This window comes from Ruditapes philippinarum, unplaced genomic scaffold (assembly GCF_026571515.1).
Source record: "Ruditapes philippinarum isolate M1 unplaced genomic scaffold, ASM2657151v2 ctg1994_1_1_1_1, whole genome shotgun sequence".
Classification (NCBI taxonomy): domain Eukaryota; kingdom Metazoa; phylum Mollusca; class Bivalvia; order Venerida; family Veneridae; genus Ruditapes; species Ruditapes philippinarum.
Window position 1 is genome coordinate 72,649 of NW_026853388.1, and position 144,179 is coordinate 216,827.

Consider the following 144,179-nt stretch of genomic DNA (forward strand, 5'->3'; position numbering starts at 1 on the left):
AGCTCGTTCTAAAATGTAACTGATATAAATTAGCGCTAAATCAGGAGATCACGAAAACGAAACAAACGTTTGAATGCTTATCACACACAACATTAAAATTTTAATCATATGTTTTAGTCGCTTTTGGATTTTTGTTGATGTTTTGATTTTTCATCATCGTGCTGTCAACAATTTGCCATCTTATTTTATATTTTGCCGGCTTTGCAAAATCTCCATTATCGTTTGGACTTTAGCAGTGTTATATTGTGCTGGTCCTTCGGGTTAATTGATTCCGATACATTTAGTGTTGAAGATTGAATACCATTTTAACCGGTGCTAGGGGGAGGAGAGTGAGGAATGTTGCACTTTGCCATTTTGAGCAGACTCAATCAAACCTGGTCTGCAATTTTTACGTTATTATGTTGTTTTTGATACTTCCGAGAGATCATCATCCCTTTTCCAGATATTTTTTCATACCATCATTGCTTTGTACATTTTATACTAAAATAGTTGTGTTGCTTGTGACATTGTCTTTGAGTTAATTTGTCAAAAAGGACATCGATACACCAAATTTTTGCACTATATAGAATAAGTACCGACAGGTTTTGACCGCCCTATATTTTGTGTTTTAAAGGTTTATAATGCCCCAGAAAGGTTTTTTGTTCTTTCTAAAACCTCATTATTTTTAATGTTCTTTTAAAGTCTCCAGAAAGTTACTCATGGGCTAATTACATAAACCATCGTTCTCTTCTGTTGCTTTTTTGGCAATTAATACAGTTATAGTGTTTTTTTATTTTGTTTGAAAGTTAAAGTAGTATAGTAACTTTGTTTACAATTACCTACTTATATGACAAATGTATTTCAATTTATCGCTCCTTTCTTCGGATACAAAGCATCTAACATGCTCAGAAAACTATTATTTGACCAATAAAAAAGTTACGTTTGCCCTTTTCTAAATGAGCGAAAAATGTATAAGTTTCTGAGACATAATGTGCTTCTAACACTGCAAAAATAGCTGCTACAAAAATAAATCTTTAAAATGATAAATCCGATCACTCTTACACTAAATATTTGTTACGTAAACAATTTCAAAATACCCAATGGCATATACAAGTAAATATGCTTGCTTAAGACCGAATGCCACAGACTGAAAATAATTGGCTTTGCAGAATGTTTAAAACCTTTCTTTTAATAGCAGTATAATATTTTGTTCCGGGACGTTATATGAAGTTGACGAACAATTTCCATTTGTGTTGGATAACGGAGTCATTGACAGTATAATATTTTGTTCCGGGACGTTATATGTAGTTGACGAACAATTTCCATTTGTGTTGGATAACGGAGTCATTGACAGTATAATATTTTGTTCCGGGACGTTATATGAAGTTGACGAACAATTTCCATTTGTGTTGGATAACGGAGTCATTCTATGAGAATCGAGTATAAGATCACAGAAATTACATTATTTTATTGTTTATAGATAATGTAGACACACCTTTATACACTTTGAACATATTATTTATTCTCAATGTAGATAATCATATCCAGAAAATACGATTACAATAGTAAAATGAGTTATCTTTTTTTAAATGGTTCTTTTAAAGGCAAATTATGCTCTAGACATGCTTTTAATGATATGTATGTTACTTTTTTAATTTTTGGCGTCTTGTTATAGTTTCTACAATGGTACTTATTTGCAAATTACATAAGCACTATTTTGTTTCTGTTACTCATAGGAAGTTAGTACAGTTATAGTGATTTAATATTTTGTAAGAAAGTCAATTTGTACAGTTAAAGTGATTAAGTATTTTGTAAGGAAGTCAAGGTACTACTTTGTTTACTTTTTGCTACTTTTATGATTACTAAGGTTAAAATTAACTTATATGCTTCAAAACCATTATCAAAACGTTAAAAAATATCATGTTTGCCTTTTCTAAAGAAAGAAAAGATTCATTATTTTCTGATGAATAATCTGCCTTTTATAATTTAGATCGCTCGCTATTATACACTACAATGAATTTTAAAAGGGTGGAACGTGCTGTATGACAAACTGGTGGTCTCCGTTGTTATTCAAAACAACTCATAAATATTCGATTAGCAATTGTACTGAATTGCTATCAATGAAGTAATTTTTTTAATCAGAATAATTGAAAAACCAGAAAAAGATATGTTTATAATAGCAATCAAAATTACCAAGTTGAGCGTGTCAGTTAGCCATGACATTTCTTAATGGAAAAACCCATTTATAATTAAACTACAGTAACATTGTTCTTTAAACTTTAAGGCAAAAACACTTTCAGTACTTTAACATTCGCTTTGGCCTAAACCTAAATGCTATGAATGATTTCTTTATCTCGAAAATATGAAGAAGCTTGAGAACCGTTTATCCGTCTCAGAATATTACTAATATTAAACCAAGAACAATTGTTTCTTCATCAACAGCAATCAGTCCATCATTTTTGTTTTCCATATGCAAAATAAAAGAAATTTTAAAGAAGTTTAGAACATTAAAGTTAACAACACTTACAACCAAACATGCAGCAAATGCAATTGTCTTTGCTTACTATATGTACTATCCAGATTTAATGTATATCGCAACGGAACAATTTCTGGATAAAAGGTTTTAAACGCTTCTCACTAAAAGTCTTATAACAAAAAAGAAATAAAATGTTGAAGTAATGATCCAGTAAATTTGTATTAGTCTGAGGGTTTTTCTTTACAGAAATATAAGGCAGAAAGCTGTAACCTAAGGGTAAAAGCACCGATATGCCATGATCGTTTTAATAAGAGAAATGAAATTTACGCTAAGAACTGATCAAGTTGATTGTTTTATATTGACGTTCTTCTTTATATCTGTATAGGCAATATAAGGCTCAAAATTACCAACAGGAAAATGACCGCGAGAATCCCGCGTAATGGGGTCGCTTTTCGGACCGGTTAATTTTTGTTTAAATATAAAAAAAGACCAAGTTTCGTAAAAATCACCATTTTCTCGAGCCGATCATTTAGACACTATTTGTCTGATTTCGTTGCGGATTCGTTTTTCAATAGTTTTGAGGGGTCATTTCTGGGTGGCAATGTTAAGCCAAATGCCTTTGGTGGGGGAGGGGAGAGACAAAATAATAAAAGTGGATAATCGCATAAACTCTGTCAGGCGACCCCCGATCAAAAAAAAGTAAAAAAATAGAACAAACCAGCAATAAAACAGCGTGTTGGTTTACAAAAAGTAGGTACTTTTATATCCTAGCAAAAACGTTCTTCTACAAAAGAAGCTTTTATGACATTATCCATTTAAATTAAGGCAAGGTCTTTTGATAATGCTTAAGTTAGCAAATGTTTATGGCGGCGCACATAGTTGGAAGGTTAATCTTGTTGCTTTTTTATTGTTTTGTCTATATTAAATTGTCACCATTATTTCTGTTTATTCAGTTGAATTAACCAATAACCAATGGTCAAGACAACATAACTATGATAAACAAGATCAACAAGGAAAGGCGGCGCTCAATGAACGCAACCCCCATATGACCCAGCAACAAGAACTAATGGCAAGGAGCCCAGGCGGACTCCAAACATAAAAAGGACAGGGCAACGACACGTTAATCATTAAATGATAAAAAATTTGTAACTGATTAGGAATTCAAAGAAAATAATAATAGGCCCACAAAGGGGAAGGGGACCGGGGGAAGGGGGGGGGAGGTAATCAAAGAATAAAAAACTAGAGGCAATGGGGAAGATACTTACCGTAGACGAGAAAACAACAAGGGACACAAGCAAAAGTGTGTTCTTATATTATATACATTAACTCAAGTCCATGTATGGCTAGTTCTTAGACCTTGAAAAAATGAATTGAAAAAGTGAATTGTTAAGAAATTAGAAAATTTAGTAATTGTTTAAAAAGAGTTAAAATAAGAAATGTTCTATTAAGATGAAAATGTATGGTACTTTTTCTTAGAGGCAAAGATTGGATTAAGAAAAGAAAATGGATAAGATAGAAAGAAAAGCACTGTCATGGAAGGAAAGATTTGCAGAGCCTACATATTTAACATCGTTTTCCCGATTGATTGTGCTAAAGTCAATATTCGTAGATAAAAAGTATCATCATTTTAAAAATCCTCTCACTGATTGTAAAATTTGTTTTTTTTTAATTAAAATATCTTATAGATGAAACAAGATCAGGAATAGCTAAAATAAAATTTTATTATTGTACTGCCTTAACTATAAACTAAATATGGGTCACTAAATAAATATAGTAGATCAGAAGTGCATTGGAGCAATGTTCCATTGTATCGTTCATTGACCAATCACCTTTGAAAGAATTAAAGCGCGCACAGATGGTTAATTATGATTATCAAGGAATAAGATATTGAGTTTGAGTGGTTCAATGCACGATTCTAACTTACTTGCGCAGTGACATTATCACGAATACAGGTAGACCAGTGATTAATAACAAAAATAAATCTGGATAAAGTGCGATTCTTCGGAAGCATCAATCACAACAAAATTACATGTAAATTGCAGACTCGGTTTGGTTGAGTCTGTACATGAGGGAAAATGAATAAGTGCAACATCCCTCACGCCCCCAATCAACGGCTCAACAAACCATTCAAACGATAACCATTGAATCAATGTACTCAAACCTTAGACAACATCATTCTTCTATTGATCTAAATTGAGCGGAGAAGTAATTTTGTAATTTTGATGACGTCATCGGGTTCTTTGTCGTCACATCGGATTTTCCTTTTTTTTTATTTTGTGCATTATTATGTAACAATTCATTCGTTAATCGTAATAGATTTAGTGCGATTAATAAATTACTTTTACAAAAAATTTCTTTTTAATTATCTACGAAAGGATCATGTATTACTAGTATAAATAAATCACCTAATTCAATAATGGTTCGGTGTTGTTATATTTTTTACCCTTCGGGATCATTCATGAATCCTACACTGTAAGTATAATAATCTGGAAAACAAAGTGATCCATCGGAAGCATAAATCACAGCATAATTGCATGGAAATTGCAGACTCGGTTTGCTTTACTTGAAGGATAATGAAAAATGCAACATACCCTCACTCCTGCTAGCACCGACTACGGGTCATGACCTGAGAGATGTAGCATTCTTTTACATTACCTCATATGAACAGATTCTATCAGTATTCAATGTTCATATAATTTTAATATTGTCGGTGCTTCCGAGGGATCTCCCCTTTCCAGACTTTTAACACATGTGCTTTGAAAGATGAGACATATATGTTATTCGTTTTTACATATTTTTCAGTTTCATTCCGAATTTAAATACGGGAAATGAAAAAGTATCGAAAACGAAACAGAACACTTGTTTTAAATCATATTCGACAGTTTAATAACGTATACAGTGTATCATGTTATAGAGCAAAACGTCCAGGCTCGGTGTCAAAATATGCGGAATATACATTAGGAAATTTTATCACATACTCCCAACTTGTTGACTGTTTTCATCAGATAAACATAGATAATGTTGGAAATGCTTCCAATAAATATTCTCTTGTTGCAAAGCAAAAAGTTTATCTTCAATGTACACATTTACAGTAGAATATATCGAAATTATATCACGTTTTTATTTAATGTGTTATCATAAGTCATGATGAGTAAAATGATGAAATTATGTTTAAATTATAACAAAAATGATAAAGCTAAAAACTGTCAGACATTTTTTAAACCTTTTTCATTATAAGGTTACAAAGAAATCGACACTTAACAATCAACAAGTTTAAAAATAGAAAGTATCTGCAAATTTATTTTTTTATCCCTCACCCCCTCACGCGGTACTCAATTCTCAACACTTAATAGTGCTGGCATCAATGATCCCAAAATATCAATATGCAAGTCTAAGAAATTTTGTAAATGGGTCAATTTTCCCGATTTGGATTGTCGATCTGACATTTGGTTATTAATGCTTCCGGAAGATCACTTTGTTTCCAGATTGTTTTTACTGTATATAAAGTGAATAAGATTGTATATTCTGTTTTGTGGAATGTCACGATACTCAATTCTCAACACTTCATAGCGCTGGCATCAATGATCCCGAAGGACCAGAAAAATGTTACAACACGGAAGTGAAGTACGGGGCAACTGCACAAAGGCAACGTTCACAGGACGTAGCCCCCGACACACCCAAGTAGGACACCCAACGATAACACCTAATAGTGCTGGCATCAATGATCCTGAAGGACCAGAATAATATAACAGCACTGAAGTGAAGTACGGGGCAACTTTTAACAGCTGCCACAGCGCTTGACACCAGCTGTAGTTAAGTATAAACATCTGGAAACAAAGTGATCCCTCGGAAGCATTGATCACAACAAAATTACAAGGGAATTGCAAACTCGGTTTGCGTTCATTGAACGCCGCCTTTCCTTGTTGATCTTGTTTATCATATTTTGACTGTGTCTGTACATGAGGGATAATAAATACGTGCAATATCCCTCACGGCCGCTAGCACCGGCTTCAGCAGTACTCAATTCTCAACACTTAATAGTGCTTGCATCAATGATCCCGAAGGACCAGAAAAATATAACAACACAAGTGAAGTACGGGGCAACGTTTTACAGCTGCCACACATCACTTGACACCTGCTGTTGTGAAGTTTAAAAATCTGCAATCAAAATGATTCCTTGGGATATATGTATCTCGCTAGAGCTTGTTTCAAAAGTGATTTAAAAACACTTTTTTTAAAAACGCATAAAGAGATTAACCAGCCTGATTTTTACGGGGACGTTATTAAGGCCATTGGTCAGGATCGAAAAAATAACTACTGGGAGACATTGACATTTTACAGCAATAAGAATCATTCTGATGTGACAATGAAATAGAGAAATATAGAATCCCAAAAGAAAGCCCAACACAGAAAAATTGAAAATGTTGCAGGCTCGGTTTGATTGAGCCTGTTCTTGGACGGTACTGGAAAACATCTAACTATAAAGCATTATTTCGAAATTAAATCGACTTATTTGTTCAGTGACATGGACACGTATAATTTAACAGTTACTCGCTACACATTATTTGAAAAGAATAATTAGTTAATCATTCATATATCACATTTTGTTTCACATTAATTCTATTTACCTTTCCCTTCCAATGCCCGAGTGAATTCACCCTATACTTTGATATTAAAGCTGGCATTTTTAACAACAACAAAAAACAGCAACTTTGCAAATGATGTCCCATGAGAATTCATCATTCAGTAGAATTCGAGTTAAGTTACATTATTGTGATTTTGAATCAGCAGCCTGTATTCTTTACAGCACTAGTACTTCATTGATTTTAAAATATTGAGCTTTTGATGATGGAATATGATTGTGATTTTTTTTTTCACGCCGCTCCTTTGTTAACCAGCAAAATTGTACACTTTATACTAAATAATAAGCATTTCATGTCTATGACAATAAAAGTTGTCGCACTGTTTGAACATAAAACTTTCCTACTTCAATCATATTTATCGCAACTCTTAACAAAAATTATTAAAGATCTAAAGGGACTTTAAATAGAATCGTAGCGAAACATGATTATATTTTTTAAAGAAATATAAAAAAGTATGCACCCCGCCCCCGGTAAAGAGTTGAATCCCACAAATAAATATGGAAGGGGTACTTCATGAACGGAATGTCGTAAACTCCAACAATTTCATTCAAGGCACAAATTACACAGATAAAACGGAGTTTCTAAGTGTTGACAGCATACAATTACATCCCGTGTATCTTCAGTGATCGGCAATTGATTGAATTAAACCTGTATTTTAATGTAGAACCAAGTAATTACGATATAATTTCTGTGACCGACAGCTTGCATGCCATATTTTCGGATAGGGCTGGATATTCATTACTTCTTGCCTTTGTAATGTTAACGTGAGTCCCACATCTCCCTCCTGCTGGAAATGTTAATTTTATCCTCAAAATCAAACATTTATAAGATATTTAAAACAAATAATAAATGTTGATTCTCAAATATATTGCGGCTTAGGTAACAAAATGATCGAGATCAGCACTCAATATCTCGACCTTGATTGATCTCTCCTCCACTACGTCTTCTGCTTCTCCCTGTCCCACAGTCTGTACTGTTCTCTCCTGACTGAACAAATCGTAGCATTTGTTGGTCTTAGCTCTCAACTGCTTTAAAAGGTAATACATGTACGGTCTATTTATAACTTTAGGGATTTTGTTTTTCTCTATTTCCTTCAAAGCCTTTACCTCTGATTTCTCAATACCCTCCTCATTCTGTGTTGACCTATCTTCAATCTCACTAAAAATATCCTCGTCTTCACTGTCGAGGATTTCGTCTAAAACCCTCTCCTCACTATGGGGACTTTTCACACCCAATGCTTAGCCAGTGAGCTCTGGGCTCTTCTCTGGAAAGCTTGCTGACATCATCACCCTACCGTAAAATTCTTAGGGCGGATGACTTCAGAACCGCCAAGGCTGTTGTAGTAAGGCCACCCTCACACTTCTCGATATGTCTAGGAGAGTTAACATGCCGATCCCTCTTGGCAGCATCTCCACACTTGACGTCGCAGTTCATGTATTTGAAAGGCACTATATTCGCTGACGTGTCGAAGTGTAAAAGTGTTACTCTGTCCTGTTGTTGTCATCTCTTTATAGGCACACCTTACACTCATATACCCTTCCCCTTTCAGCGACAGATTTCATCTTCAACATTGCAGTGGCCATCTGTTTAACAAATAAAAATAAAATATAATCAAACATGCTAAAGCAAAAGCAATTTTATCCAGACCTTGATCGTAACAAACTTATTGTGCGCCTTTCTTTAGGGATTAAAGATTAGGAAATAAGCCTTTTCAAGAAGTATTTCAGTCATTTTCTTTATCAATGTTTCTTCTCTATATTAATAACTTTCAAATTGATGTTCTGTTGTAATTTCAGAAAATCTGAGAAAAAAAGAGTCAGATTCAGTTTTTTAAAGACTGATTGATTAAACGTCGAGTATGTTTTATTCTACCTAACATTTTTAGCGATTTCATACAGTGGCCATTTTAATTCACGGGGTGGCTGTAATATGATACATACGGTATCGCATGCAAATACAAAAGAAAACTGCTGACTGAAATTTTTTTGAGATGTTCTATACAAACCTATCTGTCTAATTCGTCATTGTGCTATACTAGTAATTTATCTTAACTATTCCTTTGGAAGTCGTGATTGAAACTGCTTGTATCTATTGAACTTTTGTTTTGAGAGGAAAATGTACATCAACATATTTATTTTACATCTCCGAGGCAATTGTTAAGAACATGAAAACAGGTTAATCTGGTACTAATTATCCTTGTTAGCCCTTAAATTTCTGTGCGTTTGAAGATTTTGTTTTCTAGAACAAACGGTATTAAGTTCTTGTCAATTATTTCATCAATTGCTGGCCGTTAGCTGCAAAATGATGAATATCTTGATTTAATCCACTAAATCTTTAAATGTTTCTGAAATTAATAACTCAAGGCTAATGCTATACCCTTTTGAACTTGCCTACATTTATAACTTACCTTAACATTTTGTAGGTATTAAGGAAACTTTCCAAGACATCTTACTATAATTTTCTAATTGAAATGAAATAAGCATTACAGGTAATATCATTTCCTAATTCATATGTCAAGCACCGAAATAACTAATTACTATTGGACAAATAAGGTAACATAAAAGCACATTCTGCCAAAGAAATCCATATATTTTTAATGTTTTAGAAGCATCAAATATGTGTTTCAAAGTGTTTAAATGATGCATTAAGTGCATGTAAGATGTTTAACAAATGTAAAAATATAGGCTGAAAATGCAGTTATGTGTAGTAAAGGTTCCAAAATGTAAACAAAGTAGTATTTTGACTTCCGTACAAATACAATTCACTATGATATAACTACCAATTGCCAGGAGAACTAAAGAATGATGCAAAAGAAAGCTAATGCATATGTTTTGGAAACCATAACAAGATACCAAAAATAAAACAGGTTTTGAGAAATAATAATGGTAGCATTTCTCAGACATAATGGGCTTTTAAGGTATGTAATTATAGATTAGCCCTTGTTCGTCAGTCGTGCTGTCACGCTGACATTTTGACAGGCTGTCCGTCTGTAGAATGTTGAATGTTGTACTCACTGTAGTTATGTTTTTAAATCAAATATTTTTTTCAAATACAATTTAACCTAAACTACTTCTTTATAAAAGTAATTTCAGGTGTATTTTCAGATGTCATTTTCCATTTTTTACCTTAATAAATGTAAAAAGAAACAACAATATGTTTGTCAAACTCAAAGAATGAACAGTACTATTAACAGTGTATCTGAACATTTAATTCAAAAGGGTATTCTACATAGAAACGTCGGAATTAATTGAATTGAAATTGTCTTGTTTGGACCGGGTTTTGTGTTTATTTTTGCATATATCTAAAAGACTTTACATCAGCATTAAAAGATGTTAATCTACTTTCGTTGTCCCTTGGCAACTTAACCGTCTTTAAGGCTGATATTGGTTTCCAAAGGCGTTACATTCTTTGAATGTTTTTATTGGGAGAGGTTTTCAGACAGAAAATGAACCTGTAGTAAAAGGAATAACGAAACAAATTATTTTGGAATGAGTTTTTGGAGAAATAGGAACAGAGGAATTTGATAATTCTAAAAATGACGAAGTTGAAAAGCTCTCAGCTTTATCAAGAACTTAACCTAAAAGTTAGGAATTCCATTCACAATTTCATTCTTGGCTGCAGGTTAACTTCACTTGAGAAAAGATATGTAGTGTACATACAATAAGTTCTTTTAACTTTTCCCCCTATTTTACTCTACTTGAAACGAGCCGCAAACATAGATTTTTCATTAATGACAAGCTTATAAACCAGAAATTATAAACAATGAAACGTTGTCGGAAATTGTCGAAACAAATGTACAAATAAGGGTTATTTTTGTTTATTTATTGATGTAAAAGAGAAAACAAAATGAACATCATTTCATTTTATTATTTTTATTGTCCAAATCAGGTATGTTCTCGTGTGAACGTAACACTTGTATGTGACACATGAAATAAGTCCGTAAAGTAGTACGATGTGACGTCCTTCAAAGCACGTGGCTTGTTTTTCATAGATGTAATACATAACCGTTTTTTTAGGGGGAGGGGGGTGGCGCATGGCACGTTAAACAAAATCTTCTGTTTGATATGCAAAAAATAGGGTATTTGATAAAACGTTTATTATCTAGATCAATTACTTGATTGGTTTATTATTGATCAATTACTTGTATTGGGCTCTCTGAGATTTTACTAGAACGGGTCACAACCGGCACTACCACGCCTCTCCTAGATAACCCCATCCGAATGAGAAAAAAAACAGATTATAATACACCTTATAATAACCCTGTTTCTTCATATATCCGTGCTACTTCTCCAACTCCGTACAATCGGCACGGTACAATTACGAGCCGCTTTCCGTGAAATGCATTTATATTAATATGACTTAACGGTTTGAGCTAGGTTTCCTAAAAATTCTCACATATTTATTATTTTTTGATGATTTGTTTCATGCTGCTGATAAAAAAATCCGTTAACTTGATTATAGTAGCAACGTCAAATAAATATGTTTATTGTCTTCGTATTTAACGACAGCAGCAACCTATAATTAATTAATATCATATTTATCCGCCTAATATTTCCCTGGTAAATACCCATTCATGAAATGTTATTCTTATATAATTATGTTTACAACACATTTGAAGTAAATATTCTCAATTTAGAATTTCTCTCTCATATAAATATATAATATTGAGGACATAAAATCAAATCAGTTAATGAAGTCGTTATTGCGTTGCCTTATCTGGAATCTAAATAGAAAAATCAACGGTACTTTTGAAGTTAGGCTCAATTACAGCGCATAATTCCGGTGAGTTTGAAGTGCTCTCTTGCGTATAATCTTAATATCAATTATAAATACATTATCTTAGATATCCATCAGGATTAAATGTATGTTTAATTATCTTCGTAAGGGTAACATCTTGCGGTAAAAACAACAAAAACGGCCTGATGTTGTTTTAATGAATTAATACTATTTTCTTGCCAATACCAAATATACTTATACATTCACTTATTTATATAAATACGTAAGTTTTCAAACAATGTTAATTAAAACAAAATCGGCGTCACACCTATGTTAAAGTTACACACCATTTAAGTTACTTTGTGGAAGATAACAAATAATTGTAAAACTACAATTATGTTGGATATACAAATTAAAGCATGTTTGAAATCAAAACAGATAATACCGTTACATGACCAAAAGTGTAACTTGAGTGTAATAGTATGATTTTATTGACCTGTCAATAATGAATACAGTATAGCACTCATTTAAATATTCGATCCCACTTCGGTTTTGTCCGTTTATTTTACGAGAATTAATATGGCGTATATCACTCACGTTTGGAAAACTCCCACTAGTTTAATGAAGGTTCTCGTAACATCCGCAATAGCACAGTCGGTTAAGTGATTACCTAATGTATGTGAGGTCCGAGATTCGACATTCTTTTGACATTCGTTTAAGACTTATTCTGTCTTTATTTTTAGGTATATTTTAAAGAAAATGGTCAATCGCTTGCAAAATTGTCTACCCGGATATGAAACAACTAAGAAACACTGAATTGTCACATTTTGTATTGTATTTTACGGCACTGAAATTACATTTATTGATTATAATCCGAATGAATTTTCAGTATCAATTATATACAAAAAATAGTATTTACAAAAGAGTGCAAAACATATTAAAAACAGAACAGCCATAATTTCAAAAAAATTAACATACACTGTCTCGATCTTACAACATGTAGGACATCTTGATATCCGTGGTTTACCCTATTGCGTATAACGGCCAGTGTAACTAATTCATATTTAATCACATCTTACTGCGTTCCTCTCTGAATTTACCGAACATTTATCGAATATTAATATATTCTGTGCATTGACCGTATAATGAGTATGGAATTGACAGGTTAACAAAATCAAACAATACTATGTAGATTGTGTCACAGAATTTCATTAAATGCTTTTAATGAAATGTGTAATCAACACAGATAGAATTCCCTTAATTCATTTTGGAAATGATCATAATCAATTACAGTTATGGGAATCGATTAAAACTTCTGTGGCTGTTGAACCTAAATATGCAATTCATTTTTCATACAGTTGTAAGCAACAACGAAAATCACTATGCTATAGTCACATGAAAATGCGATTTGTTTTGACTTTTTGACTTGCTATTTTTATATAATGATATTTTTAGGGGGAGGGGGGGGGGGGAGCGAGTTAAGTCGCATTAGGTCAGTAGAGGTAATATGACGACTATCCAGCTTTACTGGCCTGCATTAGTACGCACAGACATGACTCTCCATTAACTTACTGGATAAGCTTTCTCACATAAAAAAAACCAAAGTCGCTTGCTAGATTCGAACCCGAAGCGGTGAGGAGCTAGTGTTTTTTTTAGTCAGCGGCCTTAACAACTTGGTCACGGACGTCCCGTTTTGACTAGCATATGAGAGAAAACAGTTTATGGTTGCATTGCATCATCCGCACATTTTCTAAGCAATACCTTTCCCCTATTATTTCATAGTCTTTGATCTTCATAAACAGACTTGTCATGCAACATGTCGATTATATATAACAGTGCTAAAAAGTTTCTCAACTACCGCTGATTGCTTTTAAAATTGTTCGATATCAGAAAATGAAAATGACATAAAATATCTAACTTTATTTCATGCTTTTCAGTGTTTTTTTTTTTAAATATATTATATGATTATATTCTGATAAACCACTAGTGAAATTTATAAAAAATATAATTTTCACTGTAGCCGGACTATATCTGAGTGCAGATGAAAAGAATATCATAACTAAATGGAGTAACAGGTAAAACTAAATGCCGTCAATTTTGATTCTTTAAGAAAATAAAGTGGATGTCATCATACATCATGTTAAAAAAATGTAACAAAATTAGAGAAAGTTTAATAAAGTTTAACTATATTTCAAAACTGATGATTTTTGACGTCATGATGTGATGACGTCACAATGGGAAATGCGCGACGTTATGTGGCATAATCAGTAAAATATACTTAAAACCACTTAAAAAGCATAAATTAAAAGATTTTTGTTTTTGTATTACATATAAGATTGAAATACATTTCATTCGTGAACACCAGCTGTTTTTTTTTTCAATATTGCAATATTTAAAATATTGCATCTGGTGTTCACTCATTGAAATATATTTTAATCTTACATGCAAAACTAAGAAACATATTCTATTATATTGTATGAAAATAAATATTATTAGTAGGAAAGAGATACAACAATAAAAATGAGAACAAATTATGAAGTCATAATTAATGGGTGTAGTATCATATTTCTTGGCCGAATAAGATTTTATCTAGAATCATACTCGTATACTATTAACTACACGTGTGCACTAAATAATTGTTGCACATCGTCCTCATGCCACATTTCTGATTCAAATATAACTAACTGCTTTACGATAAATGTTAAACGATCCGCATCACTTATGTTTGCGTAGCCATTGAACGTCTCGTGGCAGTCTTTTGTGTGTGTTATTTCTCGCATTTGAATGAAAACAGTCTAACAATTCTGTTTATGTTATCCGTATTAGGCTTTACGTTTGTGATTTCTTTAATCGTACGTTGATTATGTTACAAAGCATTATAAGCTAATGATCCATTAAATATTATGTGATATTCGACGGTAAAAAGTCATAATTAGCCTCGGCTATATGTCATTGACTGGAGAATATCACATCATATTCAATGGCTTACTTGCCAATAATTTTATAATAATGCAATGCCTAATATACGAACCAGCCTGTTATTGAATGGTTATAATACTGTTTAGCTATTTTGTAATGACAGCCATCTTCGTATATATGAAGTGCTATGCCTTGTTTCGTCTTTCTTAACAATTTTGCAGAGTTAGGTGTTTTTTGCCATTTTCTAAAGTCATTTGTTGTACAAATTTGCTGGACCAGAGATTTTATCCAGCGATGAAGTGCTTCTTAAGAGTATATATCCCCCTAAATCACTCACCAACGCCTTTCATCGTGTATAGAATAAACTTTTACCTTCCCACTTTAATTTGAGAAATTTTAGATCGGGTTATCTAGAACTAACCCCGGGCGCGCATTTATGTCCTAATAAAAGTGCTTTTCAAATGTAATGAAAATTTAATACACAAAAAAAGTAAATTAATTTCCTGTGTATCAACCCTAGCGATATTGCCGTTGACATTTTGTTAAGTGCCTGACATGCATGAAAAAGAAATTTTTTTCGTTGAGTAAAACTGCATACTCACTTGTTTGTGTAAAAAAGAACTATATATTATATGATAAACAACGAAGGGTCGATGATGAAAACGTGATGGTACTATGGTGAAAGACGATGTTACGATAGTGAAAATACGATGGCATGATGATGAAAACGCTATATTATGTTCTCTATCGTGTCATCGCATCATCGTGATTTTACCATCGTGCCATCATGTTTTAATTATTGTACCATCGTACCATCGCGCTGTCACCTTTGTACCATTGTGCATAGCTATTCAGGGAGACAAAAATGTTACTTATGTCCAAACGGAACACCGTAATCGGTTGATATTGAATGATACACTATTGTGACTCGTTTTGCATCTCGCCGAAATCTCGCGTCTCGCTTCGCATCTCGTTCGTTGACGTGAGACAAGAAATTGATACCAGGTCATATACTGCTAAGTAGTATTCCCTTTATAGTCTACATATAATGACTTAAAGGCCCATTATGCCTGAGAAATGCTTTTTTTGTATTCCTCAAAAGCTTTTTATTTTTGGTATACTTTTATAGCTCCAAAAAGTTATTCATTGGCTAATTACCTGAATCTTTTTTTATTCATTGCAGTTTGTACAGTTGAAGTGATTTAGAATTTTGTATTGAAGTCAAAATACTACTTTGTTTACATTTTGCTACTTTTATGTGGCATTATTTCACATTTATCTCGAATTTCTTTGGGTAACAAGCATCTAACTTCCTCAGAAATCATTATTTGAATATTAATAAATTCATACTTGCCCTATCTAAAAGAGTAAAAATTTATTCATTTATGAAATCTCGTGGTACGGGATACTTCGACATTGCGAGATCTCATGTTACAATATCTTGCCTCGCTTCCTGTCTCTTCGGAATGTCGCTTCTCGCCCGATTCTGAGTTGCCCAATATTCCATAATTATTGCATTACCCGGATTATTTTAGGAACTCATGCATGTTGTAAGTGCTTTTTCAATGGCAGATCTGAAAGCCGAAATTCTTGGAAAATGACGATTTTGTAAAGATATATTTCTGATGAAAACAAATTACGTGTGTAATTGTCTTCTTAATTTCTTCCATAGATCATTTAAGGGCCTCCGTGGCCGGGTGATTTTAAAAAAACCACTTGCCCCTAACCGCTGAAGGTTCGACACATACACGAGGAGTCGAACTATTTATGCGAGGATCCCGGTCAGCCGGTCAGGGTCCAAATGCGGAATACATATCCGCGTGCGCACGTAATTGCTATCGTGTGCGCACGTAATAGTATCGCGTGGCTACGTAAAAGCTATCGTATGCGCACGTAATAAAAAAGAAAATTTTATGTCCCCTTCATGCCACCGTAAAAACTACCTTGTTGTTGCTAAGAATATTTCTAGTGCCATAAATCATTTATAAAACTTTAAGCATAGAAAATAAACGTATCACAATTAATAACGATAAGAATAGACTTTCTGCATATGGGTTTAGGTTCTGGATGCTACACTTGTATAAATTTTCATTGTGACATGCAGAACAGGGATATTCTTTAATTTAATATATGCAGAGGCAGGAAGTTTTTGACTGACCGGAAGTGCCATAAAAACGGTATTATAAATACAGAAAACACAGAACAATGGCTGGTAGCCGGCATACAGATTGGCATAATGATTACATTTAAAAAAAAATATGGAAAAATGTGAGACAAATATGCTTCGAGTGTCCTTTCTATTGTGTGTAGAACACATCTGTCTCATTTCCAATTTGTCGCAAATATGAATAATTACGAACACATCGGTCACACTTCGTGAGACAAATGTGCTCCGAGAAAAATGTGCTTCGGTCCTACAATGCAGCTTAGTTACAACCCAAGTAAATTAGACATTATAAAACTGAACACAATATACTGCTTTTGTGTTCCTTTGAATGTTAATTTTAAAATGCTGCTATTGTTAAATGATTCTATAACAATTAATCATGTCTCATAAGTGCATTAATATTTCATATGATTTTCTGAGTGATACAAAACGTCAATACGCACGAGGGGACAGTAAACTAGACTCATTATTCAAATTCTATATTTAATATTCAATATTCAGAATTTCCATCAAATTGACTTTTTTCACTTTCTGGTAGTTACTGTTCTTTAGGATCGATCATATATAATCAAAGGTAGATTACATATTATCAAAAGCATTTAGCTTAGTTAATCAGCATCTGAATTACTGATTGTATGATCACTATTTATTCTATTGAAATATGTTAATTCGAACTCGCTCTCAACAACATGGTCATCTGTGTCACAATTTTATGTGTGACTGAGGGGTTTTCTTAAAGGGTTGAGACATCAGAATTTCTACCACAGCTTATTCCTGTCGACTAAATAGGTTTAAATAGCTGGAGTCTATGCAACTCTTAGCTCAAGAGGGTGAGTTGATTTTGACCCCTGGTGTTGCTTTTATATAAAACAAAAACAACAAAAAGAACAATGTATTTTAAACTTATCAACAACACACATTAACGTGTATAATATAATACTTTCATGGCTAAGTGTCACGTATCATACTAAATAGTAAAAACATAATCATAACTGGTATTACAGACTTTCCATTATATTGTGGGCCAATTTCCTTTTAAAGATCAACTGATCATGCATTGTTCAGCGGATTCTTCTGAAAGATTTTATCGTTAGTTTCACGGCCAAAGATAAAATTCTTCTTAAGAATACATTTACTTAAATCACTCAGCCAAGTCTTTCATCGTGTTTAGAATATAATAACCTTTTCCGCTTTAATTTGAAATGGTTTTAGTACGGGTAGCTAGAACCGGCCTCAGGCGCTATTGTGCTTTTCAGATAAATCGAAAATATGATAGATAAAAGAAGATTATTTTGTTGTTTATCAACTCTAGCGTTATTTGCCTTTGCATTTTTTTAGTACCTGACAAGCATAAAAATGTTCTGTTCAATACTCTGTGTATAGTTGCAGATTTAAGTGCGAATCACCTTTTTTAATAATTTTCGAAAAATATTAAACTTCCGCTATACTCAATCTGATTAAAATGTGCTATGCTAAAGGATCTGACGGTGACCAGTTTGAGGTCACCTTATTGTGACCTTTTAATCATGGCCGCTTTCACGTTCTTAAATTTTTTGTATCAGTTTCTATTTTAACCGTTTTGGGAAACCAGAAACGTGTACGTGCTATTCACGATTTCAAGATATTACATGTGAACAAAACTGGCGATGCCCTCGCTTTTCGACAAATAGCTGCTTTGATACAAAAACTGATAGAATCTTATGTTCCGAAGAAATCATGTTTCAAATATCTACTTAATATTATAGTAAGTTTTTTTTTCTTAGGAAAAAATAATTACTTTTTTGACTTCATGCATGCTTCTATGGATGGTTGGCTTAACACAACTGAAATTGGCTAAAGGTGAACATAAATTACTGGCGATCAGATTTACATGTAAACATTAGAAGATCTGAACTTTTGTCCGATTGCCTATAACTCAAGTATCAAATTATCGAGATCTTCAAGTGCAAAACTATTTTCATGAAGTAGTTGTACAAAGAGCGCGCATACACACATCTTAAACGAAATATTTTTTTTTTAAATGTTTTTTTTTTTTGCAAGGTTTTATAGATTATATAATAAACATGAATACAGAAGCTGGCTAAATGTGCTTTTGGTCGTGTCATAAATTTCATAAATGAATGTTTTTGTTTTTTTCTCATAAAACTATTACTTTCAGCAGATAAAACAAAGTGTCACTGCCAAAACCTTTGTTCTCTTTGGACCTTAGTGTGATTTAAAACTGTTATGGATTTCTTAAATCTAATCTAAGACTTGCTAGTTTGCAAACAACGGGAATTGTTAATTACAAAATACCTCGTTCATAAAACTTCAAAAGCGGAGACAAGATTAAAGTAATTAGAATCCTAACATAATCTTGAACATACACTGGCAGGTAATGCCGCACTTCCAGTAATTATCCTACTAAATTAATATCTGAATGAAATTTGAAAGGTTATAAAGAAATCAGGTCGTAAAGTATAATTTAATTACAACGTATTAACATTTTATTTATCTCCCTACCATATGTTGTTTCAACATATTAATTGTATTCTACTGATTAACATACATGGCTCTTTGTATTTCCTTGCATAATGCATTTCTTTTAAAGCATACATCATTGTATCAGTATATCAAAGGAGTTCACTTGAAAATTTAAAAAAAAAACGAAATTAAGGATGAAAATTTGAAATAAATTATATTAAATAAATGAATGTTATCAAAGCTAAGTTAAATGTTATTTTCAAATTTATATAAGCCATTGTTTGAACAGCAGGTGTTTGAAATTGGTATTTCATTAATATTTACATTGAGTATCAAAAGAGCAAATGTGCAAGCAAGGTAAAATATTACTTACAGGAACCTGATATGAAATGTATAAATTATTTAGGAGGTAGAAACACGCTTTTCAAAAACAATTACATCAATCATAATGAACAAATGGTTTTGGCATTTGTTGACCGAGAGTGCCTCCAGAAGATAAGTATATCAAAAGATAACCGTGTTTCAACTTCTTACAAGACCAGTGGTATAACAGATTATCGCCTGTCAAGTATTAAATGACAATAAGTAAGTAATGAGTAATAATTTGGACAGGAAAAATATTTTTCAAGTATTTAATCCAAAGAGAATTGTATCATATTACAAGAGCTGTAATGTATCTTTATTAAGAAATTATCGTTGCTGCGTATTAACACTAATGACCTCTATGAGCTTTTGTAAAAATAAATTGATTTCCTTTCTTTTCTTTGCTCTTTAGATTTATGATTGCATATTTACAACAGATGAAACTAATGTTATTTTCATCTTCACTTTGCTTTACTAAACACCTGTAGCTGTACTATATAAAATGATATGTCAACTATTTTAATGATATTTAAAAATGCCAGTTTTTAATCTGACAGGAAGCTAATTTTTTCACTGTCAAATGAAGTTAAATAAGTAATATATTTCAAGAGATGTATTATCATTTTTGTAATTAACCAATATTAATAATGTAAGATTTTCAGGATAAAACATTAAAACTAAGTAAATTATCAAAGTTCTTATCCCACTTTTTTCAAATATTGAATGTTACCGATACATTCCGATCGATACTTCGTAGGTAACGTTGATATTTGATTAGTTTTGCAAAGTTGTATAGGTCACGTTAACAAATGTTTCGTGCTTCTGCATATGTAAATGCATGACAAAAAGGTCACTTACCCTGTACTAAAATGCTGAAAAATATGCCAACTGTTATTGTTGCATAGCAAAGCAAGCGTTTGTCATTTAATAAATATTATTTCTTTGCTTCAAAGAAGCAGAGCGCCAAGCGAAAACACGAAAACACGACAAAGTGGTCATTTTAAAGAAAGGTGTAATAATTTAGCAATACAAAGTGGATATAAAAAGGTATATGTTTGATAGATCAAATTATTTTGATTAACAAGTGAATGTTAGCGTAACCTCATGGTAAACATCGGTACATGTAAAACAATTTAATATATCATTTACTTGAGAATAATTATGTACGTCGTAACATGAGCAATCAGGCTCCATCATCATTCCTAAAGAAAATGAATTTGTGTTCTTCTATCATATCAAAATCATGATTCTGCCTAGCTGCTTGTAAAACTAACTGGCTTCTTATGTCATTGAAATAAAGACCATTTGTAAAAGGGCATGAATCTCATCTTCAACTACATTAACACAGAACAGACTAAAAAGAATGAAACTAAAAGAAGGCCTTCATAACGATTCGCCTGAACTCGTAAGGGGGCCTTTTCAGCTTTAAACTAAGAAAACTCTTACAATAAGTTTTTGAACACTATATTTGTTTGGAAAGCTTATATTTTCTCAACTTATTACCACCTCTTACCGCCATGTTTGCTAACATCCCTTTTAGTAATTACCAACCAATTTACCTTAAAAGTATTCATCAGGTTAGTATGTACTTTATCATTTAAAGATTTCGTGTCAATAACTGTATCTACAAGTTTCACGTATTCAGCGCAATTCAACTTTTTTAGTCTTTATCCTTAAATTCTAATTTCTACAACAGAAACAACCGCAAAAAAAGAAAATTATAAATATAAAGGATAGCATGATAAATTAATTAAATCGTCTTACTATATATAAAGGCATAAAAATGTCGGTAGTGGATAATATAAACCAAAGCGTAAACTGTTCTTTATTGCGACTACCAATGTTACTAAGTATGAAAAAAGAGTAAAAAAAAGCTTTGAATCCTCAAAGGAAGTATGTTTGGAATATTAAATTTTCATTTAAGTGGTTTGTATCGTTTATAACACAAAGACATAGTAATCCTCCAAGCACAATTCAATATCATTTAATAAAGTTGACATTTAAACACTCAAAAACTTAATAACACGTAATAATTATCGAAACTGCAAAGTTTTATAATTATCAAACCCGACATAAATTGCGTTTTTTATCTATTGTACATCACAAACGTTTTGAGGCCATTCGTTAATTTGAAAATGGAACCAAAAATATCATAGGATTGAAATATGAACATAATTCAAAACAATAACATTCAATAAAACGTCACAAAGAATGAATGATTTTCTGTGAACTACGGTACGATTTATCTTTTACACAATGATCTTGGAACCGAAGTTGTTTGGTCGCTGCGATGTTCATTTTATTAGAAACCACAACCGCACTGTTTTGTATTTCTTAAACATTATCTTATGTTTGACCAATCACCTTGCTGTAATTAGTGGATTACTTTCATATATACTGGTATGAGGGTCTAATAGATGAAGTAGTACCATCTAAACATAAAATTGTTAAGAAAGAGAAGAAAGGTTTCTAATTATCAGTTTAAATGCTGAATAGACTACATGTTAGTCTATGTTAATTTTTTGGACAACATAATTATATAGAAACAAAATCTTCATTTGATTGGATAAACATAAAATTATAAGGAGATTGAAGAAAATGGTACTTAACATATCGGTTTAAATGAAGAAAAGAGTACATGTAAGTCAATGTTAATTTTTATGAACAACACATATAGAAACAAAATCCTTATTTGATTGGATAAACGTTTTTACAATGTTACTTTATAAATTAACAAAATGTTACGTCATTAAGTAGCATTAAGGATACCTTAAACATTTTAGACTTAATGACAGCAAATCTTTTAATGTTATTTAATGTTAGCTTATTTTTTTCTCTTTTTGTTGTATAACCTAAGAGCTGTGTAATTTCCGTTTCTCGATAATTCTTTTAATGATAATATCTTAAATACATTCATCATATTATGACAATTGGAATGCATTTAATTGTATTTTTCTTTTATAAAATGACCGCTAACTATATACGACTAACGTATTCGTATTTGTTTTTGTTGTAAAACATTAGGTCTAAGTTAATTCCGTCACTTGATTAACCATTTTAAGTATAATGATATCTTAGATGTTCAATTTATCCATGATTATAGAATATTTGAAATGTATCTAAAAGTCATTTTACATATTTTATATATTCTATATTTACAGGAAGAATCAAGTAGGACAAAGCTTATGTGCAGATATCCAAATAGATACAAAGGTTTACATTTTAAAGTTTAATTGTAGTGTAATTGCGCTTGATTTACTTTATACTTATCAACGCTGCCTGTGCTAAGGCTATCCAATGTTGTAAAGCAGTATACTACTAATTTTTTACCTCCACTTTGAATGGTATTTCAATGTCAGACTTTATGTAGTCTCAAGCCGGTGCTAGGGGCGTGGACGGTAACTGGCACCTTCCAGTACCGTCCACGAACAGGTTAAATCTAACCGAGCCTGCAACGTTTTCAATTTTGCCGTGTTGAGCTTTCTTTAGGGATTATTTTTTTTTACTTTATTTTTATGTTCATTGTAGTCTTGGACCCAAACACGAGTAATGTCATCTCTTTTCTTTTCCTCTTAATATTATTTTTGTCTCAGGTCCGTTTTAGAAAGAAAGAAAGTGTTAAATTTTAGTTATATAACTGTAATTATTATTGCTGTATATTGGCTAAATAATGCTTAATTTAGTACATTATATCCGTTCTTTTTTAAACTATTTAAGTCTCATAAAATCAATATGAGTTGGAAAAAGTAGTTTATATTTGACAAGATCAACAAACTTCCAAAAAAGGCCATTTTTGAATTCAGGATATTGTTAAAAAAAGTGTTTAAAATGGGTAAGATTTTGATACATACATGTTCAAGATATTTCAAACATCTTAAGTTGGAAAAAAACACTTTGCAATGATTAATAGGAAAACCTGTTTCACAAGAATGACAATACATATTATTAAAGGTTAATATAAGCCCATTTAACGTTCAAGTTTTTTTTATTTGTTTCATGCTCCTGATAAAAAAATCCGTAAACTTGATTATAGTAGCAAAAACAAATAAATATGTTAATTGTCTACGTATTTAACGACGGCAGCAACCAATTAATTAATTCATATCATATTTATCCGCATAATTCCTGGTAAATACCCTTTCATGAAATGTAATTATTTTGTAATTATGTTTACAACAGATTTGAAGTAAATATTCTGAATTTAGAATTTCTCTCTAATATAAGTATCTTATATTGAGGACATAGAGTAAAATCAGTCATTGAAGTAGTTAAATGCGGTGCCTTATCTGGAATCTAAATAGAAAAATCAACGGTACTTTTGAAGTAAGGCTCAATTATAGCATTCGTTTAGCAATCAAATTCCAGAGGATTTGAAGGGCTCTCTTGTGTGTAATCTTAATATCAATTATAAATACATTATCTTAGATATCTATCAAGATTAAATGTCTTTTTAATTATCTTCCTGCGGGTAACATCTTGCGGTAAAAAAGAAGCAATCTGATGTTGTTTTAGTGAATTTAAACTATTTTCTTGCCCAATACCAAATACACTTATATATTTACTTATTTATATCAATACGAAAAAAATCAAACAATGGTAATTAAAAATAAATCGGTGTCACACCTTTGGAAAAAGCTACACACCATTTAAGTTACTTTGTGGAAGAACTACAGTTATGTTGTATTTACAAATTAAAGCATGTCTGAAATCAAAACAGATAATACCGTCACATGACCAAAAGTATAACTTGAGTGTTACTATGTAGATTGTATCACATAATTTCTAATGAAATTTGTAATCAACACAGATAGCATTCCCTAAATTCATTTTGGAAATGATCACAATAATTTACAGTTATGGGAATCGATTAAAACTTCTGTGGTTGTTGAACCTAAATATGCAATTCATTTTTCATACAGTTGTAAGCAACAACGAAAATCACTATTGCTATAGTCACATGAAAATGCGATTTGTTTTGACTTGCTATTTTTATATAATGATATTTTTATTATTTTTTTTTGGGGGGGGGGGGAGCGAGTTAAGTCGCATTAGGTCAGTAGAGGTAATATGACGACTATCCAGCTTTACTGGCATGCATAAGTACGCACAGTCAGATGAGTAAAACGACCGACTCTCAATTAACTAGCTGGAAAAGCTTTCTCATATAAAAAAAACAAAGTCGCTTGCTAGATTCGAACCCGAAGCGGCGAGGAGCTAGTGGTTTTTAAGTCAGCGACCTTGACAACTCGATCACGGACGTCCCGTTTTGACTAGCATATGAGAGACAACAGTTTATGGTTGCCTTGCATCATCCGCACATTTTCTAAGCAATACCTTTCCCCTATCATTTCATAGTCTTTGATATTCATAAACAGACTTGTCATCTAACATGTCGATTATATATACCAGTGCTAAAAAGTTTCTAAATTACCGCTGATTGCTTTTAAAATTGTTTGATATCAGAAAAAAATATCTAACTTTATTTCATGCTTTCCAGTGTTTTTTCTGTAATATATCATATGATTATATTCTGATAAACCACTAGTGAAATTTATCAAATATAGTTTTCACTATATCTGAATGCAGATGAAAAGAATATCATAACTAAATGGAGTAACAGGTAAAACTAAATGCCGTCAATTTTGCTTCTGTAGGAAAATGAAGTGGATGTCATCATACATCATGTTAAAAAAATGTAACAAAATTAGAGAAAGTTTAATAGAACTATATTTCAAAATTGATGATGTGACGTCATGATGTGATGACGTCATAATGGGAAATGCACGACGTTACGCGGCATTATCAGTAAAATATACTTAAAATCACTTAAAAAGCATAAATTAAAAGAAGAAAGAAAAATATTATTAGTAGGAAAGAGATAAAACAATAAGAATGAGGCAACGCAATGTTTACTAATATCTGTTATCGATCTAAAAAAAATAGCTGCGATCTCATTGGTCCAAACAGTAGTCAACAGAACAAATTATGAAGTCATAATTAATGGGTGTAGTATCATATTTCTTGGTCGAATGAGATTTTATCTAGAATCATACTCGTAGACTATTAACTACACGTGTACACTAAATAATTGTTGCATGTCGTCCTTATGCCACATTTCTGATTCAAATCTAACTAACTGCTTTACAATAAATGTTAAAAGATCCGCATCGCATTTGTTTGCGTAGCCATTGAACGTCTCGTGGCAGTCTTTTGTGTGCGTATTTTTTCGCATTTGATTGAAAACAGTCCAACAATTCTGTTTAAGTCATCCTTATTAGGCTTTACGTTTGTGATTTCTTTAATCGTACGTTGATTATGTTACAAAGCATTATATGCTAATGATCCATTAAATATTATGATATTATGTGATAGTCGACGGTAAAAAGTCATCATAATTAGCCTCGGCTATATGTCATTGACTGGAGAATATCACATCATATTCAATGGCTCACTTGTCAATAATTTTATAATAATGCAATGCCTAATATACGAACCAGCCTGTTATTGAATGGTTATAATACTGTATAGCTATTTTGTAATGACAGCCATCTTCGTAAGTGCTATGCCTTGTTTCGTCTTTTTTAACAATTTTGCAGAGTTAGGTGTTTTTTGCCATTTTCTAAAGTCATTTTTTGTACAAATTTGCTGGACCAGAGATTGTATCGATAGTTTCACGAACAGAGATAAAGTGCTTCTGAAGAGTATATATCCCCCTAAATCACTCACCAACGCCTTTCATCGTGTATAGAATAAACTTTTAACCTTCCCACTTTAATTTGAGACATTTTAGATCGGGTTATCTAGAACTAACCTTGGGCGCGCATTTATGTCCTTCTAATAAAAGTGCTTTCAAATGTAATGAAAATTTAATACACAAAAAAAGTAAATTAATTTCCTGTGTTTCAACCCTAGCGATATTGCCTTTGACATTTTGTTAAGTGCCTGACATGCATGAAAAAGATATTTTGTTTCGTTGAGTAAAACTGCATACTCACTTGTTTGTGTAAAAAAGAACTATATATTATATGATAAACATGTAAACATGGGCTGATTAAATGTGCTTTTGATCTTGTCTTAAGGTTCATGACTGACGGGCATTTTCTTCATTAAAACCACTCCTTTCAAAAAGTAAAACAAAGTGTCCCTGACAGAAACCTTTGTTCTCTTTTAACCTCAATGTAATTAAAAAGTTATGGATTCTATAAATCTGATCAAAGAAATGTCAGCATGAATGAATTGTTGAGTTGTGATATGGAAAAGTCTTAATCATAAAACTTAAAAAAGCCAAGACAAAAAAAAAAAAAAAAAAAAAAAAAGAAAACGGCAGCATGTCAACCGCTTATACTTCACTTCGGTGGTGTTACATGTATATTTTTTTGGCCTTTTGGAATCATTAACTCCAGCACGTAAGTGTTAAAGATTAAATGCTGCTTAAGACGTTGCTAGGTGAGAGATTTAGCACTTTTTCATTATTTCTCATGAATAAACTCAAATCGTGTCAGCTCAACAAAAATCATTATATTGAAGTTTTCAGTTCTTCCAATTGACCGCCCTAACACAACACTGACTGTTGGTAATATATATGGAGGTAGTGGAACACCGCTTTCATGATACATTCATAATGAAAAAACTAAATAAAGTATCGTAAAAAATCAAATGCGACGTATAATCCATTTCTGTAATGTGTGTTGTTTCAACATGATTATATTTCATTGATAAATATACATTGCTTTGTATTTCCTTGCATAGTTTCTTTCCTTTTCAACCATAACTCTTTGTGTCTGCATAATAAAAGAAGAAGTTCATTTGTAAACAAAAACATAATTGTATTAAATGAATGTTATCAAAGATTAGTTTAATGTACATCGTTTACAAAGAAACATGCATTTACGGAAGAAATTCATGCAAGCAGGCGAATAAACGTATTATATCATGCGTGAATCATTGCGGAATATAAAAAATAGCTTCCCAAAAGTTCCGTTATCAAAATGTAACTATCAAATGATATCGAATTAACACGTAAAATGCAGACGAAATCCATTCTTTATACGAAATATAAATAACGATCAAGAAATTAACGAACCACCTTTTGATCTTTGTATACAGATTTATCATGCAAAATGTCAATTATATATAAAAGTGCTAAGTAAAGTTTCTCTTCTACCGCTGATTGCTTGTATATAATTCTTTAAAGAAAAACAAAAGGACTTAAAAATATCTTTCTTTAGAGGATGCAATTTGAAACACCAATCGTTTTTTTCTATTATTTTATCTGTAATGAGAACATTTACACTATGCTTTGGTTAAAAGAACGTCAATAAATAACATGAAATTATACATGTAACTTTTAAATATTGTTGCAAATATTCATTTTATTTGAATTTACATTTATGTATAGCTGTATTGCATTATTACACACACCATTCAAAACGATTTCTAAATTATCAAATACTTTATAGTATGTAAAGCTAAAGCTGTTAAGTATGTAAATTTTCATCCATTCTAATATCACAATTGTATGCATTTACTTCTCATTATACTTGTAAGATGTTTTTAATGTAATCTTGAATAACACGTTAAACTTCATTTCATTTAAAGGGAGACACAGGCAAAATTTTCATTTCTTAGTTTTGAAATCTTCATTCATTATTCTGTAAATGCACTCAAAATGAATATATTAGACAGTCAAAGGAACAAAACTTTTCTCCATATAAAGAATAAAATGGTGGTTTCCTGACTTGACCCGCGTGGGTCAGGTTAGAGCGCTAGGATTTCACAATAGTTGTCACAGTGAACTCTGTAAACGTTAAAGAACATGTCAAATGAATGACTTAGATTTGTTTCAATCATACAATTTCCACAACATCTGTTATTGTAACTTCAAGGGTTTGTTCAAGTCACCTGACTAAAAAAACTAATTTTGCTCAATTTTGTACAACATATATAGATATATTTACGCTTCAAACCCAAAATATATAGAATTTAAACAATAATTCATGCTGGAACTTTAAGAAATGTCATTTTAAATAGCGTGATTTTTGTACATAAGATCATTTTAATATTTTTGGCATCATTTTGCCTCAATATCCCTTTAAACATACGCTCTAATTTGATAAGCTTCACGAAAACACTTCATAAATAATTTATATAATAAATTAATAAATTTTAAAGCTCAATGTTTAAATTATTGCCAATATTGTCACAGTAAAAACATTTTCCATCATTTCAAATATTATCTGATTATCATTTCATCAACGTTTTTTTCTCAAACAGATGACACAATTTACTTGTTTAATTGGACAGACAAATATACTGTATTATAGGCATTCAAGAGGCTTTCTGAATATAAGGGTTTCATATTGCTAAAATTAAAACATCGCTAATGTTAAGAGATTATGCACCTGCAGCAGTAACTATTAAAACAACCATTTTCATGTTAGTTAAAAGATAAAAAAACTAGATCAGTAGCACCGTGTTAGTTGTCAGTAGGATATTCATTCAATTACAACCATAACAATGCAATCACTGAATCACTGTTTTAATATAGACTTAGTTAAACCACGAACTCCCGCAGTTCTGTGTTGCCAGCCTTTTTTAAAAAAAAGGTTTTGCCACTTTTGGAATTTTTTTTTCAGAAAAGTTGGTTATAATTATGTAACCCTTTTTCATTTGCCTTTTATAACTTTTTTTAGACTGCCACTTTCCTGACAATGTCAACAATGAAACTTTGATCATCTTGTACCGGATTAATTATTCTTGTCTTAATATCTCTTGATATATTAAGGCTGTCGTCTGTATGATATAGGTCAAATAACTCACAAATATGACTTACGTATGATACTTAAAAGCATCTTCAAACAAACAATTAAGAGAGAAAATACATACAGTTACATATATAGATTCAAATATTGAGAAAAGTTCAGGGAAACAGAAATCAAAGTATAGTTGGGTTAATAATCTATATCTTTTTTTCAGTAGTTACATTTATAATATAATGATATATTTTAGGAATTATATTATTGTAGAATGTTTATTTTTGCTATTTAAAGAAAAAAAAACACAACAAAATACATATTTATCCAGTAATATAAAACAGCTTTTGAAGGATGTTTTATATTTTATATATGAGATCTGATCGCAAAATATCACGTACGGCAACTCGGTTTCTATGTTAAACATAATTGAATAGTTTTTCATAAAAATGACCAAGAAGGATTGGCTGAGTTTATATATTAACTTCTATATTTTAGAATATTTTTTATAATTAATATGCACGCAATAACTGACTAAACCTTTTGAAAATGTGAATCAATACTTTAATAAAGAGCACTTTTGATCACTATGGAAATTTTATCAGTAGGCGATGGTGTCAGTGTGTCCAACAACTTTCCATGTTTTGTTTACTTTCCATGCAGACAAAAATTTAAAGTAACGATCGGTAATTTAAAGGTTAATTCATTTGATTTTGAATTAATGATGTCAGTATAGAATTAACTGCGTCTAACGCCTTCAAACGCCTTCAAACGCGTGATATCATGCATTCAATTTCCTTTTGTCGCAGCTAGTTAACATGCATTATAGCGCAAATGTTCTTTTAAATAAATCCTAAACAGTGAGTAAATTATATTCATGTGCAAAAAAAAATAAGAAAAAAATAATGAAACAACCATGATACTTGTTCTCCTTTACATATTTAAATGTAATTAAAAAGTTTCGTGTAAGCATGTATTAGTGAGTTGTTTTATGGAAAAGTCTTAATCATAAAACTTAAAAGGCCAAGACAAAATTAAATAAAGTGGCAGCATGTCAACCGCTTATAAGTGACTTCTGTGGTGTTATAGTTTTCTGGCCTTTTGGAATCATTAATTCAAGCACGTAAGTGTTAAGGATTAAATGCAGCTTACGACGTTGCTAGGTGAAGGATTTAGCACTTTTATATTATCTCTCATGAATACTTAATCAAATCGAGTCAGCAATTATCATGTTAACGGTGTTTATGCTTTCCGGCTTCCGATGTATCATCCCTTTACCAGATTTTTGAACAAACCCTGCCCGTTAATAATAGATATAAAGTAAGTGGAGCACCGCTTATGATAATCTTACATCCATAAAGAGAAGAAGTTGAAGGAAAGTAAACAAATAAAGTCGTAAAATATCAAATAGATAAACTGTATGTCACGTTTTATTCATTGATGTCATTATATTATATTGATAAACATACATGACTCTGTATTTCCTTGCATATTTTCTTTTCTTTTTAAACAATAAATCTTTCTATCTGCATAATAAAGTAGTCCCATTGTAAACAAAAAGCATGCAATTAAATTTAAGAAAAATATTATTTTAATGAATATTCTCAAAGATGAGATTAATGTTCACGTTTAAGGAAAAGAAAGCATGTATTTCATTTACAAAAGAAAAAAATCGCGAGCAGGCACCTTTTAAACCTTCCATAACATGCGTGATTTAAAGTGCAATGTAAAAAAAAACTTACTGCAAAGACAGCACCTCTAGTTTATTATCAAATGATATAACATTAGCACGTGAAAAACAGACGAAGCCGATTTCTTTATACGAAATATAACGAAACAAGGAATTAACGAACCACCTTTTGATCTTTGTACACAGACTTATCATGCAACATGTCAATCATATTTAAAAGTGCTAAGAAAAGTTTTTCTGCTACCGCTGTCTGCTTATATAATTCTTTAAAAGAAAACAAAATTACTTAAAAATATCCTACTTTAGCTCCATTTGGAAACTTCAATCGTTTTGTCGTTTACTATAATTACTTAATCTATAATGAGAACATGTACAAATAATATAATATTGTACATGAAACTAGTAAATAATGTTGAAAATAGTCATTTTATTTTGCATTAAGTTTTATGAATAGCTATATTATATTAAAACGCATATTATTCTTTTTTCTTTTTAGATTATCAAACACTCAATAATGTAAAGTTTAAATGTTTTACCCATTCTAACATCAATTGTATAAATTTACTTCTCATAATACTTGGCTTTTTGCAGAGAAGTTGTATGTAAAATAGAGAGAAATAAGAATCCCTAAAGAAAGCACAAACACGGCAAAATTGTTGCAGGCTCGGTCTGATTGAGCCTGTTCATGGACGGTACTGTAAAGTGAAAACTACCGTCCACGTCCCCTAGCACCGACTTAAGCAGAATTCAACATTTAACATAAACTGGTAAAATTTAGAATTTTGAAACATCCACAGATGTGTTCATATGGCGGTTATCATGGAACCTTCAATGTGACACGTTAGTGACATTCCATGAAAAGCGTCATAAGGTCCCCACGTAAATAATGCATATGCCCTAAACGAGAAAACAATGGGCGGAACTAAATAAAATGGGATTTTGAAAGGGGATCTGAGGTTATGAAACCTTCATATCACAGATATGACGTCAAAAGACAAATTTAAAAAGCAGGCCATATATCCTAAGGGTGATTCAACAGTATTCAAATGAGGAATACTGGAACCACCCAACAAGAAAGATGCCGAATAGAAAGAAATAAAATCCAACAGGCACAACAACAATGCTATATTTAAGGATCGGAAATATAACCTCCCTGATTGAATGTACGGGGCGACTTTTATCGGCCTTCGCACGGTACTAACAACGCTGATGTGGCGATAAAATAGAGAGAAATAAGAATCCCTAAAGAAAACTAATTCCTTAAGTTTTTGTGCAAGCCCAAGAAATCTCTCTGCGACTGAAATTGGTCGTGGGACCTAAATAAGATAACCTGCGACTGTCGAAGATTACCGATGGCCGTCGTAAGACGTTTTAAAGATTGTCTGCGACCAGAGGTCACTGGTGATCGTCAACTGGTCTTAAGTGGTGGTAAGCTCCTATGTGACTGGGGTTTAACCTCCTTAGTGTTCAGACTAGAGCTTTTCTCAACAACGAACGTTTGATCATCTTGTAAAGGATTAATTATTCTTGCCATAATATATATTAATATCGCAAGACTGTCGATATGATGTAGGTCTTATTACTCACAAATATGTCTTATGTTAAAAAAACTTAAGAAGCATCTTCAAACAAACCATCAGGAGAAAATAGATAAACATGAAATTACACATTTATATCCTTTGTATAGTCTCAGATGTTAAGTATGGTCCGGAAAACTGAAAAGAGTGCAGTAAGTTTGATATCTTATTTCTTTTATTTCACTAGAAACATAGCAATACATTTTAAGAATATTGTTGTAAGAAGTTTATGTTTGCTTTTGGGGAAAAAACAAAATAAAAGAAAAACAAACAACAAAAAGAAAAAAACAAATAACAAAACATAGAAAAAACATCAATATAAATGTTTATTCAGTATTATAAGACATCTTTTAAAGAATATTTCAGAATTTATTTCATTTTCAAAATACTGAAGTGAAGACAAATAAAAAGATGAAAGCCCTCGAGTTTGCAGTTTACTTTGTTTGTTAATCAGAATGACTTCGAATCAGCTATTAAACCAGAAAAAAAGACACAGGCAGAATGTTTTTAAAGGTATGTATAGTCTGTGAATTATTCGTTACTTGGTTTCTATTTAAGCATTATTTGATAGTTTTTCATAAAAATGCCTAACTAGGATGGGTTTAGTTTAAATATTTACTTCTATATTTTAGATTGTTTTTATAATTAATATGCACGTAATAACTTACTAAACCTTTGGAAAATGTGAATCAATACTTTCATACAGAGCACCTTTTTTCGCTATTGAAATTTATTCAGTAGTAATGCTGCAAACAAATGGGGATATCTTATCTCTTTCTTGGACATACCGGTCTATGTCTGTAAACAAGGGTTTCTATATACCAAATTAAACGTTAGGATATGTAGTATATGAAACTGCATGTTGCACTCACCTTACCTGTGTCACAACATTTTTATCCAAGATGGCGTCCAAGATGGCCACCATATTTTGTGATAATTGATTTATATAGTTCCATTCCAATTCACTGATTTAAATTATTTGTTATACCAAGGAAACATTTAATACCATACTTAAAAATATTAAGAAGACAAAATAAAAATGTTGTAATTGAAAATATACAATTTTTCAAGTTGATTTTTTCATTTTAAACGTTGTAATTTGTTTCTTTGATTTTGTCTTATGTATATCTTTTTATACAAAAATGCATTTCCACACAGATATTTGACTATTACAACCAAAAATTTGTTTAAATGTAAAGAAAATATATTATTTGCTTGAATATTGTGTATTTTTGTTTAAATAATTCATTTTTACTAATAAATGGGCTCTTTCTATTTTTGTAAATTGCAAGAGTTACATCCCTTTGTTAATTTGACACCATTTGTAATTCGTCTGTTTAGCAGAGGTCATTTAACAAAAATAATAGCTAAGCTTTGAACAATCCTACTAGCAGAAAGAAAGAAGTAGAAACAGGCTTTAAGGTAAGGTATACTCTGTTTTATGTTGTTATCAAACAAAAAATAGTTGTTTTTGAGTCTTTAAAACGATAAAAAATAGGTATTTTGATCAAAATAAAAAACAAACACTGTAAGATAAAGATCTATTGCACTATTATAAAAATAAACTTCTAGAACAACTTATATGTTATTTAATTTCTTTTTCAATGTCTAGAACTCTGAAATACTGTAATATTGATTTATATATATTTACAGAGACTGAGAGGCAACCCCTTTTAGTTGATTTTTAAAAAGTTGAGTAGTCTTCGGATATCCACTAGTGGCCGGATAATTTAAAAAAAATATTAATAAAACTGAAATTAAGTATTTATTAAAAGTATTATATGTGTGATAATAAAAAATATGTTTGTCTTTATATTTATGAATAAATGAACTGATTTCTATTGTTTTTATTCAAGTATAGCTGACAGTGATAAGGCACCCATGTAACTTTGGACTTTACAAGTGGTATGACGTCAAGCATAACAGAGAAAATGCACAGTAAAAGGTAAGTGTTATCTAAATTTTGCGCTTACATATTTTAATAAAGCATTCTTAAAGGATTGAAAAAAAATACCAAAGAGAAAAGATCAAGTTTATAATTTAACATTACATATGATATACTTAATGCAATGCATAAGTTTCAGGCTTCTAAACTATACTCTCTTTTTACATGTAGGTAGCTGTCTTTTGTGTCCTGTCCTGAAGAGAATGCACCCTGGAAAATAACCTTGCATTGTCAACACGAACATGGTATTTAATGTTAATCAAACATGTTATTTATACAGAATGCATGTTGATATGTATTTCATGATATTTCGAGGCTTAAAATTATAATTGCATATCAGTATAAAAAGGAAATATATCTTCTTTGAGAGGTATAAATAAAATGATGACTAAACAGATTCATATTTGTATTATTTCAACAATAAGACCCTTTATCAGGACATGGTTTTTCACTTAGGAAATGTGTTAAATTTTAAGAAACCTTTAGAGGATATTTGTTTGTTTTGTATGTAAGATTGAAATATACATGTATTTCACTGAGTGAACACCAGATGCAATATTTTCACGAGTGGCATAGCCACGAGTGAAAATGGAATAGCTGGTCTTCACAAATGAAATATATTTCAATCTTCTGTGCAAAACAAAAAAAAAATCTTTTTATTTCACGCTTTATAAGTGATTTTAAGTATTTTTACTGATTTTACAGCGTAATGTAGCGCATTCTCCTTTATGACGTCACCACATCATGACGTCACATCATCACTTTTAAAATATAGTTCTGTTAAATTTCTCTAATTTTGTTACATTTTTAACATGAGTTATGGTGACATCTACTTTCATTTTCTGAAGAGAAAAATTTACGCATGGCACCATATATTTTGCCTGTTATTCCTTTTATTTATGATATTCTTTTCATCCGCATTCAGATATAGTTCAGCTACAGTGAAAATGATATTTTATAAATTTCACTAGTGGTTAATCAGAATTTTATCATCCGATATATTACAGTAAAACACTGGAAAGCATGAAATAAATTATATTATTTTATTTTTATCATAAGTGATAATAGGATATAACTCTAAAAAACTCTTTGCATCATGTTTAAGGTGTGGATGGTTTATTGACTGCATGCAACAGTGTACAATGGACAGAGAAGCTAAAGGTGACCTGAACTTCAGAGGTCAGAAATGCATTTTCTGCTCAGCTTCCTTCACTACAACTTCACCATGTGTTCTTAATCCAAACCTGAACAGACTAGACATACTTTTTCAATCATGTATAAGAAGAAATGATTACATAGGAAATCAAATACTATATAATGAAAAGGAAATAAGAGAAGGCTCAGTGCCATTAAGGTACCACAGAAATTGCAGAGCATCGTACCAAAGTTCATGCCACCAAAAGTTCCTGTCCAAAAGCAATGCAGACTCTAAAATGGACACACAAACTGAAAGGTCAGCTAGATCTAGTACTAGATCTACTTCAATTGAGTTTGACTGGAAATCGCATTGTTTTATTTGTGGAGAGAAATGTTCATCTATCCGTGATTTAAACAGTGAAAGGCAAGATAGAAATTGGTCCATGGTGGAATCAGCTATAGGCACTGATGACAACAGTATTTACACTAAGGTTCTAAAAGAAGCTGAAGCAATTGGCGATTCTGTCTTAATAAAAAGATTGACGAGTGTACCAAATGGAGATCTTGTTGCTCTAGAAGCTCGCTATCACAGAAAAAAAGGATGTCTTACAAAATTTTATGGAAATAAGACGAATAAGACCGTTAATGAGGAGACGCCTGATAAATTTAAATACATGGCAGCAGCATTAAAATTAAAAGAGGAATTTGAATACTCGTTAATGACACAAATGAAGGTTCATAAACTTTCTGAACTCAGGAATCGATTCAACACAATTGCCAAAGAAGAATTTAAAGAGGATGTAAGTGCATACAAAACTAATTACTTCAAAAGACTGTTGAAAGAGGCATGGCCAGAATTGATCTGTGTTCATCAGAATGGAAAATCTGATCTAGTTTGCTCTAGTCAAATTTCTTTTGATACAGCCGTAAGAAGATATGATGAATTGGAGCAAAGTTTTCAAGAGGAAACTGACTTAGAAGAAATGGAATTGGAACTAGATTCAGATGAGAGTATTGTCCACAAAGCAGTGGGCATACTAAAAAGTCGAATTCTTGCCAACACTAAAAAAATGGATCAGGAGTATTATTCAACAGAAGAATTAACACCAGCTAAGCAGAAAGAATTTATTGATCCATTACTGTACAGAATGGTTTCTTGGCTTTCTAGCAATGACAATTATGCTAATGCAACTGCTGTTAATAATGAGAAGCATGAAACCAAAGTGATAGCTATTGCATCTGATATTACAAGTCTTGTTTCATCCGTCAATTCCCCAAAACACCTTGGTCTGTCAGTTCATTTGTACAATGAGTTCGGTAGCCGGCATTTAGTTGAAGACATGTCTAATCTTGGTTATGGGATTTCTTACTCCGAACTTCGTATGTTTCTTTCTTCAGCAGCTGAACATGTTATTCAAACTCAAAGGATTACTAAGTCTGGTGGACTTGTACCTGAAAACATTTCTCACATAAATGATGGTGGACAGTACATCGTTGGAGTGGCAGATAATTGGGACCATAATGAGAAAACTGTAGACGGCAAAAGAACTACACATGCAATGACTTCCATTCTTGTAGCCCCTAATGTCGATGTTGACATGCCGTTGCCTAGATTACCAAGGTCACCAAATAGAAGCTTTGACAAAGCAGCTTTTCCAGGTAAGATTATTTGAGAAATAAAAGGATTAACTCATGTGACTGAGAAGGTTGAACCTTTTAACTAGAGGCTAAGCTGTTCATTAAAAGCAATGATTTCCATAAAAATTATTTAAAAAAATCTGATTAATAACATTTCTAAAATCTGATTTTGAGAATCTTTTTTGAGAAATGAGTTTCATATGCTTAAGGATGCAATTTTTTCAAGAAAAATTGTGCCAACGATTTATGTGTTACCAAGTTTATATTCATGTAAAAGTATGTTTGACGATGAAAAACTTTTTTCAGGAGGCAGTTTGTACCACATCACAGCATACAAGAAACCTACTTCTCGCCCATGTCCACACTTTGATCCACCAGTGACCAAGAAGGAAGTTAAGCCTATTGAATGTATGTCAGTTAAAGCTGCAAAAATGAAGGAATTGCTCTTTAATTTTGGTCGATGTTCAGTGTTTTGTGAGGATCAAGCAGAAAACAGCTTAGGAAGATTCCAACCATGGGATACATTTCAAGCCAGTGTCATGCAAGACACTCCTAGTATCTCCAATGTTGCCTACAATCCAATTATTATGGCAACACCAACTGATTACAGTACCGTTTACACTGTTCTTTTACGGCTAAAGGAATGCATGAATGAACTTGGCCAAGGATATGCACCTGTAGTATTCGACATGAGTTTATTGTCAAAAGCTCTTGAAATAGTATGGTGTCAAAAAGAAGAACTGCAGGGTATCATTCCATGTGAGGGAGGAATGCATATGCTTATGTCTGTCTTTGCAGGCATTGGTCACATCTATGGAGATGCTGGTCTTTTTCAACTTCTTTCTGAGTCTGGGGTTTACTCCTCTGTCACTGCGTCCAATATTCTAGCTGGGAAAGACTTTGACCGTGGTCTCACAGCATTTAAACTAATTGATGAGGTGCTGCATACCCGACTACTGATAAACTTTGAGAGTTGGTGTATTGATAATGAGAGGGATTTTGACGAGGAAGTAATTACTAGTCTTCTTCAATTAAAAGATCAGACTGAGGTGACAGATACAGAAATTGAGACATGGTGTGAGGCTGCAAGTAATAACATGTTTTCATTACTTGAGGAGTTCAGAAAAGAGTCCAGAAATATCTCTCCTACTTTTAGATTATGGGATGATTATCTTAGAAGGATATCAGTACCTCTGAAGCTGTTCATCTCATCAACAAGAAGTCCAAACTGGAACATTCATAAATATGCCAAACTTTGCCTTCTTCCTTTTTTATTTGCATCAAACAGAACAACATATGCAAAGTACATAACTGTCCAAGTCTTACAGATGAATAGATTGCCAGAAGATGTTGAGGAAGGTTTTCAGAAGGGTATGTTTACTGCTAAATTGTCTTCGGGCAAATTCAACAGTGTATGGCTAGATTACACTCTAGAAGTAACTGAAAATAAAGCTTTGAAAGGGGCAGGTGGAATAATTGGATTAACACTGAAGGAAGGTGCCCTCACAAGATGGTTTTTGTCACGTCCAATTTCCTCTCGGTACTCTGCAGACTTTCACAAGAGTCTTTGTTCAGAGAAAGACCAGCAGCACAAGCATCATACGGACAGCAAAGCTAAACGCGAGCAATACAACAGAAGCGTAGCAAAAATGGCTTCGTCATTCGATGCTAATTTTATTGACCCCTTTAATACAAGAAAAACACCACCAAGACTAGTCAATTTTGCAACCTGTATCCAAGCTACAGAAGAAGTGGAAAAGAGCATGTTAGATTACTTGGATAAAGGTGAAGAACTCATGAACAAGTTTATTTCGGAAAGATTAATTGTAAAACCTGATGGAACTGACCCACCTTTGAAAAGTTTCCATAGCCCAATGACAAGAAATAAAATTCTCACAATGACAGAGCCTAAGAAAAGAACTCAAACTAAACAGCAATTAAAAACAATATCCAGTGAAGTTATGTTTCAGCGGCTACTAGCTGTCAACTCCTATAAAAAAGTATCACAAGAACGGGTGTTTGCATATGAAAACACAGCGGTTCCAACGAGTATGTTCTCTGAAGATGGGTCAATGCTCAAATGTAAAAAGTCAGATTTCATGCAGATGCTTGAAAACCTGCTTCAAGATCAGACAACTAGTATTAGAAATGTAGACACGCTATTGTTGGATGCAATGGCCTCTGTACAAGCAATGACTCCTCCCTCTGAAAATCTTACATTTGATGATGTAGCTAATAACTTCCTTAAATTTGTTCTTATGAAAGCACATAGTATTGAAGGTGTAAAATCTTTACACCTCATATTTGACAGATATGACCCTGAAAGTTTGAAGTCACAAACAAGATTGCAAAGAGGTGATGTCTCGTCATCAGCCACTCTTCATATCCATGGGCAGCTGCGTTTGCCAAAGAACTGGAAGGCATTTATTTCAATTGGTAAAAACAAGGAAAGTCTAATTCAATACTTTACAGAGTACATTATCAAACATGCAGCCTTGCACATAAATGATGCTGAAACAATTTATATCAGTGGAAATCATAAATGCTTCAAAGTTGTAAAGACTTCTTGCGAAGAAGTTCCAGAATTAAACAGCAATCAGGAAGAAGCTGACTCAAGAATTATTCTTCATGCTGCATTTGCCAAATCCAAAGGCGTTCGTTCTGTTGCAGTGAGTAGCCCTGATACAGATGTGCTTGTTCTCCTTCTCCATCACTGTCAAACAATTGGTATAGAAGAACTTTTCTTCGTGACCGGAAGAACAGGAGTACATACCGATACAAAGAGGTACATATCTGTTCACCACTTATACAATATGTTAACTGAAGAGCAGCATAACATCATCTTACCAGTATACTGTTTATCCGGATGTGATACAACAAGTTCATTTTATGGCAAAGGGAAGAAGAAAGCATTTAAACTATTGATTCAAAATGCATCCAAATATCAAGGATTAAAAGACATGGGAGAAGAGGCTTTATTCACACAATCACAAAAGCAGGCTTGTACTAGTTTTGTTGCTGATCTCTATGGTAGCAGTGAATGTACTTCATTAAATGCCCTTCGTTGCTCTAAGGCATTGCAATCTCTATCTCCTCGATACTTGCCTCCTTCTGAAAACAGTTTTGTTTTGCATTGTCTGAGATGTGTACTACAACTGTATATTTGGCGAAATGCAACCATAGCAGTACAACATTTGCCACCGCCTTCGCAGTTTGGATACAAAAAAACTGATGCTGGAGTGTTGGAACCTATTACCATGTCTCAGTCTGTTGCGGCTCCAGAACTTCTAAAGGATGTAGTTTGTTCATGTATTATCTGCAATGAACTGTGTTCGTGTTTTAAAAATCAGATACCATGCACCTCTGCCTGTGTCTGTATTGGCTGCACGAATGATTCAGAAGACAGACCAATGTGTACAAATATTTTCACAATGACATCTTTGTACAATGAAACTTCTGAAGATAACATTATGAAATGATTTAATGCTACATGGTGTTTTGGTATGTTAAAGTTTGTTTTAAGAGAAATGCACCAATTTCTTAATGAACTGTTGTCTGTTTAGAGCAAATGTACTGTATAAAAACAGTTTTACATTTCTACACTGATGATGTCATTTTTTTTGTTATATTATATCACTTATAAACAGATTGGTAATTAAATAATCACAGCTATTATTAAGACAAGTGTATGTGTATAAAATGTTTTAATGTATAATCAAGATTTTTAAAAATTGTGATTGGAAAGAAAATGACAATATGTTGCGTTTAATAAATACAGGTATTCATTTTTAGCGTATTTTTTTAGGTTTTTTTCCTGTATTTTTGATAACATTTTCTTAAACTCCCTCAGGACTTGTAATAACTCTTACAAAATGTTTAAAAAATGTTTAAAATGAAAATAATACATAAATTTAGAAAAAGAATCCAACTAAAACATGTAAAATATGTAATTAAATGTCCACAAAGCTGACCGCGGCCATCTTGGACGCCATCTTGGATAAAAATGTTGTGACACATGTTAGGTCAGTGCAACATGCAGTTTCATATACTACAGATCCTAACGGTTATTTTGATATATAGAAACCCTTGTTTACTAACATAGACCGGTTAGGTGCACAAAGCCAGGCCGAGTTTGCAGCATTAATACCAGACACTACACCAGTTAACTTTCAACTTCTGAAAATATATTTCTTCATTAATCCTACTGATCGGTGGGCTGCTTAACAGTGTGTTTGGGGAGAGAAGAAAGAAACTTTACTTCAAGTTTATACATGTACAAGTATATATATATTTTTATTTTACATGTAAAAATTTGCAGAAGTACAGTTTATCACTTAATGGATCAATCCTTAAAAATACATGCTATATAATGTATATATACTAAAATTCATAATTCAGTAGAAACATCACTAATTATTTAAAAAAGCGCTTTGTATAGATATGTTATAATGTATTAAATTCACTTTCTGAGAGTTTGCAGTTTTCTCGGCTTGATGGTGTGATATAACCAGGCCAGCCTGTAACACATAACTTTAGACTTGTTTCACTGGAACATAACTAGGCCAACCTTAAACACCTAATTATAGACTTGAATGTTCAATGATACTTAACTAAGCCAACCTGTTACACCTACGCATAACAATAGACTTGACTGTGTCTAAAGTGCACAATTTATAACCTAACTTGAAGGCGTCCATGGCCGAGTGGTTAAGGTCGTTGCCTTCAATCCACTTGCCCCTCAGCGCTGTGGGTTCAAAACCTGACAGGAACTTTTCTTTCATGAGAGGAAGCTATCCAGCCAGCTTACAGTACGTCAGTGGTTCTACTCAGGTGAAATAATGCGCAGGATGACATCTTAGGTCTTCTGCCACCAGTAAAGCTTGAATGTCGACATATGATCAATACTATGTTTGTGTGGCATAAAACCCAAACAAACAAACTATAGACTTCAATGTGTCATCAGTTAATAACCAGTTGAGTCTGTAAAACCTAACTATAGACTTGAATGTGTCACTGGTACATAGCCAGCCCAGTCAGTAACACTTAATTATAGACTTTACTGTGTCACCTTTTCATAACTACACAACTAGACCAGACTGTTACACCTACATGTAACTATAGATTTCACTGTGTCACAGTTACATAACCTGTCCAGCCCGTTACACCTACATATAACTACAGACTTGACTGTGTCACAAGTACAGAACAAGACCAACCTGTAACATTGTATCATGTTGGCTGTTAAAGTACTTTAAAGATTATAAACACTAATAAACCGGTATATATTGACTAACCTCCCGTCATATAATAATAAACCTGAAGCCGCTCTTGCTATCTTTCTAAGTTTCCCTTATACCTAAACGTGACATCATCATTTGAGAAGATATGATTATGGCCACTAGTGTACATAATTATTTGGGTTCGTAATTCAAAAACTGAAACATAATTACACTACAGCCACTTGCATACATGCCAAGGAGGGTTCGTAATTTTTAACTGAAAATCATGTAAATCAACTTATACAGGTAGAAAGCGATAAATATCCATAACAAATTTTGATGAGTAAATAATAAAACAGTCTGTCTCTTCTTTCATAAGACTTGAATAAAATTTGTAAAATGTTAGGACTCTACAACTTGTATATCTTGCTGACAATTCTTTAACTTCTCCTCCAATGCTAGTATCACAGACCTGTTGAAATAAAGTAAAGATATGTAAAACATATGAATTTAATATACAAACATATTAAAGTCAATATTATTATTGGTGTTGAATGAGCGAATATTTACAAGTATATGAAAAAGGTTTATAAATTGTACTCTACCTGTTTATTACTGGAATAATATTATTACAATAATTATAATATATTCATGTATATTTGAACATTTAATTTCATAATACACTTATGTCATCAGGCAACATTAGCATTATTATCAACATACAAAACTGCCACAGATACAATTACCTACAGTAGAGCGCCACCCAACAACCAACCCGTTTTCACTTCCAATCTGCTATTACGACCAATTTTTTTCAAAGAACAGATTTTTTTCTACTTATTTCAATAGTTCAAAATTGAGACAATCCCCTCTATTATGCAATATGACCACTTTTTTCCAACCAATTAACAATTTGGCATGTATGTAGACCCAGTTAATCAGACCATACTTGGTTAATTGTAAAATCATGCATGTCCATACTTATTGTCTATCAACTGCCATATGGAGTTGTATATAAATTATATGGCTGTCACAATTTTTCGTTTTATTTTTATCTAAATCAAAGAAAACAACTGTGCATTACCTAAGTTCACTTAAATGCCCTCAGCAGGTTACTTGGTATATGGCCATGTACACATAGCTGACAATATGATATATAACCCGTACCTTTTAACCCATATAACCAGTAACCTGTCAAAACTCTTCATAACTAATCTATTACCTGAGGTCATCTTTACCCTCCTCAGTTAAACCCTCTTTCAGTGTGTCCATCTGTTTGTTTATAATGGTCAATAGTTCTTTTGTTTCATTTTCAGATGATTTACCTGTAACAACAAGTATTTCATTGATCACAAGCTATATATCAATATTGAACATTTTTGTGACATTTTGCTCATTTTTTCATTGTCAAGTTCAGCTGAATTGGCACTTATCTCTTAAGATTGATTTTATTTATGGGGATTGACCAACAGTTGATGTTAGAAAATATTTTGAATTAAGTATAAACCTGCCTTAAATAAGACTGCCCCACTCTTTTTATAATTTGAATGATACAGATGAAATTCGGATGGATTTACAGAAATTTCCTAGGGCGATGTGAGTTATTTATCTTTTGAGTGAAGAAAATTATAAAATTGAAAGGAATTATGGCAAAATGAAAACTTACTTTGACACATTCACCTGTTTACTCACTATATACTTTTGCATTGGCATAATGTCACTTTAAATTTTTTGAGAGCTGACTAACGTATAGAAAGGTTTATGTGATCAGTATACAATCTGAGCAGCCTACATATTTAAACTTCTGTCTCACCTGACACCATACAGTTGATTACCTAATTTTTAGCTATTTAACATCTAAATCTCTTAGAGAGTGCCTGAAATGATGCTAAAACCAGCAAAAAGGTGTAAGATACCCAATATACTAGATAGCATCGATTTGACATTTAAATCTACAACAAGGGATCATCCCTAAAATTGAGGTAAAGAAATCTTACATGTTGCCGCACAACAAAGAAGTTGTATGGTTCCGTGCATCTTGTGAAGGTCACTGATAGCTCCTGACTCTGCACAATCTATCAACTCATCCAGGAAAAATCTGTAAAAGAAAACCAAGAACAAAAAATATGATATGAAAGCTGCACACCTCAAGATGAGCCAAAGTATTTCAAGGAAATCGAACCAGAGAAAAATGTACGATGATTTTCAGAAAAAAGTAAAATGAGTAAATATTCAAGTAATAACTTACATGTTATAAGCAATTAATGACTGATTATACAGTTCTAATCATCAAAAACAGTTACTTTTACATACAAAAATACACTACAAACATTACAAAATCCTAACTTTGCAATGGGTTTCTTCAAGTTATTGTCATAATACTGGTATATCATTACTTGTTTAAATGTTTCTTTTTCGTGAGTATATCCAGAAGCCATCCAGAAAGGGGAGGTAATGTGTCAAATGATGGACTCTCTGCTAAATCATCCTAGAAATAAAACAAAAAAAACAGTAAAGTATTAAGCACGTTTACCATTTATGTACTGGAAGTGTCTTGATTTTATTAAGAACAGCTCATTGTTTCATTTAACAATTTTCAACAAGAAAATGCAAATCAATCGCCTGACTGATTTGATATGACTATAAAGAGGAAGGAAAAGCATCGTGTTCATAATGTCTTGAAGTTAAGAGAGAATAAGGCATCACTTTCAGTGTCAAAGAATCCTTCAAAACAACCTATTGCAACTATTTGTGATACATTTTAAACCAAAGTTACATTTTTCACTCAGTTAATCTGTTTTAATTCTTCTCAAGCTGAAATTATAGCAAATATCCTCAAGATGTCACGGTGAAATAGTAAAGAAGATTTTAGCGAGAACTGATAAAGTGAACAAAATGACACTATCGCAAAATAATTCCATTACAAATGCTACTTTGTAATTACTTTTTTGGTTTAAACCCCCCCTCCCCCAAAAAACGCACAAAATCAACCAACAAACAAACAAAACTCCCTTAAAAACTACTTTTACTTTTTATGCATCCAATTCTTGTTACCGATTTCCTGACTTGTAATTTTTTTATTCTGATTTTCATTGAATAAATAATAAAGTAGAAAACCTATAAGTGGAACAGAAGAGTCAATGGAGTAACTAGAATTAACATTTTAGAATACTGAAGATTACCATACTTACATTTTGACTATAAGAGGAAAGTTCAGCAAGAACGGCTGCCAAAATTGTGCCCATCACATCATGTACCAGTGTGGAGTCCAAAGGCAGAGGTCCAAATATCACTTTTATCAGTTCTCCAACATGTGCTTTTATGTTTCCAAGTAACTAAAGCAGAAACCAAGTCTTATTTTTATTATCTCCCTTACATCAACAAAAATACCAAATGCTTATTACCTCCCTTTATCTGATTATTTTATAAAACTTGCAAGAAAATCAGAATGTAAATACTTCAAATTTTAAAAAAAAGCTTAAATTCACCTTTTCTTAATGAGATTAGAATTTGGAGGAAGAATAATATTAATATCTTACAATTTATTAAGTAATTTTACAGTTAAATATATTTCATTCATAAACAACCAAAATACCTGAAAATCTCAGTGGTTAAGGTTGAGTCTTGCTTACTCACCTATGGGAAATCTTTTAAGACCTCTTTCAAGCTGAAAGGGTCAACACACACAAAACAAAATGACAATCTTATTGGGGGGTATCTTTCTATTGGGGTATTTATTATTCTATAAAAAATTATTCTGCGACAGGATTTGTGCCAAACATGTTAAACAATAAAGGAGAACTAGCATGTGTTTTTATATTCAAGACCAGCTTTAATTAATACAAATAATGTTAAAAACAATACAGGCATTCCATAACATTGCTCTTTTGGCTCTACTCAATATAATCTTTACAAACCACTGCCCAGTCAGCTCTATTAGTAGGGCATTGAATTGTGAATCCAGCAACCCAGTTTGACAAGAGTGTTTGTTGCTTGCAGGTAATAATTTTTTTGTTTGAATTTTGAAAAAGAGAAATTCCAGAATGCCTGTATGAAAGAAATACATTGGTATTTTTCCTTTCAAATGAAAGAAGCTTTCACCAACCCATTGCTAAATGGCAAAAAAAACCTACTTAAAATAGCAGCATCATATTTTGTTCCAGAACATTTTATTCTGTTTTTCACACAGTTTTCATATGTGTTAAATAACAGAAACATTTTACAAAACAACTCTTAGGAGAATCGACCATATGAATTATGATTATGAAAACAATGTAATTTCACCGTTTATAAATATCATAAAAATATCTCATTAGATTTAGCTTTGAACACTTGAACAGCATGGCCAGAACAGTGTGGTGAGTGAGCTGTGGCTTGGTGAATACAATGTGACTAGCTGCAGTGATCTATAGGGTAAACTATAACTTTTTGTTTGGACTACAATCTGTTCTTTCACTTTAACCTAAATGTGTATTAATTAAGGACTAACTCATTACAGGATTTGAGATGTACCTCTAGACCAAATGATCACAAAATAGACAAATGAGCCGCGTCATGACAAAACAAACATAATTGGTTTGCGGCAAGCATGGATCCAGACCAGCCTGCGCATCCGTGCAGTCTGATCAGGATCCATGCTGTTCACTATCAGTTTCTCTACTTGTTATAGACTTTGTAAGCGAACAGCATGGATCCTGATCAGAACGCGGATGCGCAGGCTGGTCTGGATCCATGTCGCAAACCCATTATGTTGGTTTTGTCATGACGCGGCTCAAATAACGTTGGTTTTTTTCCCCACTGATTCTTACATTTTTCATTCATTATCATATAAATTGGTGTGTAAAGATGAAATAGACCTTTTAAAGTTCATTCTGTTGGGTGAAAAGGCTAGATTTTAGCATTTAATCATTCAAGCGCCTTGTTCGTTATATACTAGAATACTGTATTGAGTTTGGTGCTCAAATCCTTTTTCAAATCTCACTCATTAATTAATGCTACAAATTTACCTTTCGGCTGTTAACCTCATTGTTTTTCACATAGCCTGCTATGATGATAAGAATTCTACTGAAAGCATTTGATATTGTATTGTTTAATTCCTCGGTCTGCTCGGACTGATACTGTAGAAACTCTGTCACTTGGTAAATACACAACATTGCCAGGGGAAGTAACTCTAGATCTTGATCTATAAAGATTATGAAAATACTAATTAATCCATGTGGGAAATAATAATTCAAAAATTCAAAAATATTATCCGGCCATTAAATATATTTCTTGTGTGCAGGACTGCAGTAACTATGATACATCCCAGATGTGCATAAATTTCAATGAGGCGTGGCATTACACAAGCATAGCTTAATGTTCATGATACAGTATTTCTTTTTTAGTGTAAACAGTGCGTTCATGTATTTCTCAAATGGTATATTCAATACAAATGTATTATATTCATATTCGCTTAACTTCATTACTAAAATTAATTGAACTTGTTTTACAAAGTTATAAGCAGGTTGATCAAAGACAAACCAACATATCATATGATAACTGCATGATAATTTTTAGATATTTCTATTGAAAATGTGTCAGAGTTAAATGATATACTTATAAATGCACAGTGCATTAACTGCAGTGCAGGTATGAGTTACCTGCTGTACTCTAGTTACCACACTGTCTGTTGGGGATGAAAATAGAGCATGCTCATTGATTGATTAAATTATTTCTGTGGTTTACTTATTATGACAACAGGAAAAGGAATAATGACAGGAAAATCATATTCAGATGCTCATACATTGGTTCATTTATTTATTCTTGGGTTTCATAATGTGAATAAAGGGAAAGTGTTTTTTTTTTAATTTTTGCCTACTCATACATATCAAATAGCCTCATTCATTTATGATGCTCTTTCTTTTACTTACCTGCTACCAGACATGACGTACAAAAGTCGACAAGTTTGTTGCACAGTGAGCTGTCACCTACACCAAGTAACATCATTGTGTTGAATATATTCAACAAAACCTACAATATATCCAACTAATCCTACAATATATTCAACAAAGCCAACAATATATTCAACAAAACCTACAATGTATTCAACATAACCTGCATTATATTCAACAATCTACAATAATTTGAGCATAATTGTATTAAATAATGTCACAAGATAGAAAACTGTTTGAACGTGCTTGTTTTTTTTTTGTTTTTTCAGGCTATTTTAACACATTTTTTGGACACATCTTGGTACACCTATCTCACTTTCCTGGAAAACTAACCAGTAATTTAAATTACAGGAAAGATGATTCTATTTTTCAGTGACATAAAATTGTAGAATTTCAATCCATAGATTATGTTAATTCATTATATTCTTTTCAAAATGGTTCAGTTATATAAGAATTTGTAATATTTTCCAGTTTTATTGATGGAGAAAGACCTAGGCTGGCCCTTGGTGCAATATCTTAGATTTCAACTTCAACGGGGTTACTCGACAATATCCACGAGGTAGACATCAAAGCAAGCAACCAAGTATAACCACAAGGCATGAAATAGAAATAAAAGTCCCAGGCATGATTCTGAGTCGATTCTTAAACCAAGAAGTTCATATTCTACAGAATGATATGTCTTTTTTTCTCATCTAATACAGTCAATTTAGATGCACATTTATGAAAGCTCTTTTGCAAAAGTAATTCTTATTTTTTTATAACAAACTGTGAGCAGAAGACCTGCACATAGGAAAAATAACTTTTAATACAGGTATACATACACATATTATATCATAAACCAGCTTCCTGTTAGCCTGTTTCTCTGCATCACAATCTGCCTCTAACTTGACACCTAGAACCGGCAAGGCATGTTTGTCTGTCCATCCAAGCAGCTCCTCAAACTCTTGAACACAGCTGTAACCTATGCTATCCTGGTAATAAAAACATTTTTTTCATTAAAGGCCCATTATGCCTCAGAATTGCTATTATTCTTATTTCTCAAAAACTTTTATGTTTGTTATCTTGTTGCAGTTTAAAAAAAAAGTTACTCATTTGCCACATAGATCTAGATGTTATACATTCTTTGCTCTGTTGGCAATTACTATTTTGCTACCTTTATGACAAATATTGAAATAACTTGACGTTCAGCATTACTTTCTTACATGCTCTAAATTCATTAGTAAAACATTATTTGACACATGTTAAACATTTATAAATAATAAAAAAGTCTGCAGTTCTGAGGCATAATGCTCCTTTAAGACGTTGTTTCATCTGAATGTAAATAGGCACAGATATGTCTGACATACAAATTGTTTTAAAGTTTTCCTTCAAATAACATAGAATATAAGAATCTTACACTGGCTGCCGGTACAGACCTGAATATCTAGCTCGAGGGTAACTGTTTACGGCGGTAACGAGGCTCTGCCGAGTTACCGCTAAACAGTTACCCGAGAGCTAGATATTCCCGTCTGCACTGACAGCCAGTGTTTGATTCTTTTTCTTGCATATTACATATCAATTATTTTCAGAACAGAAATTACAAAACCTGATATTTTAATAATGCACTTTTTTCTTATAGTAGCGTATGAACTTACAACTTCATTCATAACAATTAAGTGACGTCAACCTAAGAACGAAATTCATTCATAATAGGCGCGCAGTAATGACGTCATTTAAAGCACGCGACTTGTCTTACATGGGGGGTGTAAGACAGGGTTTTCTAGCACCGGTGTAAACGGTAGATAATCCTGTCTGACATGCAAGAAATTACAAAGTGCTCCTACTACACAATCTAACAATATGAAACTACAGAATATATACATTATTACTGTACTGAAAAAAAGTATTAAATAAGGTCTTACTGTAATACTTTCCCGCCAAAAAAAATCTAACATCAGCCAATATCGTAGCAAATCGGTTATTTCTGGAATGGTATTTTTTTGAAATCATGGGCATTATATTATTTACAATCACTCATCTTATATCACTTTGTACTAAATTCTGGTTAAAAATTGTTAAAAACAATTGAATACCGAAGATTGTGAAAAATAACATTCTGGAAATGACTAACAAATTACGGGTTTTGGGCATTGTTGGCCAATTTCTTTCAATTTTTTGGTCAGAAAGCATTACAGTAAGACTTAACCTTAATAAAATTCATCACTGCTCCCAAAGCAATATAATTAGTGGGGTTTTTTTTATCTTAACATATGTATGTGACATGATGTTATTTTGACATATTGACTTCATAACAGCTATGTATAGTAACTCAGATAAATTTGATTTACTTAAATTTTTATGCGAAAATGTCTATAAAAATAGTTATAAATACTCACTTTTGAATGAAGAAGAAGAGTCAGTTTACAGTAGAGTGTAAATGATGCCGTCATTAGAGAGTGGTCAGTATTTACCTGACTAGATCCACCACCAAGTAAATTCTCTATCTTACCCTGAATATATTAAAATATAATGTATACAAAATGTATATTATCCATTAAGATAACTGTTCCCCAAAGTTGAAGTGAAATCTTCAACTATTATTGAATCATCAGTGCCATGGTTTCAAGTGTCACTTACAAAATATAATTTTATCTAGAAATACCAAATATTTTTAAGACTGCCTTGTCAGGGACATAAATTTCTATACTTGCCTTCTTCCTCTTGAAACCACATAACTTTTGTATGTTTTAGGTTTTGGGGGTGGGGGTTTCATCCCACCAACACAGTATGTGTCATATTGCGACTTCAAAGCTGTACTGGTTGAAGAAGACCTCAATTGCCCTCTGTGCATTATTTCAGGCATGAACGGTCACCTCAGTAGAGCCACAGATGTCCTTTTGCTAGCTTTAGAGCTTTCACACAAAAAAAAAATCAAAAGTCCCCGACGAGATTCAAACTTACAGTGATGAGGGGCAAGTGGTTTGAAGTTTGCTCTATTTCCAATATAAAACTGTCAAATCAAGCAACAATCTTAAAATATCAATTCGTATCATACTATTCTATATCATTTTAGAATCTTACCAGACATTGCTTAAGAATATTTTTAACATTGGCAATGTCTTGTGTATGGTCTCTCAGTAAAATGTCCTGTGTGACAGAATCCTTCTGTAGATAGGACAGCATGTTCAGTGCAAGTTGTGGCTGGGCTACTTTTGGTTCCACAAATCCAACTTTCTTCTTTTTTGTTTTCTTTACAGGTACATGTTCATCATTTTCCCCTGTGAAGCAAAGAGATGATCAGTTACTCAGAATTAAATCTTCCCATTCTAAATATCATTAATGATCTTGTCCGTCTTTCAATCTGATTGGCAATCATTGTTACAACATGGCTAATTTATTAAGCATCAGAATAGCAATCTTAGCATATATAATCGTGTGGGTTCAAATCCCGACAAGGGGCGAGCATTTAAATTAACAGGTTAAATATACCAGTAAATTTGTTATGAAATCTTTATACTGTTGTTACTGAATTAATGTATATTCTGGTTAAATCTGACAGCATATTCGCATCATATTGTAAAATTAAAAAATTAAAAATCCTGATAAAAAGCTCACTTATCCATTTAACTTCTCATTTACAGGTACATATATTTTTGCTTCATAAACATTCTTTGACAGGCTTCCACACTTACCCAGTTCTGTCGACAGCCACTCTGTTAACAATTCAATTACTTCAGCACCACGACCATTTCTGCACAGAGATTCCAAAAGCACCGCAAAATCTTCCTCTTTATTGTCTGCCGTCATGTTTCGTAACTTTGGTAACCAGGTTCGACTAAAATATAAATTCAACAGCTCTGACATTTAATCTTGTTTGTAACGTTCATTCTCATTGGACAGTTGTGACATTTATATCATTTATATACTGCTGTATACTTATGAATACAATAAATAAGATATTGGACAGTGATCAGTGATCTACAAAAAGGGTTCATAACTCAGACATTCAGTGTTTCTTTCAGAGTGCGTTTTTCGCGGTTTTGGCGCATTTTCTTTACGGCCCTCACGCAATGTGCTTCAATCAGTGCATTTCCTGTGATGCAGGAATTTATTCTTCATCAATTTACAGTACATCTCATACCAATTTCAAGTCTACCACAAACTGTTTTACAAATCATGTACAGCTTTGTTTCATACCTTTTAATTGTCCTTTGATTGGACAAAAATTCCCCTTCAAGTACCCGAGGGAGGAATATAATTCTATCCAACTAATTATCCAATTTTCAAAACAAACTGGTCTAGACAACATTCCTTCAATCATTACACATTTTGCATGCAAAAAAGTAAGTCACGTAGTCACTGGAGTGTATACTACCAAATATGGTAAGCATGATGCAACTGTGTTAACAATTAATTCGCTGGTTAAAAGTGAAGTTGTAATGTATATGCCCAGTAAAAAGCTATTACAATGACTTGAGAATGGAGCTAAATGGCGTAATTTTTTACAGAATTTTTATTTCTGCTTATAGAGAATTTTCAAATGATTTTTATGCATCATTTTCTTTTTCTTTTCTTTTTTCAATGGCTGAATGAATTATTGGGTAGAAGCTGATATATGGTATATAGACCCTTTCATTTAAGACCGTATTCAAGTTGTCGCCCTTGGATGACGTCATTGGGAGATACGGTGGACAATGCCGATATGATTAAGTACAATAATAGAGGGATATAAAGATCTTAATACTTTCTCAGATTGAAATTGCCAAAATTTTGTGTAATTGAATAAGATATTACATAAAAAGGATGGTGAAATAAATAAATATATTTACTATATAATATGGTTTATGATTTGTTTTAATAGTAGACCATATTCCTGGGTAACTGATCATGATTACCATTTTCGTTAGATTCTTAATAATGAAAATTTGACCAGGCAGTTAAATCGTACTAACTTGCTTATACCAGAGATATAGATAATGTATCTATGTCTCTGCTAATATACAATACCAAAAAGATATTTTGAGTTTCAAAAATGTAAGGATTCTGAAGTTTTGAAAAACGGCTGCGTAATAATTAATTGCAACATACTGGATTATTAAAAATCATTTTGATTTAAGCATTACTAAGACAAAGAAAAGAAATCAATATAAATCTATGTAATTTCAAAAAAAAATGTAAAGGAATAAAAAGTAAAAATTCTTTTGAATGTACATGACTGTATACTATTTTTGTCGGCAAAAAATGCACTCTCAAAAATCGTACATCACACCAATATATTTAAGCTGTTAATGTAATATTCTCAACTTGATACGTCTTAATTCATACTCTGCTTATCATATATTTAAACAAGAGCTGTCGGAAGGACAGCATGCTCGACTATTCTAAGTGTTTGATATTAAAAGAGCCTTGATAATGTAACATTTTCTAAATTAACAAAAGGGCCAAATTCTTTTTTAAATCCACGGCTATAGGTCTTCGGGAGAGTCCTATTATGCTCTCAAAGAAGTGCATAAAATTTCAACATGTTTAAAACCGAGATGTCAATGGAATAGGAAAATATCTGAGGTGGTATGCAACTTGATCGTAAATTCTTAGTCAGTAATTAGCATTATTATACTCACCCTTGTGACAATTTTTGAATAGTCAAGCCAATACTGACTATCCAAAAATTGTCACAAGGGTGTTTTATTGAGTATAATAATGCTAATTACCTATGATTACATAAAATTGACTGAAAAAGGTACAAAGGCTTGTTATTAAGATGTACTATCAAGTAAATCACTGCTTTATTATTATGAATGCATAAAAATGTCCCAAAAAGGCACAAATTCTTCAGTAGTTATGGACATAACAGCTTAAAAGCAAAACTTTACCATGAATTTATAAGTTGAAAAAGGGGAGAAAAATCAGCCTAAATGCAAGATAGAATTATGGATCTTGATCAGTGACCTACAATTATGATTCTAAATGCATATGTGATGTTTTAAATAAATATCTTTAATAGTTATTGAGATATGTAAAACTTGCATGTAAACATTAACCAAGAGACTAAGTAGAAAAGGGGAGATGAATCAGCCTTAATGCGAGTAGAGTTATGGAACTTGGTCAGTGACATACAACAATTATGACTCTCCAATTATGACCCTAAGTACATGTGTAAAGTTTCAAGTAAATATCTTTGAAGACCTTTAACCAAAATTTCTAAGTTTCAAAGGGGCAAATAATTCTGTAAATATTGCAGGCAGAGTTATGTGATTTTGCAAACTGAAATATACTATGTAAAATATTATATACGATAAATAAGTATTGTAAGGTTAAATTGAAAATATCAAGCAATAATTGAGATATTTGAATTTACAAAAAACATTAACCAAAATTTCTAAGTTAAAAAGGGGCATAATTCTGTCAATATTGTAGGTAGAGTTATCCAACTTGTCAATCTGATGTACGTTGTTACTATAAATAAGTATTGCAAGTTTCAATTGAATATCTCAAGTAATAATTGAGATATTTAAATTTACAAAAAACTTTAAGCAAAATTTGTAAGTTAAAAAGGGGCATAATTCTTAAAATATTGTAGGTACAGTTATCCAACTTGTCAATCTGATGTACATTGTTACTATAAATAAGTATTGCAAGTTTCAATTGAATATCTCGAGCAATAATTGAGATATTTGAATTTACAAAAAACTTTAACCAAAATTTCTAAGTTAAAAAGGGGCATAATTCTGTCAATATTGCAGGCAGAGTTATCCAACTTGTCAATCTGATGTACATTGTTACTATAAATAAGTATTGCAAGTTTCAATTGAATATCTCAAGCAATAATTGAGATATTTGACTTTACAAAAAACTTTAACCAAAATTTCTAAGTTAAAAAGGGGCATAATTCTGTCAATATTGTAGGCAGAGTTATGCAACTTGTCCATCTGATGTACATTGTTACTATAAATAAGTATTGTAAGTTTCAATTGAATATCTCAAGCAATAATTGAGATATTTGAATTTACAAAAAACTTTAACCAACGCAGACGCCGACGCGGACGCTGACGCCGACGCCGGGGCGACTACAATAGCTCTCATATTCTTCGAATAGTCGAGCTAAAAATCACAAAAACCAACAAAAAGAAGTTGTGAAACACGTTCACAGAAATTCGTTATTAACTGAATTATAATTTTATGTATTTTTGACTGTGCCAGTTGGTAGGACTCTGGATCGAGTATCAAATCTGTAAGGCATGATCAATAAAGTCCCTAGGATGATCCATAACAAAATTCTAACCATTAATATTTTGACAACTAACAAAAGTGACGTAATCTGATGTAATGTTATAACTCTAAAAATGCACCCTGGTGATTAATGATATCACAGCCAAGTGCCGCTTGTATATACAACATAATTATGTACCCTGTTAATTAATATGTTACGACCCAGTGGCCCTTATATATAGAAAATGTCTTTAAAGAATAGATTGTTAATATCAAAATTATCTTATCATCGTCTGTTGCGAATCTAAAATTATAAAAGTCAATGTCACATGGTATTCATTCTTTCCGGAATATTTATATAATTATATCCTTCACTGGTTCTTTGAAATATTAATTTTTTATACGGCATTATGAAAAAGAATCAGTAAGTATTGACAGAATGCATTCTGTTATTGTTCTATTAAAGCTTGAAAAACAACCATTAAAAGACATTGGCAATCTTATTTACAGGTTTGTCAAAATATGCCGGAATTTTCTAAATGACAGAAAATAACACAGAAAACTAGAAAATGGCCATTTAAATTTATAATAGGCAATTTCAGTGTGTATGTGTGTTTATAAAATATTAAAATTTGATTTAATTACTAGCTTTTTATCCTGGCATTTGAGAAAATCTAGATCTAATAAATATAATCGCTTTAAAATTTCGTTGTTTCACTCCGTAGCGACACGGATTTATAAATCCGAGGTAGCGAGAATTAATCTCAATTGTTGCTTTTGTTTTTTTTCTATTGTCTTGATTTTGAATTTATGTATGTATGCGTAAATTTTATACATGTTATAATCATGATTGAACGATCAGTATTTACGCATTTAACTTTTCTATAAGCTAACTTTCTATGCGGCATGCATAATTTTATCCCCCATTTAAGTCACATCCGGTAAGGGAAGTAACTCTTCACTGACTGTTATCGCTTAAATGAAAGGGTCTATAAAGCTACATGCAAGACAGAAACAAAGTGTAAGGCAGGGTGAGTAAGACGGCCCAACTATACTTTCAAGTCAAGCTGAAATACTTATATCCTATGAATAATTTGAAATTGAGAAGTAATACCTTAAAGTAGGTATATAGTTTGCTGGTAGAAATGCAGCAATCTGTACCAGTACACATATGATCTCTGGATCCTGAAAATAGCAATGGAGGGAGCATTTAAAACAATATCAATAGTAATGAAATGCATTTCTTGCTCAATACAGTTCTAACAAAATTATATGAGAAAAAAGATTGTATTCTGCAACTGGCCTAATCTTCAATCCCAGACAACCTTAACTCTAAGCAAGTTTTATCCATAGCAATTCACATTTCTCGTCTCTAAAGTGTGATCAAGGTTTTCCTGACATTGTTACAAAGTTTTTGATCCCAAATGAACCATATCCAAATCTGCTGAAGATTTTATCCAGACAAAAAAATCTGACAAAGTTAGATCAAGATCCTATCAGAACTACAGCCTATGAAGTGTTAACAACCCAAATGGTGTGCAATGGACATTTTTTTTTATTGATCCTTTGAGTTTACCATGAACTCAGGAAAGCTTACAAGAGTTTTATCAACACATACAATAACGATGGGGTCATAAAAAAAGCTCAGCCAAATTTCTTTGAAAAGTGGACTGGAGCAAATGAAAACTTAATACAAATGAATAAACTTCATTAAAGAAGACTTACTGTAAAAGCTTTAATCATTTCAGGCAAGGCATAGCTAAATCTCTTCTGCAAAGCTTTATTCAACTGGGCATTTGATGCCTGAAAAAAACAACACATTATAGTATACTAGTATTTAAATAAAATACTTAAAGTCTGCATTGACAGTAGCATTTCTTTTCTCAAATATTTTTGTAGCACATTATAAAAGATTCGCAGACAGTGGCAGTTCTATTTTTAGACAAATACATGTGTCAACTATGTCACCAGCTCAGGCCTGAAATCATACAAAGAGGTTTTAAGGTCGCTAACTTTAAACTCAAGAAATGCGTACTACTTACATCATATAGCAGGGACCAAAAAAAAAAATCTTACTGCTACTTGTCCTTCATTTCATTCGTGATTTACAACAGAGCAGTGTAAATCTATTTGTAAATGTTTTTTTTTTATTTACAAAATGAAAAATTAATGTTTTCATTAAGTAACAGGATGCTTGTAAGGGAAAGACTGCTGAAATCAACACACTCCATATGTTAGCATTAACAAAAGGAAAACCTGTAACTTAGCCAATATAATAAAGTATATATATAATGCCCACTCTGTTGACAAGAGCATGAGCCGAATGGGGTGATGTGGTTTATACTGAGGGTGTTTTACACATACCCCTGTCAGTTTTTATCTGAAGCATTTCTTAACTTGTCAGTATGATATTTATATAGAAAAATTCCACTTGTCCGTACAGGCTGAGGGACAACCTGGGCAATACGGACAATTGATTTTGCCGCTCATGTCAAGTTTCAGCTTTTCTTTAAATATGTTCATTCCTGCGGTCTTCTAATTTAGCCATTTTTCACTCATCTGACATATCTTCTACCAGTCCTGCTATAGATTCTACTTTTGAATACAAAAAAAGTAATAAAACATAACAAGGTAATGAAATGTTCCCTACCTTCTTCAGTTGGCTATCACTGACAGTCCAAAGTATACAGATAGCCTCAAACAGACCTTTCATCAATGGTGTATTAGATATCTTTAAATCATCACCGTCATCATCATCAACATCATCAATGTCTGATTCTTTCACAGAAGATTCGTCACTCATATTCTGTAAACATTTATATCTTGATTACCACAGCAAGTGTAGAAATGTAGCACAGAAATACAAAATTTATGAATTTGTTCTATTTTTTCTTACCCTTCCTGTAAAAATTTGTGCTTGTATATTCCTATAAATCAAAACAGCTTGCCTCCAAACAGATGTCAAAATTTGTAACTCTGTTAATAATACACATCATTCATGTTTCATCACAATTTTTTCTTTGGAATTTGTATATGACTTGAGTCTTTTCTCTCTCATTTTTTTTTGGTTGGGATTTACGTCACACCAACAGAGTATACATGTTGGTTATATAGCGACTTTCCAGCTTTACTAGTGAAACAAGACCTTTTTTCAGGCATGAGTGGGCACCTGAGTAGAACCACCAATGTTCCATCAGCTAGCTAGATAGCTTCCTTACATGAAAGAATCCAAAATCCCTGGCAAGATTTGAACCCACAGTGACAAGATGAAAGTTGTTTGAGGTAAACCTTAACCACTCGGCAACAGGTGCCCCTTTGTTTTTTTGGTAAATTTTGTATCTTTGTTACATGGAATAAAATAAGGAATGTGTACAGGTATGTAATTAAGAGGTCTATGAAAGCCAGTACAGGAATCTGTTAAATGGATAACGTCCTTTATGAATGGACTGAAATGGACCTTTAAGTTCTCATCTAAATGCTATTCATTTTACTTACCTCCTGATTGGTATTATTTCTGTCTTGGAATACACCAGCTTTTCTCATACTGGCTAGAACTGCCTTACACAACATCGAAATATAACTCACTGAAATAACGGAATAATTATTTGTTCACAAAAATATTACAATCAAAACTCCATTCAGTGGCTTACCTCTAAAATGCATTGTGTTTTCTCTACTCTCAATTTGATTTGACTATTGATTCACTGGTTAAGATACTTTTTCAGAACAAAATTTCTAGACTGGTATACTGTCTGATGGTTTACTTTATTGACTGGTATACTGGCTCAAAACAGCACTTCTGGACTGGTTTACAGACTCCAAAGTTTTAAAACAGAACTTCTGGATGGGTTTACAGTCTTCAAAGTTTCAAAACTGGTTTACATATTCCAACGATTCAAAACAGCATTTCTGGACTACAGACTCCACAGATTCAAAACAACATTTCTAGACTGGCTTACAGACTGAACACTATAAAACAACAGAAATAGACTGATTCACATAATTAATTTTATAAAACAACTTTTTTTGGACCGGTTTACAAATTCAAATTTACAATTGTTTGAAATCTTTACCTGTATCAGTCAGGGACATGTGTTGTGGTGCATATCTGAAGAACTGTCTGGCAGCTACAGGATTGGATTGTATCAATGCTATACATCTGTCTAATTGTTCATCATCTTAAAACAACAGCAATAGCAACATAAAATACACTATATGATAAGCTCTAAATGATTAAGCGACATTATTTATGCTCATCCAAGGGTATAAAGTGAAAGAACAAGTGAATTTAAAAACAAGCTTCCATTTGACAAAAATTCCTTTCAATTTTATGAATTACTTCCTGTGAACAGTAAATAAATCGTGTGGCCAAAGGAAATTTCCATAAAACCATGGGAATTTACCTGTAAAGTTCAATTTTATACAAAGTTTGGGCAGTTTTTTGTGTGTTTTTTTTATAGTTTTAAGCTGTTTTATATTATATTTCCTTAACATATTTCAATATCAACTGTTGTTCAATCACTTTTGTAACAGTCAATCTTTTGAAATATGTTAATTCAACTCAACTTGACAATGAAAATACAAGCATACAAGCATAATGTCACTTTAAACTTTTACCTGATCATGTGAGAGTTTTGACGTAACTTTACATATGACATACATGTATGAATAACAAATTTGATATTTTGAAAAGATTGTCTTTCTTTTTTCTTTATCACAAATTTTATAACCAAAACATTCTTAACCTTAGAAAGTGATTTGATTTACAAAAAATGTTAAAAGAATAAAGTTGATATTCTGAAAAGATAAAAAATTTACAAGCAAAGCACCTAAAACTAATTTATTTTATTCAACACAATACTTGTATTTATAGTAAAACACAAAAATGAGAACGTTTTGAGAAAAATTCAAATTAAAAATTCAACTTACTTGAGGCATCTATTGGCACAAAACTGCTGAATATGAGTGTCATAATCCTCCTGTTAACAGGATCACTGTCGACAGCTAGACGCGCTAACAGATGCTCAATTGGTACAACATTCCAGTACTTGACATACAAATTCATAGTTCAAATTAGTATACACTGTATCATAATCAATCAATTGAGAAATCAAGATCCATAACACAAGGAAAATAATTCTGTTTCATGGAAGATAATTTTACCGACTTGTAATAGGCCAATAAAACAAGTTTTCTCAAGACACAAGATGCCAGACTGTAAACATTAAACAAAATCATACAACATATAGATTTTGTTTATTGGTTCTTGTCCCCCTTAAAGGGTCTCCACTTTTTTTTTTACATGATAAGACTGGAAATAATTTTTCAAGATTTATGTTCCATTTTATGTAGGACTACACCAATTTCTTGTGTGCAAGACTTAAGATTATTTGCTTTCTCCATATTCCCAGAACAATTACTATAATTCAGACGAAAAATTGAAAAACATTGCAACGCTTTTCGATCTTAACAGGCTATAAAAGCATAAAAATGTGTTTTTCAATCTATTTCCGAGTATATTTCTTAATTATCTTTTGTATATCTTTCTGTTTTAGGTGCCCCAGCTGATCTATGTAAGAAATTCAGTCTTTATGATATTAGGCTTTTGGGCCTCAGTGGAGATCATTTCAACTGACCTTGATCCAATTTTTGGAAACAATTTTTTGCTTACAATATCGACTATAAAATAAGCCCGATAAAAAGAAACTTGAAGAACAGTCTTACTTTGATAGTTCTTAGGCTTTTCACTTTCTTAAGAAGTTCTAGCATCGCTACCCTGACCTTCTCTGAAACATCGTGAAATGAGTTCCGGATCTCCGGTAAAACTGGCTTCAAGAATAAATGACAAAGTGGGTTGTCCAGGAGTATTGCCAGTCCCTGAAAAAATGTAAAAATAACTTTTTATTTGTTTATATGAATTTATAATTATTATTTCTTTAGGATGAATTTAGGACACATTATGCCTCAGAAGCGAATAAATTTTTTCTTCTTTACAAAGGGCAAAAATGAATTTTATAAATATTTTTAAATAATGATTTTAGAGCAATTAAGATGCTTGAAACCTAAAGAAATTAGTGATAGATGTCTGATCATGGTTTGTATTGTTCGCTATTCAGACAATAGTTATTTAGAAATATACCCTAAAAATAATGACTGGTTAAATCCAAATAAACAGGCGGATGAGTCCATTTAAGATATTTTGAGTAGTAAACTATTTCTAGATATTTACAAACTATTTTAGATATTTACACACTACTGTATTCCTAGAAATGTTCGCGGATAGAATATTTCGCGTTTTTCACAATGTCGGCATTTTCGCGGAAACAAACTTTCGCGGAAATATAGTAACCGCGAATTCCGCAAATGTTAAGTCGCTACGGCCTAAATTACAGTTTTTGGAGGCTACGTTTTTTATGCATGACCTTGCCTGTTGGGTGCTTTTAATTATTTTATTTTTTTGACAAGTCGCGAGTGCAACGTTACTCGATACATTTTCATCTATTGACTAGCCGAACAAGGAGTCGGTTGTTCCCTGAACACATTCATATTTCCTTACCTTTTTCATTATGTTATTAAGTAAGATTTAGTCAGACCCGTTAGCTTTTTTTTCTCATTTGAATCATAACTGACTTTATCTTCAAAATGTCGATTAACACATTTTTACACATTATCGGACTGTACATAGCTTTCATTATAACAACATAACAGCTGTTTATCAATGTAGCACTTGATCGCTATTGTACTTTTAACAAAGGATTACACCTACTCCAAGCAAATAAAATCCAAGTCATTCAATGTTCGCAAACTGTAAATGCGTTTGTCAACGCCGTGACTAGCAAATAACGTCAATAAGCATGTTAATTACTAATAATTGATTTTTTTCTTTTTCAGCGTGCAAACTAGTATCAATAACATACATAAATAATTCTTTACACATTTCTATAACACCTGTGTTTATATGTTGTTTTGTGTAAGTAGATTATAATAAATATTCTGCACTTTTTATGTTATATTTGGTTGAAGCTAGAAATGTTCGCGGATTTGTTATAAGTGACATATTCGCGGCTATAAAGATTCGCGGAATCATGCCTACCGCGAAAACCGCTAACTTAAAATGCGCGAAATCTTTTCTAGGAATACAGTATTTACAGATATTTACAAACTTTTTGTTAGATATTTACACACCTTTTTTAGATATTAACACACTGTTTAGAGTTATTTACATACTATTTATAGATACATGTATTTACACACTGTTTTTAGATATTTACAGCCAACCCATAGCTTTATAAGAACTATTTATAGATATCAAGCATACAAACCTTTAGCACACTTTCCCGTACATCAGCAGAACTCGAATCAGCGAGATTATCCTGAACTAGTTTCACAGTGAGGCTCTTCAAAGTGTCCTGCGGAATCATCTCCCAATACTTCTCCATAACACGAAATACTCCCAGAACTGACAAACTTCGAATATTTGGAAACGGGTCTTCAAGCATTTTCTAAAACAGATTTAATCAGACTAATAACTAGATTCAAAACTTATTTCATTGAAAAATTTTCTATTAACATTCTGTTATTTTTATCAGTTCTGCATATTTTCACATTTGGCTTCAACATTACTTGTACTTTAACCTTGTAAATTACCAGTAGGCCATTATCAAAATTTGCTGATTAGCAGTTGGGCTTCATACTTCTTACAGTGTGTAGGTATTTTTTTTCCCGATTTTGTTTTTACAGTAAATATACTCATTTTTCTGTTAACAACTGTATGCCCACTCCCTGGTATATACAAACTTAGGTCATTGACACCCCAATGTTCAATGCTGACCTCTAATGACATCACTGTGAAAGTATAGAAATTACCTGCCCGCAAAACTCAATCGGTTAAAGCCAAGACTTGTAATCTCTACATTGTGGGTTCGATTCGGGCTTGCCAACTAAAATTACTCAATTACTAATCCGTCTGTCAGCTAAGACTTTAAATAGAGGTCCTGTATATGAGTGCTAAACACTTGGCATGCTAAAGAACCAGGAGTAGCTTCTGAAATTGGTGCATCTTTCTGTATTTGAGTCTTGCACTATCCTCTGAAATCTAAAATGACTTCTTCTAGAGGACTCGCCCATATGAACAGTCGGTCGTGAGTATAAATAAACTTAAATACACACAGAAATTACCTGGAACTGTTCAAATTGTTTCTGAATTAGATCATCAGATTCCTTGACAGAAAGTTCTGGACTTTGTAGCGGGAATATTTCACAAAATAATGCAGCAGAGTTCGCCCGAACTTGACTGTTTGCTGCCTGTAGAAACAAATGTTTATAAAAATTGATCAATCACCTATCAAGATGTATTCTTAACAATTATTATGATCAAGATTATTGGAAGAGTTTAAGTTACATGAAACCTTAAATTTGATTAAAGTTTACAACCAGCATGCGGAAACAGCCCTTAATGTCATTTAAAAATCACTTCAAAAAATATTGTTGATGACATTAAAATAAACAAGAGCCTAACCAATAGTGTGACACTGAGTAGGGTAGCTCTCCCTTTTAGTATAACAGTGAAACAGAAAAATGACTATCAAATGTTAATAACAAAAAAAATTTGATCAGTTATGTACATGGTTTTTTTCCGAAATCATTTTTCTCCTCAAATTTTATTTCATCTACCTCCATGACATTAAACCAATCACCAATGGCCCCGTTTTCACAAAGAAAAGATCAGGATCAGGATCAGATGATCCTGATTTTATTTTCATTGTTTTATACAACTAAAACTGATCATATTATTCTCTAATTAAATGGTACTTATTCTAAAATGTAAATAATTGCTTATTTGCAAAGAAACCAACCTATTTTGGGATAAAGTCAACAAATAACAAAACATATACAAAAATATTTGGATAAAAATAAGGATCAATTTCAGGATCAAGCTCAAAATTTGGATCAACTGAAAAATGTCCATATCTTGTAACAAGAGCTGTCGGTAGGACAGCAACGCTCGACTATTCTTAGTGCTTGATAGTAAAAAAAAATGCTTGATACAATTACCTCCTGCTGTTTACAGGTTGGGGTAATGATGGTGAACAAGTGTGCAAAGTTTCAAAGCCATATGTCAATGGACTTTGAAAATATTTGAACTATTACAAAAACTTTAACAGTTAAATTCGTAAGTCGAAAAAAGGGGCATAATTCTGTTCAAAAATGCCTTGATACAGTTACCTCCTCCTGTTTACAGATTGGGGTCATGATGGTTGAACAAGTGGTGCAAAGTTTCAAAAGCCATATGTTCAAATGGACTTTGAAATATTTGAACTATTACAAAAACTTTAAAGTAAATTCTTAAGTCGAAAAAGGGGCATAATTCTGTCAAAATGCTTGATACAGTTACCTCCTCCTGTTTACAGGTTGGGGTCATGATGGTGAACAAGTGTGCAAAGTTTCAAAACCATATGTCAATGGACTTTGAAAAATTTTGAACTATTACAAAAACTTCAACGTAAAATTCTAAGTCGAAAAAAAGGGGGGCATAATTCTGTCAAAAATGCTTGATACAGTTACCTCCTCTGGTTTTTTTTTTACAGGTTTTTTGGGGTTAAAAACATGGAATTTGGGCCCGGTGAAAAGGAAAAAACTGTGCAAAGGGTTTTCCAAAAGCCATTTAATTGGTTTCCAATTGGGGACTTTTTGAAAAATTCTTGAAAACTATTTTTACAAAAAACTTTTTAAGTAAAAATTCTTAAAAAGTCGAAAAAAAGGGGCCCCCATATCTGTCCAAAAAAAATGCATATGGTACAGTTACCCTCCTCCTGTTTACCAGGTTTGGGGGTTTCATGAGGGTGAAAACAAGTGTGGGGGGGGAAAAAAATTCAAAAAGCCATAATGTGGTCAAATGGGGGGGAACTTTGAAATTTTTCGACTATTACAAAAACTTCAAAAACGTTAAAATTTTTAAAAATGTCGAAAAAGGGGCGGCATAAAATTCTGTCAAAATGCTTCGTTTACAGTTACCTCCTCCTGTTTACAGGTTGGGGTTCCATGATTTGCCGTTGAACCAAGTGTGCAAATTTTTTTAAAAACCATATGTCAAAGGACTTTGAAAAATTTTTAACTTTTTTAAAAAAACTTTTAAATAAAATGGTTACGCCGACGCGGACACCAACGCCGACGCTCGGGTGACTACAATAGCTCTACTTATTCTTATCGAATAGTCGAGCTAAAAATAACAATAAATTTATTCTAAAATTTCATAAACATGCTATGTAAAGTCCAGTTTTATCAAGTTAATACTGAATAGTTGATATATGAAGATAAATAATGCAGAATACTTTAGTTTTTAAATTTGATCCCGATCTTGATCCCGAACCTTAAATCTTTGTGAACACGGGGCCTGTGTTGATGCTTTCTGTTGTGCATTTTGTAATCTAATATTACTTAATAAGCTTTGTCTACAACCATAAATTCAATTTACTGCCTATCAAGATCAAGGTCAATTCACTGCTATCTGAATATCAAACAAAGAAGCATATAATACAAATTTACAGTATGAGGTGGAGTTAAGCTTTGTTTTGATTGGCTTAATTTAAATTACATGTGTACTTAATTAAGCTAATGGTTTAGCAATTTTATTGCAAGTTTAACACACATACATTGTATTTTAATTATTCTATAAAAACACACAGACTTAACAGATAAAAGTAGTCGCTCAATGATAAAGATTAAAGCGATTGCTTAAGACAAAAGTCGCTTAATAAACACGGGCAGGTTTGACTCAGACTGAATCTTAAAATGGTCAGATGCATGAAATGGCTTGTGGTCTATAATCACTGCCCATATCTTTCTATTTTTAGACATTATGTGTCTCTGTATTTTAAATCTGTCATTACAGACATGTGTCTTACCGTCAGTGACCTCCAGATTATGGGTTCGTAAAGTCTAAACAACAAATCATCTACATCTCGCTGTTTCTTCTGACCATGAATATAGCTCAATACCTGTAAGATTAAAACAAGAGCTGTCAGTAAGAAAGTATGAGAGAACAATAGCCTGGATAATGTAGAATTTTATATGTTCAAAAAGGGCCATAATTCTGTCAAAATTCGTTTCACAGATATGGGCCTTGGAAAGTGACCTTCTCAAAAAAGCATGTGAAACTTCAACTCATTCCCTTTTGTATTGAGATACCAACTTTTCATAAATGATAGCAGAAACTTTGGTCTTTAATAAATTTACTGAAACCTGACCCACATTGTTTCGTGTGTTTCACATCCTTTATTCTTTTTATTAATTCATAAATGTATGCAACTTATTGCACACTGTTTTTTGACAATGATCTTACTTTCTTCAAGGCTGGAGCTAGTGCAGGTTGGGCATGCACAGCGTGATATATCAGGTCCTGGATACAGTCTTGCTCTATCTTCTGAGTCACGGAACCAGACTGCCATGCTCGGAAATATATTTCTCCATATTTAACATACCATGATCTGCAATAAAGAAAGTGGAAACAATGGCCTAAATTAGTTATCAAGGATTTTCAATTTAACATGATTTGATAGGAGATTTATGATAAGGCAAATTTCCTAGTTCTAATTTTAGGCAACTTGAAACTTATCTTTTTTTTACAATATTAATGAGGCGAAAGATTTAAAGGGCAATCTTTACATTGACACCAAATATGTGACTTCTTCAGGGTTAACTTGGTTTTACATCACAATAAAAAGCTGGAAATGTTTCCAAATCAGGTTGACAACAAAAATTAATTTTGTCTAAACTAAATGCACCATTTATTTGAAATCCAAGGTCTATCCTGACTTTTCTCTCTTTTTTTTTTTTTTTTTTTTTTTTTTTTTTGGGGGGGGGGGGGTAAGTGGGGATTAATGGGATATTAACTGAGGTGGAAAGTGCGAGTGTGTGACATCTTCAATGTTAACTTGCTTTCACTTTATTTGACTTTGTCATTACAATAAATAGCTTAAGGTCTTCAGCATGCCCATTTTTATACTGTGGCAGGATGGCCTCACAGAAGACAACACTTTAAGGAAAGTCCACCAATATTCATGCCAGGAATCTGGAACACTCATTTTGATTCATGAACACCAATATTCATGCCAGTAATCTGGAACACTCATTTTGATTCATTAAACACCAATATTCATGCCAGTAATCTGGAACACTCATTTTGATTCATGAACACCAATTATCATGCCAGGAATCTGGAACACTCATTTTGATTCATGTACACCAATATTCATGCCAGGAATCTGGAACACTCATTTTGATTCATGTACATCAATATTCATGCCAGGAATCTGGAACACTCATTTTGATTCATGTACACCAATATTCATGCCAGGAATCTGTCTGGAACACTCATTTTGATTCATGTACACCAATATTCATGCCAGGAATCTGGAACACTCATTTTGATTCATGTACACCAATATTCATGCCAGGAATCTGGAACACTCATTTTGATTCATGAACACCAATATTCATGACAGGAATCTGGAACACTCATTTTGATTCATGAACACCAATATTCATGACAGGAATCTGGAACACTCATTTTGATTCATGTACACCAATATTCATGCCAGGAATCTGGAACTCTCATTTTGATTCATGTACACCAATATTCATGCCAGGAATCTGGAACACTCATTTTGATTCATGTAGCATGTCATGGAGTAAAGTAAAGTATATTCTGATAAAACTAAAGCAAGTATCAAAACATAAAAAAATACTTCAACACTTTATTAAATGCACTCCTTATTAATAATCCCAGGCTAATACTGACTTTAGAGCAGACTGGTGGGGTGTGACCCGAGTATGGGTATTTTACCATTTTTTTGCTGGTCCAAAAGTCAAAGTCCCTCCTTTTTCTTTAGCAGACAGAGGAGATGGGGAGGTGGGTGTGGCTGTCATACAATAAAATACTGTTACAGAAATAACAGTAAATAATCTCTTACCTGGGTACTGATAGGAGATGGTTTTTGATGGTGGTATGAATCAATCCAGTAAATCTCTCATCTAATGTTAGTATGTATCCTAAAAATTTTATGCCCTGAAAAAAAAGTGAATATGAAAATAATGAGTTATTTAACTTTAATGACTTTCAGAAATACCAAAATTGAGTTGAATATAACGCATAAAATTCAAGGGGTCCCTTTAAAGCAGTGAACATGTTTATAAAATAAGCGTTCAAATACTAATTCAGGTAAAGAAAACTAACAGAACTGAAAACAATTGTAATTTTAGATAAAAAAATTTTTTTACCATTCTTGTTGCACTTTTAAAAATATTCTAAAGCAATCAAAGTCTAACTTTCTAATACTGACCATTAATTTCAAAGCACCCCAAAAAATTGAGTGTAGTAAGCAGTTAGACAAGCTTAAATGTTATTGAAGTATTTATATTGTTTATAATGGTTTGGCATTTCTTTTCTGAGGTGTCCTTATCATGGAAAGGCACATCGCAGTTCATCCTAAGTATTAAAGATAATCAATTAACCTGTTGTGACTAACTAGCAAGGGTAGGTTGGGGGAAGGGGTTGTCTAACAAGAGTACTATACAAGACCAGTATAGCACAGAAACATAAGGCAATCTGATAAGTTTTAGCAGTCTGTATAAAAGAAAATCCTTACAAGAAAAGAGTGTGGCCGTCACTTCTGCTTTAGCCAATTAACCAACAATGCCTGCTTTGGTTTACTGAAAGGACTGACTGATTTAATGATCTGAAGCAAGGAAAGATAGCATACCTCATCATGCTGCATATACTGTGGTGAGATGACACAGCGCAGTAACAAGGTTTTGAACTCATTACTACTTTCATTATTCATCTCAATCAGCTGGACAACCTCATGCAAGGACCATACCCTCTTCAAATCTGCAACCTGTACGGAAAAACATATTATTATTTTATTTTATTTTTGTGATGTAAGAAAGGGTTTTATTTTTTTGGAAAGAAGTTGAAACCATAAATGATTAGCCTTTTTTCACCAGTATAGAACCTGCTCAAACTGCATGGATGTTTGCTGACTTATGCCGATGGAAGCTGGACAAGTCCATTACACAAATTCAGGTAATGTCTTCTAGTGTAAATATTAACCCTTATCACCCTATATATCTTGAATGAACTTGGCAAGCTTTCAATTTGAATATAAATATTCATAATTTCTAAGGAAAATTTCAAAATAAGTACTGACTGAATAGCAAATGGATGTGCCAGCTAATCTTGAACTGCATTGGTCACATGAACAATATTATTTGCTGCCAACAGGTTTAAGATTAATGGGTATAAACCAAGAATGTATGCAACAGACATTACCAGAAGTAGTTGGGTGACCTGCAACATGTTGCTGAGGAATTTACTCACTAGCATCCATTATTCTCCCCTGCTGCTATTATATACCTTTTTATTTTACCAATTTTGAAAGGGAATTTGTCACGTAAATTTTTGGAATTTAAAAGGTGGAAAGTTAGAAAACTGATTTTTGATTGGAAATGGTGCCGCTTTCGGTAATAGTTATATCAGGAAAAAAGTGCTGCATTTATTACCTACAGATTATGATACACAGTCAATTTTCAAAAATCTACAGACTAAGTAAACAGTCAATTTCAATATAATATACTATAAATAAGATTACCAATGGTTTAGGTCTCAGGTCCAAGCTTCTCCCCACAATGTATACAAAACTTGACATAACCAGACCTTCCTTGTTGGGCAGACCTTTCTTCCACCAGTCTTCAAACACTCGTGTCACATTGTTCTTCACCTTATCTTTAGAAACTGGCATTCCTGGTAGTACATCTATGACAGAAAAGGACAGTGAACATATGAAAGAAAAGGACAGTGTACATACAAAGTAATTTACACATTGCAAATGGCACTTACCATCCACATAAATGACCGAAGATTCAAAATAGGCAACAATAGCCTTTACTTCATAAGTCACAGCAGAAATACATGTATGGAAATAAAAATAGCAATCAAGCAAAATTGAAAAAAAAATGACCTTGAAGGTCAAGGTCATTTATGAGTGAAGGTAAAGATCAGTCTGGTCAACTTTAAAGTCTTGTCCAAAAGGTTGCTGTGTCTAAGTATGAAGGCAATCCATTGAGAAATAAAAGGTTATGACCAATATTAAAGTTTTTTAGTGAGACTAAAAAAAGGATTGGAGCACCACACTAAATACTGTATTCCTGTATATACTGGACAAGGCACATGAATGATTAAATGCTAAAATCTTGCCTCTTCACTGAAAGGAATGAATTTTAAAACCAATTTATTTATGATAATGAGTTAAAAATGTAAGGATAATAAAAAAACAACCAGTATTTGTCTATTTTGTGATCATAATTTGTGCAAGCATCTAGAGGTACTGCTCCAGTCCTGTAATGAGTTAAATACAAAGTTTTTGGGTGACAACATGACTGTAGCAATACATTTTATTTCTTTGAAAAAGTCGAGCTTTATATGGAAATCTAGACAAGGTCATCCATGGAAATTCGGCAGGATAAAAGTTTAAGCATTCAAATGTTGCTAAAGACAATAAATGACAATAATCTTAGGAGAGTGTTAGCTTAGTGACATTTTTTTAGAGTTTAAAATTTATTAATCACATACTTTTAAAACAAAATCCAGGTCACATTTGTTTCAACTTTTGTCTATTTTTACCTTGTAAAACACTGGCCACCTGAATCATCCCTTCTGGAACATGAACTTCCTTTTGAGCCAACATGGCCGCCAAAAGTCCTGTCACACATTCTACAACCTTTATTGTCTGTTCACCATCTTCAGAATCTAAATCTTCCTAGATTTTGTAATGGTGATAAACATAAACTTGGGTTAAATCTAAGTAGCTAGCTGTAAATATGTCTGGCTATGACACCAGTAAAGTAACGGTAGTCCTTTGTTTTTCTAGTTGTATTTTTTACGATGATTTTAACACATATTTGATCATATCTTGATGGTCAATCCATCAACTTGCATGCAACAACTTAACCAAAGTGTGACACAGACACTGACGCCTGGTGAGTACAATATTTGAATAGTTGAGCTAAAAATACTGAAATTCAGGAACAGTTTTACAGTTACCTAGAATTAACCATATTAACTAATATCATTTTCAATATTCAAACTTCCCTTGCTCACCCCGACAAAAAAAAGCTGAAAAAGTACACTGAAGGAATTCTATATAAACATGTATATTCATAAGAAACAACGGAATGCACTTACAGGTATAACAAGAAGACACTGGGAGAAGGTAGTATAAACTCTGTCCCAGAGATAATCTAGTTGTTTTTTACTACAGCTTGCCAATGTGTCAGATAGGACGCTTGCTCCATCAGCTCTACACTGTATGGGAGAGAAGAAACATATAGAAGTCTTTAGACTGCTCTAGTAAATCAAAGTGCTGCGCAGCACTGAATGCGACGGACATGCAACTGGAGAGACATTAAGGCTTTTTTTAGAAAAACAAAAACAAAAAAAACAAAAAAAACAAAACACAAAATATATAACAGAGAAAATTTGTTCCGTACAAGTTCGAGATTTGTAGAGCAATATATTTTGTGTCCCAAACCACGGATTTATATATCATGTAATGTAAATCCGTGCCCAAACTGATATAATTCAGATTTTCTACTTTCAAGCATTTAAATACAGAATGAAATTTATGGCTAAAAACTCTGGTCAAACTTCTAAATCAGTGTCCTTATCGATTTATTCCAAGAAATGATATGTAAATAGAAGAAAAAACTGTCAACGAAATATTTCTAAAATAAAACCATGCAAATAAACTTCAAGCATAATACATTATACATGTGAGGATGCTATTTAAAATTGCTTCGTGTGATCATAGTGGGCATATAGACAATAAAATATGTCATCTGTTATTTTATTTCTCTTGGATATGCCTCATTAAAATATTTTTGGTTAAAATCATCTGCAATTAATAGTGTATGTTTTATATTTTTTATTTACAAGAGGCCAGAGCACATCGTTTTTATTTTAATTTAAATGTCACTTAAGCACTACAGTGTTTAGTTGTCCTTTTCAATTTCACACTAAATTCCATTTTCGACTTGTTTGCTTCTTACAATTGTATAGAATTTCTATATATATACTTATTGCATGTAATCCGCTGGTTTATTACATCCCTAATCGCCTACAGGTGAAGAAGAATCTATTTTTAGAATAGCGATGGTTAACTCATATCGTGACCTAGAAAAATATGTAAACAAACCACAATAATCGGAAGTAGAACTGATATTATAACTTCCTTCAATAAAGATTACCATGAAAGACTACATGGTGGTAAAGTGTTAAAAAACTCTCTTGTTACATGCATTTTCAAAAATAGATATTTATACTAACAATTGTACTGTATCTAATTTATTAATAACTGCTGAATATTCAGCTAAACCCGCGCGGTATGAGTCACGAAAATAGTTCTTCTTTTATTAATGCGCGAGTAATTCTAGAGTCACGAAAAACTTTTGATTTGTTAAAAATAATGCTTTTTATAATGTAGAAATATTTATTTCTTACTAATAATTTCTTGGAACTCAGAGCTAACACCTTTATTATAGTATAATTTGCTGTCCTACTTTTTCGACAGCGGTAAATCGTTTCGGCAGTAATTTGCATATTGCGCAATAATACTACGGGACTACAACGTTTTTATCAGTCATATACGTTCACATTTAAACTTGGATAACTGCATTTGAAACTGAAAAGGCTAAATATGGAAGACATTAAGATATCCCGACAAAGTATGGGAGTTTTAAAGGATCAAATCATGTACTATTTCTTGGGCTGTTAATCGGTTGAGGACACCTTCCGCGATTGTAGCCGACGAAATCCCATGTGTAGATGACTTAGCTCTGAACGCGCCTGAGGGCGCGTCCGTCGCAACAAATCCCTGTGCAAATGCTTATTTATACTGACTAAGAAATGGTGTCCACAAATTTACAAAGACTACTGTATATAATTCCCACTATTTAAGACAATGATTCCCAATCCATGATGGGAATGCATGGAAACAACTGCCGTGAAATATTTTGTATATATAATTAGTTTCATTTATTTCAAAGGTAAATCCATGCTTTATGTACACATTACATCAATTTATCAGATACACTTTAGAGTTGGAATCACTGTATCATTTATTGCAAGTCTATACAATTTGAAGATGAAGCAGAACAATGTTATAACAGAGACATAGATAACAAAGATAGGCAACTTCCTAACCAGTTAAAATATCACGCATGCCTGCTAAACTTAAAACTTGTAGCAAGTAAAACTTTTTAACCAGATATCAAAATCAGGAAAATAATACATTTTCTGAAAGCTTATGCATTTGTCTATGGCTGCAGGTAAAAATATTTACAGTTCCAATTTAAATAAATGATACATCAAATTTTAAAGAGAACTACTTATTAATTTTTGTTACAAAACTATTAATATGACGAAGAAACTGGCTCAGTGCCAGGGTGTGTTATGCTATGTTTTTCTAAGTGAAAGGCATGGAAAGTTACCAATATTTTAACATGCAGCAATAGATAAAAGATTTACCTTTCAAATGGTTTATAATATTAAAGGATCAAATGTCCATCCATTAAGTTTTATTTGCTACAAAATGCCTAATTTTTCACCTTTTTATAGGCATAAGTGATATTTCAATCATTGAAACAATGGAGTATATAGGAGATGCTTATCTCTCTTATCTATGTCTCTGGTTATAATAAAATAATTTTACATTCCAACCTCAATTCTAAACCATGACAAAAAAATACCATGATGATAAAATAAATAATTTAGTATTCCAATAAAAGGATTTATCTGCCTTTAATACTGACAATAAGATGAATTTAATAGTTGCTACTACAAATTTCTGTCAGGTGTAAAGCCACCTTCTACTTCTAACTTCTAAGTTGTGCTTGTCTGTAAATCCGCTGTGCAGACATCAGCTACGAGTGGTGATGTAAAATGTGCTCCATAAAAACGTGGGTTAAAACCTGTCCCCCATGTGCGGCACCAGGCGTTCGAGTTAAAATAATGTGCAGTGTTCGAAATTAGCAGTAGTCCGATAGCCCATGACTACCAAATTTCTCCTTGGGCTACCAATATTTCGCAGTAACAAGCCCAACCGGGCTATCATATTTTCAAAGGCAATATAAACAACTGTTTGGAAAGAATGAATCATACTAGTGAAATGTCTTTTGGGCTAGTGAATATTCCAATGTGGTAGCCCGACCAGCCTATTGGATTCAAATCCGAATTTCGTACACTGAATGTGAAAACGTAGTGTGAAGTAAAATCCAAACATGTTTGTATACTATACACGATGTTTAATAATTTACACAAATACGTAAGACTGGACAGCAGTCTTAAAACTGTCCAGGTTGTCCACAGTTGTGATGTTACCTGGTAGGTTGTTCCAATAAGGCACAGTTCTTGGAAAGAATGAATGTTTGTACGCATTAAGTCTGCAGTGATAAGTGACGAACTTTACGGAGTTTGTGTATCTTGTTGACAGTTGTGGATGGTATTCAACTGGTACAGCCACCTGGTTATTTAACACTTTATACATGAGAATTAAGTCCGCACACTGACGACGTTGTTTGTAGTTTGTGTAGCATTGATGTTACGCTAGATGGATTATTACGGTTGTATGGCTTATTCATGACGAATCTTGCCACGTTCTGTTGTATTTGTTCGATTTTCTTTGATGTATTTAGTTGTTAAGGATTCCAAATTGGCGACGCATATTCCAGTTTAGGTCGAACCAAAGTTTGATAAGCTCTTTCTTTTACTGTGGTCGGACAGTGTTTTAATTAAGTTTCGTTTGATAAAACCAAGAGTTCTAGAAGCTTTTGCTGTGATTGAATCGATGTGTAAGTTGTATTTCAGAGTATCTGCTAGTTCAACTCCCAGATATGGATGGTTTTTAACAACATGTAGTGATTGATTTTTCATTTTGTAGTCAAACACAGATTTGTTACGTTAATTTGTTATTGACATGGTCGCACATTTATCGACGTTAAATTCCATTTGCCAGATATTACTCCAATCAACTAAAGTGTCCAGGTCTTTTTGTAAAATATTGTGATCTTCACTGGTGAGTATGGGTCTATAAATTACACAATCGTCAGCAAATAGGCGAATTGATGACTTAATATCCGAAGGGATGTCGTTAATGTATAGTAAAAACAATGCAGGAACAAGCACGGTTCTCTGAGGCACGCCCGTTGTTACCAGTGACGGTCTTGATGATTCTCCGTCTACTACCACTTGTTGATAACGACCGTTAAGGAATTCATTTATCCACAAATTGGTTTCATTACGTTTAGCAATAATCTAGTTGGCAATAAAAGGCTTTTAAAAGAAAATGCAAGATTTTTTTTAAGCTGAATGTTTTAAAGAGACTTAATACCTGAATAACAAACTTTATGATGTCATCTGCATTGTTCTGCTCCAGTAACCCTAGCAACTCTTCTCTTCTCACCATCTTCTATTTAGTCCTCACTTTCAACTAGAATTAAATACAAGAATAGCATCTGTTATGCTACATGCACATTCGTCATAGGCAGATCATATTGCTTTACTAAGAAGTTAAAGGCTTTGGCTTGCCCAGCTATAGACTGCATGTGTATATTCAAATGAAATCTTAATGAAATCAGAAAATAATTAAAGAATATATACTATTTTACTAATATAGAATTCTATATGGTGAAATTAAATACCTATAATTGCAGAGCCAGTTCTATACGGGCATCGCCATTTTCAATGTATCTCAATGATAATAGGCGGTCTCAATGATAACAGGCAATAGGAGGTGTATTCCAATAACGGACCGATCGCAACTTTTCAGATTAATAATAATTAATTGTAGAAAGTTCCAAGTGAAAACAGAATTGATGCATGAATTATCGAAGGACACCTTTTAAACGGAATAACAAACAATTTTTTAACCAACTTCCCAGTTCGTAGACTTTGCCTATTATCATATATTTATTTGAAGATCACATGCAAAGATAACAGTAAAAAAATAAAGACAGTGTAAATGATTTAATTTGCATGTCCCAAATGAAGTTTTAATAAATCAGAAATCTACACAAAATTTGTCAAAAATATCTTTTTCAAGCGCATTACTCAGTTACCATTTTGTTTACAACCACTACTCTTGCTTGAACTAACTGCACATGTGCCCCTTGTGTTTGCACATATGATATTTTTTTGTAGGGTTTAAAACAAATTTTTGTAGGGAACCTTATTTAGCAGTAATCAAAGATAAAAATATTAGAGCTTGTTTTACAAAGTTAAGGATAAGTTCTCACAAATTACAAATAGAGATAATGGGAGATATAAAAAAGTCAAGTCTGATAAAAGATTTTGCGAAGTTTGCAACTCAAATGAAGTTGAAGACGAGCTACATTTTGTTACTGCTTGCAATGCTTTTACTAGTCAATGCAGTATTTTATATAATGAAATAAAAGATAAGAATTTAAACTTTGAAAAAATGTCTGAAATAAGCAAATTCATTTGGTTAATGGGCAACGAAGATGAAAAAATCATAAAACAATTTGTAGATTTTCCTTTTACTTGTTTTAAACTCAGAAATGATAATGAGAAAACATAAATTAATTTAACTTGGTATACAGTATGTTTTTTTTTTGAGAGACATGTGTATTGTACAGTGTTGTTACAAAACACTGGTATACGCTATCTAGCTGTTTATGTAAATTAAATGTTATTCGAAAGAATAAAAACAAAATGTAATTTTCAATTCATATGTATATGTAATTATGATGTCTAATTCTAGTTCGCGAAACTGTGTCATTTACTGTGTTTGTTTGTTTTTTCCTTTAAGTTCATTGTTGTTCATGTTGTTACTATAATACAAATCAAGCGGTATGCCTAAAATACGAAAGTGAGATTTTTGACGAAAGTGAGCGAAAGCGACTTTTAAAATAGTAATTATAACATTTTAATAGACTTTTAAAACAAACTTGCAGTTTGTAGACGTATATTATTAGAAAATAATTATATTTATTAACAGAAATAATCATAATGATGATTTAATCGCTACTAATTTGCATAATTTCTATACACAAGTTCTTATATCTTCCTTTCGCTCACATTGAATAATACGAAAGTGACTTATAAAATATTAAATATTCTGTTTTAATTGAAATTTTTACTAAAATTACAATTTGTAGATGTATATTATCAGAACTTGATGATACCTATTTTTTAAAATAATCATTATGATGATTTAATCGCTATTTATTTGCATTATTTTTATACACAAGTTCAGATATCTTCCTTCGCTCAGATTGAAAAAATACGAAAGTGACTTCAAAATATCAAATATAGCGATTAATTTAAATCTATATTAATATAACAGATTGTAGACGTATAGTTTTGGAATTTGATAATATCTATTTTTAAAAATTATCATTATGATGATTTAATCGCCATTTATTTGCATAATTTCTATACACAAGTTCTTATATCTTCCTTTCGCTCACATTGAAAAATACGAAAGTGACTTATAAAATATTAAATATTCTGTTTTAATTGAAATTTTTACTAAAATTACAATTTGTAGATGTATATTATCAGAACTTGATGATACCTATTTTTTAAAATAATCATTATGATGATTTAATCGCTATTTATTTGCATTATTTTTATACACAAGTTCAGATATCTTCCTTCGCTCAGATTGAAAAAATACGAAAGTGACTTCAAAATATCAAATATAGCGATTAATTTAAATCTATATTAATATAACAGATTGTAGACGTATAGTTTTGGAATTTGATAATATCTATTTTTAAAAATTATCATTATGATGATTTAATCGCCATTTATTTGCATAATTTCTATACACAAGTTCAGAAATCTTCCTTTCGCTCACATTGAAAAATACTTAAGTGACATATAAAATATTAAATATACTGGTTAAGTTGATTTTTTACTAAAATTGCTCTAAGTAGACGTATATTATCAGAAATTGATAATATTCATTTTCAAAAATAATCATTATATATGATGATTTAATCGCTATTTATTTGCATAATTTCTATACACAACTACATAGATCTACATAGTGACTTATAAAACATTCAATATACCGTTTATTTTGAATTTATATTAATATAACAGTTTGTAGACGCATAGTTTCAGAAATGAATAAACAAGAGCTGTCCGTAAGACAGCGCGCTCAACTTTTTTATTGCTTGCCAATAAAAAAAGTTTTTGCAGTAAAAGGCAATACAAGAATCTCTGTATTTTTAAAGTGAACAATGGCCATGAGCATTAAGATATTTAGTGAAGAATTATTTTACTGAATTGTGTGATACCCTTGAACACTGCAGCAAAGTTTGAAATGTTTAAGTCAAAAGAGGGCTGGTAAGAAAGAAAAAAAAACTGAGTTGACAGAATTACCTTCTCCTGGACATGTTTGGGAATCATGATTGTAAACAAGTATTCCAACTTTCAAATTAATATCTCAAACAGTTCAGTCAAAAAGTGGACTGGTACTAAAAACTTAACCAAGATTCTAAGTCGATAAAAGGCCTTAATTTTTAAAACAAATCCTTGACAGAGTTACCTTCTCTTGCGTACAGATGGGGGTAATGATGTGAAATAGCATTAAAAGTTTCAAAGCAATATCTCAAAGGGTTAAGGCAATAAGTGGATTTTACCCATATTCAATGTATTTTCTAAGTCAAAAAGGGGCATAATTCTGTCAAAAACCTTGACAGAGTTATGTCCTCTTGTCTGTTGATGAAGGTCGTGATGGTAAACAAGTATGGTCAGTTTTCAAAGCAATACCTCCAATGGTTTTGAAATAAAGTGAGGTGGTACAAAAAAACTTAACCAAGCTCAATACACTTTCTAAGTCAAAAAAAGGGCCATAATTCTGTCAAAAACCTTGACAGAGTTATGTACTCTTGTCTGTAGATGGAGGTTATGATGGTGAACAAGTATGGTAAGTTTCAAAGCCATACTTGTAATACTTCTGAAATAAAGTGGGGTGGTACGAAAAACTTAACCAAGGTGTGACGCCAACGCCGACGCCGACGCCGGGGCGAGTAGGATAGCTCCCCTTTTCATAGAAAAGTCGAGCTAAAAATACTTAAAAATCATTATGAGGTTTTAATATTCATGCATTTTCATTATTTCTATATAGCAATATCAGAGATCTTACTTTCGCTCACTTTCGTATTTTCAGTGTTAGGGAGAGGAAGCGAAAGTGATTTTAAAAATATCAAATATAGCGTTTAAATTGCATTTCATATTAATAATGCAGTTTGTAGACGTATATTATCAAAACTAGTATCTTTAATCAATATGATTTGATCTTCATTTATTAGCATAATATTTATACACAGGCTAAAACATTGATCTTCCTTTCACTTACTGTGAGCCTGACGAAAGTGACTTACAGAATATCAAATATAGCGTTGAAATAGAATTTCATGATAATATTGCAGTTTGTAGACGTATGTTATAAGCTATAGTAACTATCATTTTTATAAAACTAAATATGTTAAGATGAAAAATGAAATTTATTATGTAAACTATAATTGGCAAAAACATGAATTATACAATTTATGCTTTAGGGCCCCGATTTACAGTTCTCTATTTCTTACATCGTCTTTTCGGGCAGTTTTTAATTTTTGATTAAAGATGGTGTTACCTAACATGTAATATTCTGTTTATATATTATATTGTAATTATACTGTTTGATTCTAATCTAACAGTAATAGGTCTTGAATGTGTTTCTCATTATTATAATGTCTCTTGAAATTATTAAATGGAATGGTCTTATATAGGTTTTATGTGAATAGTTGTATATATGTTTAAAAATGCATGTATACGAATGAGACAAAATAAAGTATGAATATGTTTACATGCAAACACGTGTTGTCATATCATTTTCGCATCCACTTTAATTGATAGTACACACGACGGTGACCGCATGACGCTTTAATCCCACTAAAGTATTATTATAATCCAATCATAGGTATGTAACTGATGACACTTGCCCGGTTGTTTATTGAGTGGACAATTGAATTAACCTTTCTTCTGCACAACCATAGATATCTTGCACGGATTAAAGTGGCAGTTATTATGCTCATCCAGGTGTAGATGAGCAATGTACATGTTAATTTGAAAAATAATTTGGAATTTCCCATCATTGTTAAAATAATATTTCACTATGGAAAAAAGGAAATAAGTAATCCACGGAATTTTCTATAAATATCGTACTATATATATCGGTAAAGTTCAATCTTTTTATAAGTTAGGATTTTTTTTTATATTTTGTGCTAGTCATTTTCATCATCAGTTATAGGTCAATCACCATGAAAACATGAATAATAATGAAAATGACTCATTTATTTTTTTATTATAAAAAACATTAATATCGTGAATATTGACATTGACTTTCGTCCGATTAAGTCACTTTCGTATTGTTCAATGTGGGCAAAAGTAAGATATCAGAACAGGTATACAGCAATTATGAAAATACATGGATATTAAATCATCATAATGATTATTTTTTTAATATATTTTAATCATTTCTGAAAACATGCGTCTTTCAGCGCTATATTTGACATTTTTGAAGTCACTTTCGTATTTTTCAATGTGAGGGAAAGGAAGATCTTTTAACTTGTGTAATGCAAATAAAGGGCGGTTAAATCATCATAATGATTATTTTTAAAAATAAATATAATTGACTTCTGATATTGTACGTCTACAAATTAATTGCAATTTTAGTAATACATTCAATTTAAACAGTATATTTGATATTTTGTATGCCACTTTCGTATTTTTCAATGCGAGCGAAAGGAAGATCTCTGTATATAACTTGTGTACTGGTAGAGATTATGCAAAATAAATGGCGATTTAATCATCATAATGACTATCTTTGAAAGTAAATATTATCATTTTCTGATATTACACGTCCAATTTGTGCAATAATAGTAAAAATAATTTCAATTTAAACGGTATATTTTATAAGTCACTTTCGTATTTTTCAATGTAAGCGAAAGGAAGATATAAGAATTTGTGTATATAAATTATGCAAATAAAAACCAAATAAATCATTATTATGATTATTTTTTATAATAAATATAAGTAATTTCTAATAATATACGTCTACAAACTGCAATTTTATTGTAAAAGTCTATTAAAACGTTACAATTAATATTTTAAAAGTCACTTTCGCTCACTTTCGTCAAAAATCACACTTTCGTATTTTAGGCAAACCCCAAATCAAGTTTTAGTTTCCTTGATCTTTGATCTCATTATTATTATTGTGATTTACATGTCATTTAACATGACCCTTGATTGGAAATAAAGGTTATTCTTATCTATGATAATGTAGGCAGTTCTCCACAAAAACAGGAAGAGAATAGTCTGGAAGGAAAAGTCAGTGGGACGAAATGTCAGGAGAGAGAATAGTTTTAACCAGTTAACGTTTAGTTTTAGTCCAAGGTTTTTATTATGGTCGAAATAGTGGAATATCACAAAAATACATCAAACATGTAACATGTCGTATAAAATTTAATATATATTATAGCAAAATTATATACTCTTTCAATATTCTGTTATTTTACCTGTATTTTTGTTTTTGAAATTATGCGCCAAAATGTTTGGTGCTATTTAAATAACACGATTATGCTAATAAATTTTACAAAGTATAACACCACTAAATTGATTATAGGTTACAAGGTAATAAATATATTCAGACATTCAGATTTTCCTGTGCAGATGTACATTTAGTATACAGTACAGTACGTAGTATTAAATATGATATCTTAATCTTAAAATCAAATAATCTGCAAGACCGACCGATTTTAGCCTATGATCTGATATTTCATAGATGTCAGTCGACCATCGTCCTAAAGCGCATATATATAATTTGTTGGGCTAAAAATCAAAATGACAATTATTATCAAAGATGTATGATATTCAATTATTTTTATGTTTCCATTGCCCATATTTATACCAAAACAGTTAATTTGTTTCAATTGAATATAATTATGATTAATACAATCCATCATCCCACCCAAGTACGTGTTTCTTTTTGTTTTGTTCGTTTGTTGTTTTTATAAGTATACCCGTAGACGTCGGACGTCGGTGTATACTACATCAATTAGGTAAATTCTCAAAATAAATACGTTGTGGAAACATGTGCGTAACTGTTATATATTGATTGGAGATGGAGGAAGTTCGTAATTATATATGAACTAACCACACATCCTATTACAGAACACACTACTGCGTATAAAGGTTACATGTACACCGTACGCATAATTTAGAAATAATAAAAAAAACATATGCCCAGTAAAATTTAATGTTGTCAGATGTACAATGTAAGTACATACTTAGACTGTGTGTTTTAAGTCTGAACCCGCCATCACTTTCAGAATCGAGGAATATTGGGACTCTTCAGGGCATATATTTACGATATAAAAAACTTTGTGGAAGAAGAAATCAACACTTAATTTTACATTGAAGAAAATATGGATTAAGACGGGCGGGCGGAGGTGAACTTTTGTGACTCTCAAAATTGAGCAGCAATAAAAAAAAAACATTTAAGCATTTAAGTCAATCGATCACAGGGTAAGTTTTATCACATAACCGTGCGGCTTTTGCGACTCCGTAAAAGTGGCATTCAGGGCCGTGTATGTATTTTGACGGCACGCTTAATTTTAGCGTTACAGTATACTATACTGGTTGGGGACCAGCAAAACCGGACAACCACCATACCCGGACGGCCCCAAAAATGCTTAATTTAGTATTTTCTTTGTTCAGTGGTTGTCAGTCACTTTTTTATCAACAGTAAATGCATGTTTCTTCTAAAATTAAGTAAATAAATTTATTACAACCTCCGTAAATGGTAATATTTTAATGTCTATTACAAGAATGTTGACGTTGAAATTTGGGGGGGTCAAGAAAATAAAGCCTGACCTCATATACCAGTTATTATCATATGCAGGGTAAACAATAGAATATCCAAACTTCGGCATTTGTTGCTGAAATATTGTATATCATGTTAAAAATAAAAAATAAAAACACCTAAGCTTTTATCTGAATTAAATCACGTCATGTACATAAATGTCCGGACACATGGTACTGTAGTGTAGACAATTTAGGTAATTTTGATACCCTCCTTGATGAGCCTCTGATATAAGTGTCAATATAATCAGATATAAACAAGCTAGTTTGTTAGTTAGGAGAAGAACCTGAGCTGAACTGTGTCAAATATTTTTGTCTGTAGGTTGAAAATTATGAAATCTGTACGGAAAAATGTTCCAAAAGTGTCCGGTAGATGGTCTCCGACCAGTAGAGGCGTCAATGAAAAATTGTTCTTTTTCACTTCAAACGGTCTTTTTATTTTGGGTATGTGATAAATATAATATTTAATTCGTGTAAGTTCATAACAGACTTAATTGAACTTGTTGAATAAAATAATATTATACTCGTCAGAGGCTCGTATAATATAATTTTATTCAACTCGTTCAACAAATTCAGTATTAAACTTACACTCATTCAATATCCTCTATTTCTTCAACTTTTTCCAAAAAAGAAAAAAAAAGAGTGTCAACAAACTTTTCTGAAGAAAATCGAAATGACTTTTCTCTATATATTTACTAAAAGTTGTATCAGATCTTCACGCATTACGTGAAGATATACTTTAGGGCGTGAGTTATGGTGTGTCCAAAACATGCAATACGTTTGAACAAAACGTCACAAAACTGACTTATATCAGACAGTTATCTGCAAAACGATGCAAAATATTCACACAAACCTTTTTTGAAACATTTATTGAGACGGAGGAATCGGCGGTCAAAACTCCATACAGTCAAACCTGTCAACAAAGGCCAACCAAGGGAGATAGCCAAGTTTTCTTTATCCGGAGGTTACTTTGTTCTTAATTATTAATGAAAAGTCGTCTCATTGTAACCTTTATACACATGGTCATCTTTAATCAGATGTGGTCTTTCACACAGGTTTGACTGCATCACGCCCGTTTAACTCACAACGAGTGAAAAATGTCCATCGGTAAAAAAGTTGTGAGCAACTTCCGTTCCTCGTTGTGAGCACCCATCTTTGACGTATGACACGATAAACAAGGTGAGTTTTTCATAATTTTTGAAGATAACAGACATTTATGTAAAAATATCGAAATGCATTTAGCTAGCGATGTGTTTTCCGAGTATGCACATGTAAAGATATTGCCTGTCGGTGGACAATTTGATGGAAATACCGTGCGACGCAGTCACTCGGGGTCGCTGGAAAACTGGAGACAACTTCTCTTTGGACCTAATTTAACATTGAAAACGTCGATTCTGGTGACGTTTTGTGCATTCTAACCTGAAACAGATGCCCACAAGTCTTCAGCGTAAATTATTATCTGAAAGTCTTCATAGAAACGAAGATATACCTTTTTTGCTTTAATCCTCGTTGCGAGCACCATAACCTCGTTGTGAGCAAGACAAGCGCAGTGCGTGTATAGTTTTAATATGTAATTCAGATGGTGAAAATATAATTTTCAATCTACCACATCAATTAAAACGTTTTTGCACAGCAGCATTTCTTTGCAAGACGTTGTGCATACCCCAAAGGGAGGCATATTAGTTTTGAACTGTCCGTCTGTCAGTTCGTCAATCTGTCCGAAAACTTTAACATTGGCCATAACTTCCTTATTAGTAAACGGATTTGATTCATATTTGAACACAACATCCCTTAGCACCTTCCTACGGACCTGTATTTTTTACCTTGACCCCTGAATGGCCTTTACCTTGAAGGTCAAATTGTCCAAAAACATTTAAGATTGGCCATAATGTCCTGGCATAATGTTTAGGCACAACACATCTTTGGACAAGGCCTTTCAACTATCCTATATTCTTTTGACCTTGACCCCTGAATGACCTTCACCTTGAAGGTCAAATTGTCCAAAAACTTAAAAATTGGTCATAACTTCCTTATTAGTATACGGATTCTACTCATATTTTGAAACAACACCCCTTTAGGCAAGACCTTCAAACTGATCTGTATTTTTTTACCTTGTACCGTGAATGACCTTCTAGAACATCCAAAAACTTTAACATTGGTCATAACTTCTTTATAAGTAAGTGGAATTAATTCATATTTGGACACAATGCCCCTTTGGACAAGACCTTCCAACTGACCTATATTTATTTTACCTAGACCTTGAATTACCTTCACATTGAAGATCTAAGTGTCCAAAAACAAATAATCTATCTGGTCCATAAATCAAAGGACAAAGCACCACTTCAGGGACATTGTCAACTTACCGTGATAGTTCTTGTTTTACATAACTTGGTCAGTCTTCAGCTCAGGATAAACACATGTATGTGTGTATTACACAGATTGTGAAATTGTTGAAATATTCATAAACACCCCGTGATGTTCACTCGTGCCACACTAGAGTATACGAAATAAAATACCTGATTTACCTCCACTGTTAATCTGATGACTTGTGAATATGAAGAATAATTTTCAAAAAAAGAAAAAGAAGAACTATTGCAAAGGAAAACTATTGTACAAGAACGTTTTGATTGCTTTTGGTAGATTGAAAATTGTATTCTTGCCATTTGAATTACATATTAAAACCAGACAAGCACTGCGCTTGTCTTGCTCACAACGAGGTTATGGTGCTCACAACGAGGATTAAAGCAAAAAAGAGTATATCTTCGTTTCTACGAATACTTTCAGATAATAATTTACGCTGAAGACTTGTGGGCATCTGTTTTAGGTTAGAATGCACAAAACGTCACCAGAATCGACGTTTTCAATGTTAAATTAGGTCCAAAGAGAAGTTGTCTCCAGTTTTCCGGCTACCCCGAGTGACTGCGTCGCACGGTATTTCCATCAAATTGTCCACCAACAGGCAATATCTTTTACATGTGCATACTCGGAAAACACATCGCTAGCTAACTGCATTCCGATATTTTACATAAATGTCTGTAATCTTCAAAAAATTATGAAAAAACTCACCTTGTTTATCGTGTCACTCGTCATAGATGGGTGCTCACAACGAGGAACGGAAGTTGCTCACAACATTTTTACCGATGGACATTTTTCACTCGTTGTGAGTTAAACGGGCGTGTGCATGTGCTAAAGAGATCTAATGTCGACGTATAACATCGTATCTTAATATTTTGAAGACATTTGTTTTATCAAGCAAACATGTGATAATGTAACTTACTGATTCAATCTTCATTAAAGAAACCCATATTTGGATACCATGCGGTATATTTTCGTTGTTTTTAATATATTCTTACTTCGACACCATAATGTACAATACCGAACATTTTCGCACACTATTCAACTGCTTTGATAACATCTAAGGTTTGCAATGTAATATAGTTTAAGTTTTGATCGTTTAGGGTCCGGTCGACAATGGTGACTCTAAATCCAAGAGATAACCAATATATAAAGTATATTGTCTAAATCACTTAATTTTTTAAACTGAATATTGTGAAATATTACGTGTAGATTTTACATAAGCATTATTTAGTGCCCAGTCTTACTTATAGTGGTTAAGGAATTTGCCCATGGGTTCCGTTATCCAGAACAAGTTCAGATCTACTTATTTCTTCAATTCGGAGCGATATTTAGAACTGATTTTCAGATTGGTCTGGAACCACACAGCCAATAGTTTTGGAAATAACATGTTCCAGCGGTTAATACACTGTTGGAGCTGTTATAACGCCGGTTTTGGAGTTTTGGTGTGAAGGAATTAATCAAAGCGTTTAACTTCTTTGTACCAAAATGACAAATAGGTGTTAAATAACCGCTGATGAACATCAACCAGACATATATTATTTCGAACGAGAGGATTGATAAAGGAAACAACTATAACGCTCCATTTCTTGGAGGTTGTCCATTTTCATATTTGGGTGTTATGTTGAAAAATTACAAGAAAATAGCTTGTTTGTATAGTTCTTTATTCTTCCAAAATTTATTAACAATTCAAACTTACACATCAGACTGTATATTCTAACGTTTACAACAAACCAATCTTACACAAGCTTAAAATTACGTCATTTTGACGACTTTTCTAAATGAATTGCGTGCTCCGGTTGTTAAAGATGTTAACTCTGTTTATCCATTTTATCAGAGGGGATGCATGTTTTAAAAAAATAGTCGAAATTAAATTATATTATGCATATTCACTGCATAAGCGCTCAGCACTGTCATTAAAAAGTGCATGTAATTTTCGATTTTCCTCACAAAGTTATTTTGACATGTTACACGGTCGTGTATAAGCGGTTGCTTACTTAATTGTTTGCAATATTAACGTTTATACTGATCAATGAAAAGAAATAGCGCTGCGATATTAACACGCATATATGATAATCATAGCGAGACATGATAGGGAGTAGGGCGCGTCTCCAAACCATTCTATTTGAAAGACTGTCAGATATATTATAATCAAATTTATAATTAATTATATAACAAGTTTAATTTGTAACTCGTGAATTATTGCTATATGTTTAGTTATTGAATAAATTGGAATAGTTGTCGATTATATATTGTCCCTGCTTTTCAGTGACCCACCCTAGGGTAACTACTTCATCTACACGTTTCTTCCTTGCTATCTCAGTATCATCATCATTTGAAGATGAAAAAAGCATTTTCCTAACACCAGTTGAGCTTACGTCGTCAAGCTCTTTTGGTACTATGAAAAAGTTTTCGTTTCTCACAAGGTCCATTTTCTTGTCCTCAACAAAGGTCATTTTTACTTGTTCAGTCTCCCCCTTCCTTCCAATACAGACAATGATCTGAGAGCTATTTTTTATGCCATTTGGCATTTCCTGATTTATTCATGGCTCTGTCCGCCCCATATATCACAGCTATGTCAACATCGGGTTGTTTTAATTCTCGTTTTACAGTCTTTCCACAGTCTTCAGCCGACCCGATTGGTTTCTTGTAAGGTTTAACCAATCATATCCCTCACACGCAATTTCGCACATTTTTATACGATGTTCTCCTCTAATACACATTTGCAGCGTCTTTTCACATTTCTTCTTCACATAACCATCAGGGGCAACTGCAAGAAATCCAGCGGTTACACGGAAATGTGTGTTTTCTTCTAACCATTTTTTAGCTTCCACCATAACTTGTATATGTCGTGTGTGCACTGGATTGAAAGCTCCACCTAGACACAGAATGACATTACATGTCGCTACACCCTTAGATTCAGACTGTTTCTTCTCTGTTATTACCTGTAATGTGTCATCTAGCATTTCTGAACAGCAAGCACCATCAAGAATTGATACAGTTTCTGTACATTCTTTTCGGTTTCTGGGCTTACCTCTTTCTGCAAACCCATCCAGGAGAATATGTTTGCATATCTCAGCATTGTTCGGAATGTAAACTCTTTCGCTTGGTGTACATAACAAATCAAGTTTATCATTTAGAACAAAGTCGTGCTGTTCTTTAACAAAATCGGTTATGTCCTCGATCATCTTTACCCATTCCTCGTTAAATCTTGTAACCATGTCACCCCGCAAACCTAGCTGAACTGCTCGCCTTTCAATAATTTTGCTGCCGTTTGGACTATGGTCAGGGTCCCATTGTAGACGAACATGGTCTAAATAAGAATGAAAAATAACACTGAATAAAAACGAGCAATATATTACTTGCATATTGAATAAACAGAATGGCGATTAAATAAAGGTTGGATATGTGTAATCAAAACGGTTGGATGGGTATATGTTGATGTTAGGACAAACTGTATTAAAACCATTATATCGTACGTAGTATATATACTTAAATACACTTTTAGAATTTAGCACATTATATAAAATATCTATAGTTCCAAATAATATGTTTCACAATTAAATGAATCCGTTTAAAAGGATATCCAATAATTTTACCCTATATGTAGTAGGCTCGGGTCTACAATTCGTTTCGTGTAAAGAATGGGGACAAGTCATTTACGCATCGAATACAAACCCCACGTAAACTTTTAAAATAAAAAAAATGTAACGGATCTAGGAACAGGCATGGCCACTTATAAGCTTCCTTGTGGAAAAAAATTGCTCTAAAACATGCCATCCTAATTAAGTCTAATTACTAATTATAAATACAGCTTTTCTAAACATGAAAACACCTTAATTATTATTATGCACCCATTCAAAAAGTATGAACATGCTTAGGTGGGGTCCGTCGATATGTCAGAATGTACGTATAAGTACGTCACCTCTTCTGTGTCCAATAAATAACTTGTTAAAGAATAGGTCGTGTAATTTTAATGGACATGTCTTCTTTAGTTCGGATCAATAACGTTGCAAAGATTTCGCCAAACGTTTTGAGACTTGCTACTATACTTATTGCTAGTTGATGATCAATGTCGATTTTGAAATCAGTAGGTCAAAGTTCAAGGTCGCCGTGAACTTGAGCCCTGAAAGATTGTCTGACAAATAACTAGAAAACGTTTTGGTCTACAGTCCATAGATTTGAAGTGGATGCTAGTTGTGACAAAAGATTAGCCCTGTTGATTTTAAGGTCAGTAGATCAAGGGTCAAGGCCACGGTACATGGCATATTGACCATTTAAACTTTAGTGTACTGAGCTAGTAGGTTGACAATGACTTAATTGATCTAATATGAATGCGACCACTTAATTTGAAATCATAAAATCTAGGCTCAATGTCGACCATAGATGCAATATCTAATTAATCGACAAAAATAGCTTATTTTCAGAACCCATTGCCCAAGACCTGCAGTAGCTGACTTCGGTCAAAGGACTAAAGGTCATGGAAAAAAATATATTTAAAGATATATTCGGCTTTAATTCCATGTTTGCTAACAAAGACAGACACTTGTATGATAAAACACTTTAAAATAATATAACATTTGACATTAAAATAACCAGGAAATTCATAATATTGGAAGAGAAAAAGATATATGAAAATAACTAAAATCTTAATAATTGTAATTGATTATTCTGAGTTATTCTAATAATTAATCATACTGTAAAGCGTGTAGATTTATCATTTCAGAAGACACGTATACGTACCTGGTATTTTCTCAGATGAGTCGATATAAATCCCTTCTCCTCTAGAACATCTTAAAATTTCATCAAAACCATCCCTGCATAACGTTATTGCCAAAATTCTTTCTTGTCTTCGACTTCTCGCCCAATTTGATCTGTACATCATCCATAAGAAATTCGTTTTAATCCATGTCATGCGAGTAAAGCTGTATTTAGGTCCACCAAATTTTCCATTTTCCACTGCAAATTCGGCTATTTCAGGACAAAATGCTTGATAAACAACGATGTGTTTATCGTCATATTGAGCTAGAATATGCCGCCCTTCTTTTGGCCATATTTTCTTTTTCTGATCACAAAACAACTCGGTTTTGAGAGAAGTAGACATTTTCACAACATTTGTGTATGTATGTATATATTATGTATATATATACTAATGTACATGTATACAAGGTTAGCTTTTAAAAAAGCTAGTAGCGACTCGCTTCGTAATTTTTTTCAAGGGGTGTGATTAAATGTAAAAATGACAGTTCTGTTAGCTGAAGAGACTTCAGCGAACATCAAAATAAAAGTGAAGTCAACACTGGCCCGGTGCCCGATGGCCAGTGTATATAAGTTCAGGCCAGTGTAAATTTAAGAAAATTTTGTTAATTATTTAGTAGAATAAATTCAAAACTGGAATTCGGGCCAGTAAATTCAAAATCTTAAACTCATTGACTGAAAGTGACATATAAAGTTCTCTCAGTTTAACCAAGATGAGTATGAGTATATATGAAGGTGCATGTAAACAGATAGAATGAAGAACCTATGTCTATGCACATTTACTATATGGCCTGTTGACCTTGACCACAAAATGTTAGATAGGTAGATTTCATAAAGATGTCTCTTTATACAAAATTAAGTTGTAATACATGTATGTTATTTAGTATTGGAATGAGAGGCACAAGTCCTAAAGTAAACACAAGTTGTCAATCAATTCAGTTCCTCCATATCTTATACGATCCCGGATCCCGGGCGTCCCGGATCCCGGCTAGTAAATACATACACTAAATACCGGAAAGGATAAAATGACCGGAAAAAAAATAAAAAAATAAAAAATGCACAGAACCAGATGTACACTTATGTTAATTAACCAAACGAAAACTTACTACAGAGAAAACAGGTGAAATCGCTAAATCAGAAGTCAGTGTAAATATGATTTATTGAAAAGAATTCATAAAGACAAACATTTTAATCATCATTATATCTTTGCGCTCAAAACAATACTTGCTGATTTTTAAAAATGGCGTGAAAATTGAAGGTTTTTTGACGCTATGTAAGATTAAATTTGATTGGCTAAATAATTTTGGATCCTAGCCCTGATAGATAAATTTTGTAGAAAGCTGGAAGCCAAGCTTCGATTAAATTTTTGGATGGCTTCGGAGTTTTAGGTTGTTTCTCAGTAAAATCCTACCGTAATACCGGCTCGCCGTGGCGAGCCGGCATAAGCTATATATAAATAGCTATCGGAATTTCTATTTGTTGTGCAAGTCAGATCACGTGCCCAGATCTACTTTGACGGAATTGGCCGGTAAGTAGCGATTGTTGGGATTATACCATTCCTATGTCCGGTCGGTTCCGGCCCTCGGAGAATAGCATCATATTTACAGGTCCGGAATGTGCCCGTCTTTGAATGATTATTTGTATAAATTATTTGATTTTTCAGTGTGAATAAAAGTGTTATTTTAATATTTTTGAAATTAACGAAATACACTTAAAGTTTTTTTTCGCTTAAGATATTTTAAAACATGTAACTATAAGAAAAATATTCTATTTCAAGAATTAAATAATATAGTTAATGATATCTTTAAATTTATTATTTTGCAATGCATATTTTTTTACAAAAGGCGGAAAAAACCTACTGAAAATAGGTCTATTAGGTTTGTGTCAAAATTTTATGATTAATTTATCTTTCAATAGAATCTATATTATATGCATTATTCTTAAACCACCCAGTTTCATTTTTACTAAACACATTTATTAAATAGAATCAAGGTGCGACGATCTTTTCAACCAATCACATATCAATAAAATCGCATGTTCGTGGCTTGATTGTTTTTATTGACAACAAAAATGCCTGCAAAAAAGAAAGGAAAGAAGAAAGGGAAAGGGGGCAAGAAAAAGAAGAAGGATGGTAAGTCTGGCCTAAACTTGACCCACATGCGATGTTATAAGGAGTGAAAATATGAAAAGTAAAAGAAATATTGGTGTATTTTAGTGCATCAATGTGTCATTTCCATTCTGATTCTCAACCGTTAAGGCGACCAGTTAGGCTATTATTATATTTCAACCTTCAAAGACAGTTGGGAAATTGGTATCCCCAGGAAATATAAATTATTCTTGTAAATAACTAGCCACTGGCCGGTATGTACAGTCACAAGGTCATTGTGACTTAACTGGCCAAGTGCACTTGTAATGTGTAGCAAACTCATAACTGGAGATAATTGGTTAATTAATTTGGATTTAACTCAATACAGGATTGGAGCAGTACCCTTAGACGCTTGCAGAAATCATGATCACAAAATAGTCAAATATCTTTTTGTACGCCGACTTTTACATAAATCGGTATGAAAAGATGAATTAGACATGTTTAAGTTCATTCCGTTACGTTAAAAGGCAAGATTTTAGCATTTTTTCATTCAAGCACCTTGTCCTGTATATACTGGAATACGGTATTTAGTGTGGTGCTCCAATCCTTTTTTTAGTCCCACTCAATTAATTTGGTGTGCAGTTTGAACCATCTTACATACTTTTTCATACCATCTGTCAAACCTCGCCCTTCAAAAATTATCTTGATGCTCCTAGAGATAATTACAGCTTTCACACCCATTGGCCTTTTATGTTATAGATAATTATGATCCCAACTTATCTGTAATTATGATATTCCCAACTTACATGTATCTGCAGTGCACCTGTGATTTAAATGGTGTTGTGCTAACAGTTGTCATTGCCAGCCTGCATAGCTCAGTCTGAGTTAGAGCACGAGACTAATGTAATCTTGACTGTGTGAGTTCTATTCCCAGGCTGGCCATCAATAATTACTAAAACAGTCTTTCTGATGAGGCTTTAAATCGAGGTCCCATGTATGAGTGCATAAACCCTTGGCATGCTAAAGAACTACATGTACCAGTTGGATTAGCTTCTTAGAGCATCTTTATAGATTATCTGTGAGGTCAAGTTTTAAAAGCAATTTTTAAACTAAAAAATTATATGTCTTGAAGTGTCTTAATTTTATTTTGTTTTCAGAACATAGCTTATACCTGTTTGATATGCTAATTAAGCATGTACTATCTTCTACACATTAAGCCTTGATTAAGGCTAAGGTCAATGACTCTGAAATGGATATATGAATTATGTCCCTTTGTGAACTGAAAAAAATTTAAATAAAAGTTTTACATGCAACATCAAATTCTTATTATATTGAATTTCTACTTGCCACATCAATGATTTCAAAACTACTGAAGGTATTTACATATCTATTTGACCTTAACTGGAGGGCACAGTCAATAAGGCTAATAAGTCTTAGCATGGGTTTTGACCAAGTAATAGTCAATTGTGAACTTAGAAAATTCTTGGTTAATGTTTTGCATGCAGTATTGCATTAACACGGACGGGGCGGGCTGAACTTCATATTACTGTCAAATTTGAGCAGAAATAAAAAAAAATATGTGTTAAGTACCGTGGAACCCAATAATGATTTAAGCATTTAAGTCAATCACAGGATAATCACATTTATAACCGTGCCCCTTTTGCGACTCCGTAAAAATGGTATTCACGGTCGTGCATGTAGTTTGCATGTATTATACAAGACGCGCTAAATGTTAGCGTTAAACTATAGACGAGTCAATGAAATAAAAGTTATTTTTCACTTCCAACGGTCTTTATTTTTGGTATGTGATAAATAGAATATTAAATTCGTGTAAGTTCATAACTGACTTAATTGAACTCGTTGAATGAAATAACATTATGCTGGTCAAGGGCTCGCAGAATATAATTTTACTCAACTCGTTCAACAAATTCAGTATTAAACTTACACTCATTCAATAACCTCTATTTCTTAAACTTTTTCAAAAAAATTAATGAGATTCAAAACTTTTTTGAAGAAAACCGAAATGACTTTTCTCTATATTTACCAATATTTGTATCATATCTTCACGCATTACGTGAAGATATACTTTAGGGCGTGAGTTATGGTGTGTCCAAAACATGCGATACCTTTGAACAAAATGTCACAACAGAACGTTATCACGAAATCTGACTGCAAAACGATGCAAAATATTCACACAAACCTTTTTGAAACATTTATCAGGGTTGCCAGCACCATAGATTAATAAATTTCCCTGACTTTTCCCTGACCAAATTAAGTTTTTCATTGACCAAAACTACCAAACTTAAACGGCCTCCACCTCCCCTACAGCTGTCCAATCCACTCATAAGTTTGTTTGTTTTGTTTTTATTATTATTCTTTTAACAATATGCATGGTATTACATTATTTAACATTAAAACATTAAAACATGCTTCATATATCTAATCAAAGTTTGGTAGTTTGTTCAGTAAAATATTTAACTATGCAAAATAAGCATACAAATCTAACAAGATTTAACCAATATTTCTAAGATTTAATTGACTAATTTAATAATGTAATGTTTCAGCTATTTAATTGACAAATTTAATAATGTAATGTTTTAGCTATTGAAAGAGTAACAAAATATCACAAAACGCATAAAAAAACTTCTTTCAAACATATAAACATATTAAAAAGTAAGTGAAGCTAAAGTATACACAATCTTACCGAAGTTCAGATCTACGTACTTATTTCTTTTATGTAGATCTGATGATGACCGTATAAGAAAAAGAAATATAACAGTAACAGTAAATGTGTCCAGCAAATAACATATCCATTTTTACACAAAACACCTTTCAGAGAGGATGCTCCTGCATGTGTGTACATGTTGTGAAAAATATGACAAAACATAGGAATTTCAAAAACTTGAGAAGCTAGGGTTACTTCTCCCCATTGAGAATTTTCAAGGGGTCATACTCAGATTGTCAATAGTCATGTTAAATGAAATACAAATATAAAACTACAATGTATAATAGCAAACCGCAAAAGCTTTGTAAAAATAATGAGTAGCTCATTGGTTTAAACATATTTATTCAACAAAACATTTAACAAGTGAACAATATTTACAAAGTACATTTTGGGATTGGGCAGAAAGCTATAAAGCTTATAAATGTCCTCTCCCAGTTATAATAATTTACAAAAACACAGTTCATGGCATTATCATACACAACGGTTAGTTGAAGTATTTAAAGACATTCACATAATAGTTAAGAGTTAAGTATTTAGCAATGTAACATAATTATGTAAGAGCAAACAGTAAAAAGGAGAAAAAAAATGATTGAAGAATAAAGCAACTCACAAAAAAGTACAAATAGACAAACACCTATTTTAGTATTTTTTTTTGTTTTAGAATTTAGTAAGAAGAAGAAAAATAATATCTTATTTGAATGCTTAGAGCTGCATGTATATTAGCAGATACGCACAATAGGTATACACTGAATATTTAAAGAAAAAAAGATATTAGAAAAAGGAAGGAAGAAATGGATGAACAAGGATGGAACAATAACGAGGAACTAAGATGCATAATCTAGTAAATGTTCAATATGTTAAGACAAAAGTACGCTAAAATCGTTTTGTATCTCGGATATATTTTTGAAACTGATTTAAAGATTGATACATTAGAATCATAAGGTAAAGTAGTGGAACCAGTAAGAATGACATTGATGGAAGGATTACAAAATTGAGATATAGTACTTATTAATTCAGGTCGTAGGTTAGTATATTTAGGGCATTCAAGAAAGTAGTGATAAGCATTTTCTCTCGCACCACATTCACACAAAGGAGAGTCGGTAATGTTCTTATCAAATAAATCGGCAGAAAGAGAGCTGCATTAGTAGCTCATTGTTAGATGCGGTCAAATTCATACATGTAATACATGTACATCACTAAGAATTTTCAATGCTTCAATTTCTTTTCAAGATGTTGCACATTTTTCATTTCTGTATCTGGCTCTTTTCTTTTCATTCAAGACTCCTCCGTCAGTGCATACGACTTGACCAGTAACTCAAGACTGCCATAGCCAAAAGAATTAATAAAAAAAATTGTGTCATTCAAAATTATTTTTTCCCTGACTTACCTTGACTTTTTAGGATTTTTATTTTTCACTGACCAATTTTGAAAATTCCCTGACAAATCACTGATCTTGAAAAATATCAGATTTCCCTGGCTTTTCAAGCCCGCTGGCAACCCTGTTTATTGAGAGTTAAGTAGTTCTAAACGGAGGAATCAGCGGTTAAAACTCCATTCGGGCTCCATACAGTCAAACCTGTTAAAAAAGGCAAACCAAGGGAGGATCCGATCATTTCCTTTATAGACAAGTTGCCTTTATCCGGAGGTTACTTTGTTCTTTATTATTAATGAAAAGTTGTCTCATTGGAACCTTTATACACATGGTCATCTTTAATCAGATGTGGTCTTTCACACAGGTTTGACTGCATGTGCTAAAGAGATCTAATGTCGACGTATAACATCGTATCTTAATATTTTGAAGACATTTGTTTTATCAAGCAAACATGTGATAATGTAACTTACTGATTCAATCTTCATTAAAGAAACCCATATTTAGATACCATGCGGTATATTTTCGTTGTTTTTAATATATCCTTACTTCGACACCATAATGTACAATACCAAACATTTTCGCACACTATTCAACTACTTTGATAACATCTAAGGTTTGCAATGTAATATAGTTTAAGTTTTGATCGTTTAGGGTCCAGTCGACACTGGTGACTCTAAATCCAAGAAATAACCAATAGTAGGCCTATATTGTCTAAATCACTTAATTTTTTAAACTGAATATTGTGAAATATTACGTGTAGATTTTACTTAAGCATTATTTAGTGCCCAGTCTTACTTATAGTGGTTAAGGAATTTGCCCATGGGTTCCGTTATCCAGAACAAGTTCAGATCTACTTATTTCTTCAATTCGGAGCGATATTTAGAACTGATTTTCAGATTGGTCTGGAACCACACTGCAATAGTTTTGGAAATAACATGTACACTGTTGGAGCTGTTATAACGCCGGTTTTGGAGTTTTGGTGTGAAGGAATTAATCAAAGCGTTTAACTTCTTTGTACCAAAATGACAAATAGGTGTTAAATAACCGCTGATGAACATCAACCAGACATATATTATTTCGAACGAGAGGATTGATAAAGGAAACAACTAACGCTCCATTTCTTGGAGGTTGTCCATTTTCATATTTGGGTGTTATGTTCAAAAATTACAAGAAAATAGCTTGTTTGTATAGTTCTTTATTCTTCCAAAATTTATCAACAATTTAAACTTACACATCAGACTGTATATTCTAACGTTTACAACAAACCAATCTTACACAAGCTTAAAATGACGTCATTTTGACGACTTTTCTAAATGAATTGCGTGCTCCGGTTGTTAAAGATATTAACTCTGTTTATCCATTTTATCAGAGGGGATGCATGTTTTTTTTTAAAAAAAGCAGCCGAAATTAAATTATATAATTTATATACACTGCATAAGCGCTCAGCGCTGTCATTAAAAAGTGCATGTAATTTTCGATTTTCCTCACAAAGTTATTTTGACATGTTAAACGGTCGTATATTAGCGGTTGCTAACTTGTTTGCAATATTAACGTTTATACTGGGTCTTTCAAATGAAAAGAAATAGCGCTGTGATATTAACACGCATATGATAATCATAACGAGACATGATAGGGAGTAGGGCGCGTCTCCAAACCATTCTATTTGAAAGACTGTCAGATATATTATAATCAAATTTATAATTAATTATATAACAAGTTTAATTTGTAACTCGTGAATTATTGCTATATGTTTAGTTATTGAATAAATTGGAATAGTTGTCGATTATATATTGTCCCTGCTTTTCAGTGACCCACCCTAGGGTAACTACTTCATCTACACGTTTCTTCCTTGCTATCTCAGTATCATCATCATTTGAAGATGAAAAAAGCATTTTCCTAACGCCAGTTGAGCTTACGTCGTCAAGCTCGTTTGGAACTATGAAAAAGTTTTCGTTTCTCACAAGGTCCATTTTCTTGTCCTCAACAAAGGTCATTTTTACTTGTTCAGTCTCCCCCTTCCTTCCAATACAGACAATGATCTGAGAGCTATTTTTATGCCATTTGGCATTTCCTGATTTATTCATGGCTCTGTCCGCCCCATATATCACAGCTATGTCAACATCGGGTTGTTTTAATTCTCGTTTTACAGTCTTTCCACAGTCTTCAGCCGACCCGATTGGTTTCTTGTAAGGGTTTAACCAATCATATCCCTCACACGCAATTTCGCACATTTTTATACGATGTTCTCCTCTAATACACATTTGCAGCGTCTTTTCACATTTCTTCTTCACATAACCATCAGGGGCAACTGCAAGAAATCCAGCGGTTACACGGAAATGTGTGTTTTCTTCTAACCATTTTTTAGCTTCCACCATAACTTGTATATGTCGTGTGTGCACTGGATTGAAAGCTCCACCTAGACACAGAATGACATTACATGTCGCTACACCCTTAGATTCAGTCTGTTTCATGTCTGTTATTACCTGTAATGTGTCATCTAGCATTTCTAAACAGCAAGCACCATCAAGAATTGATACAGTTTCTGTACATTCTTTTCGGTTTCTGGGCTTACCTCTTTCTGAAAACCCATCAAGGAGAATATGTTTGCATATCTCAGCATTGTTCGGAATGTAAACTCTTTCACTTGGTGTACATAACAAATCTTTTTTATCATTTAGAACAAAGTCGTGCTGTTCTTTAACAAAATCGGTTATGTCCTCGATCTTCTTTACCCATTCCTCGTTAAATCTTGTAACCATGTCACCCCGCAAACCTAGCTGAACTGCTCGCCTTTCAATAATTTTGCTGCCGTTTGGACTATGGTCTGGGTCCCATTGGAGACGTACATTGTCTAAATAAGAATGAAAATAACACTGAATAAAAACGAGCAATACATTACTTGCACATTGAATAAACAGAACGGCGGTGTAATAAAAGGTTGAATATGTGTAATCAAAACGGTTGGATGGGTAGGCCTATATGTTGATGTTAGGACAAACTGTATTAAAACCATTATATCGTACGTAGTATATATACTTAAATACACTTTAGAATTTAGCACATTCATATAAAATATCTATAGTTCCAAACAAAACTTTTGTCATAATATGTTTCACAATTAAATGAAACCGTTTAAAAGGATATCCAATAATTACCCTATATGTAGTAGGCTCGGGCCTACAATTTAATTATAGTTTCTTGTAAAGAATGGTGACAAGTCATTTTTACGCATCGGATACAAACCCCCCGTAAACTTTTAAAATAAAAAAAATGTAACGGGTCTAGGAACATGCATGCATGGCCACTTATAAGCTTCCTTGTGGAAAAAAATATAAATGCTCTAAAACATGCCATCCTAATTAAGCCTAATTACTTATTATAAATACATATTTTCTAAACATGTTCAAACATCTTAATTATAATTATGCTCCCATTCAAAAAGTATGAACATGCTTAGGTGGGGTCCGTCGATATGTCAGAATGTACGTATAAGTACATGTACGTCACCTCTTCTGTGTCCAATAAATAACTTGTTAAAGAATAGGTCGTGTAATTTTAATGGACATGTCTTCTTTAGTTCGGATCAATAACGTTGCAAAGATTTCGCCAAACGTTTTGAGACTTGCTACTATACTTATTGCTAGTTGATGATCAATGTCGATTTTGAAATCAGTAGGTCAAAGTTCAAGGTCGCCGTGAACTTGAGCCCTGAAAGATTGTCTGACAAATAACTAGAAAACGTTTTGGTCTACAGTCCATAGATTTGAAGTGGATGCTAGTTGTGACAAAAGATTAGCCCTGTTGATTTTAAGGTCAGTAGATCAAGGGTCAAGGCCACGGTACATGGCATATTGACCATTTAAACTTTAGTGTACTGAGCTAGTAGGTTGACAATGACTTAATTGATCTAATATGAATGCGACCACTTACAAAATGTAATTTGAAATCATAAAATCTAGGCTCAATGTCGACCATAGCTAGATGCAATATCTAATTAATCGACAAAAATAGCTTATTTTCAGAACCCATTGCCCAATACCTGCAGTAGCTGACTTCGGTCAAAGGACTAAAGGTCATGGAAAAAAATATATTTAATAATTGTAATTGATTATTCTGAGTTATTCTAATAATTAATCATACTGTAAAGCGTGTATACAGATTTATCATTTCAGAAGACACGTACGTACCTGGTATTTTCTCAGATGAGTCGATATAAATCCCTTCTCCTCTAGAACATCTTAAAATTTCATCAAAACCATCCCTGCATAACGTTATTGCCAAAATTCTTTCTTGTCCTCGACTTCTCGCCCAATTTGATCTGTACATCATCCATAAGAAATTCGTTTTAATCCATGTCATGCGAGTAAAGCTGTATTTAGGTCCACCAAATTTTCCATTTTCCACTGCAAACTCGGCTATTTCAGGACAAAATGCTTGATAAACAACGATGTGTTTATCGTCATATTGAGCTAGAATATGCCGCCCTTCTTTTGGCCATATTTTCTTTTTCTGATCACAAAACAACTCGGTTTTGAGAGAAGTAGACATTTTCACAACATTTATGTATGTATGTAGTTAATGTTCAATATATAGTAACATGTATATAAGCTATAAATAGCTATCGGAATTTCTAAGTCAGATCACGTGCCCAGATATACGTCCGTATTGGTGGTTGACGGAATTGGCCGGTAAGTAGCGATTGTTGGGATTATACCATTTCTATGTCCGGTCGGTTCCGGCCCTCGGTCTATTTTGACTGGAGAATAGCATCATATTTACAGGCCCGGAATGTGCCCGTCTTTGAATGATTATTTGTATACATTATTTGATTTTTCAGTGTGAATAAAAGTGTTATTTTAATATTTTTGAAATTAACGAAATACACTTAAAGTTTTTTTTTCGCTTAAGATATTTTAAAACATGTATAACTATAAGAAAAATATTCTATTTCAAGAATTAAATAATATAGTTAATGATATCTTTAAATTTATTATTTTGCAATGCATATTTTTTTTTACAAAAGGCGGAAAAAACCTACTGAAAATAGGTCTATTAGGTTTGTGTCAAAATTTTATGATTAATTTATCTTTCAATAGAATCTATATTATATGCATTATTCTTAAACCACCCAGTTTCATTTTTACTAAACACATTTATTAAATAGAATAAATCATCAAATGTAATGTGTAACTAATAAAAGTCATCATTCACTTTTGGTTAAAACCGGATGAGACCGGTCAATAAACGTGTGATACTCTATTAATTCCCGGCTGGGTTATCGTATGTCCCAGTTCCCGGTCAAAATAGACCGGGAGAGACCGGGAATTACCGAGAAGAGACCGGCGAAGATTGATGTTACTTTTTTGTTTAAAAATGAATAGGACAATTAAAAAGTGTGTCGTGCAATTTTATATAATTCAAATGTACTCAAGCTAATATATTTATAAATATCCTTATGGATCTGTAGAATTGAGTACGAATGATCTTTTTTTCAATCAAGGTGCGACGATCTTTTCAACCAATCACATATCAATAAAATCGCATGTTCGTGGCTTGATTGTTTTTATTGACAACAAAAATGCCTGCAAAAAAGAAAGGAAAGAAAAAAGGGAAAGGGGGCAAGAAAAAGAAGAAGGATGGTAAGTCTGGCATAAACTTGACCCACATGCGATGTTATAAGGAGTGAAAATATGAAAAGTAAAGGAAATTGGTGTATTTTAGTGCATCAATGTGTCATTTCCATTCTGATTCTCTGATTCTCAACCGTAACTTTAGTTCTGGCTTCCAAAACTTTATAAGCCGCTTTTTAACATTTTTGTTTTTCATCAGATGCGGCATTAAACACGTCATGTCATATATATAAACGGGTACGCTGAAGACCTTAAGCTACCGTAACTTAATTAAGTTAAGGCGGCCAATTACTGTATTTAATATTTCAACCTTCAAAGACAGTTGGGAAATTGGTATCCCCAGGAAATATAAATTATTCTTGTAAATAACTAGCCACTGGCCGGTATGTACAGTCACAAGGTCATTGTGACTACTGGCCAAGTGCACTTGTAATGTGTAGCAAACTCATATATCTGGAGATAATTGGTTAATTAATTTGGATTGGTTATATAACTGGAGATAATTGGTTAATTAATTTGGATTTAACTCAATACAGGATTGGAGCAGTACCCTTAGACGCTTGCAGAAATCATGATCACAAAATAGTCAAATATCTTTTTGTACGCCGAATTTTACATAAATCGGTATGAAAAGATGAATTAGACATGTTTAAATTCATTCCGTTACGTAAAAAGGCAAGATTTTAGCATTTTATCATTCAAGCACCTTGTCCTGTATATACTAGAATACGGTATTTAGTGTGGTGCTCCAATCCTTTTTTTAGTCCCACTCAATTAATTTGGTGTGCAGTTCATACTTTTTCATACCATCTGTCAAACCAGGGTCTTTGAAAGACCCTGGTCAAACCTGGCCCTTCAAAAATTATCTTGATGCTCCTAGAAATAATTACAGCTTTCACACCTATTGCCCTTTTATGTAATAGATAATTATGATCCCAACTTATCTGTAATTATGATATTCCCAACTTATCAGCAGTGCACCTGTGATTTATTTTAATGGTATTGTGCTAACAGTTGTAATTGCCAGTCTACATACATGTACCTCAGTTAGAGCATGAGACTTGTAATCTTGACAGTGTGAGTTCTATTCCCGGGCTGGCCATCAATAATTACTAAAACAGTCTTTCAGATGAGACTTTAAATTGAGGTCCCATGTATGAGTGCATAAACACTTGGCATGCTAAAGAACTACATTTACCAGTAGGAGATTAGCTTCTTAGAGCATCTTTATAGGTTATCTGTGAGGTCAAGTTTTAAAAGCAATTTTTAAACTAAAAAATTATATGTCTTAAAGTGTCTTAATTTTATTTTGTTTTCAGAACATAGCTTATACCTGTTTGATATGCTAATTAAGCAAGTACTATCTTCTACACATTAAGGCTAAGGTCAATGACTCTGAAATGGATATATGAATTATGTCCCTTTGTGAACTAAAAAAAATTTAAATAAAAGTTTTACATGCAACATCAAATTCTTAATATATTGAATTTCTACTTGCCACATCAATGATTTCAAAACTACTGAAGGTATTTACATATCTATTTGACCTTAACTGGAGGGCACAGTCAATAAGGCCCATAAGTCTTAGCATGGGTTTTGATCAAGTAATAGTCCATTGTGAACTTAGAAAATTCTTGGTTAATGTTTTGCATGCAGTATTACTCTTCGATCACAACAACTGAAGGTATCAACTTTAAACTTAGTCAGTGCCACCTCTGTAGAGCAATAACCTATTTACAACAACAGTTAAATTTCTTCCTAAAATAATAATAATAATAATAATAATAATAAATTAAGTAACTGAAGAGCGAAACAGCTCTAAATATCAGCAAGCAAAATCTATCTCCCAAAGAAGTTGTACTGAACAGTATGTGTTTTCGGGATCATAATTTGAAGATACTATCAGACACCCATGACTTTTTGTCAAGTGACACTAATAAAAGTCAGATATGCTGTCTTAATGACATAATGACAGCATTTGTTTATACATGTACATGTATTGATATTATAAGGCAACTGCCAAGTTAATGATATGATGTTTTTTTATTTGAAATAATTATTGTAGATTTAAATACTATTAACTAAACAAATAACCAATTTGTGATACAATTCCAGATGCCACCCTTGAGTTGGAAGACAAGTACCAAAGGACTGTCAATGAAATTGAAGCACTTAAAGATCATCTTGGTAAGATTTATCTTTTTTGATCAAAATGATCAGATTATAATGTATCATATTTGTATACATCAGAAAAAAAAACACTTAATGGCTTGAGTTTAAGATAAAGGGCTATCAAATATTCTTGAAGTTAATTATGATTTATTAAATGAAAAATGGATGAAATTTTCTTAGATTATTACAATTTTTTCTAGCATTAATAATTATAACATCTAAAGCTGAACTCTAATAAAAATTGCTCAGCATATATTCAGAGATTTTAGATAGAGCACTGTGATATATTAAATATTTGTTATAAAATCAACATAAAATTTATGATGTGGTTGACATTAAACTTCTAAAATCTTCTTATTTAACCTGACAATTTCATATTTAGAACACTTGGTGTCATAGTTTACATTTGATGTAACAAAATTTTATAAAAAAATTGTTATGCTGATTTGAGATAAGTAGAAAAAGAGAAATTCAATAAAAATAAGGGGAGTACTGTATGTCAAGCAAGGCATGTGCTTCTGAACTTTCTTCAGATTAAAATATTAAAAAATTTAAAAGTATTTGGCAAAACTTTTTCTGGCAAAGCAGAACATACATATCTTCATAATGATGTATAAGACATAAACGTTAATTAATTATTTGAACAAGAAAATAAAGATATATACAATGTATGCACATAATACAAGTAAATAGAAAATTGTTTACTTTCCTGTTTGTATAGCAATTAGGAAGGAGTTGTCAAGGAAAGCTCATGGCAATGAAGATGAGATGAAGAACCGGATGAAGGAGACAGAAAAAGTATTAGAAGAGCACAAGAGCGATCAGAAAGCCATCAATGCAGGTAGGCTTAAAACTATGGAAGATCATTTATAGAAAAATCATTTTTTGCTATCTGTTAAATGTGTCATGCTTAATTACGCATTCTTTGCAATTGTGATTAGAAATGCAAGATCTCTATCAATAAAAATTTGTGTTTACATGTGAAATTTTTATAATGCTGTTTTATAAACACATTTTGTTTTCACTACAACTACTTTCTTGCAGTTGTAAAATCCTTTAGCTTATTTTAGATCTTTGAAATATTTTTTCTTTAATAATTGAAGGAACTGGCTTGAAGTAGTATGATCCATGTGATAATACATGATGTATCTGTGAGATTTTTACGAATAATTTGTTACATGTAGAGTTTAAAAGTAAGCTAAAGAGATGGGCAGACTTCTTAAGTTTTCTATAAAGTTTCATATTTCATAGATGCGCTCAGAATTAAAATCCATTCCCTAATTAAGGAATATTGTTTTTGCCTTCACGGTTTGTACGTCCATCCATCTGCCTGTCTGTCCTCATTCAGCTTGTCTGGCTTTCAGTCAGGTCAAACTACTGAGGCCAAACTCCTGTGGGGGGGGGGAGGGGTGATTTTAAGCAAACTTCACAGGATCAATCAATACCAACTCTAGTAGTTTTGCATATTGCCAGCAAGTCCTGCCTCACTGCACAAAATGGCCACCAGAGCTATAAATTGAAAATTTTTGTCCAGCTTTCACAGATCAAACTGCTGGAAGGATTTATAGACATAACTTCACAGGAGTGATCAGTACCATCCGTTATTGTGCATATTGCTGGTATGTTCTGCTTCACTGCACAAAATGGCCGCCAGAGCTACAAATAGAAAAATCATGTCTGGCTTTCACAGGTCAAACTGCTAATGGGATTTCAATGAAACTTAACAGGAATGTTCAGTGCCATCCCAAGTTGTGGCAAAAAGCCCTTTTGTATTTCATAATGTAAGGCCTAATGGTTAAAATGTCTGCCTAGATTTGAACTTGGGGATAGGGGCTTGAGACTTACTTAGGGCTAGGGGCATTAAGTCCTAGTGGGGGACCAGGAGTTCAAGTCCTTCTAGGAGACTGATGGTTTAAATACTATTGGAGGATTGGAGTTCAAGTTCTACTGAGGAATCGTGGCTGAGGTTCAAGTCTTACTGGAGGGATCAGGGGGTCAAGTCCTGCTTGAAAAATGGGTCTGAGGTTCAAGTCCTGTTTGGAATCAGGGCAGAGGTTCAAATCCTACATGGAGGTCGGGCCGAGGTTCAAGTCCTGCTCGAGGATCCAGGATTCAAATCCTACAATGTTCATCAATATGTTTCCTTAATAATAATTAAATGAAACCATTATATACTATATTTTAATTAGTTCTTAGAAACAGACTGGAGAGTAGTACATATAAACTTCAGGCATTTCTCACAAATCAGGCCAAAATAAATATGTTTCAACTAAACTTCAATGATATCATAAATATTTTGTTTGCTCAGATATGACACGTCAGTACAAGACTATGCAGACTGAAATGGGGTTACGGATACACAAACTGGAAACAGATCTGCTACGCACAAGACAACAGCTTGGTACTTTTTATCTCTATATTATTCGTTTAAGTTTATAACTATATTAATTAACTATGGTACATTATTACGTTGATTATTGGAAGAATTAGTGAGAGAAATTGTACACACCCGGCATTTGGCATTGTTAGTATTGCCAAAACCTAACAACTGTAGGGAGTGGGTTGAAACTTCACACACACTCTATAGTTGTCCAACATAAGGAGCACACTGTTACCTTTTTAAAGTGTTATTTTCTTTTTCTTACTGTAAAGCACTGAGAATAGTTGGTCATGGTGTGTTACGGATCATAAGCTCTTGCTTTAATTTTTCAAAATTCTTGGTTTAACTTTTGGGTTTTCTGCCACTTAATTTATCATTTAATATTTAAGGTGTTTTCTTGAGACAAAATTATGACCAAAACTCATAACTTTTGTAGGAATTTTTAATAATTATTCCCCTTTAAAAACTTTGCAAAATTTCCGTATGGCTGATATTTTACTATTCAACATTAATGATAGTTATAATAGTTTGTCATTGTGACAACTCATGTTCACTTATCAATATAAACATGATCAGTATAAACATGATCAATATAAACATGATCATTATAAATTAACATGATCAATATGAACAAGACCAATATAAACATAATCAATATAAACACAATCAATATAAATATGGTCAATATAAGCATAATCAATATAAGCATAATCAATATAATAAACATGATCAATAAAAACATTTTCAATATAAACATAAGCAATATTTAAACATGATCAATATGAACAGCATCAAAATAAACATGATCTATATAAACATAATCAATATAAACATGATTGATATTAGCATAATCAATATAAACATGATCAATATAAACATGATTAATATTAGCATAATCAATATAAACATGATCAATATAAACATGATCAATAGATTAATATAAGCATAATCAATATAAACATGATCAATATAAACATGACCAATATAAACATGATCAATATATAAATATGATCAATATAAACATAATCAATATAAACATGATCAATATAAACATGGTCAATATAAACATGATCAATATAAACATGATCAATATAAGCATAATCAAAACAAAACATGATCGATATAATCATGATCAATATAAACATAATCAATATAAACATGACCAATATAAACATGATCAGTATATAAACATTATCAATATAAGCATAATCAAAACAAAACATGATCGATATAATCATGATCAATATAAACATGACCAATATAAACATGGTCAATATATAATCATGATCAATATAAGCATAATCAATATAAACATGATCAATATAAGCATAATCAATATAAACATGATCAATATATGCATAATCAATATAAACATAATCAATATAAACATAATCTATATAAACATGATCAATATATTCATTTTTGACAGCAACAACAGAAGCTGATTTAAAGAAAACAAAAGAGGAGAAAGAAAGAATAACAAAAGAGAAGGATGAAGAAATAGACAGCTTAAACATGAAAATTGTTGGAATGGAGAAAGATTATGAAAGGATACTCGATGTAAGTTTTGTTTTGTTTTGAATTAGAAAAAATAAGGTATATTCATTTTATGACTTGTAACTGTTAGAAACATTGCCAAACACAAGTTGTGGTTAAATGATCAGTAAATGACCTTTATAATTAGTTTTTAAACATAGTAGACCCAATATTAGGAAAAACATATAACGAACACAGCAAAAACCAATTATACTATTATTAAAGTCATATAAAAATGTGGAGGTTTCCTTTAGATATAGAAATTGCATAAATGTGTGGAGATTGGGGTGGAGATGGGTTAAAAGGAGAAATTTTCTTTGTTTTGATTGCTTACACATAAATGAACTAATTTGATCAAGTACTGTTATTTGATCAGATAAGTAAGATAATCATCATCTACATATTTCCTTAAAAAAACAACAAAAACCAAAACAACAGAACAAAACAAATAGCAAACAAAAAAACAACAACAAAAAACAAAAAATTACATGTACCAGTAAAGTAAATTCATATGTTTATTAAATTGGTTTGACTAAACATTTATATATTTGATCATACACATCTCATCGTCGGATACCCACGGCCGAACTATTAACATTCATCATGATTGCATGTTATGTGACATGTTTATGAATCGTGGGTATCCGACGATGTACACATTTATGCTAATTAAGATAATATTGTTTGTTTTCATATATTTCAGGAGACACTTGACAGTTTAATTGCTAAGATAGACGCTGCCAAGGATAAATGGGAAGAGAAGGCAACTCTTGTACAAGTTAATAACAAACATGTATTAGTGGAATTCGGCCTCAATCCCCTAGAATTGTAAAAAGAAAAACACAGCTATGGAAGGGACTATTTTTGGACAAATATAGCTTGTGCTATAGGAAACTATACCAAAGTTACTATTCTTGTTTAATCAGTTTCACATATGAGCCGCGCCATGACAAAAACAACATAGTGTGTTTGCGACCAGCATGGATCCATACCAACATGCGCATCCGCGCAGTCTGATCAGGATCCATGCCATTCGCTTACAAACGCTATAACAAGTAGATAAACTGATAGCGAACAGCATGGAACCTGATCAGACTGCGCTGATGCACAGGCTGGTCTTGATCCATGCTGGTCGCGAACCCATTATGTTGGTTTTGTCATGGCGCGGCTCATATATTGTACTGCCAGCAGAGAAATTAAGGAAAAAAAGTTTTCTCATGGAAGTTACATACAACCTTGTTACACAATAGATACAAAGAAAAAAAGTAGCATACATTTATTGTGATACTAAGAAAGAGGCAAAAGTAACAACAGTTAGTTAAATAAAAAAAGAACACAAAGGAGTTTAGTTTTTGGCAATTTTTTATAGTACATGTAGTCGTTTCAGCATTTTCCTTTTTGTGAAGAAGTTTTGTAAGCATTTATAGATAATGTGATATGAAAAACGAAAAATAGTTTTATCTTTGAAGGCATTTAATATACTATGTGATAAACTTTGTGATATAGTTTATATAATGTTCAATGAAATAACAGTGTACAATATGTGATATGACAAAAGTTTCATAAACACCCATACAGGATAACTGTAATGCAATTGATAACATAGAAGACTCAAGAGTAAAACAGTTTTTGCAGGCTATCAAAAATAATGTTTATTATTTTCTTCAACCTGATTGAAAGTTCACAACCCAACCTGATTGAAAGTTCACAACCATTTTAATGTTTCCTTAATAAACAGCTATCTCTGTATAATAATAAAATACTTGTAATTCTGTTGACTGGCTAGAATTCACAAGTTTTATTGTAATCTTTGTTTGCATTAAATAATAATGAAAAAAAACACATATATCTATATTTATACTTTGTTACAGATTTTTTTTTATTTAACATTTGTTGAATCATTCTTTCTCCTGTAAGATGTTCATAGAATGTACATAGAAAATAAAATAAATATAGCATACATGTGTATCCATTGTTCATACATTTTGTATATGTGTACTAAATGTTTCAGTAATATGCATTTTCTGATCAGTCTGGTAATGTCTACTTCTTACATCTGTAAGGAGCACAATAGGTATTACGTAGTGTAAGTCTCTGCAAAAGGAAGGGTCTATCCACTAGTTAAGCACAAAAAAGTTTTCTCCCCCCCCCCCATGCCCCTATAGATTTTATTTTGAAGCACACATGAGTGATAATTTTTACGTGCTTCAGATGAGAGTTTTGAGCCAAAAGTAGCTAGGCCTCTTGTATGTAGGCCAATGAGTACCTAAACGTACAGTAACTTAGTGCAATCATGAAAAAGAAAAGTTTGCTGTGATAAGGACAGTTATAATATCTTAGAGCCTGCTTTGTACAAAGGGCTTATGCACCCCCAGTACACTTCACCCTCGTCACCTTTGTAGCCGTCAGGACCAAGAGGATACATGTACATGTTTCGGTTTTCTTTGCGCAGTCAGTCTCCTGCCGATGTCCTGTTCCTTCCAACATTGCGCACGTTCCGAAGGGAAGACACAAGTTAACAAGTTTTTCCCAATATAAATACCACAGAGTGATCCCTGAATGTATGTATTGTAACCCTGCAGACACCTGTATGAGAGGATTTTATCCACTTCTCTACTGTCTTGCTTATATGTCACGAGATTTAATTAAGCTCGACTATTCGGATAATAGGGGGAGCAATTTTATTCACCCATTCAGGCATAGTACACGTGTCAACGTCGCACTTTTAAGGTTTTCCAAAAACTGCTGAAGTGAATGGGTTGAAAATTCACACTTATTAGATAGTATTATAGGTCACTGTCCAAGGCCAATAATTCTGTGGATTTTGACAGAATTATTGCACTGTTTGAACTATGAAAATTCTACATTATCCAGGCTCTTGTATAGTATCTATAGCACCGAGAAAAGGCGAGCACGTTGTCCTACTGTTGTTTGAATGAACAGTCATCACCCCTGCATAATATTCTAAATATTGTTGTTTGAGATAGAAAAGAATAACGAGGGATGCAGTATCCCCCATATTGGTCTCCGAATTATGAAAGAAAATTTCGTATATGTTATTTGAGATAGTATAAAAGCTAAATTATATATCGTTAGTGTAACAAAAATATCTTTTGAACCAATATCACTTTGTCCACGTAATACCACAGGCAGTTTTGAAATTCAAACATGCGCGCGCATCCTTAAAGTTTCTGATACCGCGAACACTTCATCGGCCGGTATTTCGAAGAAAAACGAGTGGTGGTGAAGAAATCAGAAAAGGTATGAATTTAATTTGTTTTGCAAAGAAGATGTCCTAAACTTCTAGTTTTTATATATCAAAATGTCTTGAAGTAACTCTGTCCTGTTTTGTCAGTATTTTCGTTGAATGCGATTTTGATTTGGATAGTGCGTACACCCGGCGTTGAAATATTACAGAAAATGAGCAAATAAGATTAAACTACGGCTGTTTTAAACGACTGGAAGTTATCCTGTTGTAGAATTCTTTTTTCAAAAATATACTTTTCAACCTTCGTTCCAATTCATTTTTTACTAAAAAAATGTATTTAAACGCACTATTTACAAAAAACAAAGATAATGATATTGCGTACACTCTAAAAATATCCAGATACTGCGTACACATAACTATGCAAATGATAGAAAGTACATTTTATCCGAAGCAGTCTAAGGTTTATAAAACAATAAAGCGGATTGCATGGGTGTCCCGTTTGAAGAATTATTTAAAATCTAAATCCTAGAAAATATTTAGAATCAACATTTATTTATGCAATTTGTTTAGGTATTTATGTAAAACCTGGTGAATAATTGTCTATCTTGATAATGTCTTTTTACTCTACATTTCAAAATAAATTACTTCTTACAGTCAAATGTATATCTTATTTCACAGTCATGTATATCTTATTTCAGAAATTGAATGTGTGAATTCTTTGCCAGTTAATCTTCTCTCAGACAGCATGAGGCACGACATCGGCAAGATGGCCCCTACAATTGTGATATATGTAGTCGGAGTTCCATTACAAAACTGCAGCGTCATTCCTCTGAACGCAAGTACGGATGTAAATGCGGCAAATCGTTCAAGACATCTCATGATTTAAAACGCCATGAACAAAGAAAGAGCCAAACAAAGGAATTCAAATGTGATGACTGTGGTTTGGCGTTCTCTAATCATAAAGATATTAGTGATAACAAAGATAAGCACGAGAAGAGAAAACGTCATGAATGTGGAATGGTAAGCAAAGCATTCGGGTATAAATGCAATCTTTACAGACACTCCATGGGCAAAAAACATTGTAAATTAAATTGCACAAGAAAATAGCATATATTTGTAACTTGAACAAAAAATGCTTGAAGCAAGTTATTTCTTTGGAATGCGTTCATGTTCCACGAAGTTTTAACTGTGTTTTCTTTTCATGTGTTCCTAACAGTTTTGGTATGACTGAATAGATTTTTATTTGTTTGGGTCGTCAGACCAAACAAATAATGGTAGCGAAATTTCGAATTTCGATGCTGTTAATTGCAAATGCCGAAAGTAGTCCGTTTTTTTAAGCGGTTACTTCCCTTTATATGTACACTAACGACGAAAAATTCAGGGGAGATCACTGCGTAAAGATTGACAAATGACAGGCGCAGTAATTTTCAAGCAAAATAGTTCCCGAATGGTCGAAGATTTCTAATGTTGTTTTATTCTTTAATTATAGATATACATGCGTATAGTAAGCTCCATGATTATTTACATCTGTGTTAAACAACAGGTTTAGCGTCGAAATAATAAGAGTAACGAACCCTCATTTAGAATAATATGGTTTTCTTCAGGCCGTTTACATGCAACTTCAAATCCCAGTTAAGGTCAACTCATTTTTTTTAATTGTTTAAGTCAAATTAACATTGAAATGAATATCAGTGTTGCAATTAGTCTTATGCCAATTTACTACAGTTAAAACACTGGAAAGCATTGGTGGCACTATACAAACACAAATTGGTTTATAATCATACAACCTTTCACCTTTCTGACATTCTGAGACATTCACATTTGAATTCCTTTGTTTGGCTCTTTCTTTGTTCAATCATGAGATGTCTTGAACGATTTGCCGCATTTACATTCGTACTTGCGTTCAGAGGAATGACGCTGCATGAGTGTTTTCAAATTTGTAATGGTACTCCGAAAAGCCACTTGACTACATATATCACATTTGTAGGGGCCATCATGCCGATGTCGTGCCTCATGCTGTCTGAGAGAAGATTAACTGGCAAAGAATTCACCACAAAATCGACACACATTCATTTTCTGAAATAAGATATACATTTGACTGTTAAAAGAAGTAATTTATTTCAAAATGTAGAGTATAAAAACATTATCAAGATAGACAATTATTCACCAGGTTTTAAATAAATACCTAAATAAATTGCATAAATAAATGTTAATTCTAAATATTTTCTAGGATTTAGATTAAAACGGGACACCCATGCAATCCCCTTTATCGTTTTATAAACTGTTTCGGATAAAATGCACTTTCTATCAATTTGCATAGTTATGTGTACGCAGTATCTGGATATTTTTAGAGTGTACGCAATGTCATTATCTCTGTTTTCTGTAAAAAGTGCGTTTAACTACATTTTAGTAAAAATGAATTGGAACGAAGGTTGAAAATAAATATTTTTGAAAAGGATTCTACATCAAAATAACTTCCAGCCGTTTAAAACGGCCAGTTTAATCGATATTTGCTCATTTTCTGTAACATTTCAACGCCGGGTGTACGCACTATCCAGAATCAAAATCGCATTCAACGCGAAATACTGACAAAACAGGAAAGAGTTACTTCAAGACATTTTGTATATAAAAACTAGAAGTTAGGACATCTTCTTTGCAAAACAAATTAAATTCATACCTTTTCTGATTTCTTCACACCACTCGTTTTTCTTCGAAATACCGGCCGATGAAGTGTTCGCGGTATCAGAACTTTAAGGATGCGCGCGCATGGATTAACCATCAACATGTTTTTGTTCAAATGGAGATTTACTGCAGTCCGCAACGGTTTACTGCTGTCCGCAACGGTTTACTGCTAACAGTTTACTGCTGTCCGCAATGGTTTACTGCTAACGGTTTACCGCTGTCCGCTAACGGTTTAAGGCTGTCCGCAACAGTTTACTGCTGTCTGCAACGGTTTACTGCTAACGGTTTATTGCAGATTTGCAGTCCGCAATGGTTTACTGCTGTCCCCACCACTCACGTGCGATTAGACCACCACTCACTTGCGAGTTCGCCTGGACAACAATGCGGTCGTTGGTTCGAGTACCAAATGGATTATGGCATTCCAGTCAGACTAAAGTCTATACTGACCAGTGACCATCTCTTACGTGTGTGATTTAGATCAGCTCACATCTTTTCTTACAAGGAGCCCATAAAAAAACAACAGAACAGAACTTAAATAATTTCAGAGATAAATTAACATGACTCCTATTCCATAATAATAATAATAATAATAATAATACTAAATAATAATAATAATAATAGATAATAACTAAATGATAACTGCAGCATTAACCCCGCTAAGGTAGTGATACAAAATAAGTGTAGCCAAGAACACAAGTGGGCAAACTAAATGAAGTCGCCTTGCATGGCCTCAGCTTTTTGGTAATTTTAAAGGTACATTGAAAATACGCTGACGGTAGTGACAGAGAAATGAAGATGGAGGCAATATAAAGAATAAAGACTGACTTTAACAGTAATATGAACAGCAAAACAATAAAAGAAGTTGTATCATAGTTTGGGGACCTTTCTGTTGAAAATGTGTCAGAGTTAAATCGTATACATATACATACATGCACAGTGCGTTAACTGGAGTGCAGGTATTAGTTACCCGCACTCCAGAGCATGTCCATTGATTGGCTCATTTTGTCTGGGGTTTACATATTGTGACGACGGGGAAAGGGAAAGCGATAGAAATATCATATTCAGATGCTCGTTCACTGGTTCCTTTTTCCAAGGGTTTCATATTGTGACATCAGGGAACGTGTTTTTATTTTTGACTATGATACAAAAGAGAAAGAACATCAAAACACTCGGCAATCTGATTTATACTCGGGGGCTACGCCCCATCGTACAAATCAGATAGCCTCGTTTCTATTACTAATAAATATTTCCCAGGCAATTTCCCGGGTAATATACGTATAAGGCACCGGATATATATGAAACGATATTGGTTGGCAAAGGTCAACATCCGAAAATTCCTATAGATGTTGAACTAAACGTTTAGATCTTACTATATCGATTGTTGTCAATTTTTATTTACACAAACGAAGATATTACAACATATTCGAAATTTACGCTGCATGAATACAATACTAATAAAGTTTCCTTTTAAAAGGAAAGGCTTGCACAGTTGTGCCTTCATCCCAACATATTTAGTTGTTTTTATTTTTGTAAAAACGAATATTTTTGTCAAAACGATTTGAAATCTATTCTCTATTGAATAAAACTAATAAAGAAAATAATCAATCGTAAAAATACTAACGTGGAGATCTATCTATCATACTGAAAGGAAACAAGTGTGCACATTTCATTTCCACTTCGTTACGTGGTACCAATTAATAAGCATGTTCACAGATACGATGCGCTATCTATAGATCATCACGTGGTAAGGTTAATGATATGCATAGACTATTTTAAGATTACCTCACCAAGTTCAGTAGATCTCATGCACTAATATTCTGTGTGATTTGGACCACCCTTTGAAGACGGAATACTACTACAGTCAACATCCTCTATTGTATAAAACTAATATATACAGACAAAAAACAATTATAAAAGAAACTAACTTTTGCGTCTTGAAAAAGAATTATAACGGAACAATTTCGTTTATAATTTATTACGGTTTAAATCAATAAATCAAGTAAAAATACGAATCCTATTTATATAAACAAACTGGGATTACCGAAGTAACTAAAATAGCTTAGATTTTCGTAACATTACTTCGTCTGATTCCGCAGCATTCGGAACTGCCTCGGCTATTATCTATAATATTAACCTTATCCGAAGACTGACGGAAAGGGCCGAGTAGTTGCGATTGATTCTGCAGTATGACGGAATCGCCCGAATTGTCACGATTGCAATCGGAACTACATCGGCTATTATCATTAATCCGAGGAGTGACGAAAAAGGCCGAAAAGTTGCGATTGGCACGATTGCAGCTGGTTTCCCGTTCAATCATGCACTTACAAATGTAAGCCGAAAAACACCTAACCGGAACAAGTTTTCCATATGAAATGGCTTGCAGCCGTGGCTGCAAGCCAAAAAAAAAAGACGATGACACCTGATTACTTTTTACATATATAAAACTTGCAAGAATGCACACAATACTTCTACGCCAGTCTAATCATGAGTTTTAAAAACCTTGTAACCAATAACCAATCTTTTTGCAGCTTTTTTATACTATATGGTAAGTAAACATTGTTGAATACAATACTGAATATTATTACACGAGAACACAGTTGTCACAACTATATTGGACGAGTCGCTAGCCGCGTTTGATAAAGGGGTTTGCAGTATTCCTTTTGTGTATGTGTGTGTGTATTTGCGTTTATTTATACTCGCCACCGGTTGCCCATATGGGCGAGTCCCCCAGAAGAGTATTAGTCATTTTAGATTTTTGGAGGATAGTGCAATTACAGATACAGAAAGATGCCCCAATTCCAGAAGCTTCTCCTGGTTCTTTAGCGTGCCAAGTGTTTAAGCACCCATACACGGGACCTCGATTTAAAGTCTCATCCGAAGACTGATTAGTAATTTTAGTTGGCCAGCCCGGGAATCGAACCCACAATGTCGAGATTACAAGTCTCGCGCTCTAACCGATTGAGCTATGCGGGCTGGCTAGTAGTATTCCTTTTGTTTTTCATTGTCGATTAAATGCAGAATTTTATGTAAATATAAAAGTGTCATTATGCTCATATTTTTATTGTCAACTCGAGCTTAATTGACTATGTATTTCAAACGATTGACTGTTAATTAAAATGGTGATTGCATGACCATTAGTTGGTATTGGAAAATATTGATAATAAAATATAAATCTGTCTCAAATATAAAACTACCCCTCTCTTTAATAAACTGAACGTTTCAAGTAAAATGTAATGGATATTTACAAAAGTTTCCTTGGGCCATGTAAGTTATTATAATCGTTTATGCGAAGTGAATTGTAAAATTAAAAGGAATGATGGCAATATGGAAACTTATTTTGACTTTTACCCGTTCCCTTACTATATAAATATCTGGAAAAAGGGATCCCTTAGAAGCATTTAAAACATCAAATTACATGAAAATTGCAGAGTCGGTTTAATTGAGTCTTGCCCATTAAAATTTAGCGGAAGCGGTTTTTAAACACTGACGCTTTTTTTCAATCTTAATTAAAATATTTAAATTTTAAATCAAGCATTTACGATGTAATTGGTTTGAGAAAAAAAAACACATTGACTTTTTTTTTAAAAAACATATTTAAAGGGGCTGGGTGAAAAAACAAAAATTGAGGGACAATTCCCGGAAATTTTTTAAAAATGGAAATTCCATTTTGAAATTTTCCCGGGGGTTTTTTTAACTTCAACTTTTAAACAACATTTGGGGGGAAATACTTGCATAAAACTTTTAAAACGCCCTTTAAAACAATAAATGTAACTGGGGAAAGGTTTTTAATTTGGGGTTATTTTCCTTTTCTTTTACCGGGGACATTTTCCCCCCCCCTTTAAATTTTTTCATCAAAAATTTTTCCCGGGCACCCCCGGTTTTCCGGGGTACGGTCGTTTAATTTTCCGGTTTTGGCCAAAAGGGATAACGGAAATTTTTTCCGGGGGGCCCCTTTTGATAATTTATCACCCTGGCCGCCCGGCCCAAAAAAAAAAACACTTTAAACAAAACCCGCATGATGGAAAACGACCTGAAATTCACATTTTGGAATTTAAAGGGTTTTCCCTTAAAAATGTGCCCCACGGAATTTTTTTATAAACATTGAAAATGGAAGGGGGGTTTTTGGCCAAGAATTTTCCCAAAAAGTAAAGGGGTTTTCCCTTTTAAAAAATGACTTTTTTGAAATGCAAAGCTTGTATGCCTAACCATTTTTTTAAATTTTTTCCCGGCATTAAGGGGACATAATAGGCCCCTTAAATTTCCCCAATCTTTTAATTGGGAAAAGTTTTGGGCCTTTTTTTAAAAACAAGTTTTTCTAAAAATGTTAAAAACTGGGCCTAAACATCTAAAACGACAAGAAATTTACCAAATTCGGTTATCTTTCCCTTTCAAATACATTTGCAGTTTTTCAAAACTTTTAGATTTTGGGGAAAAATTAAAAAATTTAATGTAAATTCTTAAAAAAACCCGGGAAAAAAGAGTTTAAAAAAAGCGTGTTTAACCCAGGTTGAAAAACTAAAAGTACGGGTTTAAACCCATAATATGTTTTAAAAGGGGAGGATACTAACTTCATTTTTTTCCGGGGGGGGAACCTTTTAAATGCTTTTTCCCCCTTTGGGCCATTTTTTTTGGGGGTTTGACTCGAAGGTAAAATTTTCAATTTTAATTTTAAACCTTAAATTTTTATTTTATGTTTTCCGGGGGAGAGGGCCGAGTGGGGGCATTTCCGTGAAAAACACTTATCCCGTTTTCAGGATAACCCGGGAATAAATCTAAAAACCCTTTTTTTTACATTATTCAAGTACTATAGCCATTTTTGGTGCGTCTACATGATTTTTTAATACTCTTACGTTTTCTGTATAATAAAATTGTATTTTACCTTCGAGTCGACGAAAAAAAATGGTCCAAGTGGGAGCATTTAGCAGGTGCGCGATGACGTAGTATCCTCCATTGATGTTTAAAAATGACAAAAGTAGATTTACAAAGTTAAACGATTTTAAGTCAAGCATAACGCCCCGCCCCTCTCGGAGTATTTACGAACTTTCTATTGTGGACAGGGTATAAAAACAGCGTCTCTCCCATATTTCTAAATAAAACTGAAGGACAAAATACGGCATTTTTTCATAACATATAGTTTGTTACATTTGTTTACAAAAAGTTTTGTCTTTAACAACATCACTTTAAAGTTGCTATTTTAATCATTTATGATGAAGATAACTTAATGCCATTAACCCTTATCTTATTTAACAATCGTTTTCCTTTTCAAATTAAAAAATTATTTAAACTTTTTTTTGATTAGCCCGCTCCCCCAGTGCCCGGTCCTTTTTTTTGTTTTGGGGCGTGGGGTCCTTTCCAATTTTTTTGTTGCTGGGTTTTGTGGGGTTTTCGTTTATTTAGCGGGTTTATCTTTTTTATCATATTCCCGAAAACCCTCGGCGAAAAAGGAAATTTTAGGGGAAACTTAAAGAACCAATTCAAGGGGAAATTTTTTTGATAATTTTTAAAAAAAAATCCAATATTTTTTTTGGTTTTTTAAAAATTTTATTGAGAACAAATTTATTTTCAAAGAAAACTATGGAATTTTTTGCAAAAAAAAGGGGTTTTTAAAACGTTCACCGAATTTCCTTTCCCAAATTTAAGAAAAAATTTTTATTGTAGCACATATGTACAATCTTTAATAAGGTATTTTCAGTATGAATAAAAACTTTTTGCACTTGTTCATTATCCTCATGTACAGACTCAACCAAACCGAGTCTGCAATTTTAATGTAATTTTGTTGTGATTAATGCTTCCGAGGGATCACTTTGTTTCCAGATTTTTATACTTCACAACAGCAGGTGTCAAGTGCAGTGTGGCAGCTGTAAAAAGTTGTCCCGTACTTCACTTCAGTGTTGTTATATTTTCTAGTCCTTCGGGATCATTGATGCCAGCACTATTAAGTGTTGAGAATTGAGTACCGTTCAAGCCGGTGCTAGGGGGCGTGAGGGATGTTTGCACTTGTTTCATTTTCCCTCATGTGCAGACTCAATAAAAACCGAGTCTGCAATTCTTATGTAAATTTTGTTGTGATTTATGCTTCCGAGGGATAACTTTGTTTCCAAGATTTTTAATATACTTGTTCAAAAAACTACGTCTTCACTGTCATTCAATATTCATTTTCTTTTTGAATAAAGTATCTGAAGGAAGCGATGTGATTTTTTTTCCGGAATATATGAGTGTGGTTTTAAGAGTGAAAAAATAAACAACGATAAATTTGAAACAAAATTTTTAATACTTCTACGTAATTAATTTTCATTTTTATGGCATCACTAGAAAGTTCATAAAGGATTCTTTTACTTGAGTCTAAAATTATCAAAAAATATGATAAACAAGATCATCAAGGAAAGGCGGCGTTCAATGAACGCAGCCCACACCCGACCCAGCAACAAGAGCCAGCGGCAAGGACCCCAAGAGGACCCAAACAAAAACAGGAAAGGGGCACAAGGCAGAGCACGGGCAGGCAAAACCACTACCTAAGAATAAATAATTAGAAACTGTTAAGGAACAAACAGAGAAAACAAATAAATAATTGAATATTAGGCCCATAAATAAATTTTAGGCCCTTAAATTATCAAAACTGACCAAGAAATGAAAAAAGTAAGTAGGAGAGCGATGTTTCTCTCACTGGATTTAGAATGTGTTTTGTTTTTTCACTTGGGGGACCATATGCCGTTTTTCATAGTATGGCACTTACGTGTCACATTGAAGGTTCCATGATAATAGCCATATGAACACATCTGCGGATGTTTCAAAATTCAAAATTGTACCAAGTTCATGTTGAATTTTGCTTAAGCGGTGCTAGGGGGCATGGACGGTAACTTGCTCTTTTCATTACCGTCCATGAACACGGCTCATTCAAACTGAGCCTGCACATTCTCAATTTTATCGTTTTGAGCGTTCTTTAGGGATTCTTATTTTCTCTATTTTACAGAAAGTACCAATGATAAAACTTTTTAAACGAAAAGTTAATTCATTTAGATTTAATTCATTTTTTTTTAGGTATTATATAATCATATATATCATAAATCGTATGAAGCACTCTTTTATTTCAATCCAAAATTGTCAAAATTGATTACGAAATAAAAAAAAAGGTTTGGAGGGAACGCCGTGTGTTTCTTACTGATTCGAGAGTGTTATTTTTAGAGGAAAAAATGATAAATTTTGAAACAAAATTTCAATACATTTTTATTTCCGAGGCACTCATAGAAAGCGTATGGAGTAATCTTTCATTTGATAACAAAAATATTTGACTTTTATAAAAATAAAAAAAAAAGTTAAAATGGACGCCGTGTTTTCCTTCACTTTATTGAGAAATAGGAGAGAGGCGACGGGTATTATACCTGTACGTACATTTTCTTAATAAAAGATCGTAAATACTCAGAGAGGGGCGGGGCGTCATGCATGACTTAAAATCGTTTAACTTTGTGAATCTACTTTTGTCATTTTAAACATGTTACTGTGTAAACGTACTGTTGTAGTTCTACGACTGCAAACACGTTTTATTAAATCATAATTTCTGTATTCGAGTTTTACATTTCATTTGTATTTTTCAGGTACAGATATCTATAGATATCTACAAGTGTGTAAACATGCTTATGTATAATTATATGCAATGGAAGATACGAAACATTGTAAATTTGTTCTTGTTCTCCCATGTTAGGTCAGTTGTTAAGATTTACATGTAAACTTGTTTATTTAAAAGCAAGTTGCCTTCAATTAAAAGATTGGATTAAGAGGCATATCATTTTCTGTGCACGAATACAATAAAAAATGCTAGACATACATGTCCGCATTTTCAAAAGTAGTTTTAAAAAGGAACACATTACATGTCTGGAATTTTGGCAACTATCGCCCTCCATACATTGAAGCTTATGTTTTCACCTATTTCTTATCAAAGACTTCATTTGGACTTGTACGATTTCTTTGTTTTAATGAAAACAGCTAGAGCTGGCTTGGGGAAAATGATCATTTGGAAAACATTTAAAAGGAGAAAATAATGTTGTTAATCAAAATACTTTTTTGTTATAACAGTAAGCATCAAAGAAATGTATACAAAATATATTGCACACAAATTTAAGCTGTTTAATTTCTTAAAAAAATTATAAAAGCGTGACAACTGACCAAGTTCTTGGTACCGTATAATGGGTCCGCACCGAAAATTGTGGCACCGTATACATAATCGCTAGACTTGCACCGCATCATGATATATCGATGATTAACCAAATGGTGAATAATCTTATTTGTATTTATTTATTGTTGCGAAGCATGTAGATGTATATTAATTATTTACAAACCGGAGGAAAATGCATAAATACTAGTCAACTCTAGAAGCAAACCTGGTTCTTTGTGTGTCCGGCGTAAACACATGGGACCACGGTCACATTCGATAGAATCTGAGTCTTTACTTTTTTATTAAGATCGGTTCGATTAGGACAACCTGAGTGCAAATTGCTGACTTTATTATGCATGTAAAGAAGCAAGTTTATAGTGAAAATGTTATGTATATTTAACACAAATATGCATATACATGTATAATTTTTACCATTTTATACATACTCTTTGAGATAGTGCTTACGGAGAGTTTCTAAAAACATCAAGCATCCTACTCAATCCGTGCAATTTAATATTTGTCGATTATCATGTAAATGAAATGATTATAAATAAAACATTGTTATAACTAAAGAATTTGAGTAAAATTTAATACATTGGGAGAGTAAGGAATCGAAGCTGAAACGGCGTACTTTAATATAAATACGAATAACTGTATCTGACTTATACGCCGTTTAATTGTAAAGAACCGATAAATTAATAAACACATTTAATTATAAATAGATCTATGTATGTTCCCATTGAAAATATAAAACTGTAGAAAAAAATTGCATGGCCTTAAAAACTTTGGTATAGGTAAATTGTATTCGTGCACATAGCCAATCGGACATTATTCACTTTCATTTATGGTAAACAATGTAATCAAAGTGCTGCAGCACTGAATGCGACGGACATGCAACCGGAGAGACATTAAGGCTTTTTTTTAGAAAAAAAACAAAACAAAACACAAAATATATAACAGAGAAAATTTGTTCAATACAAGTTCGAGATTTGTAGAGCAATATATTTTGTGTCCCAAACTGATATATTTCAGATTTTCTACTTTCAAGCACTTAAATACAGAATGAAATTTATGCCTAAAAACTCTGGTCAAACTTGTAAATCAGTGTCCTTATCGATTTATTTCAAGAAATGATATGTAAATAGAAACGAAATATTTCTAAAATAAAACCATGCAAATAAATTTCAAGCATAATACATTATACATTTGAGAATGCTATTTAGAATTGCTTCGTGTTATATCATAGTGGGCATATAGACAATAAAATATAAGTCATTTGTATTTTTATTTCTCTTAGATATGTCTCATTAAAAAAAATTCTTGGTTAAAATCATCAGCAATTAATAGTGTATTTTTTAGAATTTTTTTTTATTTACAAGGTAAAGATGTAGAGGCCAGAGCACATCGTTTTTATTTTAATTTAAATGTCACTTAAGCACTACAGTGTTTAGTTGTCCTTTTCAATTTCACACTAAATTCCATTTTCAACTTGTTTGCTTCTTACAATTGTATAGAATTTCTAAAAAGTATTGCATGAAATCCGCTGGTTTTATTACATGTTTAATGTGTACTCCCTAATCGCCTGTCCAAAAATCAGCACAGTGAAGCAGAATCTATTTTTAGAATAGCGAAGGTTAACTCAGATCGTGACCTAGAAAAATATGTAAACAAAACCACAAGAATCGGAAGTAGAACTGATATTATAACTTCCTTACCATGAAAGACTACATGGTGGTAAAGTGTTGAAAAACTCTCTTCTTACATGCATTTTTCAAAATAGATATTTATACTAACCATTGTACTGTATTCTAATTTATTAATAACTGCTGAATATTCAGCTAAACCCGCGGTATGAGTCACGAAAATAGTTCTTCTTTTATTAATGCGCGAGTTATCCTAGAGTCACGAAAAACTTTTGATTTGTTAATAATAATGTTTTTGTATAATGTAGAAATATTTATTTCCTACTAATAATGTCTTGGAACTCAGAGCTTACATCTTTATTGTAGTATAATTTGCTGTCCTACTTTTTCGACAGCGGTAAATCGTTTCGGCAGTAATTTGCATATTGCGCAATAATACTACGGGACTACAACGTTTTTTATCAATAATATACATGTACGTTCATATTTTAACTTGGATAACTTAATTTGAAATTGAAAAGGCTAAATATGGAAGATTTTAAGATATCCCGACAAAGTATGGGAGTTTTGAAGGATCAAATTCATGTACTATTTCTTGGGCTGTTAATCGGTTTAGGACACTTTGCGCGATTGTAGCCGTCTGAACGCGCCTGAGGGCGCGTCCGTCGCAAAAATGGCTGTCATCAATTAACAGAATGTCAAATTTACTAAAATCGATTATGTCAGTCAACATTAAAATCGTCTCTAACTTGTTTTGCGTCAACGTTTTATTGATTACGTTTTTAACCCCAATTCAGATTCACATGCTTACCTTAACGTTTTGTGTGTGTGGGCCGGTGGGTACAGCAAATGTCACGTTAATGTTGTTTTTTATGGAATGTCAGACGATACACAAAATAATCCTAAGTATTGTACAACAACTGTTTCGTCAATGCTAAAATCAACAGTTACTTTGGTCCTGGAAATGGCCATATCCAATTACTCGATTAACTGTTTATTCTCATGAGAGGTTTCGGTTTATAGTGTTCTGTTTGAGGCAGTTAAAATATCGCCAGTTAAGATTGACTTAATCTCTTGTTTTAGCTCAACTATTCGGCAAATTCAATGTTGAATGGTGCGAAAGTATTTTGTGAGAATGTAAAATCTTGCTACTTTATCTATAAAAATACAGAAAGGCGAACAAAATTTTAAGAAAAAATCGAGCATGTCAATAGCAGTCCTTTAATTGTCCCAAGAAGGACACCGTATATTTCAACAGAACTAAATCCACGTGGAAAGTAATGGTTATTTAAAAGTATCTTTTACTATTGTGGCTGATTTGGGACACTTTTGTGCGTCGTATTGGCGCAAGCCAAACGGCGCGTTTTCGTATTTTCGTCTTGTCCTGTCGCTAACAAGACGAAAAGGTGCTATCGACAACGCAGCGCGCAATTTGCCAAATCAGCCACCATAGCTCTCCTGGTGGGGGGTGGAGGTGGGGGTTATAGTCGTATAATATACAAGGAGGATAACTCAAGCACATGATGGTGACTGATTTTGTACGCTTTTGCGCGTCTAGTTGGCGCTAGCGACAACACGACAAAGCGCCAAACGGCGCGTTGTCCTACTTTCGTCTTATCGTCCTGTCGCTAGGTTTACTAACTAAAATTTAAATGTAAAAAAGAAATACTATTTAAGAAATACATTTTTTGTATGAGCTTTGACTTACTTGTATGTTGTATTAACAAATTTGAGAGTAAAATTTCAATTAACGTTAGTTACAGATATCTGCAAATATTATGCAATTCCCGAGTCCAAAGAAAAGTTCAACTTCACAACAGACATAAAATGCAAAAAGTCTGAGCACTACGATTTTTAAAAAAAAAACTATAGAGTTCCAGACTGCTTTCCAGGCCCTAAACAAACGGTTAAACCACATTTTAAGGTACATGTTTCACGCAAAAAGAAGCGGTTGCCATGGGTTTCTGGCATGATGCCCAGCGGTACCATGTTTATTCAAAGTTTTCATTATTTTGATCATTTCTTAACATCAGCTCGGGTCAATGCTTTTTGTGATCATTTGACATATGATACCTTCTTCCCGGACAGCTTTATTTTTTTGGAAAAAGGTTAATGAAAAAATGTTCGCCATAAAAAAAATTACAAAATTGACTTGTTTCACATGTTATTGTATAAGACTGTTTCCATTAGTTTCAAGGTTATGATAGACAAAATATTGTTGCAAAATGTTTTGCTCATTCCAAAGACCAAACTTCCGTGATGTATGCAAACTCTCTAAATACTAGAAAATGTGTTTCCAATAGGACAACGGAATGCCCCCACACCCACTGTTCTGTCAATGTCAAAATATTTTTTGGACTACATGTGCCACAAGTTTTGAAAACTAAAAATTCAAACAAAGGGCCATAAATTCTGTTAAAATTTGTTCGCAGCAAAAAAATTCCTTCCTTTACTACCATCTACACATTAAGGTTGTTAATCCCCTGGAAATTTAAGCAAAATCTTGCCAAATCCGGTTTTAGAGGAGTTGCGGGTTCACAAAAAATTTCTAACCATAGTAATTATAAATGAAAAAAATCAACAAAAGGGCATGATTTTGTTTAAATTTGGGTTTGCAAGCCAAAAATTCCTTCCTTTACTGCCATCTACAATAAAGGTTGTTCATTCCCTGAAGTTTAAAGGCAAAATCTCCATCCCGGTTTTAAGGAGGAGGTTTTGCCTTTCCAACAAAATTTCTTACATTATAATAGTGCAAAAATCAACAAAGGGCCATAGTTTCTTTAAAATTTGTTCGCAGCCGAAAATTTCCTTCCTTTTACTACCAAATCCTACACCTAAAGGTTGTTCATCCCTGTAAGTTTAAGCAAAATCTGCCATCCGGTTTAAGAGGGAGTTGGGCGTTCACGAAAATTTTCTTACCATAGTATATAGTAAAAAAAATCAAACAAAGGGCCATTAATTCTGTTAAATTTTTGGTCACAGTAAAAATTTCCTTCCTTTACTACCATTCTAACCCTAAAGGTTGTTTCATCCCTGGTAAGTTTTAAGCAAAAATCCTGCCCATCCGGTTTTTAAGAGGGAGTTGCGTTCACAAAAAATTTTACATGTATATAGGTTGAAAAAATCAACAAAAGAGCCATAATTCTGTTAAATTTTTGGGTTCCAGGCAAAAATTCCTTTTCCTTTTTACTACCATCTACACATTAAGGTTGTTCATCCCTGTAAGTTTAAGCAAAATCTGCCATCCGGTTTAAGAGGAGTTGCGTTCACAAGATTTCGGGACATACGGACGGACTGACGGACGGACGGACTGACGGACGGACAAGTGCAACGCTATATGCTCCCACATTGTGGGGGCATAAAAATCAATTTTCAGTAAGAAATTTTCGCTTTTTTGAATTTACCTTATTTTTCAGAAGATTGCGTAAGAATGATACGGTGTTGCGCGCAGGATGATAAATTATCGGTTACGCGGAAAAATGATGCGTACTGTATACCTGCGTGGGAGATAGTTTTTATAAGAAAATTTCATCAGAAGTGACGTCATCATTTATGACGCAGAACAAGTAATGGCGGAAATAAACCAGGATAAAAAATGCAATTCTTTTCTGGATTGTGAGACTTTGAAGGAATTTAGAGTTTATATTTTGTTGAAATTAGCAGGTCCATAATACAAATTGATTATTACAACAGCAGATGTATTAAAATACATTGTGGATCTACTTTTGTTGTGCAAAGGAAAAATCAAAAATGAGTAAGATTGTTGACCTCTAAGGACAGCGATGAATTTAAAAAAGGGGGGCAAACCCCAAAGGTACAAAAACGGCGATATTGTATTAGATTTATGTATCTATTGCAATAATTCAACAGCATATTGCAATATATTTGTGAAACTATATAAAAACAAATGTTAGACCAGGGCAAACTATGATTTAAAAAGTTTTAAGGGTTTTTTTAAATGCCAAAAAGGTGGCTCAGTTCTCTTAAAGGACCGCCTTAAATTTTTTTTTCCGCACAGCCATGAAATTGTATTTGACCTTTTTAACAGACCATGACTTTATAATGTTGTGCCATTACATTGTTTATTTAAGCACATAGTCTCATGATAGTAATTACATGTTATTTGTGCCAAGTTTTTTATTTTTTTTTAAATCGTCCATAAAGTCAAAAAAGTGAAGGAGAACATTTTACCTTGAAACCTTTTGGAGTTACAACCCTGGCTGTGTGACCTTGACTTTTGGGGTACCAACCCCAACAATTAAGTGTCTCTGCACATTCCTCTCATAATTTGGTGATCACTTCTTGCCAAAAGTTATTTTAAAAACATTTTTTAAGTGGTTTAAAATTAAATGGACCTGTGAACAGAAATATGACTTTTTAACAATTGACCTTTAAGTAGTGACCATTGACCTTTGGGCGGTAGCAAACCTATTTAAGTACCACAGCCAAATAATGGTGTACACTTCGCCAAGCGATAAAAAATTCTCTAAGCGGTTTTAAAAATGAGCTTGACAAGAAATATACAAACAGACCTATGGTGACCGACGCTTTGGAAACCCCAGGAATGGCCTGCAACAGTGATCACTTCTACCAAGATTTTAAATTGTTTGCAGCATGTTTTAAGTCATGGAGCGGACCACAAAAGACCAAACACGACCTCGAGTGACCTTGACCTTGGGCAGTAGCAACCCCAAGTATGCACTCTGCATAAAGCCTGGATATGATGATGCAAAAGGGTTATTCAAAATTTTTCAGCAGTGTTTTAAAAGTAGCCCCCAAAAGGGTCGGAGACAAAGACCCTTTAATAACTTATCATGGTCTTTGACTTTTGAAGGAGCTGACATGAAATAGCAAAATAACAAAATTTTTTAAAATAGGGGAAGACATACTTTTTCCCTTTTCTAGAGGATTATCCTGTTTTGCCGAGTTTTGAATCATTTGAAGTGTCTTGGCCTTAAAAATTAAAAGACGAGGATATGATAATTGGCCAAATTATCGGAGTTGTCATTTCTCCCCACCTGATAATAGACCAGTTTTATTGAGTTTTCTGCCATCGTGTCTTCGCCCCGACAGTCCCTGAAGGACATAATTTGGCCAATTATCGTGTCTTTCGCCATTCGCAAAATTTAATATTCTATCATGCTTGTTTAATGACTTAAAAAAAAAAAAACTGCACCTTATATTATTTAATGTTCATTCTATTATTTAATCAGATACATGGAATTTTAATTTGTCTTACTATGTCACTATTTTCATAATTCAGTCACAAACTGGGACATACACAAGCTTCAGTGAGTCAGAGCAGGCCATCATTTGAGCGATTTTACTAATGTTCTATTGTTTATAAAATTTGGTTTTTATTTCCCAAGTAACCCATGTTTTAAACACATTTGGGTTTCGAGGTTTCCCCTTGGCGCCCAAATTTTAAAACAAGGCCATATTCAATAAAGGATGGGTGCCCTAGGACAGGAAGGAATAGTTTTGACTGGTATTTGAAAAATTTGTTCGGGTGGATTTTTACAGCTATCATTTCAAACATGTGAAAGGGTAACGAAAAATTTGTTCTTCGTTGGTTATCTTTTTGTATAAAATTGCTTCATAATTTATAAGTGCTATTATTATTTATGCCCTCCTTCAAAGAAAAGAGGGTATATTGTTTTGCTAATTGTTGGTTTGGTTTTTGTCAGTTTGGTCTGACTGTCGGTAAGACCCACATGGTTTCTGCTGCAATTATCTTAAAAACTTTTAAAAAAACTTAGGTCTTCCTATTTCACATACTGATTGATATTGATATTGTTTGGACAAGACAATTGTATTAATCATCTAGTTCCATATCAGGGCCAAAAAACCCTACTTTGTAGAGGCCGAATTATAGGGCTGCTTCGGAAGTTTCCCCAAACTAGCCCTCTTTTTTTCCCCTTGTTTGGTCCTCGAAATTCCCCAGTCTTTTGAAATTTCTCATAGAATTTGGAACAAAATTAAATGGATGGTGTTGAATTAAGGTCTAAATTTTACTGCCTTTTATCAGTATTTACCCAGTGCTTTTTGCTTTTCTATTTTGAAGAACTTGTTAAAAGTTTGTGTTAAAAATTTGCAGGAGACCCCTTTTTTCCCAAGAATGTCAAAATCACACATATTTTTGGGCTCTGCTTATAAATGTAGGAGCCTCTGGTGAAATTTTTATCTTTTGATGACATCTTATTTCAAAAACGTCCAAACTAAAAATGTGCGGGATAGTATGTGAAGGCATTTTCACTGAAGACTTTAAATCCCTTACAGATGTTCTATTAGTGATTCCGTATCTGCCAATATTTGAGGATGAAGAATATCATCAGCCAATCAGAGTTGTCCCCTTCCTCCATGCGTGACATGCTTCAAGGTCTTTATGACCGATAACGTGCATTTTTTTCAAAAATGGAACATGATAACTTAAAGTGAAAATATAAAAATGACCAATTAAATTTTTTCTCAGGATTGTGATGATGTTGGCAGCAAAGATAAAGGGTCCTGTAGGAATTTTGAACTGTGTCATTAGTTAAGCACCGGCATTTATAAATCTTCACATAATACTTCATTTGTCACTGTATTTCAGGCTAGTCTACATGTTTGATTGTTTATGTGGAATAATTAACACAATAAGGTAGCACGGGTAATTTAAAAACATACATTTGTAACTAGAATAAAAGTTTTGGATTGATATTAGTAAGAAACTGGTCAGCCATTTTTAATAGAAATGGCAATTAAATGGTCTTTTTAATATGAAAAACAACAAATTGCTTGTGACATAACATATAAATCAATTAGCAGCAAATAATAAATATATATAATGCCATAAAAAGTTAACATGAATTCCAAATTTTAGTGTAGATCCTTATTGTTGCTTTGAAACCAAAAAACAAACAGTAACAAATGTAAGTTTTAGTAAGTGGACCATCATTTTTTTTTTGCACATATTGAACAATTGTTGGTGTAAAATGATTTGGTAAATGTCCAATTTATTGAGTTAACGGGCAGAGACCGGAATCAGGTGGGTGGAGAAAAGGTAGACCAAGTGAATGAGTTTGACATTTTAGTTGATAATTAAACCTATTGCAAGGAATGCCACCTTGGACCTTTGCAACTCACACGTGATAAGATTGTATATAATGCCATAAAAGTTAACATGAATTCCAAAATTTTAGTGTAGATCCTTATTGTTGCTTTGAAACCAAAAACAAAACAGTAACAAATGTAAGTTTAGTAAGTGGACCATCATTTTTTGCACATATTGAACAATTTGTTGGTGTAAAATGATTTGGTAAATGTCCAATTTATGAGTACGGGCAGAGACCGGAATCAGGTGGGTGGAGAAAAGGTAGACAAGTGAATGAGTTTGACATTTTAGTTGATAATTAAACCTATTGCAAGGAATGCCACCTTGGACCTTTGCAACTCACACGTGATAAGATTGTTAAAGAACTACAGAAGAGATTGGGTGGCTATCTTTTTGTGATGTGCATTGAGCTGTGAATCTAGTGGAACAACACACCACAATGAAGCAAGGGGGATGCCAACTTTGAACTAAACATAAAGTTTGGATTTGGTAATTACTAATTTTTGATTATAGAATTAAGAAATTTTGTTTGTTTGTTTGCTTTTACGCCTTTTCCCAACAGTATTTCAGTCATACAGGCGGGTAGTTTCCTAACCATCGTTCCTGGAGAGTTACACCAGTACTAGACTACCTTCCTCCGCGCTAAACTACCAAAGCATCTCCCGGGGATCGAACCCACGCCAGAGAGGTAACTGGATTAGAAGTCATCGACTCTAACCCCTCGACCACGGAGGCAGATAAATTAAGAAATAGATGAGAATAAAGTTTATTTCCAATATAGGCCTTAATAGGCATTATTATTATCATAATCACAAAATAATGATATTACACTGTAAGATGTACAGAATTTAAAGACACATTATGTTTGAGGAATGCTTTTAATTTTAATTCTGAAAAGCTTTTTATTTTCCATGTACTTTTATAGTTTTCAAAACGATACTCTTTGACCATTTACCTGAGCCATCCTTTTTTTGTTGCTTTTTGAAAATTAGAACAATTATAGCAATTTAATTTATTGTATTATGTATGGAGGTTAAAATACTTCTTTGTTTACATTTTATTACTTTTGTGACAAATTATTTCTCATTAGTAGCTACTTTTTTTAGGCATCATAAGCAATTCTAACATGCTCTATAAATTAAGATTATGGTAATGGTATTATACCATTATCTAAATTTAATTGTAATAAAAATTCTAAGGGAGTAAAAATTAATTTGTTTTTAGGCATAATGTGCCTTTAAAACATGATAAAGCTTGATTATGATTAGCAAATTCAATTATGAAACCAAAGCATATTAAATGACAACAATAAATTAAGGACGTAATGTGAATTTTAAAGCCAAATGATCCACTTTATATTTAGTTCAACCAGATGTAACATAGATTCTTTTGAATGATATGCTACAGCATATTAAAGGAACCCCACTGAGGTCTGCAAGCCTAAAAACATAAAATTTGAATTTCTTACATAGATCATCTGGGACATTTAAAACAGAAAGAAAAATTAAGAAATATACTAAGGAATAAATTGAAAATCTTATCTTTGTGATATTGTTTGCCTGATTTTAGCGGAAAGCGTTGCATCTGGAAAAAACGGAGCGAGTGAATGATCTGAAATTTTAGACACAAGTTCTAAGTTTAGAACTACATCCAGTAGAAAATTAATCTTGGAAAGTATATCACCAGTCCTGTCATGTCAAAAAAAAAACCTCAGTGGAGTCCCTTTAATAGTATCATTAATATTCTCACTAAAATCATGTATAAAAACTTTTTTTTAGAGTTGTAAAGTTGATAACTTTTTCAGATATACAAGATAGTAAGAGAGTCTGAGTTCTTTCAAAATCATAGAGATGACATATCAACATAACGTCTTCAATATCTAAAAGGTAAATATAGGTTAGGTATTATTGTCTATGATTTGTAAATATACTAGTTCCATTGAATTATAAGACACTTAAAATTGGTGTGGGGCAGTTAGCCCCCAAAAAGCATGTTTGCTCATAATGTTAATTTTCCACTGTGTCCACTTAGATATGTTTTACCCTCTAATATTCCATGGTTTTGTATTTTACAAAAAGTATCCATGGGTTGACATAAATCGTTACACAATGCATTCTTATAATCTCTTAATTAAAGCTTTCTTAAATTCTATGTTGAAGAAATTTGACAAATACATAAAATAAACTTTGAATGTTTAAAAATAACCAATTGTTTTCATTTGACTTTGTTTTGACTATTGATATCTACAAACAGTTATTAACTGAGTTAAAATAATTAATTTGTGTTCTTTAATATAATGACACAGAGAACAATTCGTATTATTAATATACCCAAATAAACATTTGGTCTTATCATTTCTTAATTTTGATAATTCAAAGGATGTTTTAAAATATTGTTTTAAACTGGGGCAAATTGTCATTAAATTGGGGCGACTCGTTTTGGGGCAAATCGTCAGTGAGGCAAATGATGATGATGATGTTATCGATTCGAATTCAGGGCTCCCCACATTATATTTATTGTTTTAACTTTTTTTGTATTATTTAATCCCCTTCTGAATAGCGGAGAGGGGATAATAGGAATGTGCTCTGTCTGTCAGTCCATCTGTCCAAACGTCCAGTTTACCGTTCCTGAGTACACAAAACTTGATCCATGATATTGCCAAAAGTACTGAAAATATTTTTATGAAACTTGATATATGGATGGCAGACTGGTGATTTATTATTTATTGCGCGTCTTTTTCTTTTCTTCCTAGTTTTAAAAATTTGGTTGCCATGGCAACAGATGGTAAATCAGTGTAGCTGCACACAAATCTAAATGGGTCAATCTAAAAATAAACGTATTTGAACGGAAATTAACGATAACTTGCTCTTTAACCAACGAATATTTACGATATTCTCAAACATTGTCCGTACATTTATGCTCACCATTATTGCTGTAGATGGTGCATAATTGAATGACATATTATGCAAATCTTACTTGATGTACATAGACTGATGACGTATTACACAACAATTTCGGAAAAATATTGAAACTGAAACTAATTTTGAATGAAAACACATTATAAATTTAAACGCCCATCGGGCTTATGATCTTTGGATTTTTGCAGCCCCGAATGGGATTTTACATGCCTCGGGCATCGGGTGTGTGCCTAAAATATTTTGCAGACTGATATAAGATTATGCAGCCTTTTTGAAACAATTATGTTTATACACAAATTTTTAAAAAAATGCAAAAAGCCCACACTTTTATCCAGTCACTTGAATACTCTTCAAGGATATTTAGCACAAAAGTTGTATACCACAGAAGATTTGTACAGCTCGAACATACAACCAGTATATTCAATTTAGATTTTGTTCAGTTTATTATTCTTTCATCAAATATGCATGATGAATTGTTCATTTCTATAAATGGGTCTTGTAAATATATTTAACTCTTAAAGTTGCTTATCTAGGTATGCCAATTTAAAACACTAAATTACAAGCGTATTTATTTATACCCCGAATAATTGTTTCCATTACTTTACATCAAATATTTCCAGATCATATTCATGTGTACAGACTTCCCACCAGTACTGTAAAAGCAAATTGTGATAGAGAAAGAAAGAAGGAAAGAAAGAAAGAATGAAAGAAAGAAAGAAAAAGAAAGAAGAAACAAAGAAAGAAACAAAGAGAAAGATGGAAAGGAAGAAAGACAGAATGAAAATTAAAGGAAAAAGAATTGAAACAAAGAAAGAAAGAGAGAAAGAAAGAATAACAAGATTTTTTGAAATACAGTTTCAGAATTTTTTTTTTTTTTAAAAAGAGTAAAGGTATAATTACAGTCATGTCTGTATTGACGTTGCCCTCAGCAAACTTTAATTGTTATGGTGCTTAAATGTTTTAAGATGCTATCCTAGACAGTGATTCTTTACATTCATTTAATCACTGCAAAATTTAAGTCATGCATTTTTCCCCAATTTTTAACAAATCAATGCTAAAATTCCCAATTCCATGGGTATTGTTCATGTTTCCAAAATCCTTGAAAGAAACCCTGACTTTGTTATTTTTGAATGAATTGTCTTCAAACTTCAACATTATTATTTTCAGGACAGACCTTCAAGTTAACCAGACAGACTTTGATCTTCACCCGTAAAAGACCTTGACCTTGAAGGTCAAATTATTGAAATTTTCATTATACCCCCAAAAACGAAGTTTGGGGAGGTATATAGGAGTCACCCGGTGGTCGGTCGGTTGGTCGGTCGGTCGGTCGGTCGGTCGGTCGGTCGGGTGGTCGGTTGGTCGGTCGGTCGGGCGATCGGTCGGTCGGTCCAGACGTCCGTTGCATTTTCCTTGTCAGTAGCATAACTTGAAAACTAATGGTTGGAATTCAATATAACTACATACAATGGTCAAGCACATTGAGAGGAAGTGCAGTGCATAAGAACCATAACTCTATCTTGACTAATTACAGAGTTATTGCCCTTTGTTACTTTTCCTTGTCCGGGGCATAACTTGAAAACTACTGGTTGGAATTCAAAACAACTTCATACAATTGTCAAACACAATAAGGGGAAGTGCAGTGCACAAGAACCATAACTCTATCTAAAGTAATTACAGAGTTATTGCCCTTTGTTGCTTTTCCATTGCTTTTTATTTGACCGTTGCATTTTCCTTGTCCGGAGCATAACTTGAAGACTAATGGTTGGAATTCAATATAACTACATACAATGGTCAAGCACATTGAGAGGAAGTGCAGTGCATAAGAAACATAACTCTATATTGACTAATTACAGAGTTATTGCCCTTTGTTACTTTTCTTTGTCCGTGGCATAACTTGAAACTACTGGTTGGAATTCAAAGCAACTTCATACAATTGTCAAACACAATAAGGGGAAGTGCAGTGCACAAGAACCATAACTCTATCTAAAGTAATTACAGAGTTATTGCCCTTTATTACTTTTCCATTGCTTTCTTTTGTCCGGATCATAACTTGAAGACTTATTGTTGGAATTCATTATAACTTCATACAATGGTCAAGTACATTGAGAGGAAGTGCAGTGCATAAGAACCATAACTCCATCTTGACTAATTAAGAACTGCCCTTTGTTACTTTTCCTTGTCCAGAGCATGACTTGAAAACTACTGGTTGGAATTCAAAACAACTTCATACAATGGTCAAGCACAATAAGGGGAAGTGCAGTGCACAAGAACCATAACTCCATCTTGACTAATTACAGAGTTATTGCCCTTTGTTACTTTTCCTTGTCCAGAGCATAACTTGAAAACTACTGTTTGGAATTCAGTACAACTTCATACAGTTGTCAAGGACATTCAAAGGAAGTGCAGTGCACAAGAGCCATAACTCCATTTTGACAAAATACAGAGTTACTGCCCTTTGATACTTTTCCTTGTCCGGAGCATAACTTAAAACTTACTGGTTGGAATTCAAAACAACTTCATACAATGGTCAAGCACAATTAGAGGAAGTGCAGTGCACAAGAACTATAACTCTATCTTCAGTATTGATAGAGTTATTGCCCTTTGTTCTTTTTCTTTGTCTTTCCAGACTTATTACAGAGTAATTCAATTAAACTTCATCAATGGCCAACCACATTGAAAGGAAATGCAACATACATGAACCACAATTATCTTTAATTGCCCACAACCATAACTCTATGTTTCAATTCTTTTACAAGGTATTCTGTTACTAGTAACATCCTCATTTCCAAAGCAGACTTGTGGGGTATTAATCACATTTAGTGATAGTTCTAGTTTTTTTTGCTGTAACTTTCTTATCAATTGATGAATGGATGGACTTCAAATTATAACACATTTTTCTATTGGATAATTGACTTTGACTCTTTAATAATGATATGTCAAATTAATTACTTTTTACTGAAAATCCCTAAATATGGTATTGCAAGGCCTTGCATATATTTTGATGTGACGTCATTAGCATTATACAAACATAGTGTAAAGACGCGCTAAATGTTAGGGTTATACTGTAGGCGCGTCAATGGACTGGAGAATGACTCTTATTATACCGCCGAAACGAAGTTCTTGCCCTTTGTTATTTTTCCATTGCTATTTTTTGTCCGGACCATAACTTGAAGACTAATGGTTGGAATTCAATATAACTTCATACAATGGTCAAACACATTAAGAGAAAGTGCAGTGCACAAGAACCATAACTCCATCTTCACTAATTACAGAGTTATTGCCCTTTGTTACTTTTCCTTGTCTGGAGCATAACTTGAAAACTATTGGTTGGAATTTAAAACAACTTCACACAATGGTCAAGCACAATAAGGGAAAGTGCATTGCACAAGTACCATAACTCTATCTAAAGTAATTACAGAGTTATTGCCCTTTGTTACTTTTCCATTGCTTTCTTTTGTCCGGACCATAACTTGAAGACTAATGGTTGGAATTCAATATAACTTCATACAATGGTCAAGCACATTGAGAGGAAGTGCAGTGCACACGAACCATAACTCCATCTTCACTAATTACAGAGTTATTGCCCTTTGTTCTTTTTCCTTGTCCGGAGCATAACTTGAAAACTACTGGTTGGAATTTAAACAACTTTATACAGTGGTCAAGCACAATAAGAGGAAGAACCATAACTCTATCTTGACTAATTACAAAGTTATTGCCCTTTGTTACTTTTACTTGTCTGGAGCATAACTTGTAAACTACTAGTTGGAATTCAATACAACTTCATTCAATCGTCAAGCACATTAAGAGGAAGTGCAGTGCACAAAAACACCATTTGACAAATAACAGAGTTATTGCCCTTTGATACTTTTCCTTGTCAGGTGCATAACTTAAAAAAGGTTCAAATTATTATTTTTTACTCAAACTTCTTCATTTCTTAGAACTCCCACATCATAATAATATGACAAGGGTTATCGATCTAACTGTTCATATTTCTAGAATTATCTCCTCCTTAAACTTTGAATTTTTCTTTAACTTTCTAATTTCTTAATGGATCTACTTCAAATTTAAATATACATTCATCATCAATACCTAAATCATATATGATTAAATATATAAGTCATGTGTTGCCATCATTATTTTCATTATGAACTTGAAATTTATTTGAAAGTTGTTTTTTTTTGGTGTTTTTTGGTTTTTTTTCTAATTTTCTTCTCTGTTACAATAAATGGTATATTTGAAAATTGTTATTTTTTCACTTTTCCTCTTTGTAACTATAAATGGTATCTTCTTTAAACTTATGATAATTGTTCTTTGTTACTTTAACATCATGTATGACAAAGTTTATAACTCTAGCATTCTTTATTTCAAGAGTTATCTCCTCTTTAGTTTAAGAATTTGCTTTTAAAAATGTTATATTCTGGTAACTTTGTCTGTACATTCCTGAAAACTGCTTCCTGAGATCTGTGACTTCTAAAGAACTTTGAACTTTTTAAACAAATTTTATTATTTACTTAAAATAGAGAAAAGTTCAAACATCAGATATATGTAGCCGAGGGTCGCCGGCAGGGCATTTGCTTTGGGGTCGTTTGGGGAATTGGACTCGCTGGCGTAGTGAGCGCCCTACGCGGAAACCCTCGGTTTGTTGGTGTGGGATACTGGAGTATATCAGTGACTTCCAGTATCCTCTTTGTAAATGATTGTATTTTATAACACGAAAGTCCAGTGTTGATGTTATTTCATTTATTTCTTTATAGTGATTTAAAGTTCTCAAATATAAAATAAAAATATAGTTCACACATATATATTTTCACAGCTAGCACCTGAATTTTCTTAAGTTAAGTTTTCTTATTTATTTTCTAAATTAAGACTAAATGTTATATGTTCGAAATTGCATACGGAAAAGTTCGGAAATGCTATAATTAGAAACAAGTTCGGAAATGCTATAAGTAGAAACGTCAACAAACTTGCGACCGTTCAATAGTCATTCGATTTTATGAGATGTAATATAAATGACGGATGCAATTTTATGTCTTGTAATTAATAAACGATAAGAAAAGCTATTTATTAGCTAAGGAATGTAGCTCATATCCTCCCATTTTGACAAGTAACATGTTACGAAACAATCGGGAAAAGAACAAAGTCTGAGGCTCCCACTAGATTTACTGCACTGTATTGTAAACAAGAAGATAACAAATAGACTGAAAATATGGCAAATTTTACAATAATTATAAACTGGATCTAGTGATAATGCAAAAAGTACTGAAAATATTTTCATGAAACTTGAAATATGGGTAGATGGCAGTATGGAGACTATGCATGTCTTTTTCTTTTCACCTGTTTTGAAAAAAATAGGTTGCCATGGCAACAAATAGGCTTAAAACATGGCAAATATAACAATATTTGTGTCACTATTGAAGGTCAAATATCAAACAATCAAATATTAGACAGTATGTAGTGTCCGCTCTGTAACTCATACACTTATTGAAAGATTTTCTTCAAACTTCGCTCAAATGTTCACCTCAACAAGGGGATGTGCAGAACCCTTGTTGCCCATGTGTCAGCTCAAGGTCAAGGTCACAATTGAAGGTCAAATATCAAACAATGAAATATTAGACAGTATGTCTGTCCGCTCTGTAACTCCTACACTAATTGAAAGATTTTCTTCAAACTTGGCTCAAATGTTCACCTCAACAAGGGGATGTGCAGAACCTATGTTGCCCATGTGTCAGCTCAAGGTCAAGGTCACAATTGAAGGTCAAATATCAAACAATGAAATATTAGACAGTATTTTGTGTCCGCTCTGTAAGTCCTACACTAATTGAAAGATTTTCTTCAATCTTGGCTCAAATGTTCACCTAAACAAGGTTATGTGCAGAACCCATGTTACCCTTTTGCCGGCTTAAGGTCAAGGTCACACTTGAAGGTCAAATATTGACTTAGAAAATGTTCTTAAATTTTAACATGTATTTGAATATTTCTGAAACAAGAAATATATTTTATTATCATAAAATGATTTATTGCCGAGGTGGTTCATATAAATTTTGGCGGAAGCACCTTGCTCTTTGTGTTATAGTAATTATGGTTTAGGGTATTTACAGTGCAGCCGTACTCTTTATTGTATAGTATTTACAGCTTAGAATATTTACAGTAAGCTAACAGCGTAACGCATGTCTATATTTGGATATAGTTGCACATGCGCACTCACTCTTTTTGTTGAACAAAGAAACAAAGTGGCTTTCATTCCTGTACAACTTTTGATAGTTTCACATGAAAAATTTAGTTTTCCACCACCTCCCTTTCCTCCTCCACAATTATTTTCTTTGAAGAGCTCCTAAGTTTTTGTCTCCTTTGTTACAATTTTTTCATTTTTACGTTTTAAAATTGTACCAGTTACTGTTCTTTTACAACGAGATACACATAAAGACACATTTATACACATTTGTATGTATTCAGATGTTTTCATATTTCAGGATGGAATTTGTTCATATTTCTGTTTGTTAATTTATCTCTATTATGATAATTATGTTTTAATGTTTGTTGTATGGCGGAATTTGTTTCCCCAGATAAAACAATAAGTTCTACTTTTAATATGTCTCTGTTATTTTTGTTTCCCAAGATAAAACAATAAGTTCTACTTTTAATAATTGTCTCTGTTATTCTAGTCATGTTTAAATGTACTGTAGTATACTTTGTTTACGGCTTTAATAAAAGCCCTTTTACAACACAAATTTATCTTGAGTTGTTTATTGTTTTACAAGCTACGCAAACTCCCGAATCTATGTAACCGAACCACCTGCCACCCATAAAAAGTATTTGCTTGAAACTTAAAAGATATATGAGGTGTCACAAATAAGATATGCAGGTCAAGTTTCATAACTCTGTATTGCAATTTGACAAAGTTATGCCCCTTTTTAAGTCTTTAAATTTACATACAATCAATACTAGACAATATGTTATGTCCACTCTATAAATTCTATACTAATGGAGGAATTTTCTTCAAACTTTACTCAAATGTTCACCCCAACTGGGCAATGTGCAGAACCCATCTTACCCTTGTTCCAGCTTAAGGTCAAGGCCACACTTGAAGGTCAAAAATTGACTTAGAAAATGTGTAGTACATTGGGAAAATAAAAGGTTATTTGTAACTGTTTCGAACATGATTTGACAATATATATTTATACTAATACCTGTACAATTAGTCTTTTTTATGCCCCCACATAGTGGGAGCATATAGCGTTGCACTTGTCCGTCCGTCTGTACGTCTGTCCGTCCGTCCGTCCGTCCGTCTGTCCGTACGTCCCGAAATCTTGTGAACGCAACTCCTCTTAAACCGGATGGCAGATTTTGCTTAAACTTCCAGGAATGAACAACCTTTATGTGTTGATGGTAGTAAAGGAAGGAATTTTCGCTGTGACAAAATTTAACAGAATTATGGCCCTTTGTTGATTTTTTCACTATATACTATGTAGAAATTTTGTGAACGCAACTCCTCTTAAACCGGATGGCAGATTTTGCTTAAACTTCCAGGGATGAACAACCTTAATGTGTAGATGGTAGTAAAGGAAGGAATTTTTGCTGCGACCAAATTTAAGAGAGAATTATGGCCCTTTATTGATTTTTTCACTATATACCATATAGAAATTTTGTGAACGCAACTCCTCTTAAACCGGATGGCAAATGTTGCTTAAACTTCCAGGGATGAACAACCTTTATGTGTAGATGGTAGTAAAGGAAGGAATTTTTGCTGTGACCAAATTTAACAGAATTATGGCCCTTTGTTGATTTTTTCACTATATACCATATAGAAATTTTGTGAACGCAACTCCTCTTAAACCGGATGGCAGATTTTGCTTTAACTTCCAGGGATGAACAACCTTAATGTGTAGATGGTAGTAAAGGAAGGAATTTTTGCTGCGACCAAATTTAACAGAATTATGGCCCTTTGTTGATTTTTTCACTATATACCATATATATGTTGTCAGTGGGGGCATCCGTGTCCTTTGGACACAGTTCTAGTTTCACTAGAGATAATTTCCTTTTATGTATATGTATTTGTGCCACTAAAGTAACCACCTCTTAACCACCTTTCCAAGTCGTCTTCTGTCAAGGACATTGGTGGGGGTATGAATCACATTCAGCGATAGTTCTAGTTATGAACAGCTTCATTACTGATTGTTTTCTGTTACATTCACATCATGTATGACATCTTGGAACTTTAAGTTTATTTCATGAGTTAGTCCAAGAATTTTGCTTTTAAAAATGTTATATTTTGGTAAACAGGGATGTTCAAAAAATAACTTTAAAGTGTCCTTCAATCTGTCTGTTCATAATAACTGTTTCCTGTGATCACTTTTAAAGAGTTTTTCCAACAAATTTTCTTAAAAAGGAGAAAAATTGAAACATAAGTGAATGGCCAAATGGCCCTTCAGAATGTTGATGGGGTTCTAACAGGTAGGGGACTTATGGATTGCTTGCAATAGTGAATACTTTGATAATTGCTTGTTTTAATAATGTTTTGTCTTCCTTTACTGCATCCAGTATTTAATAAGTTGAGTGTGGCTGTCTCCTCTGAGAGCTGTTGGTTAAATTTATAATTTATTTTTCGTATGCTTTTCGCATTATTTTTAGCGTATGTTTCATTCATAGCAGTTACAGCATGTCTTCCCACTGACGATTTTATGTTGTTTTGAATCATCGCCATTTATTTTCATTTTTCAATTTTCAGGTTCTATGGTATCTTCAATAAATCCTACCAGTGGAGGTTTAGCTGGAGAAACAAGGCTTACTATATATGGGTCAGGTAGGTTCAGCAATTTTTTTGAAGCATACAATAAAGTTCTGAGAAAGAATAAACAGATATATTATGTATGATTTTGATCACTGTAATTTTAGATAAATTAATTTGCTCTTGACATGTGATAAAATTTTCTAAACAAACGTAAGTTAATCACTGAGTGTTACTAAAGTCAGCACTATATTTATCATCATATGCTTTTATAGTCTGATTTTATTGACCTGTCAATTATGAATACATCATAGGACTCATTTAAATATTCGATCCCACTTCGGTTTGGTCCGTGTAGTTTACGAGAATTAATGTGGTGTATATTAGTCATGGATTGAAAGTCACGCCAGTTAATGTGAAGGTTTTAGTTAATTCACAATAGGACAGTCGGTAAAGAGAATGCCTGATAATTGAGAGGTCTGTGGTTCGATCCTTACTGTTGCCATTGTTTTAGTACTCTTTCTTTATTTTTGCAGTATATTTTAATGGAACAGATTTGTAGTGTGTTTGACGGCATTGAAAAGACATTTATTGATTTTAATCCCTTTTAATTTTATACATAACAAAATTAAGTTAAACCTAATAAAAAAACTAACAACATAAAATAATCATATATAGATTCAATATGTTGAAAGTATTAATAAGAAAAAAACATGGACCAACGAGGCCTTGAACTTAAAACATGTGTGGCACTTTGATTTACCCTATTGTCCTATAACGCTGAGTACACTTAGTTTAGAGATATAAATTGAATTAAATTCCATCGTACAGCGTACATCTCACGGAACTTACCGAACATCTACCGAAGATTAATATACTGTGCGCATCGACCGTGTTATCAGTATGTAATTGACAGGTTAATAAAACCAAACAATAACATGTTTAAGTTACATACGA

At 32.7% G+C, this 144,179-nt stretch overlaps 7 protein-coding genes across 9 annotated transcripts in view; 4 read left to right on the plus strand and 3 right to left on the minus strand.

The window, feature by feature from the left end:
• The first annotated feature begins 34,228 nt into the window (after positions 1 to 34,228).
• Positions 34,229 to 36,868, plus strand: LOC132736737 (uncharacterized). The gene is made up of 3 exons (XM_060723936.1): positions 34,229 to 34,935; positions 35,796 to 36,753; positions 36,857 to 36,868. The coding sequence occupies exons 2-3, from the start codon at positions 35,818 to 35,820 to the stop codon at positions 36,866 to 36,868; spliced, it is 948 nt and encodes a 315-aa protein (XP_060579919.1). The 5' UTR covers positions 34,229 to 34,935; positions 35,796 to 35,817.
• On the plus strand, positions 36,839 to 41,253 carry LOC132736731 (uncharacterized). Its single transcript, XM_060723929.1, has 2 exons — positions 36,839 to 37,486; positions 37,772 to 41,253. The coding sequence occupies exons 1-2, from the start codon at positions 36,898 to 36,900 to the stop codon at positions 40,942 to 40,944; spliced, it is 3,762 nt and encodes a 1,253-aa protein (XP_060579912.1). The 5' UTR covers positions 36,839 to 36,897; the 3' UTR covers positions 40,945 to 41,253.
• A 1,664-nt stretch (positions 41,254 to 42,917) lies between these two features.
• On the minus strand, positions 42,918 to 82,526 carry LOC132736732 (condensin-2 complex subunit G2-like). 2 transcript variants are annotated; one of them, XM_060723931.1, is made up of 29 exons: positions 82,446 to 82,526; positions 76,244 to 76,342; positions 72,043 to 72,162; positions 71,482 to 71,617; positions 70,451 to 70,614; positions 69,563 to 69,697; positions 68,774 to 68,868; positions 67,144 to 67,288; positions 66,707 to 66,799; positions 63,981 to 64,106; positions 63,125 to 63,304; positions 61,527 to 61,679; positions 60,732 to 60,849; positions 59,876 to 59,980; positions 59,298 to 59,386; positions 58,453 to 58,608; positions 57,528 to 57,605; positions 56,917 to 56,987; positions 52,286 to 52,428; positions 51,675 to 51,871; positions 50,990 to 51,103; positions 49,436 to 49,585; positions 48,594 to 48,693; positions 47,691 to 47,866; positions 45,876 to 46,019; positions 45,081 to 45,172; positions 44,682 to 44,782; positions 43,907 to 44,009; positions 42,918 to 43,156 (listed from the first exon to the last, which is right to left on the minus strand). In XM_060723931.1, the coding sequence occupies exons 2-29, from the start codon at positions 76,316 to 76,318 to the stop codon at positions 43,087 to 43,089; spliced, it is 3,429 nt and encodes a 1,142-aa protein (XP_060579914.1). In that variant the 5' UTR covers positions 76,319 to 76,342; positions 82,446 to 82,526; the 3' UTR covers positions 42,918 to 43,086. The 2 variants fall into 2 exon arrangements, with proteins under 2 accessions (XP_060579914.1, XP_060579913.1); XM_060723930.1 differs by having other exon boundaries at positions 82,422 to 82,501.
• Positions 82,527 to 87,802: 5,276 nt separating this feature from the next.
• LOC132736734 (uncharacterized) lies at positions 87,803 to 91,297 on the minus strand. Its single transcript, XM_060723933.1, has 2 exons — positions 90,889 to 91,297; positions 87,803 to 89,458 (listed from the first exon to the last, which is right to left on the minus strand). The coding sequence occupies exons 1-2, from the start codon at positions 91,247 to 91,249 to the stop codon at positions 88,752 to 88,754; spliced, it is 1,068 nt and encodes a 355-aa protein (XP_060579916.1). The 5' UTR covers positions 91,250 to 91,297; the 3' UTR covers positions 87,803 to 88,751.
• A 1,630-nt stretch (positions 91,298 to 92,927) lies between these two features.
• Positions 92,928 to 110,764, plus strand: LOC132736736 (coiled-coil domain-containing protein 153-like). Of its 2 annotated transcripts, none has more exons than XM_060723935.1 (6): positions 92,928 to 93,034; positions 104,832 to 104,903; positions 105,610 to 105,729; positions 107,197 to 107,289; positions 108,698 to 108,828; positions 109,508 to 110,764. In XM_060723935.1, exons 1-6 carry the CDS (start codon positions 92,974 to 92,976, stop codon positions 109,634 to 109,636), a joined length of 606 nt encoding a protein of 201 aa, XP_060579918.1. In that variant the 5' UTR covers positions 92,928 to 92,973; the 3' UTR covers positions 109,637 to 110,764. The 2 variants fall into 2 exon arrangements, with proteins under 2 accessions (XP_060579918.1, XP_060579917.1); XM_060723934.1 differs by lacking the exon at positions 92,928 to 93,034 and adding an exon at positions 102,441 to 102,725.
• LOC132736733 (uncharacterized) lies at positions 98,254 to 101,681 on the minus strand. The gene is made up of 2 exons (XM_060723932.1): positions 101,274 to 101,681; positions 98,254 to 99,937 (listed from the first exon to the last, which is right to left on the minus strand). Exons 1-2 carry the CDS (start codon positions 101,632 to 101,634, stop codon positions 98,838 to 98,840), a joined length of 1,461 nt encoding a protein of 486 aa, XP_060579915.1. The 5' UTR covers positions 101,635 to 101,681; the 3' UTR covers positions 98,254 to 98,837.
• Positions 110,765 to 143,124: 32,360 nt separating the features above from the next.
• The window catches only part of LOC132736729 (uncharacterized), a 20,290-nt gene continuing 19,235 nt past the window's right edge, over positions 143,125 to 144,179 (plus strand). The window contains exon 1 of the mRNA XM_060723927.1: positions 143,125 to 143,297. Coding sequence (XP_060579910.1) covers positions 143,228 to 143,297 — 70 coding nt within the window. The 5' untranslated portion in view covers positions 143,125 to 143,227. The remainder of the gene's footprint in view (positions 143,298 to 144,179) is intronic.

Bases quoted from the DNA above. Each gene is read 5' to 3' on its own strand.
- LOC132736737 (XM_060723936.1), top strand. From the start codon at position 35,818: ATGCAACAGTGTACAATGGACAGAGAAGCTAAAGGTGACCTGAACTTC.
- LOC132736731 (XM_060723929.1), top strand. From the start codon at position 36,898: ATGGATCAGGAGTATTATTCAACAGAAGAATTAACACCAGCTAAGCAG. The intron at 37,487-37,771 runs GTAAGATTATTT...AACTTTTTTCAG, and splicing joins TGACAAAGCAGCTTTTCCAG to GAGGCAGTTTGTACCACATC.
- LOC132736732 (XM_060723931.1), bottom strand. From the start codon at position 76,318: ATGGTGAGAAGAGAAGAGTTGCTAGGGTTACTGGAGCAGAACAATGCA. The intron at 69,698-70,450 runs GTAATCTTATTT...TTTTCCGTACAG, and splicing joins ACCTGAGACCTAAACCATTG to GTTGCAGATTTGAAGAGGGT. The intron at 59,387-59,875 runs GTAAAGATTTCA...CCGTTATTTCAG, and splicing joins CATGTCCCTGACTGATACAG to TGAGTTATATTTCGATGTTG.
- LOC132736734 (XM_060723933.1), bottom strand. From the start codon at position 91,249: ATGTCTACTTCTCTCAAAACCGAGTTGTTTTGTGATCAGAAAAAGAAA. The intron at 89,459-90,888 runs GTACGTATACGT...ATTCTTATTTAG, and splicing joins CTCATCTGAGAAAATACCAG to ACCATGTTCGTCTACAATGG.
- LOC132736736 (XM_060723935.1), top strand. From the start codon at position 92,974: ATGCCTGCAAAAAAGAAAGGAAAGAAGAAAGGGAAAGGGGGCAAGAAA. The intron at 104,904-105,609 runs GTAAGATTTATC...CTGTTTGTATAG, and splicing joins AGCACTTAAAGATCATCTTG to CAATTAGGAAGGAGTTGTCA. The intron at 108,829-109,507 runs GTAAGTTTTGTT...CATATATTTCAG, and splicing joins ATTATGAAAGGATACTCGAT to GAGACACTTGACAGTTTAAT.
- LOC132736733 (XM_060723932.1), bottom strand. From the start codon at position 101,634: ATGTCTACTTCTCTCAAAACCGAGTTGTTTTGTGATCAGAAAAAGAAA. The intron at 99,938-101,273 runs GTACGTACGTGT...ATTCTTATTTAG, and splicing joins CTCATCTGAGAAAATACCAG to ACAATGTACGTCTCCAATGG.